This window comes from Megalobrama amblycephala, linkage group LG2 (assembly GCF_018812025.1).
Source record: "Megalobrama amblycephala isolate DHTTF-2021 linkage group LG2, ASM1881202v1, whole genome shotgun sequence".
NCBI lineage: Eukaryota > Metazoa > Chordata > Actinopteri > Cypriniformes > Xenocyprididae > Megalobrama > Megalobrama amblycephala.
In genome coordinates this window covers 8,371,957-8,494,656 of record NC_063045.1, presented here as the reverse complement: position 1 = coordinate 8,494,656, position 122,700 = coordinate 8,371,957, and the positions used below count along the sequence as shown (strand labels likewise).

At 38.9% G+C, this 122,700-nt stretch overlaps 2 protein-coding genes across 4 annotated transcripts; one reads left to right on the top strand and one right to left on the bottom strand.

Annotated features, from left to right (window-relative positions):
* The first annotated feature begins 6,229 nt into the window (after positions 1 to 6,229).
* On the top strand, positions 6,230 to 83,170 carry pspc1 (paraspeckle component 1). The gene is made up of 9 exons (XM_048181453.1): positions 6,230 to 6,295; positions 16,483 to 16,868; positions 16,996 to 17,091; positions 17,233 to 17,429; positions 20,284 to 20,368; positions 34,363 to 34,468; positions 62,319 to 62,376; positions 66,111 to 66,241; positions 82,540 to 83,170. Exons 1-9 carry the CDS (start codon positions 6,230 to 6,232, stop codon positions 82,750 to 82,752), a joined length of 1,338 nt encoding a protein of 445 aa, XP_048037410.1. The 3' UTR covers positions 82,753 to 83,170.
* On the bottom strand, positions 50,893 to 57,791 carry LOC125263447. Of its 3 annotated transcripts, XM_048182432.1 has the most exons (11): positions 57,418 to 57,791; positions 56,533 to 56,620; positions 56,308 to 56,442; positions 56,116 to 56,220; positions 55,849 to 55,999; positions 55,533 to 55,669; positions 55,359 to 55,452; positions 54,935 to 55,264; positions 54,667 to 54,847; positions 54,118 to 54,245; positions 50,893 to 54,026 (listed from the first exon to the last, which is right to left on the bottom strand). In XM_048182432.1, exons 6-11 carry the CDS (start codon positions 55,631 to 55,633, stop codon positions 53,703 to 53,705), a joined length of 1,158 nt encoding a protein of 385 aa, XP_048038389.1. In that variant the 5' UTR covers positions 55,634 to 55,669; positions 55,849 to 55,999; positions 56,116 to 56,220; positions 56,308 to 56,442; positions 56,533 to 56,620; positions 57,418 to 57,791; the 3' UTR covers positions 50,893 to 53,702. The 3 variants fall into 3 exon arrangements, with proteins under 3 accessions (XP_048038389.1, XP_048038388.1, XP_048038390.1); XM_048182431.1 differs by having other exon boundaries at positions 56,533 to 57,791; XM_048182433.1 differs by lacking the exon at positions 56,533 to 56,620.
* Positions 83,171 to 122,700: the final 39,530 nt, after the last annotated feature.

Genomic DNA, 122,700 nt, shown 5'->3' with positions numbered 1-122,700 from the left:
GGCCAACGGGTGGCGGTGAGCCTGGGTGCGAGGGCCCTCTCAACGCTGCTTGCAGCTTTAATTATTATTAGGGCCCGAGCACCGATGGTGTGAGGACCCTATTGGAATTGCTCCGTTTATTATTATTATTATCAGGGCCCGAGCACCGATGGTGTGAGGACCCTATTGGAATTGCTCCGTTTATTATTACTATTAGGGCCCAAGCGAAAATTCGCGCAGGGCCCTCTTGTTCTTCTAAGGATTATTATTATTATTATTTTTTTTTTTTTGTCTTTTTTTTTTCGTCTTCCGGGGCTTTTTGGGGGCCTTAACATGCTCAAAAACTCTTGAAAATTGGCACACACATTGGAATCCGCGGCCATTAGGACGCTGGAGAGGCTGGTACCCGGGCGTGGCAGGGGGGCTCAGTAGCGCCACCTTTTGACAAAAGTGGGGGGGTTAGTTTTTCCTACAGTCACCAAACTCGGTACACATATTGTTCTCATCAAGCCGGACAATTTTCTAATTTACATTCATTAGCTCCGACCAACAGGAAGTCGGCTATTTTGGTTTGAATGTTAATTTTTTGAAAAAACAGGCTATAAATTTTATACTACTACTCCTACAGGGTTTATCCAATTTATACCAAGCTGTTTTTAACTTGTTGCTAACACATTGAAGTTGTTTAATTGCAAACGGATTTTGGATATCTCAAACGGTTTGGCCGTGGCGAGGCAACGAATTTATGGCAAGAAAAGGGAAACAAAGTGTTATAACTTCTGCATACATTAATTGATTTTGATGAAACTTCGGCTTAGTCTTCGTTGTACAAGGCTGATCACATGGATGTGACTATTGTGATTCAAAGTCATAGCGCCACCAACTGGAAGCAGAAAATGTGTCACTTTCAGCATAAATTGAGATCACCCTCTTATTTTTACCTGATTTGCTTCAAAATTCATCAGAATAATGTTAAAACTTGGCACATGTAATCCTTTGAAAATGGGCAGGGAGGAGGGGCTCTATAGCGGCACCTTGTAGTGCAGTAAATGTGGAGTGAATTTGACATAGTACTTTGATGTTTAACCGTTTTAAATGCCTATTGCCCGCTGTGCACAGTTGCCCTGAATGCCCTGAAAGATTACTTTTCACCTAACTCATTTATCACATTGAATTGAATAGGATAATCTTGTACCATATTGATATTAAAATACAAAGAATAAGTAAATATATTCCAATCTTTATTATCAAAAACATGAAGTGCATTAAACATTACGTTATGTCAGGGTTTCCAAAATTGGGTTTCGTGAAGGTGCTGCAGGAGTATTGTGAGTTTGATGAAAATATAAATGCCATTATAAAGCTTTGAAGTATCAGGGTGATCATTAATATAACTCTGATTATATTTGTCTGAAAGAAGAAAGTCATATACACCTAGGATGGCTTGAGGGTGGGTAAATCATGGGGTAATTTTCATTTTAAAGTAAATTAATCTTTTAAATAAAATCCTTTTTTAGTACCCTTTTCGGTAACACTTTATTTTAGGGTCTTTTAACTATTTGCTTATTAGCATGCATATTACTAGAATATTGGCTGTTTATTAGTACTTAGTAAGCACATATTAATGCCTTATTCTGCATGACCTTATTCTACATTCTTAATCCTACCCAATACCTAAACTTAACAACTACCTTACTAACTATTAATAAGCAGTAAACTAGGAGTTTATTGAGGGAAAAGTCAAGATTAATAGTGAATGTGTTCCCTATACTAAAGTGTTAACATAATTTCTTAGTTTCTGCATGTTCATCAGGGGTGTCCAACCCTGCTCCTGGAGAGCTGCCATCCTGCATATTTAAGCTTCAATTTTGAGTGAACTTAAACACCTTTGATTGGCCATTGTATTAACTTGCTAAACATTTAGATCTAATGACTCTGCAGGCCATGGAAGTTAAGTCTTGCTCTGTGTACTGGTGCATTATCATGCTGATAACATGACACACCCTTCAGGGTACAGTGTTTAAACCATTAGGTGCACATGGTCTTCCAGAATGGTTCAGTAGTCCTTGGAAATGATGTGCCCATCAAACACAGTAGGGAATGCCATGATATTGCAGCTTAAACCATCACTGATCCACACCTGTGCTTCACTGTGGGCATGCAACAGTCCAGGTGTTAAGCCTCTTTGGGGCTTCTCCACACTGTAACTCCCATGGATTTGGGAAAGACACTGAAGGTGGACTCATCAGAAAACAATAGGGATGTAACGATATCAAAATCTCACGATACGATAATATCTCGATATAAAATCCATGATACGATATTTATTGCGAAATTAAAATAAATAAATAAATAAATAAATAAAGACATTGTCAGTTTGAAACAGGAACTTCCATTGTTTTCAGTTTTCATAATAAAGAAAAAATATTAAACAACCAATAAAAATAGTAGTAAGGGGAAAAAATGCACAATCTCAACTCCTTTTTGTGTTTATTATACTTGTAAAATGAGTTTATCAGACTGCTAATCTCAACAAATTCACTAACACTTTACAAATAAGGTTCATTAGTTAACATTAACTACATTTACTAATAATGAACTGCATATCTACAGCATTCATTAATATTTAACGTTAATTTCAACATTTACTAATACATCATTAAAATCAAGAGTTGTACTTGTTAACATTATTTAACGCACTGTAAACTAACATGAACAATATGAACAGTGGTATTTTTTATTAACTAACATTAAAGTCTGCGTGAACCGGAAGTTGACTTTTCTCCAGTGCTGTGACGTATTTCTAAGTGAAACGGAATATTGCTTTAGCGCTCCTCCTCTCCATCTCTCGCTCATAGCAGACTAACCATTGGAGGGGAGTGGTTTAAGCGATTTCAACCCATGCCGTCAAACTGATGTCATCAGAGAAGGGGCACCATTGCAGAGGGGAGGAGCATTTTCAGATTTTGATTAAATATTACGAAGCCAAACCATTTTTTTGTGTGGATTGACTTGCACGGATGAATTGTTCACCACAAAACTAGCAATTTGAGCTAACAAAATAAATAAGGTCAATTTTGATTTCATGTGTACTTTAACAAAGATTAACAAATACTGTAACAAATGAATTGCTCATGGTTAGTTCATGTTAGTTTATACATTAACTAAAGTTACCAAATGAACCTTATTGTAAAGTGTTACCACAAATTCAACACACATTGGATTCATAAAGACGTCACTTGTTTCTAAAAGAATGATTCAGTGATACTGTTTTAACAGTAATTTGTTGCCATCTAGTGCCGTAACAATGCAGCGATATATTAGCCAGGAGTTAGGTCAGGAGTCTTAGGTGGCCATGGCAGGTCAGGAGCTCTGGGCGGCCATGACGGGTGTAGCATATGCACATGTATCAGGACAATCAATAAACTTTGGAGTTTTCAGAATGCTTTTAACCTGATGAACTGTGTTCGTTAATCACTAAGTCGGCTCCGACCAGTCTGCAAAGATGAGCCCATTTGACATCTTTGTGGCCTGGGCGAGGTAAGACAGTGGACCCAATTTCCTAGCTTTTGGAACATCAAAGGATCAACCCCCGGTTGTGGGCAAGAAACTCAGCGCCAGAGACTGACCAGACAAATTCCACACACACACCCCACACACACACACAGACACACACACATATACAAACATGCCTAGAGATGGTATGTACAGTTATTCTCAAGATATGACTGTGCCAAAGTGTACCCGCTATATTTTAAGTGCATATATGCTTCCTAGTGTTTAGATTTTAGAGTTTAAATGACTGTAGCCATTCTAGTTTCATTCCTATTAATGTAATTTTGTCTGTAAACCATAACTTCTTCTACATGTTTCGTTTATATGTCAAGTCTAGATTCTTTTGAAAGCTGTTCATCTGATTTATTCCATAATGTATGTCACACTGCTGACAAATGCATTGTACTATTTTTAATAGTACTTCGAAGGAAAATGAACACTAATCCAACCTTGTAAATCATGCAAATGAGTTTGCAAGACAAAAACAAAGGGAAAGCTTTCCCGCCAACTTTGCACCCATGTTATTGGCTACCCCACCTCAAGGAGGTGTGTCGGCTTATCTGTCATAAAAGCAAAGACGCACAATCTCTTGGGGTTCTCTCCCGATTGTCTCACGAGCATCTCGTGCACGTTTTTCCCGGACCTCTCCGGTGACCACGCGCTGCCACCGCGCTCAGCTTCGGGATCGCCATCTTCCAGCGAAACTCACTCTCGTCCTCAGTTCAAACCTTCCCGCTGAACGGAGGAAGCCAACGAACTGCACCAGCGCTAACCTGAAATTCGACACACGCAACCAATGCAAGTATACTGCCGTTTCTCAATCTTAGATGATGAAACTGATTTCCGTGCTGGCTTAGGACTGGTTGTGAGTTTGCTACTTGCCTTCTCTCTTTCCTTCTCTACTTCTATTCTTGTACATAGGTGTGTATTTTCTTGTATATTTAGATGTATAACCTCTGTATTCGTAGTTTGCATATAGTAAAACGTTATTCATGCTCGATTGTTCTGTTTGTTCTTTCAGCTGAAAACCCAAGTCACTTTAACGTTTTTCGATCGTTTTATGCTTTGATGTTATAATAGCAGGTTATTTTCATGGCCAGATAACTTTGTTTATAATATTCTGTGAGGGACTTAGTTTGCTGGACAAACTAACAGTTTCTCTAAATAATTATTAAACCAGAACTAATCATATATGTAATTGATTATAATTCATTGTAATTGATTCACGATATATGTTTAATTCCCCGTTGGGTCGATATATGAATCATAATTTATTCATAACCTTATGAATTATTATATTCATATTTCATCCATAAATTGATTAATAACTGTACGAACCGCTACATTCGTTACACGGGTCAGGAGCTGTAGGCAGCCACGGCAGGTCTGGAGCTGAGGGCGGCCATGGCGGGTCAGGAGCTGTAGGCAGCCATGGCAGGTCTGGAGCTGAGGGCAGCCATGGTGGGTCAGGAGCTGTAGGCGGCCATGGCGGGTCTCGAGTCCCACCCACATGTGTTTCCTCCACATGTTGCTCACCCACGGGTACACTGCCCCACTGGTTCGTGGGCTGGAATGGGTTTGTGGACGGCTGGAGCTGGCCGGTCGGCCGCCGGAGCTGGCCTGTGGACTGCTGGAGCTGACTTGGGAACACTTGGAACAGACTCGTGGGCAGCGGGAGCGGACTCGTTGGCGGCAAGGGCTGGAGCGGGCTCGGCGAGGGCTGGTGCGGGCTCGTTGAAGCATGGAGTGGATTCGTGAAGGCATGGAGCGGGCTCGGCGAAGGCAGGAGTGAGATTGAGATGACTGGGAGCAGGTTCAGTCCAAAAGTCTATAAGCCAGTCCTCCTCATCACTGACTGGTGCCTGGGGCTGCTCGGAAGCAGAAAACTCAGGAGACTGGGGCTGCACGGAGGCAGAAAACTCAGAAGACTGGGGTTGCACGTAGGCAGAAAACTCAGGAGACTGGGGCTGTTTGACTGCCTTCTTCCTCTCTTTCTTTGGCCGTTTGGGCCCAGCGGAGGATTTATCCTTGGCCATATGGGGATTTGGGTCCGACAGGACACCAGGGGAATGCCCACTGGAGGGGTAGGTGGAGGAAAGCGGAGATTGGCGAACTGGCCAGGCCGCCTGTGTTTCTGTGGGGGCTGGACGAGGACTACACGATTGATCAAGAACCTCCTCAATGACAAAATCAGAACAATTTAGAAACAAAATCAGATGAATTGCTTCGACTAGGGAAAAACAACAGGCAGGTTCATCAAAACGAATCGTGTCCTCATCCAACCCCGCCAGAAAACAGGCATTCAACGGGGCATCTGGCCAATTCACCAAATAAGCGATCTCAACAAATTCCTCAACATACCTCTCCAGCAAGCGACCGTCCTGCCGGAGCCCACACAGGCAATCCTCTGCTGGAGTCAACTTGGGAGATACAGGAATCTCTGAAATGAAGAACAAGCCCATCTTCTTTGTAGATTTCCAACAGTTTGGTCTGATCTTCTGTTAAGGGTGCTGCTGTAAAGACGAGGCGAGTACGGAAATCCACAATGTAACAGGCTTTAATGAACAATCCAGGAACATGGAACAGCGTTACACACATTAAACAACAACAAGAACGGACAAGGAGTACAAGGAGTGAGTCCAAACTTAAAGGGAGTGCTGACGAGGACAACAGGTGCTGGGACTCCGGGGAGACTATGTGGAGACTTCTCTGTGGCACTCGTGATGGATTCAGAGAAATGTTCACTTGGAAGAAGAGCAAGGTGAAGGGAGTACTTTGAAAGCCTACACAATCTTTTCCATTTTCTTTAATTTCATGTCAAACTAGTAACAATAAAGCTTGCTTATAGGCTTCTTATACTACTGGCTATAAGGGACAATATATGACATTTTAAATCGTATTAACCCCTTAAACCCCACCCTTCAGTATGATTTTTGTCAAATGTTTAATAGTCGAATCGTTATCATTTAGGAAAAAGATCATGTTGGTCATCATGTTGGTGTAATATCATTGCGCCTGCTGCACCCATGGTACTGCAGCAAAGTTCCTTGATTAATTATGCTGGAATAAGAGTATAGTTCCTAGCCATATTGGCCTAGAAAATTGCAACTTTTCATTTTCCGTTGGTCTTAGTACACAATGTAACTACAGAAGAGTCAAGTTTTAAATATGAAAAATATCGAAACGAAAATAGTTTCACTTAAATGCGTTAGAATGTAAACAGACATGAAGTTTGGTTGCATGAACAACTCTCATGCTCACTCCATCCCTGGATCGCAAACAGACGCACTACGAGTGACACGCAAACAAGTTTCTGTGGAGTTCAGATACGCAATTGCCACGTGAAATCAGAACACACAAACACATGAAAATTAGTGCTGTACCTACCAGTGACAAGGAGATTGTGAATAAAAAAGGGCTTGTCAGTGTGGCCGTTTCATGGTTTCCTTATATCTTACAGTTGATCTACTTCAAAGTTCGTCTTGAGAGAGCAGGTGTCATGTCGGTATAAACAGCTGCACAGTGTTTTCAACCACAAAGTATCTTTATTTCTGTGTTACAAATATTCAAATTATCACAGAAATACTGAGATAAAAGTTTACAGTTTAGAAATAAACACTGTTATCAATCAAAACTGAGCAAATCAGCTTCTGAAAGAAACTTGGTGCTGAAAACGACGCACTTATCGATTACATTGTTTCACCACCAGGTGGTGACAAGTGAGTGTTAAAAAATGTATTTGATATTGAATCTTCATTCATCAGATTCTTTCAAATACACTAATTCATCCAGTAATGAAACAAGCCTATTTATCAGTGAGTCATTGAATCATACATCCAAACAGATTTAAAAAAAAAAATTAACTCAAATAAATTAAAAAATTTAAAATAGACTGCAGCAATTAATATTTTGTCAGAACCTCTAGTAAATTGCATGTTTTTTCCTTTAGTTGTCATTCAGAATTGTGATCTTAGTTTGACAAAACAAAAAAGTTTCTTAATTTATCCAGAATTGTGCAGCTCTAAGTTTCTTTAATGCTTATTTATTTATTCTTCATATAAAATATAAGAAAGATTTACATTGTACTTTTTATTTAAAATTATTTGTTGTTTGCCTTAATATAAAAAAAAAACATTGCACACTCGCTGCGAGATTGGAGGATGTGAGCGATAACACATTCTCATCCAGCAACTCGGCCTTGGCAGCTACTGAAGGATGAGAAATAGCCATACCATTTTCAAATTGCTCTGCAAGCTCCATCTTGGTGCCCCACGATCTCAGTTTTCTCCTTGCCTCAGCTGCAAGCAGGTCCTGCACGGGGCGCAGATGATTGTCCCAATTCCCTTAAAAAACAGGGACAAACGAAAGCGGAGTTTCTTCATAGAGAAACTTGCATTTAGCCCCCTATGACTGACTGAGCATGCTCCTCACCCAAGCGTATCACGTATAGTGTGTATCATCAGGTGTCAAAAAGTGCTGACATGGATGTATGCACTTCCTGAAAGCTTTCACTGCCATAACTGCCTTCGACACATCACAAACAAAAATAGGATGACGTGTACTACAGGCGCCCTTTTATACTCTGGTCACACCAGTAGTGATGTCATAGGCTATTGTTATGTTATTGTTGTGTTTTGACACATGCTTCAGACACCTGACATGCCAGAGGCATTCCCCATTAGCGCCCTAGGACGCAGTGTAAGTTCCCATTCGAAAGGGAACAGTGATCTAATACTAACATACATTTTGATATTTAACTTGGTGAGACAAATTATAAACTAAGTGTTTTAGTAAATCCAAAGAAAAAACAAAATAAAACAATAACTGGATAAAATTCAGTTGTAGTGTAGTCTAGATGTAAAGACTTAAGTTAACACTGTATGCATACATTTTGTCAGGCATATGTAGATGTAGATTTGACTTTGTGTGTGAAGATCAAATCTATGTGGCTAGCATTTAGCTGTGGCTATGTGTAAATGCAATCATGGTCCAAAAAAAGGTGAGGAGGTTTTACAATTGTGAATTTGATCCTGTTTTTGTAACAGGGAGCCAGCTTGAAAAATGTGAGTATGAGGTGTGATCTTGCTCAAAATCCTTCAACACTAATGTTTTTGTTGAGGAGCATGATAAAGTGCAAAGTTCAGAGTTACTAAATCCTGTTGTAAGGAAAGCATTTTCATGGTTAGTGCAGTTGTAAATCACATTGTAGCCACATGGCAATTCTGTGCTCCTGTTCATGGTTTTACTCCAGCTATATGGAAAATAGCAGAGTTTTCCACTTAGGAGGCAAACAAATTCAACATAGTCACACATGCAACTAGAAATTGCAATACAATTCCAGTACTACACTTATTATTCTAATTTATACAAGATACATGGCCTAGAATGCATAGCATCTACAACCTAAGTGTTTCATTCAACACTTACAGTAAAGCAATTGTGTGTTTTAAAGAATAAACTAAGCTAGTCTATGTGTACATATAGTATTACAAACAACTTTAATGTGTGTTGTATGCGCACAATGTGTTTAGCACAATTAAAAATTTGAAAATACAAACAGGATCAATGCTGTTGGAGGCCTTGCATGAACAATGCAGTTAACTCACTAAGTTTTTACCTGCAAATGAGCACTGTTCTTTGCTCTTAGAATGTAAGGTGAAAATAAGGTGGAGGTCTACCCCTACCCAGTGACCAGCCTTTTTCCTCTGTATGGCCTATTTTCTGACAGGAACTGCAAAACCTGCTCTCTTTGCCACTGGTTTGTTTGCTGTGTTCAACTGGAGTTTGAGGATTTTCATGACTCTTTTGTACACCATGCATTCTGGTACATGACTCTGTGTTATTCCAGTGCTGCATCACGTTAAGATCTGAAATAGGTGCAATTTCTTGAGCAGTGGCCTCTGAAGAAAACATTCCAGATTCATCAGTGCAATTCACCTCATCTAAGAAGTGAACATGCTTTTTAGTCTCATCGCTGTTAAGCGTTTTGGTAGACTTTTGAGGATTTAGTTTAGCCTTGAGATCTGCAATGGTCTCTTTGTGTTTTTTACACTTTTCAGTCAGGGCTAACTGGTCAGCTAGTAAATTATCTAGCTGTGTTTGAAGATCCTGAACCTGAATCAAGTTTAAAGCCTCAATTATTTCACCACGTTTTAATTTCTTTTGATGTTTGCCAATTATGTCCCACCATTTGAGCATTTCATCATCTGAACATTTAATCCCAATATATTGTTTCTTGAGTTTGCACAAGGTAGGCTCAACTTTTTTGCTCCATAAAGCAAACAGTACGTCACTCTTTTAAGAAATTTTCTCTTCCATCCCTGAGGAGATCTGAATATCATACCATTAAACAATTAAAATAGACTTACCCATTCCTTGGTGAGAAGGTCAGCTTTCATTCACAAGATAAACTGTGAAAAAATTCAAGATAGCTCATTTTGACGACTGATCAAAGTAAATTTCAGAAAGCTTACTGCAAGGGATCCCGGGTTTCAGCACCTTCTGTAAGGGTGGACTGCCTACAGGGGTTCAGGATGTAGGGTTGCTGAGCGACTAAAGAAACGTTATCAGCAAGACGGTAGAAAACTGTACATTTCTTGTCTTACCACCCACTGCTACTTATACCAACGATGGAAATAAGCGCAGTTACAATAGCAAAATATGTGGGAGAGCGTTGCTATAGGGTGACGATATAATATTGCAATAGGGAGCACATTAATGTTAATACTAAAAATCAAAACTAGTTAGCACATCATTTGTAACTGAAAGGGTTTAATGACAATATCTGATTATGGTTACACTTAAAATAGTTACACAATAAATGTATGAGATGATAAAATCATATACCATTAACCGTACCCAGCATGTATGTAAAAAGTTACCTGAGAGATAGAGAAAGAGTGAAAGAGAAAGAGAGGGCCAGAGAGTTCCCAAGAAAAGCCAAGAATAAAAGAGACAGAGCAACGGTTACAATCTTCTTTTATTCCTTCCTTGACCATGTGACTGAAACCTAAATGTGAGACATTAAAACTGACCAATCAGAAGATTAAAATTTCCCCCACTGTACTAAAGGTGTGACAATTTGTAGGCCCCCGATGTACATGCATTTTGGCCTATAGGGCTTAATCACTATCAACACATTTGTGCCTTCCAAATTAGGGATGTGCAACAGCCACCGAGTACTCGACCGTGACAGCGACGATCGATCATGTAAATGATGATCGAAATGTATTTTTTTCTTTTTTCTCCTGATTGGTTATAGTAGCACTTTAGGCGGCGCCCTGAGCCCCGATTGTTTAGCTTTCCACAGCATGCGTCAAAAGACGTGAGAACAGAGAGAATGGCCTCGAAGTGACGTAGTGATGTCTAGTTTAACTTTGACAAGATCCTTTCCTTTCCTTCCTTTACTATCCTTTCAATTCTATTCATAATTAATTTAGCAATAATCATCAGTGATTTTCATACTGTAAAGTATCATTTTGGTTGATCAGAAAGTGCAAATTGAATCCAAAATATTGCTGAAATATTAGTGACACTTTTTAAAGCACAATCGGAGTTACACTTTCGGTCAAGCTCATGTTTACATTCGCAAACCTTTTGCAGATTAAAGTTGTAATAGCTACAGCTGATTAATTACGATGCGTTGGGTTGGGATATCAACATTTATTAAGATGCTGAATGCGCTGCATATCAGTGTTTAGTTTCATGCTCAAATGCAATGCCCGATATTGACTGAGTTATTTGAGACGGTCATATTGCTTTTAGATGTTTCTTTAAAAAAAAAAAAAAAAAAAAAAAAAAAAAAATATATATATATATATATATATATATATATATATATATATATATAGATGTTATAATAATGCAACAGTGCATTTTTCGTCATATTTGTTCAATGGCATAATTCGCATGGCTTTGAAAACGCGCAAGCGATTTATGGAATCACTTAATAATGTGATTAAAATAAAGCACAGATCTGCCATAAACATGGGATTATAATGAGAACTTTATAGAAATCTACAATAAATTCTTACCCGTTATTCACCGCACTGTCGCTGAGAGAAGCATGCGAGCTGCTTGTCTGTCTCTCTCTCTCTCTCTCTCTCTCTCTCTCTATAGCGCGTAACTTAAAGTTCACTGGCATTTGTATCCTTTTGTGCCGATACAAGTTGTAATGTTACGTCTATATTATGTATCTAAGTTATCTGTTTAATATCAAAGGATATGTCATAGAACGGGCTTCAGTTTATTGGCGTCACTCACCTCAGGTGGCCATTCCTTTTAGATGCTTCCTTATTAAAAACATTGCTGCATCATAATCAATCTAACACTGTTCTAATCACATTTTCATGTTTTCATAGACAGGTTTTCATGTCATATTTTTATTTTTATCATTCATTTTCCTATATTTTCATTATCTCCATGACGGCCATGCCCTGCCCCCCGAGTACTCGATTAACCGTTTTTGAAACCTTTCGATGATTGAAATGAAAAATTGCCAGAAATGCCTATCCCTATTCCAAATGGCCCTTGTAGCAAGAGAGAGGGGGTTGAAACACTAAAGCCAATGTCTTTGTTCATTTGAAAATATCTTTAGATATTTTCAATCTTTGTGCAAATTTGTGCATTAATGGCTATGTTAAGTTAAATAAAGTTTACTAATTACAACAAAGCAGATAAGTATACTTTACCTGTGTACGCCGTTGTCTCATCTCCCCTCAGATGTGCTGACAAGTTTTTTTGGGGGATATTATGTGTGAATATTATTTAGAAACTATTTAGTTGTTTCAGTTTATTTTCCCAATAAATGGCAATATCATTTTTAGACTCTCTTTATTATGACAGGTAGTGTAATAAATTACTGTATGTTTTCATAGCATTCAGTTGGCACATTTGTTTGAAGTACATTGGGCAGGATGTGGAGTAGTGTGTTTTTTTTTTTTGTCAATAAAATAAAAATAAATAAAATAATGATTTTTATCTTATTAATCGATTAAACGAAAAAATAATCGGCCAACTAATCGATTATCAAAATAATCGTTAGTTGCAGCCCTAACCCCTGCCCTGCCCCGCCCCCATGTATAAGAAATCCTGTGCCCACGATTGATATTAAATACAACTCACAGGTGTTTGTTTAAATATTATTTTTCAATCTCATTCTCAATCAGTTTATAATATGTAAACAAAATATCTTATAAGCTATTGATCTGTTATATTCATAATAAATTACATTTTCTGCATTTTAACTTGTAATACTAGGATGTAATACTAGTTATATTGTTTATATTCATTCCCCTTGTAGTTTTGCTATATTACGTTTTAAAGGATTAGTCCACTTTTAAATACACTTTTCCTGATAAATTTACTCACCCCCATGTAGGGCTGGACGATATGGCCAAAATTTATATCACGATATAATTCTTAATTTCGGTCGATACGATATAATTCCGATATCGATATGAACTATATAATAGCCTCGGAAAAACTGCCAAGAACGGCCACAACGGATATCTGTACCTAAAAATGTTTGAAAAATGAATTTGCCAAATCTATGAAATCTCTTCCTATAAACTATATAATTTTTTAGAAATAAAAACAGTACAAATAAATTTATGTTCAGCTTTTATTTGTATTTAGCCTTCATACAAACATAAAAAATAAACATAAGACTCACTCACTTTAGTAATATTAATATCTTTAACATTAAACTATAACGTAGGCTGATTTTATTATCCTTAATATAGATTAAAACAAAAGTGCTTTAGCCAAGGTAAAGATTGTGAACAGTAAAAACAGAAAAAACAGTGAGAAACAACAAAAACACATTGCTGGGGCAGGGAAGTTGTTGAGTGTTGATGACACTAGGGGTGCAATGGTTCAAATTGCTCACGGTTCAGTTCGTATCACGGTTTTAGGGTCACGGTTTCGGTACGTGCTATTTGCACATACCGAACCGTACCGAAACTGTGACCCTAAAAATAGGACTACTGTCAAATAAAAATAAAGAAAATAAGAACAAACAATTAAACTACAAGCAACATCGCAAATAAGTACAATAAAGCAAATATTCAAATAAAATAAACAGTGCTTTTCAGGTTTTTCAGGTATCTTACAGTAGTTTTCAGGTACAGAAAATGGATAAAGTAATAAAATTTTTTTAATTAAAATATAAAATAACACTGCATATTATCTTTACTGTATAAAATAAATAAAAATGAATCATTATTGAAGTTACAAAAACTATTCAGTCAAGAGCAGTGAGTGATTTCTTTGTTATTTGTTGTTTGATTTAACATTAAAAACAGGCAGCAGGAATAGTTTTTTTCCCTTTAAGACATGCACGATCCAGTACATATACTCTTACACATGCGCTGTCTTTCTCGACTAATATACATTCACTTAAGACATAACCGACTATGTTTGCTAGGATACTCGACAAGACGGGCATGTTGACATAATTTTTGTATGAATTTGTCCGCCGAAGCGCGAGACTAGAAAGAACTCAGTATTTGCTCGCTGACTGAAATAAGCGTGTGCGCGCTTCGGATGAACGCACACAAATCTTCTCACAGCGCGTGCGAGTTCTCTTTCGCGTCTTGTTCTTGAAGGTTTAAATCAGCAAGGTTTAAATGAGTAAGTTTAAACACAGATAGCAACGTGTGCTGTTCAGGTCTCACCTGCGCTCGCGCGCTATCAACACCCGGGTGATGACGGCGTAAATGACTGGACATTAGAGCATACAGCACTAGCTGTTAACAGTTTACAAAGAGTGACTGTTTTGTCCACGCTTTTTAAATATAACGTTAGTTGTTGTAACGTTTTGCGCATCCATCGACTGAAACATACATTAACTGAAATCTGTCTGTCTGTTTTCCACGTTGCTATTTTAAACAAACCATATTAACCAATAGATACGCTGAGCACTGGCTGATGGCTGCGTGTCTCTGTGGTGTACGTCATCACGCAAATAGCCAATCGCGTTCTGCTCTTTCTAACCGCTGCGCCTCAAGTCAGTGAGAAATGCTGTAATGTATATATCGAAATACCGGAAATGTGTTTAAAAATCATATCACCGTTATCGAAAAAAATTATATCGCGATATATATTGATATTGAATTATTGTCCAGCCCTACCCCCATGTCATCTAAGATGTTCATGTCTTTCTTTCGACAGTCGAAAACTACTTACGGAACGAACGCGGCGCCAGTTTCGTTTTTTTCCGTAACTTGAATAGGGAAGGCGTAGGACATTCAGCGTAAGGGTTATGAAGAATGCGGAAGCGGAAAGTACGTTCAAGGCGATATTTTGTTTATAAAGCATAAACGGTTGTATTTTTTTCAAAAATGACTGATCGATTCGCTAGATAAGACCCTTATTACTCATCTGGTATCGTTTAAAGCCCTTGAAGCTGCACTGAAACTGTAATTTTGACCTTCAACCTGTTGGTAGCCATTGAAATCCACTGTAAGGAGAATAATCCTGGAATGTTTTCCTCAAAAACCTTCATTTCTTTTCGACTGACGAAAGAAAGACATGAACATCTTGGATGACATGGGGGTGAGTAAATTTATCAGGAAAAGTGTTTTTAAAAGTGGACTAATCCTTTAAGCGACTTGTTTAGGTTTTTTGTGATATCTGGCAACCCTTTACCTGTTGCTTTAATGATAGGTGCTTTCAGGAAGAGTGCAGAAGAACAATAGCTACTGTTAGTGCCAATCAGTCGGGACTTATTTAATGAAGTAATTTAAATTATACACACTTTGTAGGCGTGTTATTTTACTCTAATCCCGACCCGCTGCTGCTCAGCCTTTCAAATTCGCCTCTTCGCATCATTAAAAATGTGATCAGTTTATGTCAGCGTCAAGTTGACAGATATTTTAAAATCAGAGTAAGTAATTATCAGTTGGATCCGATCAGTCGATCGTTTGGGGTTAGATATATATATATATATATATATATATATATATATATATATATATATATATATATATATATATATATATATATATATATATACGCGCTGCTTGATTCTCAATATTTAGTACTTTAGCTTCAGATATGTCAATTCGCTTTTATATAGGCGGGCATTTGAACGCACTTTTTGTGTGTAAAAACTACATGTACATGGCAAGATCGCAAGAAAAGCTTGTAACTAAACATTATTTAAGGCTATTTTTTTATTAAATTACTGATATAGCAACTGTTGTTGTCATGTAGGCTTTATTCATAATGCTCCCTCCGTTGCAAGCCTGTGCGCTCCTCTAATCTGTCCAGCTGCTGAACTGCTCTCCCGGGTGACTTTCCTTTGACCCAGCAACATCATGTCATTAATACATTTTAGAAAAGAAAAGAGTTAGAAAATCGATTTTTAAAATTTAAAAATCAATTTAAATAGGCGGAAGATAGAATCGCGATTCATATGTGAATTGATTTTTTTTTTTCTTTTCTTCCCCCACCACTATAAAATTGCAGACCTTTTTTTCATGCTCAAACAGCAACATTACAAACTAAAGAAAGTTTGAAAAAAGCATAATAGGTCCTCTTTAAACTGAAGTTCTATGTGCATGTGCAGTATATGCAGAGGCAACATGAACAAAAACTTTATAACCCCACTAAGAATGAGGCGATCAAAGGTGATGGTGCTCTTTTTCTTCTTGTTTTCTGCATCTGGCACTTGGTGGCTTAGATCAGTGGATCCCAACCTTTTGACCCACCCAACAAATATTTATTTTCTAAATAATTTATATTGTTTTGAGAATGCTATCTCCCACCCGAACTGGGGTCGCATTTTTATTAGACCAGGTTGCTATTTTATTATATCTAAATAAAAATTAAACAAAGAGAGATTAATCTGTATTTTTGTATTTTTTTTTAAGTTTGTAGATTTTTGGACTAAACTGGATTTTATTTACTGTACACTTGCCATGAAAACCATAAAGAATTTTGCAGACTGTGCTCACCTGTGTTTGTAAACAGATTGCTTGTAGCATTTACACATCCATATTTTTGATTTTCACTATTTTGATTATTCAGGAGACAAGGACACTTGCAGAGATTGCTAAGGCTGAGCTGGACGGCACAATGCTGGGCAACAGGCCCATCCGGATTCGTTTTGCCACACATGGGGCTGCACTCACAGTACGAAACCTCTCACCAGTGGTATCCAACGAGCTGCTGGAACAGGCCTTTTCACAGTTCGGCCCAGTTGAGCGGGCAGTCGTGGTGGTTGATGACCGAGGCCGACCCACAGGCAAGGGCATTGTGGAGTTTGCCAATAAGCCTGCTGCCCGAAAAGCCTTGGACCGCTGTGCAGATGGAGCTCTTTTGCTTACAATGTAATAACTTGTCATTTTCACAGTATGATCTGTATTTATCAAGGATGGACCTGTCTCTAGATATCAAATATGTCAAGTCAAATAAAAGAGTTTTGACATGGATCTTTTTTCTTTTTTTGTCCTTCAGGTCCCCTCGTCCAGTCATTCTTGAGCCAACAGAACAGTTTGATGATGAAGATGGTCTACCAGAAAAGCTGTTGCAAAAATCAGGACAGTATCACAAGTATGTCTTTAGATCATTGAGAATAACTGTATTCCATATGCATATAGTTTATCTAAAGAAGAAGAAGAAGAAAAAAAAAAAGAATTGTCTCAGTGTAGTTTTAAATGAACCAGAAATGAACCACAAGAATCTGCAATACAGGGAACGGGAGCATCAGCCACGCTTTGCACAGCCAGGCACCTTTGAGTTTGAGTACTCATCTCGCTGGAAGGCTCTGGATGAGATGGAGAAGCAGCAGAGGGAGCAAGTGGAACGGAACATACAGGAGGCAAAAGAGAAATTGGAGGCTGAAATGGAGGCTGCCAAACATGAGCATCAACTCATGATGATGAGACAAGGTAGTTTGCAGTTTTAAAACATACTAGTTTTCTGAAAGAGCCACTTATTTTGCCCACCACAATGTTGTGAGAGAAATACTTAAATATTTGGATATAACATTTTTGTGTTTGCAAAGGCAGCTAAATTTATTTCTATTATATTGTTACTGTAATGAAGACAACAGACATGTACACAATGACTGTGATCTCCCACAACCTAGGGCTGGGCGATATGGCCAAAAAAAATCATATCTCGGTATTTTTGGCTAAATGGCCAAATATATCCCGGTATTTTCTAAATTTTTATATTTGTATTTAGAAAAAAAAAAACAATGTTGTCCTACAAACAGTGTTCATATTGAAGGCTATTAAAACAAATATAGTTAATGTAACCATGTAGTCTGGCACACTATATATGTGCAAAAGGAAAATTACATTACATTCTAAAATTGTAGGCTAACATTACAATCTAAAAATAAAAATGCTTTTTAAAGCAGAAGTTAAATTCACCAGACTAAAAACGAAAATAAAAACAAAAGCACAGACTAATTAGCTAGGCTATTTTGATTACTTCAAATAGTAATTTTACAGTTACTGCTGTCATAAAAATATACTTATTTGTAGGTCTAAAATTCTACATATGGCACATTTATTGTTCAACAACAAACATTTTAGCAAAATGTACAGGTACTGGTCATATAATTAGAATATCATCAAAAAGTTGATTCATTTTACTAATTCCATTCAAAAAGTGAAACTTGTATATTATATTCATTCATTACACACAAACTGATATATTTCAAATGTTTATTTCTTTTAATTTTGATGATTATAACTGACAACTAAGGAAAATCCCAAATTCAGTATCTCAGAAAATTAGAATATTGTGAAAGGTTCAATATTGAAGACACCTGGTGCCACACTCTAATCAGCTAATTAACTCAAAACACCTGCAAAGGCTTTTAAATGGTCTCTCAGTCTACTTCTGTAGGCTACACAATCATGGGGAAGACTGCTGAATTGACAGTTGTCCAAAAGACGACCATTGACACCGTGCACAAGGAGGGCAAGACACAAAAGGTCATTGCAAAAGAGGCTGGCTGTTCAAAGAGTTCTGTGTCCAAGCACATTAATAGAGAGGCGAAGGGAAGGAAAAGATGTGGTGTACACTTTTTTTCTAAGCAATAGGGATAACCGCACCCTGGAGAGGATTGTGAAACAAAACCCATTCAAAAATGTGGGGGAGATTCACAAAGAGTGGACTGCAGCTGGAGTCAGTGCTTCAAGAACCACTACGCACAGACGTATGCAAGACATGGGTTTCAGCTGTCGCATTCCTTGTGTCAAGCCACTCTTGAACAACAGACAGCGTCAGAAGCATCTCGCCTGGGCTAAAGACAAAAAGGACTGGACTGCTGCTGAGTGGTCCAAAGTTATGTTCTCTGATGAAAGTAAATTTTGCATTTCCCAGAGCCTGGAGGAAGACAGGAGAGGCACACAATCCACGTTGCTTGAGGTCCAGTGTAAAGTTTTCACAGTCAGTGATGGTTTGGGGTGCCATGTCATCTGCTGGTGTTGGTCCATTGTGTTTTCTGAGGTCCAAGGTCAACACAGACGTATACCAGGAAGTTTTAGAGCACTTCATGCTTCCTGCTGCTGACCAACTTTATAGAGATGCAGATTTCATTTTCCAACAGGACTTGGCACCTGCACACAGTGCCAAAGCTACCAGTACCTGGTTTAAGGACCATGGTATCCCTGTTCTTAATTGGCCAGCAAACTCGCCTGACCTTAACCCCATAGAAAATCTATGGGGTATTGTGAAGAGGAAGATGCGATATGCCAGACCCAACAATGCAGAAGAGCTGAAGGCCACTATCAGAGCAACCTGGGCTCTCATAACACCTGAGCAGTGCCACAGACTGATCAACTCCATGCCACGCCACATTGCTGCAGTAATTGTGTAAAAGTGTACATGCTCATATTTTCCATGTTCATACTTTTCAGTTGGCCAAGATTTCTAAAAATCCTTTCTTTTGTATTGGTCTAAAGTAATATTCTAATTTTCTGAGATACTGAATTTGGGATTTTCCTTAGTTGTCAGTTATAATCATCAAAATGAAAAGAAATAAACATTTGAAATATATCAGTCTGTGTGTAATGAATGAATATAATATACAAGTTTCACTTTTTGAATGGAATTAGTGAAATAAATCAACTTTTTGATGATATTCTAATTATATGACCAGCACCTGTATATTTCATTCAGTCGATCCTCTTCTATTGCGGCAGCACTCGTTCATGGAAGTCTATGACTTTTAGAGGAGATTCACTAGCAGAAGGCTTGTCCACTCCTGATGGCAAAATGGAAATATTTGTAGGGCTTTCTAACATTTACAGATGGAGAATGTACCTGTGAAATATAAGTTATGCGCTGAGGAAAACACCACATCACAAACACATTAAACAGCGCAAGTATCTGTCAGCACATGAATCTATCAGACCCAGACCATCTGACGGGGCAAGCCGCTGTAAACTATATGTTATTACTATCTGTACTTATGTTTTTAAAGCCCTTAATATTAAGTGTGTCTCATGTTTAGGACAAATTGTATTATGCATTTTCTCCGCAGCAGCACTCTGCGACATCCACCGCTATGTTTCAGATGCGCTTATATAAAACTACTGTATATCGATATAAACTGTATTGCCCTATATCGTATACAAAAAATATATCAATATATCATACAAGCTCAACAAACCGCCCAGCCCTACTACAACCAGTGTGTTGTCTCATTTCTGTCCTTCAGGGAACAGTACTTGCTGTATATTCTTAACTTTGCCAATGTAAATATTTGTGGACCTATACCAACAGATCTCATGAGACGTCAGGAGGAACTGCGGCGCTTGGAGGAGCTCAGGAATCAAGAGCTGCAGAAACGCAAGCAGGTTGAGATGAGGTGTGCTTTTGTTTGAGAGGAGACTCAATGCCATTTGCTCTTACAGAAAGGAAGGGACTTCAGATTATTTTGATAGTCGATGAATCAGAAAATTATTATTATTATTTTTTTTTACTGATTAACTCGATACATAGCCCAATTTTCTGCATTTTATTAAAAAATTTTGTTCCTCATTCCCAATGTTTTCTTCCAAACAATTTGCAAATTAAAGACTAAAAAACAGTAAATGTTTTTATGTAGGCTATGATATACAAAAAATGTTTGAAATACATTTAAAAAGGTTTGAAATATAAATTATATATTATGAAACGCAAACCTTTTAAACAATTCACGCGTACAAAGTTTTCTGTGCCCACACCCGAACTACAATGACAAACTTGCTTAAAAGGGCACTTTTACATTTAGCTTTGAAACCAAATCTACCATCGTCGTCTTGTCAGTCATCTGTGCTGTGACTCTCGTTCAGCTCATGTTGAATTGAGCAGACACGTTTAGTTTTTTAATTGTAGTGTCTGTTCTTTAACTGAACTAAATGATTTTTATTACTATAAAAAATCGAAACAATGGTGGGGGGTGGTGCTGCGGTGGGCAAGTATTGATACCGGTGTTGCAGCTGAACACCGGTAAAACAGATTATCGCAGCAAGCCTACCTCAAGCCATAATGATTTTAGGCTGCCTAAACACGATATAACATATTGTGAATAGTCTGAATGACGGCCATTATGTGAACATTAATTTTAACGTTTCTGTTATGTCACGCAAGTCTACAGTGTGTGTGAGAAACAATGTGTTGATAAAATTATTTGATAATGTAACCTTATTGGTATCATGTTATGTCAAAATGATCCTTGTTTAATTCCCTTCATGTTGGTGTATATCACCTCCTCATAACATGCATTGTATGTATTCTTGTTACATAAATCACTGTGGCGGCTCTAGGATTTTTTTCTTGGGGGTGCTAAGGTGGGGGCTTAACAGTTCAAAGGGGGTGCTAAGAAAAATATTATGTACATCAATAACTTAACCTTAGTACCCTGCATTTATTGCATTTTACTTTTTAAATTGTCCATTTTCCCTTAAAGGTGCCCTCAAATGAAAAATTGAATTTATCTTGGCATAGTTAAATAACAAGAGTTCAGTACATGGAAATGACATACAGTGAGTCTCAAACTCCATTGTTTCCTCTTTCTTATATAAATCTCATTTGTTTAAAAGACCACCGGAAAACAGGCGAATCTCAACATAACACCGACTGTTACGTAACAGTCGGGGTGTACGCCCCCAATATTTGCATATGCCAGCCCATGTTCCCAACATTATCATTATGAAAGGCATTAGACAAGGGCAGAACATCTGGATGTGCATAGCTGAATCAACAAACTAGGTAAGCAAGCAAGAACAACAGCGAAAAATGGCAGATGGAGCAATAGTAACTGACATGATCCATGATATCATGATATTTTTAGTGATATTTGTAAATTGTCTTTCTAAATGTTTCGTTAGCATGTTGCTAATTTGTTAAATGTGGTTAAAGTTATCATCGTTTCTTACTGTATTCACGGAGACAAGAGCCGTCGCTATTTTTATTTTTAAACACTTGCAGTCTGTATAATGCATAAACACAACTTCATTCTTTATAAATCTCTCCAACAGTGTGTAATGTTAGCTTTAGCCACGCAGCATAGCCTCAAACCCATTCAGAATCAATGTAAACAATATAACAGTATACAATACTCACATAATCCGACGCATGCATGACGAACACTTTGTAAAGATCCATTTTGAGGGTTATATTAGCTGTGCAAACTTTGTTAAGGCACTGTTTAAGGCAAGCGCAAGCTCTGTGGGTGGAGAGCATGGGACTAAAAGGGGCCACTGCATAAATCGGCGCGTTTATAATGATGCCCCAAAATAGGCAGTTAAAAAAAATTTATAAAAAAAAATATATGGGGTATTTTGAGCTGAAACTTCACAGACACATTCAGGGGACACCTTAGACTTATATTACATCTTTTAAAAACATAATCTAGGGCACCTTTAAACTATAGCTTTACAAGGTCTCATTGAAAAGTGTACACAGTTACTAAGCACAGTAACCTATCAATGTTGCTTAACACCTTTATTATTACCTTATCAGCTCTTTTAACAACAGTTTATTAAAACTTGTTGACTACAGTCTCATAGACATAGGTGTACGTACATCTATGTATCCTGTAGTGAGCTAAATGAAGGAACGTGCTTGTAATTTTAAAACGCAAACAACATGGAAAAGAGCGCAGGGTGTGGGGTGACTTGTTTTCAGAAGTTGAACTTGACACAGCATTTTAAAACGCTGCACGAGAAACTGAAAAAGCAGATGAGATGTGGTCAAAGACACCTGTTTAATGCATTAATCTATGTGTTTAGATGGAAAACAACATTTTCTCTTTATTTTTCATCACAACTAGTCTAGCAAGGGTGAACAAAGCACAAGCATGTATATTAAAATCTATATTATTTGACGTTTATAACATGAGTGAATATTCAAAAGATCAGGGTAGCTACTCACCAACAGCAGATTACAATACAAGAGAAGAGGACAATATCTCTGTTGTTATCTTCTGAAATATTCTGAGATAGTCTGCGGTCTTTTGCTTCATGTTCTATTGCTCTCCAATATGATCGCTGTTGACGAGGTGCTAGGCATGTGACGGTATCAAATTTTCATGTTGCGATTAATTGCTGAAGCTTTTATCACGGTATACAGTATTATCACGATATTGAAATAAGTTGCAAAAAAAAGTGTTGTCATTGTATAACGAGTTTTAGAACTCTTTTTGTAATAACAAAAAGCACTCTGAATGTTTAAATACAATACACAAAATATATAAAGTAAAATTTTCAAACAGATTAAAGTGCAAAAGAATAGGTTGTTTGCACATGACGTCACAGCAGCAGCGCGAATGAGTCTGGAGGGCAGGGAGTGATTTTTCTATATCCACAAGTTTCCTACGCCCCATGAGGCCTTGCGTCAAACGTGGGAGCGTCTTCCGGTTCGAAGTAAACAAGCTGGACTTGACACTCATTCATTCAACATTTGACAGTCATTCAAGATTTAACGATCCAAACTTGCGAACGTTTGTATTTTACTTATAGTTTTAAGATTCCAGCATCAATATTTGAACAATGTTTTACAAGAAAAAAAAGTTAAAGTAATAGTAATTTATTAATTTATGTCGAGGTGCACATCAATCATGCTAAATCTAACTGATATTTATATTGACATAAAAAGAAAACACAGACCTATTCAGTTGCGCCTGTTTCACTGCGCCTGTTTCCATTTATTTACGATCACAAGAACGCAAAAAACAACTCCACTAAGACTTTTAAATCCAAAGGCTTATACATTTAGAAATATATTGATAACATACCCTATGTTTACGTCACTTTTCTGAGCCTTTCTATTGATTTTCTTCTAAATTATGCGATGATTGCAATCCGAGGACGTTTGCGCGATCTCTCCGTCTATCTATCCTGATCCTTTCAGCCAGAGCAACAGAGGGAGCTCATGAGAAGACAACAGGAGTTATGAGTTATACGAGTTAACCGGAGTGCGTGAATCTGTGAAAGATATGCATTTGTCAGGAATCAACAGGCACAGAGAAGAGACAGATAAAACATTAAACCAATTAAATACACAATTATAATCATATAAGAATTGTCTTCGTTCCTCAAGCAGTCTCTGATATTTTCCATTAACGAGTGTATTTATTATCGCAATGGTTAACATAACCATCGCATAGCCTATATGACAGTGGAAACGCGACTGGCTCTGGCACGCACGACACATTAGGAGTCAATAATATAACATCATAAAGCTTTGGTGCTTGCATCAGTGACAGGTGAAGTACAGACAGCAGGTTGTTTCATGTATTGCAGGGTCAGGATGCTCTAGTCATGCAGCAGCACTTTTGTGGAAGGTCAGTAAAGTAAAGGGCAATTAAGGGCACGAAAACTGTTTATTGTATTGTGATATTATTAACTAATAAATGTACTAAACTGAGATGTTGTCCCTGAGCGCTGTAACGACATCTCTCATAAAGATTTGCAACTTTGCAAAGTAAACAATCCAAAAAACACTTAGCCTCTTCGCTAATTAGCACACTAAATACCATTGGTATGCTACTTCCGCCGCCTCACCGGAAGTTGTACCCACGTTCTCTTTTACAGTAGCGGCCCGCGGAAACAGGTGGATAGGAATCCTATCAAAAACTCAAAATTCGTATGTTTTGCGTCGTTTATGGTTGCTCAAATCGATAAAATTGAGAACCCAGAAGGTGTTTATATCGTTTACATAACTTATAACGTTTTTTATAACTTATATCGTTTTTAACTTTAAAAGTTGTCGCCTTTAATTGCGTTTTGCATCTGCTGATACTGAAATGAAGATGGATACCTGCTTACCTTATTTGTTTTTGACTTGGTTAAATATCTACATTCTTCATGGTATCGTTTGCAGGGAAGAAGCTATTTTATCCCACTGAATGATAATTTGGTGTTTTCACTTCAGTTTTGTAGTAACCATGTTGATCTGGTTACCATGAGAACAGTGTCACGCGCTGCTGCTTCAGCCATCATATGGTAGAAAATGTCCAAATAAATGTTTAACAAACTGACAGAAGTCGATTCAACAACAAAGACAACACTTTCAATATGTGATTATTTTATTGAGTGATAGGGAGTGGGTTAAATCAGTGACATTATTAGATTTGATATACAGCGTCTAGTCACCTGCTCAACCAGCTTCCCTTAGTGTGTTTTTACACGTATAAAAGGCAACAGTTGTATTACACCGTACAGTTTTTTTCTTTGAACGATGATGTGAGCTTCTGTTGCAATTCGATTCAGCATAAATGACCTACAATGGCGACATTTTTCACAATCGTGACAGAAAATCAAAAATACTGCTCTTAACTTCACTAGTAGAAAGGCAGCACGATATAAACAAACAGACTAGAACTGAACACAGCGTGACGGCAGCTTCACATTCTCTATATCTACCTCCTCGATGGCAGGAAAGTCTTTCAATTCAGTGGAAAAGTCGCTCATCTTCATAACATAAAGATCACGTCCAACATATGTTGTGATTTTCTGTTTATACCTTTTTAAACAGCACAGTACAGACTTTTCTCCATCTCTTCCATTCTAATTTTCACTGCTTGCTCTCCACCGGTATTTCGCGCGTCACCAGAAACACGTGATTGCAAACAACCTATTTTCACTGCTTGCCCTCCACCGGTATTTCGCGTGTCACCAGAACCACGTGATTGCAAACAACCTATTAGGCTGTAAAGAATAACAGGTAACACTTTACAATAAAGTCTCATTATTTAATGCATTAACTAAGATTGAGCAATAGCTACATTTGTTACAGAAAGTATTATTTTTTGTTAATGTTAGTTAAGAAATAAAACTGATCATTGTTAGTTTTATCTCAGGTCCATTAAATAAATTCTTTTGATTTTAGTAATGTTATGAAACAGTAACTAAGATATTAACATTAACTAATAATAATTAGTGCTTTATAAGTACTTTTCATTGTCAGTTTGGTAATAATTAATTAACATGTTAACTAATGAAGTCGTATGTCTCAAAGTTTTACTGAACAATAACAAATAATCGGAACATTTCTAATCATTAGGGCATGTTGTAGTCCAGATTAAAATATAAAAATGTTTAAGTTTGAAAGTAAATAGCCCATTAAGTCTTTAAGTATTAAGTATTTAGTGCTGTGATGAACAACATTGAGATTACAAAAAAATTAATGGCTGTTTGAAGCATTTTAAAAACTTCACTGGCACAGTTGCTTTGTTTGCGGAGTTTCCGGGGTAACCGCTGCATTCTGCTGTTCCATCAGCGTCCTCTGCTGTCAGAGAGTAAACGTGCACATTCATTCAGCGTGTCTCCTTCACTCGTTCCACCATGTGCTTCTCATGCACGTTGGGCTTGTTTACATCTGAGCGCGTGACCCTTTGATGCAGAATGCAGTGGTGTTGTGCATTTTATACGGTTGATGGGGAAAGTATTTTTAAATGCATTATAAAAACTGTAATAATTGGTAATAAATTTATTAGCATTTTGAAGTGCCCACGATAACAATATCGTGCATATTCATTATCGTGATATATGTGACATTACCGAATATCGGCACGTCACTATTCCTAATGTGCGTGCCGTACCTGAATGTGCAATGACTCCTCCCCCAGTAAAACCTTTGTTTATAGGCACATTTACAACATTTGTTAACCCTCATTTTATTTTTTTTGGTTTTTAATGACTTATTTTAATAAAAGTGACACAGAGTAAAAAACAGGAAAATCATTAGAAAATCCTTGGGGGGGCTGCGCCGGTACTAAGCACATTTCTGGTGGGGCTATATCCCCTGCAAGCCCTGGCCTAGCGCCGCCACTAAAGAGACACAAAACTGCCAGCCCACTCTGATCATGAAAATGAGTCCACCTTGTTTATACTTTCACCTGGCCCCTCATTGCGAGCCTCCACTGACTGTGCACGCACACCTCCCCAAATGGACGAGGCATTTATACTTGACGCCAGGGACAGAGCGAGGGGGTGGTTTCTGGGGCTCAAGCCCCGAATGGTTTTTTAAAAGCCCCTAATGTTTAAGGTTTCTTAACAGTGATGTTAAAATATCATTTTTCGATACATATGTTAATCGGTTCAATATCGCTTTTCCACTGATATAACGGCAGCACTTTGTCTCTCTTCTCTCTGACAGCGAGTTCACACACACAGCAGTTGTACACAGCCATGACTCCTGTCACTCACTCACTCAGCGCAGCAGCAGGCCAGGCACTCAGACTCTCTTTTGGCCCGGTTGATTTTGTTATGATATAATATTACTTAACTTTAGCACATCTGCTAGCTAAAATCGCTTGGGTATAAACACGAAAAACGTCTCAAAATGCTGGTGATAAACGCACGCGATAATCATCCCGGTGTGTACAAGGCATTATAGCCCAACATAAAAGGTCTCTAAAGCCTCGTACACACCGGGACGTGCACTTATCGCCAGTGTTTTTCACATGTTTCGTGTTCATAACCAAGCGATTTTCACTGGCGATGTGCCGAGTGAACGTGCAAATTCACTCCGTGACAGTATATGGCGCTTGTGCTTAGTGCAAGTGAACGGTAGTGCAAATAAACATATTTATGAATTAGACTTTAATAAAATTAAAGAAGATAAAAATACAGATATAAAATTACATATATGGCATATACACAGGCCTGGACTGGTAATCTGGCATACCGGGCAAATGCCCGGTGGGCCGACGCACTTGAGGGCGGGGCCGCTATATGATATGATTTTTTTTAATAAACATAAAAATTGGCCAACGACCGGCCCATAAAGCAGGGACAGCGGCCCATTGGTTCATTTTCCATACTGACACTGGGCTGGCCCAATCACATCTCTTAACAGACTCCAGTCCGTCCCCTCTGTTTCGCCAGAACATCTTTGGATTAGGAGGATGGAGAAACAAAAGCGCAAGTGCAAGGGGGGTGCGGAGAAGTTGCGGGCAAAAAAATAAAAAAATTTAGAGGTTGATGCCTCAACGTGCAAAAATTACTGGCATGTTTAGTGCGGTTACTGTAGCTTCAGTTTCCAAACCTACAGTACCTGACGTGCAAAAACAGGTGAACATAGAAGAACATGGAGGAGACACCTGTAAGGCAGAGGAGCAGCAGGTGTCTGACAGTGAAGCCAATGAGGGACAGAGTAAGCAGGAGAGTATAATAGAAGCGGTAAGCAGGGTAGTTACATGATTAACAGCGAGGGACTCATGATGCGACGACGACGACGATGATGCTTAAATGAATGAATATTATAAGACAACATAATCGTCGTCGTTATTATAAAGTCAGACTGTCACCTACTGCACTGGTCACTCAGTCAGCTAATGTCAAATAGCACAGCAAAAGTTATTTTGCACTGTTTTTTGTAGTTAGCAGTGCCCTTGTAGCTATCAGAGTTCACTTATGCAGTAACGGCCTTTCTCATAGAAAAACCTGAAATGATGCAATTTGATTTTTCAAAAAAAAAAAAAATTCAGGTTATTATTATAATGTAATATTACTGACGATGTGTTTATTTCACAACGAGACTATAGGTGTCTATTTATAGCTGTTAGCCGTGATAATGGTCTACTAGATCTCACTTTTCAGCTATAAAAAGTTATGTTTTGTAGCTCTTGTACCCTATTACTCTGGTATGAACACTTGGTTGTTTATGGCAAGTGAATAACATGAATATCATTTTATTAGGACGTTTTTTGTGAGTAATTTGGTAGTATAGTTTTCTTTTTCATTGTTTTTAATGGGGAGTATCTAAACAATGAGAGGTAAATGTTTGACACTTAAACAGGGGTTTGTGCTCTTTAAAACAAAGTATATTTGTAATTGTAAATTATAGTTTTTCTGCTGTCTGTTTCATTGGAAATTTAAAAAAAAAAAAAATTCTTTATAGAGTTATCAGTATTCTACATCCACGTTCTAAGGGTTAACTAGCTTTTATATCATGGAGCACATTGTCTATCTAGAAATCCTACTCTTACTAAGTGTACTTTTAATAACTCTACCAATTAATTGTAATACTCTGGTGGGTGGTGTCCGACCGATTGTGGTGGGCCGGTCTGAGCAAAAATGCCAGGGCCATTTTTTTGTCCCAGTCCAGCCCTGCATATACATGACATGAGGAGATGGTAGTCAGAAACGTGAACAAAAGCGCCAATCTCATTGGTCGTCCTGTTTTTAACGCGGTGCGTCAAACCAAAAAAATGAACCCGAGAACGCTTTTACGCCTGCCGTTTTGCACATCGGTATGCACGCTCACATTGGCGCCTTTGTTTAGTCACGAGGTGTTAAACGTTGGTGGGGAAAAAAAAGCGTGATAATTGTCCGGGTGTGAACAAGCCTTAACATTGTATTTTGTCAACAAACTAAAATCGAAACCGTGATATGGCTTTGTGCCTTTATAAAACCGCAAAAGACAGTGATTTAATTAAGTATATATGCAGTGTTTTAAAGAGAAGTGAACATTTGATCACATGATCAGCTGGTGATCTGGTAAACGTTTTCTTCAAAATAAAAGCTCAAGGGTTTATCTCTTGCAAGTGAAGTAGGACAAAAGTATTGTAATTTCCCTATACTGTAGTGTAAAGTAAAAGATACTTATGAAATTTTCATTTTCATTTATTTTACAGGAAATTTGTTTTGCATGAATAGTGGATATGAATATTACTGTCATTGGAATAATTATATAAATCATTATTAGGCAAGGCAAGTTTTTATATATCTGTGTTAAACTGTGTCAGAAAAAAATAATCTTAATTATGTCAGATAACACTTAAGCAAAACATGGTCAGGTCAAAGTGTCTGAATAATTTTTGGTTCCAAATTTTTATCAATTTTACTGGTAGTTCACTGTATGAAGAATTTTGGAGTATAATATGTCACAGTTTACTTTATTTTGCTATCCTCACTTACATAAATGAACTATTATCACTATTAACCACTAGTAAAAATATATCAAAAATATAAAAAATTTGGCGATAGGTCTAGGTAAATCTGGGTGTCATCTGCATAGCTGTGATAGGCAATTTGGTTCTTTCTTATTATTTGACTCACTGGCAGCATATACAGAACAAGAGCGGTGCAAGAATTGAGCCATGTGGGACTTGAGCCATGTGAACTAAATCTGCTGTAAAGGACGATCTGTTTAAGCCCACTGAAATGCTTTAATGCACGTACCCCGAGGTACCCCAGTAGCAAGATGATGCGACTTAAGGCCCCCGTATACTTCAAACGAAATCGAAGAACGAACTGATGTGATGTAATTTCGAACAAAATCAGGCCAAAACGAAGTTCGTTTTGTGTTCTTTTTGGAAGTTCGAAACGGCTTGCCAAAGCAAACTTTCAGGAAAAGTTCGCTTCAGCTGCAAAACACCTTCGTATTACCATTGGTCAGTGACGATAACGTAATAGGAGGTGTGCGCTGAGGCTCCGCCTTCATTCGCGTGGACCACGACTTTGACTCATTTCGTGTGTTTGAGCTTGTCGATATAAGAGCTCCGCGGGTGAAAACATGAACACACTGGATAGCCGCTTTATAGTACAAAATGAAGTTGTGCTTCTGATAAAATGAGGCACTAACACTGTTTTTCATGTTTGATACTGTAAAGCTGCTTGATTTTAAGCAATCTATTGAATACAGTGCTATATGAAGACGTGATGTGTCTGGAGTGCTAATTTGCAGAGCTCGTGCTAACATTCCCATGCTGTTATGATCAGATGCTTTTTTATGATTTCTATAAAAAAATAATTGCTGTTTTATAATTTTGGTTGTGTTTATTTTGTTACCGAGAAGAAAGTGCACGGCACATATTTACATATTCATCTAACCGTCGATCTCAGCAGTGTGGGCGGCGTCAGATGTTCGATTACAGTATATCGCTGGTCACGCATTTCGAACTTTGTTTTACTCCTAAACGAAGAACGAAAAAGAACTTTGTTTGAAGTATACCGGGGCCTTTTGACACCTCTGCCCTCCTATATACCCTGAAGGACCTACTTGAGAGGCAAGACTTGAACCATTGGAGTGCGGTTCCAGAGATTCCATTTGTCATGAGGGTTGACAGGAGGATCTGTCAAAAGCATTTCATTCTCGAATCAATAACTCACTGATTCAATGATCCGTTCAGAATGAGTCTCTCGTAGTTAACTGAATTGAAATGAGCCAAACCTAGTGGGAAAAAAAATACTAAAATTTATTTGAAATCCCTTTTTTTTTTTTTTTTTGTGCTAAGTATACTAAAAATATATTTACATATTTATGTGCTTAATAAAAATACCCTGCGGTTGTACTTTTGGTATACCAAACTGGTATACTTAAAGTCTACTAAATTGGAACAACTCATTTTGTACTTAATGCACTTTAATTGCGCAGAAGTAGTTCTGAGGTCCAACTAAAGACATACTTGAAGGGTTAGTTCACCCAAAAATGAAATTTCTGTCATTAATTACTCACCATCATGTCGTTCCACACCTGTAAGACCTTTATTCATCTTCAGAACACAAATTCAGATATTTTTGATGAAATCCGAGAGGTTTCTGATCCCCCATAGAAACTACAGGAAGAAATGTCAGAACACCATCTCAGTATTGGCCCACGTGAACAGCGTCGGCCAATACTGAGCCGACATTCTGACGTAGAAGCGCTGCACTATGTCTACAACGTAAACAGCGAAGGAGAATGACAGGGAAGAGACGAAATTATTGAATAAAGTCCTTATTTTTGTTTTGTTTTTGCGTACAAAAAGTATTCTTGTCACTTCATAACATAAGGTTGAACCACTTTAGTCACATGGACTAATTTTAAAGGTCCACTATTATGCCCATTTTTTAAGATGTAATTTAAGTCTCTGGTGTCCCCAGAATGTGTCTGAAGTTTCAGCTTAAAATACCTCACAGATCATTTATAAATCCATGTTGTAAATACCCATTTCTGACTACAGTCAAGAACAGGCTGTTTTCTTTCATGTGCCTTTAAATGCAAATGAGCTGCTGTGCCCCGCCCTGTATCTACGATCACAGTTCCTGCCTCAATTGGAATCTCTGCCAAATATTACCTAGACATCTGCTTGGTTTTGATTATCATCTATATCGCGAACACTCTCACGGATAGCATAGTTTTTCTTTCATCATTAAAGTTTATTATTCCCACTGAGCGCACCTATCTGAAGTGCACACACATAGACAGCTGTCAGACGTCAAGTCTCATAAGTAACTTCTCTTTCGCATTTTTTTGTTTTGTTTAAACTGTCAAATACACACAAGATTCTGTCAAAAACACACACAGTTCACATAAACACAGTCAGTTATGTCTGTGAATGTAAAGATGTATAAAGTATAAAGTATAAATCCGAAAGTATAAATCAGTCTTTACACTGCATTCACACGGGGCGCCGGCGTTAACGCTTCTCATTTACTTTGAATGGGTGACGTCATGCGTTGCCGAATTTAATTGTGGGTTCCGTCGCGTCACTTCACTCTCGTTGCAAGCGGCAGAAGTTGAAGATTTCTTAACTTTTCAAGAGCCAACGCAGGCGTCATCCAGTCAGATCACCCTATGCAAATACCCTAGAGCAATTGCTAACCAATTGCGCTTGTGCAACACTGGAAAGTAATGTGATTGGCTGTTATCACTATAACGGTCACGTCAACACAAGCTTCAGACACGCCCTCAGTCAAGCGTTGACACTGACGCCCCATGTGAATGCAGCATCAAAGCGGCCGCGCCTCTTCTTAAAGTGGCCGTGATTTGAGGGCCTCTTAAAGAGATAGAAGAATTGACAGATTCATCAATCATCACAACAATTGTTTGTTACAGCCCTAAATACAAGAAAATCCTTCTTTCTTTATTTCTGTGCAGCCGAACAGACGTGTGTTGGCTTTCTATTTCAGTTATTAATTGGTAGGTTAATTAAGGTTACTGGTAATCCATTATATTTGACTAATCAGAAAAAAAAATACATAGAAATACAAGAAATTATTTCTTTCTTTCTTTTCTTTTTTTCTTTCTTTCTTTATTTTCTCAAGACCACCGAACAGACATGTGCGTTGGCTCTTTTGCCTCAGGCTGCGCATCGAGGCTTGTGCCAAGCCAACATTGAAGTTTGATTTCAAACTTTATTTTCTAGTTACACTTGCAATCTTCCCCGCTGCCGTAGCAGTTTCAAATTATGTAAAAGTATGTTTGCATCGCATTCATTTTAAAATGTTATACATTTAGACCTATGTGACATCTGTTTTTATTGTTTGTCAACACACAATTATATATTATGTATCTGCATCCACTTCTTTACTGACTAGTGCTGGCTACTTGACAATTAATAATAATTCATAATAATGATATACCCTCTCCCAGGTATTTTGAGCAGTAGGATTATATAAAATATATAATATAAAATTAATGTAACAGTATATAAGTATATTACAAAACAAACATTCATTGATCAGTACTTTTTACTTCTAAAACTTAATTACATTTAAAAATCAAGTAAAAATCAAGTACTTTTACTCATGTAAAATTGGAAAGGAGTACTAAAAAAATGTTTACTAGAGTAGTATTTTATTAGGCTATCTGTACTTTTACTTAAGTACTTGATTTGTGTACTTCGTCCACCACTGTATTTAGGTATGCATGCAATGCATTATTTAATATATAAAATAAATAAATAAATAAATAAATGAGGCTCAAACATCAGATTTGTAATGAACGTGCGTGTTTATTTTAGCACTTCCGTCAGTTAAACAACACTCTACAGCCTGTAAAACACTGAAATAAATATTAGTAAAAACGGTAATCTAAATAATATAAGCAAGTTAAATATTACATTAAAAAAAATCATTCATTTTATATTTCCCCACAAAGATAAATGCGTTGTCATATATAATGCTCTGCTCTTTGAAAGGAATGTGGGACACGAGCAGGACAGAGACATCAGCAGGACATCTCTTGTGTAATGTCTTCTCCCGATGTTCCAAAGCAACTTCTTGTAGATTTGAAGAGCCAATTTTATCTTCCACTGGTGCAAGACATTTACACATTTTATTTGACATTTTGTTTGATGTTGTGCTGAAAGGGAAAGTGAAACTAAATTACCAGTGTGTGTGAAATGCGCTTTACAAAAAAATTTGATGTGCCTTACCAATTCTAACAAGCACAAAATCTGTAAATATGTGGGCTTGTGTACCTTTCTCATTTGGCACGAATCCAAATGTTTTCATGGTTTTGATGTAACATATCATTGCTAACCTATTATTTCTTTTGTAAACAAAGCTTTGTGCTTCACTTGTGTTGAAATATTCACGTTTTGGTGTACCAGATGGTCGATCTGATCATGTGCAGTTTAACTGAATTTGAGTTATATATGCTTAGGCATGAGGAAGAGAGACGTAGACGTGAGGAAGATATGATGCGTCATAGAGAGCACCTTGACATGAGACGCCAACCAGATGGATTCAAGCCCAGTTTCGTGGAGAATGTGAGTACAGGCAAAATGCACTTTGATTCTGATGTGTTTCTTTTAGCAGGGCTCCAGACTGAGACTGAAATGGTCACAAACAGTGTTCCCTCTAATTTTTTTTTTTCTTGCTTTTCTCTATTTGGCAGACATTTTGGCCACTTGAGCAAAAACGTTCTTTATAACCAGACCTTTTGAAAACAAGCAGTTTTACAGTGCGGTGTTTACTAAACCAGTCTGTACCAAGAAATACTATTAAAAAATCACTCAGTACTCATCAGTGAACAGTTCCTCTGTCAGAACAAGCAATCGTGTCTATGTTTGGAGCGTCTGATGCCCATGTATACATAAACACCACTGATCCTCTCCAAACAATCTTCTCTAAAACACGCTTCTTCAGCGAGCATCCATTACAAAAACATGGATGATTTGTTTGCGCATCAATAATAACGGACTCGCGCACGCCTAATGTATGACTCCTGTATCATCTTGACCTTCATTACAATCATCATCCATCAAAACATTATTAGCGACACTGGTTTTCTTTATCCAACTGAGAGATGTAGTTTGCGTAGCCTATCCTATGTTCATGTTGGGTGTTTTGAGCTGCCATTCAGTTTATATTTCACACAGCCCGATGAGAAACGGCTTGAGCTGCTCCAAAACAATCACAATATGTACAAGAGAGGTGGTGCTTTGTTCATTTTTTTTAATTTAAAGGTGCGGAGGCTGCTTTGATTCCGCTTCAGAGTAACACTGGGTTTGAGTGTCATGAGCTGCTGTGCTGTTGGCTACTAACAATAAACTCGTTTGTATTTACTCTTGTGTACTGTACGTTCATGTTTTGTGCATTCTTGTCGTTTATTCATCATCTGTGCTTTATTTTTCGTGAAGCATTTTGTTGCGCATCACTTGTGATAAACAGATCCACTCTTGCATTGCATGTGTAACAGTGGGCAGATAGTAAGTGTTGTGCAGGTAAACCACTGTGCACAGACAACCGTTAGAGAATGCAGTGTTTAGCATCATTGTTAGTGCACTCGCCTCGCATGCCAGCAGCGATCGGGCTGGGGTTCGAGACCGACTCGGAGCAGGGTGGTTAGGATTGAAGAGTGAGTTTTAGAGGTGGAGCAATGAGGAGAGGGGTGTGTTTGTTTTGGTTTATTTCAGATATCAACAATGTCCAACAGCATTTTTCAAAATCTACTTACTGCTCCTTTAACATATTAATAATAAAATTAATGGATTACATAAATATATTTAAATGAATTTTAAGTCATCTCGTGGCCCCCCTGGAAGATCACCGAGGCCCCCTAGTGGGCCGCGGCCCCCCGGTTGAGAACCACTGAGTTACACTGAGATTGTTTGTGACAACCATGATGTGTTTTTGTATGGTCAGTTATTGGCTAAAGACAAAATTAAACCATCAAAATTAAATGTTTATTTATTGCTAATGAATTTGCAGGATTGTCTATATCATGGGTTTTCAGATTTTTTTTATGGCAAGGAGCCCCTAAACAATCCACTTGTGAGATCAATTCTTTATTAGGTATAATATAATATAATATAATATAATATAATATAATATGATAAAACAAATTGAAGCATTTAAACTGATATCTATTTACTTTTCATTTTCAAGAAATGTGAACATGTGAATTATTTTATAGTAATCTAAACAACCCCGATGTTTATTTCATGTCTTTGCGTTTGCATTGCCTCTTGCATTGAGCTATTTGGTCCACAACCATTGAAGTATTCCTACAGCAACTGATTTGGCACATGTCATTCTCTCTCTATAGCTATGTTTCCATCCAAAGTTGCAAATTTAACCTATGGGCACAGAGCGCGCAGACCAAGGTTTTTATAGTTTTGCATTTTTCATTAGTTTTTATTTTTATTTCGTTTTGACTTTTTGTTTTCAAATTCAGTTTAGTTTTAATTAGTTTTTAAAACCCAAAGTGGGTTTGCTAGTTTAGTTTTTATTTTTTGAAAATGCTTAGTTTTAGTTTAGTTTTTATTAGTTTTAGTGTTAGTTTTAGTCTTTTTTTTGTAATTTGGGTTATTTGTCAGGGGCAAGATTCAAAAAGGTCAGAAAAAATATTGTGTAATAATAACTCAACAAAAACATCATACAATTTTAGAAAATATTCATTCAAAAATAAAACCAGAACATAAAATGTACATATGGGCACAAATATGTAAACAGTCTCAACACTCCACAGTAAGTGCAAAATGTGTAAGTGACGTGTGCCAGTAAAAAACCTAAAGAGCCAACAGACTAAAGAAGACATACATGAACCACATGGATTCAACCCATTTTTGAGCAAGACATTTCTGTCAGATTGTCAGGGAGCTCAATGAGAAAAGAACATGACAAATAACAAATTTAAAAAAAACTTTAAATACAGTTTTTGGTCCCACTTTATATTAAGTGGCCTTAACTACTATGTACTTACATCAAAAAATAAGTACAATGTACTTATTGGGTTCATATTGAATTGCAAAACACTTTTGCTGCTATTGAGGTGGGATACGGGTAAGGTTAGGGAAAGCCTTGGTGGTATGGGTAGGTTTAAGGGTAGGGGTAAGGTGTAAGGGATGGGTCAACAGTGTAATTATAAATGTAATTACAGAAATTAATTACAGATGTAATTACATGCAGGTGTTTTTAAAATATAAGTACAATGTAAAAACATGTATGTACACAATAAGTGCTTTGTATCGAATGATTAATTTAAATGTAAGTACATAGTAGTTAAGGCCACTTAACATAAAGTGGGACCCAGCTTTTCAGTTTTTTTTGTGTGTGTGACACCTTCACAAAATATACACATTTAACACCCTATACAAAATTCACATCCGATTGAAATTCCTTTACCTTTTACAAAATCCACACGCCGTACCAAAAATCTACACATCTTCTATACAGAATTCAGACCCTATACAAATACCACAGCTGTACAATTTTCACACCCTATACTAAATTTACCCTATACAGTAGCCTACTCATCTGGATTGTAGCAGCAAACATTCAGTGTAAAGGCCAATTCACACCGCACCGACAAACGGCAAAAACACGTCTGTTGGAGATTGTTGGATCGGTGTGATAACGTACTCGGTTACTAACGTAACCTCGGTTCCCTGAGATATGGAACGAGTACTGCGTATGGGGAAAAGTCTCCCTTTTTCCCCGTTACTGAAGCCTTTTTCAATAACACAGTGTAACTGCACCGTCATTGGTTCACTCATAGACAAGTTGTTGAATCAATGACGGCGCGGCATAGCTGCGTGGCCTATGCGACAAAACGCGCGAACTTTCCCGCCGAAATGGGCGGGGTTAAGGGCTATATAAGCAGGCGTTTCGCCATAGGATTCAGGCCAATCGACTGAAGCGACGACACTGAAGCCGCAGCCTCGTGGCACGGCAAGTAACGCAGTACTCGTTCCGTATCTCAGGGAACCGAGGTTATGTTAGTAACCGAGTACGTTCCCTTTCGATACTTCACTCGTACTGCGTATGGGGAACGAATTCAACCACGCCGTGCCACGGCAGGGAACGACATAACTTGTTTTGGACACCGAGAGGGGACCAAGAGAACAAGTAAGAAGGCCAAAGCCGCCGTTAACCCTTGTTACACTACAAAAGGAGATGACTCCTGAATTGGCATGAGGCGGGGCTCGAAGAGGCTGCCTGGTCACACCGAGAGGACCCGAGCTTGTAAGGTCGGAACGTCCAGATGATAGAATCTGACAAAAGTGGACGGCGAAGACAAGCCGGCCACCTCACAGATGTCTTTAATGGAAACTCCATTGGACCAGGCCCAGGAGGAAGCCATTCCTCTAGTGGAATGGGCCCTAACTCCTATGGGGCATTCAACGCCCAAGGAGGAGTAACAGAGATTAATAGCGTCAACTATCCAACGCGAGAGACGTTGCTTTGAGACCGAAGACCCTTTGGTGCGGCCACCAAAACAAACAAAGAGCAATGCACTGACAGGGCAGAGTAACTCCAGCTCCTGTTCGTCCGCAGAGGGAGGAAGAGCAGAGAGCGAGATGACCTGAGCTCTAAACGGAGTTGAGAGCACCTTAGGAACGTAGCCATGCTTGGGTTTCAGTACGACCTTAGAGTCATTAGGCCCAAATTCGAGGCACGCAGGGCTCACAGAGAGGGCCTGCAAGTCGCCAACACGCTTGACCGATGCTAGTGCAAGTAGCAGAGCGGTTTTTAGCGTCAGAGGCCTGAGGTCAGCTGAACGCAGCGGCTCAAAGGGGTTTCCTTTAAGAGCCCTGAGGACCAGTGAAAGGTCCCAAGTGGGAACAGTGAGGGGACGAGGTGGATTTAATCGCCTAGAACCCCTTAAGAAACGCACCACAAGGCTGTTTCGACCCACCAACTGGCCAGCGATAGGAGCATGAAACGCCGCGATGGCTGCTACGTATACTTTGAGCGTTGAAGGGGCGCGCCCCAAATCTAAATGCTCTTGGAGGAAAGACAGTATCGGGGATACGTCACACTCCACGGGGTCTATGTTGCGTGTGGAACACCAATCAACAAAGACTGACCATTTCTGGGCGTAGAGGCGTCTCGTGGACGGGGCTCTCGCCTGAGATATGGTATCTAGTACGTCCCTGGGAAGGCCAGCCGGCTCCCATCGAGGGACCAGAGGTGTAGAGCCCAGAGCTCTGGCTGTGGGTGCCAGATTGTTCTGTTGGCCTGAGAGAGGAGATCCCGTCTCAGGGGAATGGGCCACGGGGCTTTCGTGGAAAGCTTGAACAGCTCTGAGGACCAAGTCTGGCTCCTCCAGAGCGGGGCCACTAGAAGGACTCTGTGTCTGTCTTCCCTGACTCGACTGATGACCTGCAGGATCAGCGCGATCGGGGGAAATGCGTAAAGTAGTGTGCTGGGCCAGGTGTGGGCCAGCGCATCGACTTCCTTTGAAAAATATGTTGGACAGTGAGAGTTGTCTTCTGAGGCGAAGAGGTCTACCTCTGCCTTCCCGAAGAACTCCCAAATTTTGAGAACCGTCTGGGGATGGAGCATCCACTCGTCTGAGGGGACGTTGCTCCATGATAGCATATCTGCACCCAGATTGGTCTTGCCAGGTATGTGAGTCGCCCTGAGCGACTGAAGCCTTGGCAGTGCCCACTCCAGAAGACGTTTCGCCAGAGCGCATAAGTGGCTGGACGAAAGACCGCCCTGGTGATTTATGTACGACACCACAGTCATGCTGTCCGATTGGACTAGGACGTGGTGTCCCGTCAAGTGAACCTGAAATGATTGAAGGGCTTTCATCACTGCCAACATTTCGAGGCAGTTGATATGGAGATGGCTCTCTTCGTGGGACCACGAGCCGAAGGCCGGTCTGCCCTCGCACAGAGCCCCCCAACCTGAGTTGGATGCGTCCGTCGAGAGCACCGTCCTTCTTGACACCGCCTGTACCCCACGACTGAACCAAGTAGGGTTCATCCAAGGTTTCAGGGCTAAAAGACAGGCCTGATTGACCTTGAGACACAAGCGGCCATGCCGCCAGGCATGTGGAGGGACCCGGAACTTCAGCCAGTACTGTAGAGGCCGCATCCGAAGAAGGCCGAGCTGCAGAACTGGGGAGGTGGAAGCCATCAGCCCTAACAGCCTCTGGAAAAGCTTTAGAGGAAGATAGGCTTTGTTCTTGATGGAAGCCGCGAGCTGCTGTATTGCCAGAGCACGCTCTGGCGAGACCACTGCCGTCATGCAGACTGAGTCGAAAACTGCCCCCAGAAACGAAATTCGTTGGCTGGGGAGCAGCGAGCTCTTGGCTAGGTTGACCCTGAGACCCAGGCATTGTAGATGGCTGAGGAGCACGGATCTGTGGTGTTCTAGCTCGACTCGTGAATGGGCCAATATGAGCCAATCGTCGAGATAATTCAGAACCTGGATTCCCATCTGTCTGAGAGGGGAAAGCGCCGCGTTCATGCACTTGGTAAAAGTGCGAGGAGCCAGAGACAGCCCGAAGGGCAGGACCATATACTGGTATGCCACCCCCTCGAACGCGAATCTCAAGAATTGTCTGTGATGGGGGGCTATCTGGATGTGAAAATATGCATCTTTCAGATCCAGCGAGCAGAACCAGTCCTCGTGACAAATCTGTGCGAGGATCTGCTTCAGCGTCAGCATTTTGAACTTCCTTCTCATGAGGGAGCGGTTCAAAAGTCTGAGATCTAGGATGGGCCTGAGGCCATCATCCTTCTTGGGGACCAGAAAGTAACGGCTGTAAAAGCCTGACTCGCTCTCTGAAGGGGGAGCTATTTCTATAGCCCCTTTCTTCAGTAAAGTCATGACCTCGGCCCGGAGGACGAGAGCGTCGTCCGAGTTCACTAAGGTCTGAAGTACCCCGCCGAAGCGAGGGGGCCTTCGTGCAAACTGGAGCGAGTAGCCTTGCGTTACGATCCCTAGGATCCAGCTTGACACATCGGGGATGGCCTGCCAGGCCTTGGCCCGAGTGACAAGGAGTTGAATAATGTCGGATGACAGGCCGCCGGGTAGGGGACCGTACACCGAGGGAGGTGGAAGAGGAAATTTGTTCTCTCTTTGAGGAGATAAAATAGTGTTCGCCGTGAAAACGGCGTTTTGTTTGGGCGCAACGTGTGGGCCCAACTGCAACACAGAGCATTTCTCCCACGCCCGGAATTAAACGAGGCAGAGGGGAGACTGCATGAGGGAGCTTTTGGGGTGGTCCGGTCACAACGAGACATTCCCCAACCCTCTTCCTTCCTGCTAGATCAGGACGTCTTCGGAGTCACCCGGTCCAGCACAATCTTGGGCCGGGGTCCCTGGCGTCTCGGGAAGGAGGTTTGGCGCTTTGCAGGGCGAGGGCGCTGGCGATGCTCCTTAGGCGGTGCTGCTTGAGAGGTGGATGGGGCTGGTTTGGTCTGCTGAGCCGGCGCAGTCCTGGGGCGGCTTGAAGCAGAGGCAGAGCTGGAGCGCTTGGGCAGAAAGTGTCTCATGGCCTGAGACGACTTCTGCGCCGCGGTGAAGCGCTCGGTGAAACCATCCACCGCTGGCCCAAAAAGACCGGAAGGGGAAACCGGGGCGTCCAGAAAGGCCGTCTTATCCAGATCCTTTATTTCGTCAACAGCAGTGAGGGCAGAACGGTGTGTCGTGTGGAGGCGGGCGGAGTACGGAGCGCGCCATGACTTCGTAAGCTCCTCGTGCACCTCAGGAAAAAATGGAGTGGATAGCTGCCGAGGGGTCTGGCGGCGGCCTGGCAGGAACCACTCATCCAGGCGGCTACACGATGGCTCCTCCGGCGGGGCCCACTCGAGGTCTAGCTCTTCCACTGCTCTGGATAGGATGCGGAAGAGCTCGGCATCCATACCCTGGCCATGTTCAGTGGGCTCCAGAGGAGGCGGGGGAGCGGGGTCATCCGGCTCGCCAGCCGATCCTTCCGCTTCGGAAGCCGCGAGGGACATGGAGTTGTCCGGCTCCTCGTCAGATCCTCCAAACGAGACGAGGTCGCTCGCATCTGCAGAGGGACGCTGCTTGGGTCGGGAGAACATGACGGGGGAATGTTCTCTTGTGGGAGAAGGTGAGGCACACGGGGGCTGGGCCGGCGTGAGCTCGCACAGCTCCGGGCGCTGAGTCGCTCTACCCCGCTGTCTCTTCCTGGCTGGCTCGCGGGAGGAAGGAGACGGGAGGGCGCGAGCGGCGAGATCGCCTTAAGTGAAGAAGGCGACCCGTGAGCGCAGAGAACCGAGGCTCATGCTCTCGTTCAGTGCAGGCATGAGGCTCCAGCGAGCGCGCCCTCGGCGTGGGACTTGCCCAGGCACGCGACGCACTCGCTGTGTCCGTCGTTGTCGTGCAGAGGGGCTCTGCACGTGCCACAGGAGTGGCGCGCCATTTGAAGCGACGCCGCCGCCGTTATAACGGCGATTGGGGGGCTCTTTTAGAGCGGCGAGGGCCGCGGAAGCTCTTTCAGGGCGGTAAAACCGCTGAGAAAAACGCTCTTTTAGAGCGGCAATAAGCCGCGGGGAAGCTCTCAGAAGGCGCGCCGGATGGCGGCAGGAGACACGCTGAGAAGGCGGCCGGAAGCAGGAGGTGGGCGTCTCGAGGACGGCACTTGGGGCGGCAGTCAGTGAGGGCGCCGGCGCTGTCTCCGACCGGCGAGTTCAGCTGGGTCCGCTGCAGGAGCCTCTTCGGACGGCGGCAAGAACTTCTTCTAGGCGGCGAGCTTCCTCAGGCTTCAGAAGGAGATCAGCGAGGAGATGCGTTGTCGTCGCTGAAGGAAAAAGGACTGAATCCTATGGCGAAACGCCTGCTTATATAGCCCTTAACCCCGCCCATTTCGGTGGGAAAGTTCGCGCGCTTTGTCGCCGTAGGCCGCGCAGCTATGCCGCGCCGTCATTGGTTCAACAACTTCTCTATGAGTGAACTAATGACGGTGCAGTTACACTGTGTTATTGAAAAAGGCTTCAGTAACAGGGAAAAAGGGAGACTTCCCCATACGCAGTACGAGTTAAGTATCGAAAGGGAACCCTGTTGACGTCTGTTGGCGTTGGTCGGAGTCTGAACATGTTTAATCGGCGTTTGTCGGGTCGTGGAATGTCTGCGCAGTATGAACAGTTTTCCAACAAACGGCAACCAACTCTGATGTAATCTGACCTTTCTACGAACCGTTGCCATGACGATGAGGCAAGTACCCTGCAAAGACAGCTGTTTGATCGCGCCCGCGCCTCACGCACACACAGCAAAGCACCGGAAACGTGACATCACAGCTTGTTCGTTATAAAAAATAAAATACAGTTAAAAAAAAATGAAAACATACAAAAGGTACAATAGTCCATAGTGCAATCTGTGCCATTCAGCAAGAGCACATTAAGAGAGGTAACGTTAACCACCATGAGCAACGCAGGTTTACCTTCAGTGACACTAAAACTCTGTAAACTTGGTTTTTTTCTCACAGCAAACATTAAGTGTAAGAGTAAACAAATGACATAACATTATTTAATATTTGAATCACAGCTTATATAGTGTTTTGACATCGACAACCCAAGTGCATTTTACCTCAAACTTGCAACTAGTTAACTGTCTACAGTAGCAATCGCTTCTCGGGTCGACATTAACACACTGACAAAATTATAGTCAGAATAAAAAATATTTTTATACCACTTTTTAATGTGTGATTGTGTAAAGGTGTTCACGAAATACCAACCTTTCGCAAACTTGCTTTTCAACGTCGAACACTTGTTCTCATGAAGAGAATGTTACTTAAATCATATTATAGTTAAGTTTTTAAGGTGACTAGACTAAAAATCGAAATCGTGAATCGGTCAATTGTTCTGAAAAATCGAGATTTTATTTTTTTTGCCATATCACCCAACCCTACTTGAAGGAGATGAGTGGGGATAGGATCAAGCGGACAGGTAGTAGGGTGGTTGGAAAGGATGGGATTGGAGAATTCTGCCTCTGAGAGTGAAGAGAAGTAAGACAGAGTGTGTGTGTTTGCTGTTAAGTTGTGTTTGTCAGATTGTGGTGTAGAGAATTGGCCACTAATGGTTCTTGTTTTATTTTTGATGAATGTGGCAAAGTCGTCAGCTTTTAGAGTTGAGGAAGGATGGGAGGAGGAGGACAAAGAAGACAGGAAAAGTTTTGAAAAGAGTGCGATAGTCCGAAGTATTGTTAAAGTGCCCCAATTATGGATTTTTGAAAATTACCCTTCATGTAGTGTATAACATAGCTCTAAGTGAATGAAAACATCTTGCAATGTTTTAAATCTGAAAGTGCACCGTATATAAAGTTATTGTCTCTCAAAAGTAAGAGTAGACTCTGAGTCAATTAAACAAGTCAATTAAAGTGAATCCCAAGCTGTTTCGTTGTGACATCAAAACGAAACTTTAGCATATTGCCCACCCACTTATTGCACGCACAGACACCAGGGAAAACTTGAAACCCCTCAAACACTGCTAATATGTGAAGAATCACTGGTTAAAGTTCATCTTTACAACAATACCACAGCAGTATAGCCCGAACCTGCTGCTTCTTCAACCTAAATGCTTTCAACAAGGAATTTGCAAGCCCGTTGTTATTGAAGGATGGGTCAGTACCTCAGTACCCAGTTTATTTGGACCAGCTTCTTCCTTCTCCAAATTACAACTTGTAAGTATAATTAATAATTGTTGCTGTTATGTTCTCTGTAGCATGCACAATATGTATTTAGTTGTGTGTGTTGCGCAGCTTGTAGGTCTCCGGCTAACAAGCTACTGTAACAGCAATATGTGTTTGCTCGCAATTGTCTAGAAATGTGTCAAATGCTTTATCAATACATTTCTGCATTGGGCTAATGCATATGCGTTAGCCCAATGCAGAAACATATTGATAAAACACTGCAGTTGTACACCAACATATTGCTCTATTCTCTAGACTGTTTGGGTGTTTAACACCGAGCTGTGGGCTAGGTTTGCTAACATAAACACAAAACAAATTTTTTCCTTTCTTAGTCTTTATTTTTAGAACAGAGCAGAGCACCATCATTATTATAATAAAATGTAAGTGATGCAAGCACTGTATACAACTGACTGGGTCATCTGACCCATCACCGAAGATTCGCATCACGCAAACGAGGGGTTTGGAAAAATGAATCGTTGAGCGAATCGTTTGGGAGTCATTGAGCAAATAAGGTAAATATAAATGCATATTATCAGACAATGAAAGTGTTTTTTGACCTTGCATGCTTGTAAACCTTTTGTTGGGGACTCCCAAAACAAAAATAGGAAACTTTCAAATGCCATAATAGGGGCAATTTAATTTTTTTGTAGTAGAATGATATTTTAGCAGTTTAGAAGGAAGAGAGGAGTGACTGATACAAACTAAGGTCAGTGGGATGTTTCCATTTGCAGCACTTCCTCTCTGCTGTCCTGAGTTTAGAAAGACGCTCGTGGAGAACATCAGACAGCCAGTGGGTGGAATAGGCTGGGGTGGATGAAATTTTTAGCAAGCTGTTAGAGGTGCTTTTAGAGCATTAGTAGTAGCACTGTTAGTATCTAGTGATGAGAACTGATTAGGGGAAGGAAGAAATTAATAGTGCACATATGATAAAGGCACACAAATTATCCAGTGCCATTATCTGGTTGACATTTTAATGTACAGTAGGTGTCAGTATTGCACCTTTGTTATGGGGAACACATATTCACTATTAACTACAACTTTAGCCTCAATAAACTGTTGTTACAGAAGTTATTACTCTTTGCCTCCAGATGGTTCATAATAGAGCTGCAAGGATGTTAACCAGAGCAAAAAAAATTGACCATATCACCCCAATCTTAGCATTGCGCCATTGGCTCCCAGTCCATTTAAGGATCCAGTTTAAAATTCTGTTGTTTGTTTTTAAAGATCTTAATGATAAAGTCCCCTCTCATCATCTTCTTCCACGTTCATCCAGCAGATCCTTAAAGGTTTGTTCACCCAAAAATGAAAATGATGTCATTAATGACTCACCCTCATGTCGTTCCAAACCCGTAAGACCTCCGTTCATCTTCGGACCACAGTTTAAGATATTTTAGATTTAGTCTGAGAGCTTTCTGTCCCTCCACTGAAAATGTATGTACGGTATACTGTCCATCTCCATAAAGGTAAGAAAAACATCATCAAAGTAGTCCATGTGACATCAGTGGGTTAGTTAGAATTTGTTGAAGCATCGAAAATACATTTTGGTCCAAAAATAACAAAAACTATGACTTTATTCAGCATTGTCTTCTCTTCCGGGTCTGTTGTCAATCCGCGTTCATGACTCCGCAGTGATGCTGCTGACGTAAGACGCTGCTGACGTGTTATCTTGTGCGCCCGAGCTTTGTTTACAGTCTGAGGGAGACACGCTGTAAACAAAACAACCTTCGCAAACATGTCTAAGGTTTTCGACAAAGAGGAAGACTTGAATTTTTTACTCGGCCATATTTATTTGAACCCAAATACATGGACGAAGAACTAAGAGTGATGGAAGAAGCTCCTACACATTAGCAACCGCTGTCACAAGCAGCGTCACTGCGGAGTCGTGAACGTGGATTGACAACAGACCCGGAAGAGAAGACAATGCTGAATAAAGTCATAGTTTTCGTTATTTTTGGACCAAAATGTATTTTCGATGCTTCAAAAAATTCTAACTAACCCACTGATGTCACATGGACTACTTTGATGTTTTTATTACCTTTCTGGACATGGACAGTATACCGTACATACATTTTCAATGGAGGGACAGAAAGCTCTCTAACTAAATCTAAAATATCTTAAACTGTGTTCCGAAGATGAACAGAGGTCTTACGGGTTTGGAACGACATGAGAGTGAGTCATTAATGACATAATTTTCATTTTTGGGTGAACTAACCCTTTAAGGTCTTCTGATCGGTATCTCTTGTATGTCCCTCAATCATGTTTAAAAACCAAGGGCGACAGAGCTTTTTTAGTTGCTGTCCCTCGCTAATGGAATAAGTTGCCACTGGATATTTGCCTTGCACCTTCTATTATCATTTTTAAGAAGAGGCTGAAAATGAAATATTTTCTCCCAGACGTTTTAATCTAATTTTACTATGGTTTTATTGTATTATTGTCTTCTATGTTGTTTTATTCTGATTTTTTTCTATACTCTGTTCAGCACTTTGATCAGCTTTGCTGTGTTTAAATGTGCTATATAAATAAAATTTACTTAGAAAACGAAACCTACGCTGCATGCTTCGCTTGTGTGAGATTTTGCTTAATGCTGAACAGTATTATTATTTTATTTTTTTTATTTTTTTTTTACAAATCAATATAATCATGTAATAATAATCATTAATATATCATGAATCAATAATAATTATTAATCAATAATTATTTAATAATTTTGTATTGCAAATTAGGCACACAGATCTTTCACCTACATTTGTAACCCATACGTAATTTGCATTAGAGGGGGTGGGACACCTGTCTTGGCGAGCTACCTCCAAACAGGCCATGGGCTACTGGTAGCTCGCAAGCGACGTGTTGGAGACCCTTGTCTCAAACACTATAGTCAATCCAGAGTAATGCTGGGAACAAGTAGCAGGAATAAACTTCATGGTGAACCTATACACGAATACATCTACCTCCTTGGACCCAAACTCAGGCCAAAGAATCTCAAGGGGCATGAGCTTGAACTTGGTAGCATTTCATAGGGCTTGTTTCAAAAGATTAGGGACATGCTGTACTAAAGGTGCTGCAGAAAAAGCTGGCTCATACTGTCCAAACAATTTGTTGTAACATTCTCGAATAACATTCATGCCCAGAACACTGGAAACCCAAGAGGAAATATCTGGGGGATCTTTACAATAAGCACGCCACGTTTAGGAATCACTTTGGCAAAGACTTCCACATCCAGCTCTAAACAGCCTATATATGGAATACCTATGATATGAGTGAAGTTTTTCTAAACCCTACGGCTCAAAGTTCTGCATGGAAAAAAAAACTCTCAGACACTGTTGAACACCTAACAAACAAGGAACTAGCACCCCAGCAAAATTAACAGTCATGTGGGGGCAGGGAGATAATAAGGGGGCTGTAGCAACTTATAATGTAATAACTGCACATAATGTAATAAGTATTACAATTATTATTGTAATATACTGTTCATAATGTAATAATTTTCTCAAAACGTAATAAAATCTTGAGCTCATAATGTAATCATTTTTACATTGAGAAATGTATTACATTAATTTATTACAACTCACCAAATAATTTATTTCATAATTGTAATAGCTTTTAAAACATAAAAAATAGTATTCCCTTACAGTACATTTTTAAAAATCTAAATCAAGTCTTAAACTACCTGCAAAATAATAATAATAATAATAATTATTATTATTATTATTATTCTCATATTTTTATTAAACATAAAGCATTCGTATTCCTTAACAGTAAATTTTAAAAATCTAAATCCAGTCTTAACCTGTCTAAAAAAATCCACCTGATTACTGATATTAGTACTACTACTACTATTGTTATGTTGGCTTGGGAAAGCCAACATTAATATTAATATTATAAAGCGGCGAGAATATTTTTGGTGCGCCAAAAAAAAAAAAAAAAAAAACTGATTCATTGTGCTCCGATGCTTCATGAAGCAATGTTTTGAAATCGGCCATCACTAAATAAGTCGTTTTTTTTTTTTTTGGCGTACCAAAAATATTCTCATCGCTTTATAATATTAATATTGAACCACTGAACTCACATGAACCGATTTTAAATATGTTTTTAGTACCTTTATGGATCTTGAGAGAGTAAATGTCATTGCTCCCTATGAAGGCCTCTCGGAGCCATCGGATTTGAATTAAAATATCTTAATTTATGTTCCGAAGATTAACGAAGGATTTACGGGTGTGGAATGGCATGAGGGTAAGTAATAAATAACAGAATTTTTATTTTTTGGTGAACTAACCCTTTAATGCTACAAGCCCCAAACTTTCCACAGACCTGGGCCCTAATGTGTAGCAGTGTGCTATATCTTTTTAGACAGGTCAGAGTTACAGTTTTCAAATAATAATTTATCAAAGTTAATTTTTTTCCCCATTGAATTGCATTGATTTCATGAAAATGCGCCTCCAGAGGAGCAGTTCCGTCCACTAGAGGGCGCGCCAACATAAGAAATCATTTGCTCATGCATTCACTTTCGGTTTCGTCAGTTCCTCATTTGTAACTTACGTGTTTTAAAGCTTGCCAGTTTGAACCATTCTAGCGAATGTATTAATATACAATCAATTGAAAACATGAGATACTTTTAGAGCTTAAAAGATGTTTGATGTGATAAATAGAAACGCACTCATAAGTCTCATGTAACCCAAGCAGCGCCTGCGAGGCTGCCGCTCACAGAGCACATGAGACGCTCATGCATTCGAGCAGATGAGAGAGAGATAGAGAGACAGCTGCACGGAGCTATGAAAACATTAATATAGAGTGAAAAGTGATTAAATACGACTGAAAGATCAGATTTCTAAAACGGATGCGACAATGCACTCTTAGAAGAAAAGGTTCTATATAGAACCAAAAAAGGTTCTATCAGGCGCTACATATATGGAACCCCTAAAAGGTTCCATATAGAACCCTTTTTAAGGGTTCAATCAAAAGAACCCTTTAGGGTAACACATCAACATAATATGTAATCATTTAAGACATTTTTATTAGCATTTACAATGACACAAGCAACATAAAACACACTGCAATTCATAGAGCAATAGTTAGAAGAGTTAAAGGTGATAGAGAGGATTTTTTCGTCGACTGAGAATCCAAAGACCATTACTGAGTTTTTGAAATGAGCGCATGCGTAAGAACAGCCCCCCTCCTTCACAGCTTATTTCAAAGGAATGCCTCCCAAAACTCGTGCACGAGTATAGAGGGTATGCACGTGATGTCACCGTCGACCGTTACGACTGCAGTCACGCTCACTGAGTGGCAAAAGACTGAAGGGGCTCGCACACCGGACGCGAAGCTCAGCGCCTCGCCACGTCTTTAAAATTCGAACGCATTGTTTTCTATGAGTGTACGCACACCGGCGGCGACATTCGGCGCCTGTCCGTGGCGCCCAGCTACGAACCCGGAAAAAAATATAAAACAATGCGTTCGAATTTGAAAGACGTGTCATGGCGCTGAGCTTCGCGACCGGTGTGCGAGCCCCTTGAGCGGCAGCATTGGTTTTCAACGTGAATGTCGCGACACACAAAACACATCCAAAATGGGAAAGAGCTTTGTGATTGACTGTACAAATAGCTTTGATACAAAACCTGCGGTATATATTTAAAAACTGCAGAAAGCAACAGGGAAAAAAAGCAAATGGATCACTGCAATTCACAGAAACAGTGGACTCCAGGCAGAGAAACATGGATTTGCAGTCATCATTTTGTGTCAAATTGTTGGATTTTGAGGTAAAATCATACCGTATATATTATATTGTTATATATTATGTTGACAACTCATCAATTAAATATTTCCCATCTTATATTCTGCATAATTGCGTGTTTTTCAACAAACAACACTGCCAAAAACTATACTATAAAAACTATATATGTTTTAGGGCTGGACAATATGACGATATAACTTTGATATAAGTGATTTCGCGGATTTAAACCTACCGATATTGTACACAGCAAATTCTGGTCTTTGGAATAAACTCCCTGGTAGTTAAAATCAACTCAATCTGAGTGTACATGCGTGACCATCAAATAGACTCCAGCACAGTGTTAAAATAACTCTGCTCTTGGAGTTGAATTTTTAACACTTTTTTAGAGTTAAAATTTAACACTTTCTGGAGTAAAAATACTAATCCTACAGTGAGTAACTGTAACTCTGAAATTGAGTTAAATATGAACTCCTTTACCAGTGTTAAAATAAACACTTAAAAACATTAAATTTTACACTTCTTAGAGTTAATATTTAATGTTTTATGTGAAAATGACTACACAGAATGCCATACTCTTTAATAACTGCTTTTATTTAAGCAAATCCATACATTAGCTTTAGAAATTCAATGCATGGACACACTTTGAAATTAACTGCAGTCATAAAATACTGTAAAATCTAACAGCAAAATGTTTACATTTAATAGGCATTTAACAGAGTGCCAAATAAAACTGCTTAGTAAAATTGTATAAAACGTTGTCAACACATCACTGCATTATATAAAATCAAGCCGCCAGGATTATTAAAAAAAAAAAAAAAAAAAAAAAAAAAAAAAGTAGTGCAGGATTGTGTAATCTGAGGTAGACACTTTTACATCAGATGAAGTAACAAGGAACAACTTCACAGTGAACTCATTTAAATAAGAAATCAGATAATACAACTCTCTGATACAACATAAAATTGTGAATCACACCCATATGACATTTGGGCATCAAAAGATTTGAAATGTCTTAATCTTTCTCTTTCTATAACCAGTACCTTCCTTGGTAGGTTTTCACTCACTTGAAAAGCATGGACGTGATCATGGAAAAATGTTTCATGCTCAATCAAAACAAAAAACACTTTACCATTGTGTAAAACGATTGAGGTTATTTTGCTGAAAACTGGCATGTTTTCATCAGTACTCGTGCAAACAAAGAGTCCAACACGATACTCAACACCACAACATCTTACCCACTTTGTGAGATTGACAGTGGCTTGTGAATCAACATGGAGAGATTCAGTTATATTTTCTGAAAATTCAAGTGTCTCAAGTGAACACATTTTGACTGGACCAGACTCAACTGTCTTTAAAGACAAGCATTCCCAATGATATGCTACTGCAAACTGGTGTTTATTTGCAAGCGAAACTGTCAAATTTTTGAAGTTCTTCACAGAATCTTTAAAAAACTTGTGTTTCGCCTCGAATCTCATGGTCCAGATATGAATGAGTGGTCCGATCTTTCTAATGCACCTTGGGTAATGGACCATAAAATGGTGTTTTGGAAGCAAGTTTTTTAATGGGTACAGTTCTTTAAAGAGTTTATGATGTTCAATAATGAGGTGCTTTAAATAGACTGTCATCCCCTCAGTGATTGAGTAAGAGAACACAATATTTATGATGTTCAACAATAAGAGCAACAAGCGCCAGTGCAAATCATCATCTGGTACCAGGTCACCAAATATCAAAGGTATGTTTGTGACTAAACACAGTGTTTGTGATGCATTTAAGCCTATTGCATGTCCTCCGCAGTCAAGATTAATATTTGTGGGCTTGTTTTTAGTTTCCATATAGCCATAATTAAAAGCATACATCCTGTTCAACAAGCTTTCTTTAGAGATGAAATGTTCAATTAGATATTCAAAAAGTAGTTTTATCTCATATTGACCGACCCCTTCCAAAATATCATGCATGATATCGACAGCATAGTTTTCCCCAGTATTGAAATACTGCAAAGTATTGAGCATGCTTTTCCTCTTGATGCCAAAAGAAGAGGTTAATGTTGGATCATCTACCAAACTGGCATAATGCTGATCATTTAGTACTGGTGATCTTAAAGTCAAACTTGGGTCATCCTCTGAGAAAACTGACTGAGCTGAAGATTTATCAATTAAGCAAAATCGACAGAAATAATTTGCACTAAATGATTCCAAGAACCCAAGAATGCTATGCATACCTAAGTTATCACCAGTAATGAGAGCAAGTGTGCCACATACAGGTTGTTCAGCAAATGGAACAGCAATCCCAACAGTTTCTAATATTTTCAAGTCCCTTATTAAAGGTTTCAGTATTTCATCAATCCCATATTTCTTAACATCTTGGGCATGGAACAAAGATACCAAATGGATGTTCATGAGGGCAGAATTCACCTTTGGAGCAAGATTTCTAAGAATGAAGTACAGGCAACCAATTTTATGAATTCCTTTTTTGGAACCAAGAGGATTTGCACATTCAAACTCGTCATAGTATAATTGAATTTGGAGAGCAAACTTATTAGTCGAAAATAAAGGATGATTTTTAAAGTAACTACCATCGCAGAAGTCTTCATAGATGTCAGACTGAGTACATGTTTGCATCATCTCACAAATGTTTTCATTTCTGAAAATGAACTGGAATGTTTTCAAAATTGGAATATATATGAATTTATCATTAACAGGAACTTGTTCATAAGTTCCAGTTTTGTTATTTCTTCTGGTGTCATACCTAACACCAAGGCGCAGTTCAACAGGGTCTACTACTCCCCATTTGTCTCTGAAATACTTTTTCCATTTGGTATCAGAGTTCAATTGGCTGAAAGGGTTGTCCAAACTTTTAAATAACTCTTCTATGGCTGGTCTTGATGGATTGTTACCTGGTAGTAAGTTTAAGACATGGTCCTTAATATTAGACTGCAAATCTTCCACAAATTCCTCCAAATTTTCAATTGTCGAAAGAACTACAGTATTTGGTACACCACTTGCCATAAGTTTTGCTATAATGGACGCACACATATCTTTCTTGTGAGTAGATACTGAAGGGACTGCTTCAAAATTTGGGCACTGGGATGAAGTAGAAGGTATTTCTTCATTTAAGGTATGAGAATTTTGTTCTTCACTTTCATAACTGGAAGGGGTCTCATGAGGGTCACATTTGTCACTAATTGAAGAATGTATCTTAATGAGATGTCTCCTAAATCCAGAATAACTAGAGAACTGCAAGCAACAATCTGCTTGACCACATTTCAGTCTTAGATTTTTCCCAGGATACATTCCATGAATTAGTTTGAGGTGCCTGAACAAAAGCAAAGCTGAACAAAAGGATGAAGTGCAGAGGAAACAACTTAACATTTTGGTTACATAAGACAATTAGTGCTTGTTCAACAGCCTTGCTCTTAGCTCTTTGACTCTTGGAGTTTCCTCAGTTGTACTTATATCGATATTGTACACAGTTGTCTGCAAAAATGTGTACAGACTGGACAGAGCATCATCATACTTCACACTGAAAACAAAATGGGACTTGAACAGCTCGTCAAAGGCACCCAAGGATGTACATGATTGACAAGGCAGAACTTTTCTGTCCAAGACAATGTAAAAGGTGGAAACCTGTGCTTTTGAAGTCCCTGAGGCGAGAAGATATGGCTGAGGGTTTCCTTCAGTTGTCAGGAGATGATCATCAAGGCTTTGGCATGACTGAAACATAACATAAATGTCCCCTTTATAAATAATTTGTTAAAAATTAGGCATCAAGTACAATATTTGGAATAGGATAGTCTTAACAAACCTTATGAAATTTGACCAGATGATCTGTTGCCTCTCCAACACTGATCTTCTTGGGCCGCTTTCTTCCAGCTGGTTGTGGAGTAAGAAGATGAAGCAGGACAAATAGAGAAGCCATGTCACTGTCCCAGTCTGGAGACAGAAAATAACAGTAGTTATTTCAAACCAGTCTGTTTATGGCATCATTAAGTTAACAGTGCGGATTGTGTATCATAATACTGTATTTTACAAGTAAAAACTATTAGTGGGGTGGTTATTAGTTGTGTGATGGAGAGTAAACTAAATTTCTAAATTTCATACTGTACATATCCAAAGCCAAGGTGGACTTTTCCACGTATAACTTTTTTTTTTAATTCAAGTAGTTATGAACACCATTCACAAAGCATGAATTTACTGATGAGCTTTTGTAATAGACTAAATTTTATGAAATAACCGTGTTGTGTTTTTAGCAGACTTTTGGAGATAAATGTTTTTGGGAAATAATCAATAAAAACTTTAACCAGAAGATTAATTGATTCAAGTAAAAACATTACTATTTTAACGATGACTGTACCTGGATCATCAGTAGGATCAGATCCTTCTTTCAGTACAGCTTTCAGATGCTGTTTCAGGAGAGCAGTCTCTTTAAGGTTCCTGGCCTCCTGGATGACTTTTTCTTTGAAACTGGTGTTCCATTTTTCCAGAAACCTTGAAGCAACCTCTGCTCCAAACATTAGTGAGAAGTCTTGCAAAATCTAATTAAAAAACAAAAGCCAACCATTTAAACATATAATGTAACATAATATTTTTAATAAAATTTCATATTCTTATTTAATATTTACCAGTCCTTTGACGTCCAAGAAACGAGGAAACATTTGTAGTACATCAGCTGAGCGCTGTGGGTTGTGAAGAATCTGCTGACGGTATTGGAAAGTTTCTCTCATCTTCTGGAACACTAAGTCACGGTCAGTTGTGTGATTGAGGAGAGACACAGCTTCCAGACATTCATCTCCCATTCGCTGGTCATCTGTTCCAATCGTTCTTGATGATGTGGGACCTCCTTTTAGCTCCACTCTGCTCTGTGATGTAGAGGTGGTTCTGAATTTACGTTGCACGGTCTTTATACGCCACTCAAGAAAGCCTTTGTTGCTCTGAATGTCATAGAAATGTTCCTGGGAGGAAGCAGTATCTTATGTTAGACAAAATAATACAATTACAGTGACTCAAGCGTGTATAAGATGTTTATGGTTCGGCAGGCAAACTTACATATCCTTTTTTAGAGTATGGGTCTTTTAAAGATGGGAACAGGGACACAATCCCAAGGGCATGGAACTCCTTTGTTGCTTTACTAACAGCTCTCCTGCAAAGATTAAACTAATGTCTTAAGATTCTTGTCTAATTTTTTTTTAAAGGATAAAGCCATGTCTTGAAGGTTCTTACCCTTCTTTTTCATGCATGTGAGCTACAATTATGTTCACCATTAACCGCCTTGTGGAATCTTTCAAACTCCCAGTGTCTTCATACTCTTTGATCACAGTCATCCCTGCTGTCTTAGAAGTTAGAATTTGCTTTATATTCTAAAAGAAAATGTTTAAAAATTAATTTAGAAAAATTACAACCACACTTGTAATTTTTTAAACAAAAACATTCATCTTAATCAAATAACCATACCATTGAATACTTTCAAAATGCATTTCTTTTCCAACATTATGTCTACAGCATAAGATCTATTTGTACGGAAGTAAAAAAAAATTACATTTTTTGCACTGAAACTGTCTGTTAAAGCAGGTTGGTTGAAGGTTGAAGCATTTGAGATCCAGAATCACTGCTGCTTGAGATAGACAATGTATCTGTCAGACTTGGGGAGGAGGGTCCTTCAACAACCCCTTGCTGCAGGACAGTCAAATCTGAAGATCACAAAAACACATTAAAAGGCATATACAATTGAAGAACTCTTTTATGTACCATAGTGGATATATCCAGGGTCAGACAAAATAATCACATTATATATATCTCTGCTTACCACAAGTAGTGAGCGTAACATATTCTGTCTGATCTGAAGAGGCACCAAACTCTGTCAGGTCTGAGAAGTCAGCAGAATTCTTGGATGTTTCAGCAAACAGAAGTTCTGAAATGCACACAGTTTGTCTCTGAGTCAAGACACAAACTCAGAAAATATCTATAAAACAAAACAAACATTCTTTTAATGTCCTACCATCATCAGTGTGGATGATAAAACTCATTTCTTTGGTTGTTGCAAGTTCTGGAAATACATCCTCATCCACCTCTATGCCCTGGTCATCTGTGACTTTCAATGTTGTATTCTCTGGTATCATAAACTTCTGTTGGACTAAACCATAATACCAACAGGTTATTTACAAAAGAAATTACAAAACTGGTACTTAGTCTTTATTAACTAAATACTAAATTTATAACTTACCTGCACTAAGAAAATCTGAGAAACAAACTTCTTCCAGTTTTATATATTTCTTCTTCCCTCCAAGTTGCACTTTTATCAACATTGTGACCTGAAATTATAGAGAAAACATGTTATTTAACATGAACATGTTATTTCTCACTCTCTGTGTCTGTGTCTGTGTGTGTGTGTGTGTGTGTGTGTGTGTGTGTGTGTGTGTATGTGTGTGTAAGCTGAAAACCACGCACTCTCAAGGGGCTCGCACACCGGACGCGAAGCTCAGCGCCACGACACGTTTTTAAAATTCGAACACATTATTTTCTATGAGTGTACGCACACCGGCGGCGACATTCGGCGCCTGTCCGCGGCGCCCAGAAAACAATGTTAAGACATGTTGTGGCGCTGAGCTTCGCGTCCGGTGTGCGAGCCCCTTCAGACGTATTTATCATAGCTGTTACAATTCAAAAAATTACAGGCCTAACGTTACACTTTCACGGCTCAAAATTTATTTTATTAGCAGGGTACACTGCAGTTTATTTAAACATTATGCTACAGACATAAGGCTGCTGCTGGATAAAAGATATTAGGCTACCTCGTCGACTAGCTGAACAGAATGAAGTTTTTTTGAGCGGAGTCACCTCTTAAGTTTGACGGCAAAACACACATTTTCAGAAACATGGTGAAAGGAAAGATGGTTAGCTAATGTTAGCTCGTTCACATCAGAAAAAACAAAGAAAAAAAAACCCAGCACAAACCAGCCACATGTTCGAGTTAACTTACGGTCAACAGTTCGCCACGACATTACAATACATAACGTAACAGCTACGACAAAACGTATCTCCGTTAGAAAATATCAAACATTTTAAAATATATATTTTTAATATGTATATAAATACGCTTTTTACATACCTCAAGACGATGTAAAACTCCATCACCTCGTACTGCTGTTCTAGGGTCGTGTCATGGCGCACTTTCTTAACATTTAACTCCAGATGTGGTGTTAAAACACGCTCCTGAACACCAATGAATGAACTCCAAAATAAAACACAGCCAAGGAGTATCCCATAACACAAACTTTAGTCAGAGTTAAAAAATAAACTCCAAAAATCTAACTCTTTCACACTTTTATGCCTAACTCCTAATTTTTCAACTCCAGAAATTTGCTGTGTAGTTATATAAAATATTCACAGGCAGATTTGCTTTATGTGTCTCCTCTCCGTCGAAATCAGGCACATATAAATGTCAGGAAACACGATTCCAGGCTGCATGTCAATATCCAAGGATTAGGTTTATTTGACAAGTTGTAAGGAACACATTCAATTCCAACCTTTAGCGTAATTCGTTTGTTTTACTCGCGTTTTCGCAGTTTCCTCTGTTAAATCCAGTCACGCAGCAGGTTCTTTTGCCACTCAGTCCAGCTGAGGGAGCGCGCTTTCGGCGGGGAAGTGACGTCGATGCATACCCTCTATTGGAACACGAGTGTTTACCACCGGCATTCGCTGTGTCGTGTTTTTTGGATTCATTATGTCGGACTCACCGCAGGTAACTCATAATCTGCAGTTGTTATTCCTGTCTCCTGACAAAACATTGCATGCAGCACCTGTGGAGTATGGAAAGTTACTGGAGAGCGCAGCCGCGCTCGTCTCTCACAAGGAACGTCACGGCAGTGATTGACAAGCCAGAGGGCCAATTCGCGCACGTCTCTCACAAGGAACGTCACGGCAGTGATTGACAAGCCAGAGGGCCAATCGTTTACGCGATGATCGCGTAAACGTTTGGCTGATGTTTTTAAGGCCCTACCTCGTGCACATATGATGTATATTAATATTATTACTTTCAGTGCACCTAATAAATAGTCTTTTATCAGTTAGTAAAGACAGTTTCAAGTAATATTGCAAAAATGTATAAAACAAAACATCCTCTTTAGCACCTTTAATCGCCTTTTTGGTTATTTCATGACTTAATAGACGACAGAACTATGACGTTGCATGCTCGTAGTTTCTTTTGTGCTTTATTTATAGTGAGTAATAGGCCTATACAGCGCGCCGTATTTGCGCGTGATTGAAAAGTGCGCGGTCTTGCAACCCACCAGTTGAGAAACATTTACGTAAGCTAAATATAATGTTCGCCGTTCACTTGTTCTGCCGAAGCTCATTCGGCACCTGTATCATTTCCGCGCGCGTTTGACTTGCGCTGAGGCGAAGTTGGAGTCCGCGTTTGAAAAGTCTCCCGTTTTTTGGTCTTAAAGAGACGGTTCTGTGTTTAAATAAACGCAATTCTTGTCAACAAAAAAGTAGACAGAAACAGCAGCTGTGAGCGGGGTGGCCAAGCTTAGGCCAAGGGTGGCCACGGCCACCCCTGGCCACCCCCTGGCTCCGCCCCTGTGTAGCAGACCCTTACTTTAGTTTTTTTGTCCTCCCTATTTTCGTCATTTACATGGGTTTTTTAACCTTTTTAAATAAAACATTCCAGCGTTTCGACAATATTATATCACAAGAACGTATTAAAGTGTTACATTTAGTAAATTCAAGCTGTTTTGATGACATAAAGAGCCGCGACTGCCCGTCTCTGAACACGTCTGCCCAGAGCAACGTGTCCTCCCGATGTTCGTCATTCACAAGTGTTTCTTAACCTTTTTAAATAAAACATTCCAGCGATTTGACAAGATTCGATCACAAGAACGCATTAAAGATGTACATTTAGATTCTGGATGCATTTTTGAGTGACACAGAGACAGCTCGCGTCTCTAATGAAGCTCGCACTCCGAAGATCGTCAATTCTTGCTTCATCATGTCCAAAATACATGGCGAATCTCATTCAAGCGAGCACAAGAACGCATCAAAGAGCTTCTTTATTTGAATGCTTAAGTGTATAGCTGTGTTACTGTGTTCATGATGTGTAGCATCTGTGAAAGATTTGTGCATTAGAGGCATGTTGTGTCACCGGTGCCACTCCCAGCATGAGCAGATGAGAGAGAGACAGCTGCATGGAGCGATTTCCAAAAACCATCTGTGAGAAAACGTTAATATAGTCTGAAAAGCAATCTACTATATCAGTATTGTTCGGGTAATTGCATGTTTTAAACAGTTTATTGAACAGGTTATTTGATCGCCTGATACGATGTTACCCATTCAGAGCTCGCAAGCCGCGCCTCTTAAAGCGTCCGTGACTCGTAAAGCGCTAGAAGTCCTTTCTTTCTTTAATTATGCATTTGTGGCGGGGCCACTTCCAGAACACAGAGCAGACATGTGCGTTGCCTCTTTTGACTCATGCTGCCCATCAAGGCTTTTCCAAGCCAACATCAAAGTTCTTCTTAGAACTTTATTTTCTAGTTATTATTATTATTATAACTACTGCTACCACTTCTACTACCACTACTACTATTTATACTTTTACTTCTACTTCTTATATACATATGGTATACATACTGTTAAATGACAGTGTTAAATACCATCACTGTGTAAAAATGTTGTAAAACCCCAGTATCAATATTGCAATGAGGAGTGTCTGTGTGTGTGTGTCTGTGTCTGTGTCTGTCTGTGTCTGTCTGTGTGTGTGTGTGTGTGTGTGTGTGTGTGTGCGTTGCATTACGCGGGTAGTTTAAGACTGGATTTACAGGTGCATCTCAATAATTTAAAATGTCGTGGAAAAGTTTTATTACAGTAATTCAACTTAAATTGTAGAACTTGCGTATTAAATAAATTCAATGCACGCAGACTTAAGTACTTTAAGTCTTTGGTTCTTTTAATTGTGATGATTTTGGCTCACATTTAACAAAAAACCCACCAATTCACTATCTCAACAAATTAGAATACTTCATAAGACCAATAAAAAAAAAAAAAAAAAAAAAACATTTTTAGTGAATTGTTAGCCTTCTGGATAGTATGTTCATTTACTGTATATGTACTCAATACTTGGTAGGGGCTCCTTTTACTTTAATTACTGCCTCAATTTGCTCTATTGTATTGATTTGTGCTGTTGCTTGTAGATTGATGATTTGTTCTTATTTTCTTTATTTTTATTTGACAGTAGTCCTTTTTTCCCTGAAACCGTGACCCTAAAACCGTGATGTCTACCGAACCATGAGTAATTTGAACCGTTGCACCCGTAATCTACATAAAGCTTGTCAGCAGAAGGAAGCATGAAGTGCTCTAAAAATTTCCTGGTAGATGACTGCGTTGACTGTGGATTTGATGAAACACTGTGGACCAACTCCAGCAGATGACATGGCAGCCCAAATCACCACTGACTGTGGAAACTTCACACTGGACTTCAAGCAACATGGTTTCTGTGCCTCTCCACTCTTCCCCCAGACTCTGGGACCTTCATTTCCAAATGAAATGCAAAATTTACTTTCATCTGAATAGAGGACTTTAGACCACTGAGCAACAGTCCAGTTCTTTTTCTCCTTAGCCCAGGTAAGACGCTTCTGACGTTGTCTTTGGTTCAGAAGTGGCTTGGTATGTGGAATGTGACAGTTATAGCGCATTCCTGAAGACATCTGTGTGCGGTGGCTCTTGATGCACTGACTCCAGCTTCAGTCCACTCCTTTTGAATCTCTCCTAAATTCTTAAATCGGCTTCGCCTGACAGTCTTCTCAAGCCTGCAGTCATTCCATTCACTTGTACACCTTTTCCTACCACACTTTTTCCTTCCAGTCAACTTTCCATGAATATGCTTTGGCACAGCACTCTGTGAACAGCCAGCTCTTTCATCAATAACCCTCTGTGGCTTACCCTCATTGTAGAGGGTCTTGATGATCGTCTTCTGGACAACTGTCAAGTCAGCAGACTTCCCCATGACTGCTGTTGGGATTACTGACCTAAACCCAGTATTTATACCCTGAGAATGATAATTTAATAGAACTTGAAATTAAATATTCTAATAATTTGAAATACTGATTTTTTTTATTTTGATGAGCAGCAAGCTGTAACCATCAAAATGAAAACAAAAAGGTCTGGAAATATTTTACTATATGTCTAATAAATCTAGAATATATTTAAGTTTTACTTTTTGAATTAAATTACAGGAAAAGAAAAAAAACTTTTTCATGATATTCTAATTTGAGATGCACCTGTAGATTTTTAAAAATGTACTGTAAGGGAATACTAATGTTTTTATGTTTCAAAAGCTGTTACAATTATGAAAATGACAAAAATATGTTATAATGTAATAAATTTCTCATAATGTAAAAATTATTACATTATGAGCTCAAGATTTTATTACGTTTTGAGAAAATTATTACATTATGAACATTTTATTACAAAAATTATGTAATACTTATTACATTATGTGCAGTTTTTACATTATGTACAGTTATTACATTATAGTTGCTAGAGGGGCCATGTTTTCAACACCAGAAAAAGGAACACCCAGGTTCTAATTTTCCTGAAAAACAGAAGGCTGGGACCTTGACACTGCTGGCTGAATGGAATGTGAGGGAGATGGGTTTACCCTAGATGACAAACTTAACTACATTCATGTGCAAAATGGACAGGCTTTTGGCACTTCCTACAAATAACTGGTCCCCTATTTTGTAAAAATCATAACTTGTAAAAATCTATATGGTGATAGCGGCACATGGCAGTCAAGAGTGTAAATGCATTTCCTGTCACAACTGCAACAGTACCAGCAGCAACAAAAAAATGCATTCTGGTTGAGAAATGTATGCTGCTGTCATGCACTAAATACTTAATTCTTTTGTAGCTGAAAGCTTGGTAGGTTGTACTTCACAATTGGGTACATTATTTAAGTTCTTAGATCTGTGTGGACTGAGGCTTATAATAAAAATATGTCTCCTTCACTTTCAGAGAGAACAGGATATGAGAATGAATGAAATGGGTACCCGTGGAGCCATTAATATGGGAGGTATGATCGTAATGAGACTCCACATGCAATTAGAAACAGCTGTGTACATGTACATTTTGTACATTTTAATTAATTTTTGGGGCAGTGCATCACTTGCATGGGCATTTAAATGTTGCAGCATGGCTTTGCCTCTTTTTAGGATAAGTGTCTTGTCTGGTTTGTTAACCTGGAAAATTCTTATTATGTTTTAACAGGAAAAAAAAAGAACTCTACACGGTCTCTAATCTCAGTTTTTCTCAAGGCTTTTTCACACCAAACTTTAATGATTATTGTGAAGATTTTGAATGGTAAAAATGGATTCCTATAGAATGTATCCCCATCAATATTCTTTTTACCTTATTCTGTGCATATTTACGCTATACATGAATCAGTTTGCTCCAACATTTTTTTAAATTTTTTTTTTATACTTTTTATATTAACACACACACATATCAATACAATACAATACAAGACAAGATCTTGACCAAAAAATGATGCACCTCTCGATGGAAATAAATGTTGTGATGTCGCATCAATCTTGTATTGACAATGCAAGAGGTGAGCACTCTGTAAAGTCAACTCCAGCACATCCTGAAGACTTTCAATGATATTAAGGTCTGGACTCAGAGGTGCCAATTCATGTGTGAAAATGATTCTTCATGCTCTCTGAACCATTCTTTCACAATTTTAACCCTGGTGAATCTTTTCATTGTCAGAATAATAATAATCTACATAATAATCACTGTAATAATGATCCATTCATAGATTAAGTATTTGCCTATTAAAATCCAAACAGCATTTTTTTTTTTTTTTTTTGGCCGGGCAGTGTGTGAATATATATATATGTATGTATATATATACATACATATACATATACAGTGGGTACGGAAAGTATTCAGACCCCCTTAAATGTAAAAAATTTAAAATAATTTAAATTCATTTTTTTTCCTCATTAATGTACACACAGCACCCCATATTGACAGAAAAACACAGAATTGTTGACATTTTTGCAGATTTATTAAAAAAGAAAAACTGAAATATCACATGGTCCTAAGTATTCAGACCCTTTGCTCAGTATTTAGTAGAAGCACCCTTTTGATCTAATACAGCCATCTTTTTGAGTGTCTTTTTGGGAAAGATGCAACAAGTTTTTCACACCTGGATTTGGGGATCCTCTGCCATTCCTCCTTGCAGATCCTCTCCAGTTCTGTCAGGTTGGATGGTAAACGTTGGTGGACAGCCATTTTTAGGTCTCTCCAGAGATGCTCAATTGGGTTTAAGTCAGGGCTCTGGCTGGGCCATTCAAGAACAGTCACGGAGTTGTTGTGAAGCCACTCCTTCGTTATTTTAGCTGTGTGCTTAGGGTCATTGTCTTGTTGGAAGGTAAACCTTCGGCCCAGTCTGAGGTCCTGAGCACTCTGGAGAAGGTTTTTGTCCAGGATATCCCTGTATTTGGCCGCATTCATCTTTCCCTCGATTGCAACCAGTTGTCCTGTCCCTGCAGCTGAAAAACACCCCCACAGCATGATGCTGCCACCACCATGCTTCACTGTTGGGACTGTATTGGACAGGTGATGAGCAGTGCCTGGTTTTCTCCACACATACCGCTTAGAATTAAAGGGATAGTTCACCCAAAAATTAAAATTTGATGTTTATCTGCTTACCCCCAGTGCATCCAAGATGTAGGTGACTTTTTTTCTTCAGTCGAGCGCAAATTATGATTTTTAACTGCAACCGCTGCCGTCTGCCACTCAAATAATAGCAGTGGATAGGAACTTCAACTATAACAGTAAATAAAACTTGCTTAGACAAGTCCAAATTAAACCCTGCGGCTCGTGACGGCACATTAATGTCCTAAGACACGAAACGATCGGTTTGTGTGAGAAACCGAACAGTATTTATATAATTTTTTACCTCTAATACACCACTATGTCCAACTTCGTTCAGCTTCCTGTTAGTGAGGTCAAAAAACGCGTTCTAATGACGGAAGTGATGTCTCGCCCATATACTTCAATGAGCGCGAGACATCACTTCCGTTGTCAGAGCGCGATTTGACCTCACTCACCGGAAGCTGAACGGAGTTGGACATAGTGGTGTATTAGAGGTAAAAAATTATATAAATACTGTTCGGTTTCTCGCACAAACCGATCGTTTCGTGTCTTAGGACATCAATGTGCCGTCACGAGCCCCAGGGTTTAATTTGGACTTGTCTAAGCAAGTTTTATTTACTGTTGTAGTTAAAGTTCCTATCCACTGCTATTATTTAAATGTGGCAGACGGCAGCGGTTGCAGTTAAAAATCATAATTGGAACTCGACTGAAGAAAAAAAGTCACCTACATCTTGGATGCCCTGGGGGTAAGCAGATAAACATCAAATTTTCATTTTTGGGTGAACTATCCCTTTAAGGCCAAAAAGTTCTATCTTGGTCTCATCAGACCAGAGAATCTTATTTCTCACCATCTTGGAGTCCTTTAGGTATTTTTTAGCAGACTCCATGTGGGCTTTCATGTGTCTTGCACTGAGGAGAGGCTTCCGTAGGTCAATCTGCCATAAAGCCCCGACTGGTGGAGGGCTGCAGTGATGGTTGACTTTCTACAACTTTCTTCCATCTCCCGACTGCATCTCTGGAACTCAGCCACAGTGATCTTTGGGTTCTTCTTTACCTCTCTCACCAAGGCTCTTCTCCCCTGATAGCTCAGTTTGGCCGGACGGCCAGCTCTAGGAAGGGTTCTGGTCGTCCCAAACGTCTTCCATTTAAGGATTATGGAGGCCACTGTGCTCTTAGGAACCTTAAGTACAGCAGAAATTTTTTTGTAACCTTGGCCAGATTCTGTGCCTTGCCAAAATTCTGTCTCTGAGCTCTTCAGGCAGTTCCTTTGACCTCATGATTCTTATTTGCTCTGACATGCACTGTGAGCTGTAAGATCTTATATAGACAGGTGTGTGGCTTTCCTAATCAAGTCCAATCAGTATAATCAAACACAGCTGGACTCAAATGAAGGTGTAGAACCATCTCAAGGATGATCAGAAGAAATGGACAGCACCTGAGTTAATATGTGTGTGTGTAGCGGTTAACAGATTAAAATAATGGCAGTTAATTCATTTAAAAACATATAATACACATATAATTGTATGGTATACAGTATGTTCTGCTTAAATAGACACCAGACAGATGCAGATTTTTTTTTTTTTTCTCACACAAAAGCAGATTCAACATTCCTTAAAATAAATAAATAACACACAGGTGAATACCAACACAAATTTTTTGCCAACCTCCAATAATTAAATATGTTAATACAAATGTACTTCATGCATTTCGTCTCACTTAAAAAAAAAAAAAAAAAAAAAAAAAAAAGTAGTTTAGTTTAACGCCATGTCTTAGGTTCAGATAGGTTGTGCTTTTTTCTGAATTTGCACAAATTAGTGTTTCCTTCAGCCTGCCGCATATTTTCTTCACTTTTTCGCATTGTGTTTGGTGTGAAAAAGCCTTCAAGATGTTTTTCAGTTTTTTTTTTGTCTTGTCTCGATTGTGTAATACTTTTTAATGTGCAGTTACAAAGAAAAGCACATATCCTGTGTGATTTCCACATTTGCCATGCCAATTTTATAATTTTATTTATCTTTTTTAGTGTGTGAATTGCAGTGAAGTAATATACAGTCCCAAAAAAACTATTTTATTTTAATGTAAGGTGTCACATCATATTGTAATTTTCAGCCCTCTCAGTGAATGTCAACTGTACATTGTCTTACATAGATTCATTTAACCCTGTTGCTGCGGTTAGCAGTAACCAAGGCCCTTCACAAATGATGGGCATAGCAGGCCGAGTTGGAGCCATGGGATCATCAAATATGGGGACACACCTGATTCCAGATAACGGATTGACGGTAATGTACTCATGTTTGTCTATAATTGCTGTCTATAGATGTATATAATTTTACAGTTTGTGTCACAATTTGTGATATTGATTTAAAGCTATTTTTATTTATATGTAGGGTAATTATGGATAAAAAAAAAACTACTAATATATATATATATATATATATATATATATATATATATATATATATATATATATATATATATATGAACAAAATCACACTCGTAGCCGTGCGATATGGCCGTAGGTAATCACAGCATGCTAACCATGGCGACGTAAAAGTGCATTACCAACGCCGACAGATGAAAGGATTCATTGGAATCAATTCAATGGAATCAATTCAATGGAAAGGATTCTGGAAGAGAATACAATGCTGAATAAAGTCGTAGTTTTTGTTATTTTTGGACCAAAATGTATTTTCGATGCTTAAAAGAATTCTAACTAACCCACTGATGTCACATGGACTACTTTGATGATGTTTTTATTACCTTTCTGGACATGGACAGTATCCTGTACATACATTTTCAATGGAGGGACAGAAAGCTCTCGGACTAAATCTAAAATATCTTAAACTGTGTTCCGAAGATGAATGGATGTCTTACGGGTTTGGAATGACATGAGGATGAGACATTAGACATCATTTTCATTTTTTGGTGAACTAACCCTTTAAGCCAAATCTATTAGCTCTGGAACAAATAATATATTAATAAGATGAAAGATTGCCCGTTTGATATACCCAAAACGAATTATCATGTTAAACACTTTCTACACAAGAGCCAGCAAATTCCCAAAGGACTGGCCAAGATGAAGCTGTTCTCTGCGTGTATATGAGCACTGAACTGTGTTCAAATAGGCACTATGTTTACATATAAATCGCATATCTGATATAAAAAGCATACTTTGTACAGGCAAGAACACAACACGCAAGGGTAGGCATTTTTCTCCATTAGAAAACCATTCTAAAAACATTTAACGTGCAAATAGTGTTGCATGTTCAGTAAGGTGTATACTGAGTTTTATTATCACCATCTTACTGCATTAAGCCACGTTAAGTATTATCTTTTATAATAGGCTCTATGGTAGGAAAATTATGTACAGTTTGTTTGTACGTTCATATTCTTGGCTTATTTTTATCTGACTGCACATAGTATGCTATAATAAAAAGGGACATTCATAGTGGAAAGCAACCGCTCCGGGAGCGTTCATTCAAATGAACGATATTTAGCTTATAGTATATGCCTAGTGGGCAGACTAACTTACTGTATATCAGCTTCTGCCAATATCTCGCTTGTACAGTACAAAATTATTTTTTGAAAAGAAATGACTGTAACTTACCATAAAAAAAAACGTTGAATATGAACATAACTGGGAAATTTTGGTAGGAAAATGCCCTTAATGTCTTTATTAGCGTTATTCTATAGGCTTTTGTCTGTACATAGTTTTTCTCCCATAGAGCCTATTAATGCTTAACGTGGCTTAATGCAGTAAGACTGTGATATTAAGGGTGTACTCACACTAGGCATTCTGAACCATGCCCGAGCGCGTTTGACCCCAAAGCCCAGTTCGTTTGACTAGTGTGATCGCTCCGTACCGTGCCGAAGGAGCCAGCGTTTTTATTACCTTTCTGGACATGGACAGTATCCTGTACATACATTTTCAATGGAGGGACAGAAAGCTCTCGGACTAAATCTAAAATATCTTAAACTGTGTTCCGAAGATGAATGGATGTCTTACGGGTTTGGAATGACATGAGGATGAGACATTAGACATCATTTTCATTTTTTGGTGAACTAACCCTTTAAGCCAAATCTATTAGCTCTGGAACAAATAATATATTAATAAGATGAAAGATTGCCCGTTTGATATACCCAAAACGAATTATCATGTTAAACACTTTCTACACAAGAGCCAGCAAATTCCCAAAGGACTGGCCAAGATGAAGCTGTTCTCTGCGTGTATATGAGCACTGAACTGTGTTCAAATAGGCACTATGTTTACATATAAATCGCATATCTGAGGTCTAAACAACTATATTCTTGCCTAAAAAACTCTTAAAACTACATTCCGTGACAAAGTATCTATAAAAAAAATATGGTGGGTTTGCTCGTCTGCCTGTGAGAATGCTGACAGCGGAGTGATTCAAATGGTAAAATGGTTACCGTGCGATACTGGAAGAATATTGCATGGCTGGAAAGACCTCTCAGCCAGTCAGATTCGAGAACCAGAAATAACTGTTGAATAAATCAGGGACATAATTTCCACTGGGGACAGGGGGGACATGTCCCCCCCACTTTTCAAAATCCCATTTGTGCCCCCTACTTTTCAGATTCATTTATGATTTTTAACTGCACACCGTCATTGCCACGGAAGAGCAGGACCCAGCAGGACACAGAGAGCCTACCTGTGTCAATGCATGCGTCCGCGTCCAGGAACGTCACGTGCACATTATAAAAATAGCTCACTGAAATTTCTAATTTGCAGGTATCATGGTTGTGGCACAGTCAGTGATAAAACGCCAGAAATGGCAATGGATGACTTAAAGTGCCCCCATTATGGATTTTTGAAAATTACCTTTCATGTAATGTGTAACATAGCTCTAAGTGAATGAAAACACCCTGCAAAGTTTTAAATCTGAAAGTGCACCATATATAAAGTTATTGTCTCTCAAAGTAAGAGTCAACTCTGAGTCAATTAAACGAGGCATTTGTAAAACGAATCCCAAGCCGTTTCGTTGTGACGTCAAAACAAAACATTAGCACATTGCCCGCCCTCTTATTGCACGCGCAGACACCAGGGAAATTTTTTTTTTTTCAACAATAACACAGCAGTACATTCTTTTGTTGTGTTCCCGTCATTTTACTGACGACTGCTTCTCAAACCTCGGGGAGTTTAACACAGGATTCACAAAACGCTGAATGCCACATCTTAAAATATGGATCAATTCCCAGTTTATTTGGACCATCTTACTCCTCTGAATCTCAACCTGTAAGTATGATTAATAATTGTTGTTTAGCTTATTTATAATAGCTAAGGGGGTTTTAAGCACTCCGCTCCACGTCGTGCCTAACAACACCCCTTAGCAGTTATAAATTCACTGTTAACCACGGCTTCTTGGGGCTTATTGCTTTATTTTACAGCTAAGGGAATTTTCCATTACACACAGCGCTAAAACAACGTCCTTTGTTTGCAAATATCCCTTTCAATTTAAAAGTCTCTTGCCATTGACTCATTGAAAGATTCTCATTCACTCATAAAGTTTTGCCGCCATCTAATGGCGTATTAATGTAACTTTCTCTCAATCTATATTACGCACTAATGGACCCTTTCTCAATACCAAATACAACATATTATTTATATGAAAAATATTAATTGAACCTCAATAGCCATTATAAATGATAATAAGAAATAAACACAATTGTACAATTCAGTCAAACGTATAAAAGCAGGCTTTTTTTTTTTTTTTTTTTTTTACAAAAGCAATGCTCTACAGCAGTTTCCCAACCACTTGTGTCTATGACAGGTTGTCAAGTGTATGGAAAAAAATAAATAAAATAAAATGAATGCTACACAGTTAAGAATACAGTGCTGATTGAAAGTTTGTGAACCCCTTGCAGAATCTGCAAAATGTGAATCATTTTAACAAAATAAGAGAAATAAAAGACATAAAAGAAAACTTTTAACATAATGCATTAAGACAGTAGGCTTACATTAAAAGACCAAACTCAGCAAGACTATAGGCCTACCTTATTAATAAAGCATACTTTGTACAGGCAAGAACACAACACGCAAGGGTAGGCATTTTTCTCCATTAGAAAACCATTCTAAAAACATTTAACGTGCAAATAGTGTTGCATGTTCAGTAAGGTGTATACTGAGTTTTATTATCACCATCTTACTGCATTAAGCCACGTTAAGTATTATCTTTTATAATAGGCTCTATGGTAGGAAAATTATGTACAGTTTGTTTGTACGTTCATATTCTTGGCTTATTTTTATCTGACTGCACATAGTATGCTATAATAAAAAGGGACATTCATAGTGGAAAGCAACCGCTCCGGGAGCGTTCATTCAAATGAACGATATTTAGCTTATAGTATATGCCTAGTGGGCAGACTAACTTACTGTATATCAGCTTCTGCCAATATCTCGCTTGTACAGTACAAAATTATTTTTTGAAAAGAAATGACTGTAACTTACCATAAAAAAAAACGTTGAATATGAACATAACTGGGAAATTTTGGTAGGAAAATGCCCTTAATGTCTTTATTAGCGTTATTCTATAGGCTTTTGTCTGTACATAGTTTTTCTCCCATAGAGCCTATTAATGCTTAACGTGGCTTAATGCAGTAAGACTGTGATATTAAGGGTGTACTCACACTAGGCATTCTGAACCATGCCCGAGCGCGTTTGACCCCAAAGCCCAGTTCGTTTGACTAGTGTGATCGCTCCGTACCGTGCCGAAGGAGCCAGCGAGACAGACTGGGGAGTGCTAGCCAGGCTCTCAGAGGCAGCAGAGTAACCAAGGGAACCACAGACGTACCTGCCGTGGGGCAACGTGGAACACAGGGACCCGGCTTGGGGGACACTCTGTTCGAGGCGGCCCACAGCAGGGTGTCATGATCACTAGGGCTGCACGATTAATCGCATGCTATTCTCACGCGCATTTCGTCAGTAAAGCCGGTTCCCTGATTACCGCTAAATCGCCATCACCTGCTTTCAAATGAAGCGGCATTTAATAGACAGAGCCGTAGGTCACTGAAAAGCCACGCAATATCGCGTTCATATCGCAGATGAATCGCCTGCGATAATGAACGCGATATTGCGTGGCTTGTCCGTGAACTACGGCTCCGTCTATTAAAAGGCGCTCCGTTTAAAAACAGGTGATGGCGATTTAGCGGTAATCAGGGAACCGGCTTTACTGACGAAATGCGCGTGAGAATAGCATGCGATTAATCGTGCAGCCCTAATGATCACCAGATGGAGTGCCCTAGTTAGCCACTAGAGAGCACTCCAACCCGGACTATTGCCTCACTACTTCGGAATTCATTTCCCATAACCCACTTCCCGGACTCATGATCACTTCATTGCACCCAGCTGTCTTGAGTTATGTTATTAGTGTTATTAGTGGAATGACCTGCCACGCTCTATCCGAGCAGCTGAATCTTTAGCCACTTTCAAAAAAATGCTAAAGACGTATCTTTTTCGTCAGCACTTGACCCAGTAATAGTAGCACTTACCTTGATTTCTATTTTCATTCCATCTATTTGTGTATTAATTTAAAAAAAAAAAAAAAAATCCTTGCTACGAGCACATTACTGTCATAACTGTGACTTCACACAGCACTTACATACTGTTGTTCTCATGTTGATTTGATTGATTCTACTGTTCTCATTTGTAAGTCGCTTTGGATAAAAGCGTCTGCTAAATGACTAAAAATGTAAATTAGTGTCTGTCTATTTATACTGAGTTTGTTTGTGCTTTTGTTATCGTTTTCATTTATGGTCACTGGCTTCACTGTTTGTTTTTCTTGTTTTGTGTGGACTGTTTTGTGGATTTTGACGCTTGCCTGAATGGATTCCGTTTTTGGATTGACCTATTAAAGCTGCATTCGGATCTTACCTTCTTGTCTCTGTGCCATCCGTGACACAGGGTCTGAGTGTGCGGTGCAACACCTACCTGGTTCCACGGTTGGGTAGAGGGTGCGTGAGTAGCAGGGCTCTGAACCAGTTCAAGGAATAAAAAAAGAAAACCGGAAACGAATGAAATTTTGACAGGAACATAACCCGAAACGAAGAAATCATATTTAATTGTTCTGAACAGAAACGTTTATTTGAAATGGCCATTAATGTTATTTTATCGTTCTGTTTAAAATTGATTTGGCAGTTAACCAATCACGAATTCAAATAGTACAGCCTATGCAGATGTGATGCTGATGCATCCAACGTGAGTGAAATGCCCATGCTCAGGCTCTAAAGTAAGTGAAATGCCCATGCTGACGCGCTCAGGCTCAGCTGTCGAGTCATCATAGGTTAGGTAAGTCACAATGGCAATTCCCTGGCATTAGTTTTTCCGAGGATATATGTCACCAACCGTCAAGCATTAGGCCTACATTTAAGTGGAACTGAATGGATGAATTATTATGCAGCTTGTTGTGTGTTTTGAAACCAGTGAAAATTGCAGGATAATGTAGGGCTGGACGATTATGGCCTAAAATCAAAACCTTGATTAATTGAACATTTTACCTCGATTACGATAAATGAACCATTTTTTTTTTTTTTTTTTTTGCCCTCATAGTTCACTGACAAGGTTTGTACTGTAAATATGATAAAGGTGGGATTTTTTTTTTCCTATTGAAAGAGTGATCTGACATAACAGCTCACTTTCAGCAGTTATTTTATCAATGGTTTGTAACATTTCTTACAGATTTCTGCTCGTTGTAAATCAGATACAGATAAATTAGCACAGTACCAGTACATAATGAGAGAGACTGCGTGTGTGTATTAGTCATACCGTCTCTCTATGCATTGTGAAGCTGTGGGTTGTAAATGGTTCCCTCAAAAGTAGAAAAATCTATGCTATAATAAGTTTTGAGTTTCTAAGCTATTTTAGTGATAAATCACAGGACAGCGCTGACAACTAGTTTTTGCTTTCCTCTATGTGCGCGATCTTCACGTTTTGCGCAGCTACTGTCTGTATGAGTGTTTCCTGCCACAGAGTGCAGCTGGGTAGTGCGAGCACGGTAGCTCGAAATAATATACATCCAATCGTCTAAAATCGCTTGAATGTCCAAACTGGCAAACCTTAAAACAAATACAACTGACACATTTTAGTGTTTTTCTTTTATGCTGCTGACTGGACGGGGCAGAGTCACATGGCTACACACGCGGTAGTATGTTTTTAAGGGGGAAGTATTAACAGGATTAAAAAAACGAAATAACCGACATGGGAAAATTACGTCGGTTAGAGGTTCTGAATGTCGGTTTCGATTACTTTCCGATTAATCGTCCAGCCCTAGGATAATGTAGAACATGAGTTCACACAACATCACATCACACACACCTGCAGTGCTTCTGTGAATGGAGAAAACAGAATAAAACTATAAATAACATATATAAAATAAAAGGAAATATTTTTCACTTAAATAATAAGGTCAAAACAAAAGAAAACATTATGTTAGTTTTGGTTCATTATGGCGCACTCCAAAGATCTAGGAAAGGAAACTGTGACATTTTGCTTGTTTTCTTTATTTGAGTGTGAATTTATGAATGATGTCTTGCTTTTACCTGCATGACCATAAATTACAGAGTACCGTTTTGAAAAAAAAAATTCCATTGGTCGCGCCAGCGCTTCAGTCACACGCACAAACAAATTCTTGCTTTGCTTACTTGATATCGCAGCCTGACGATAATGCGAGTGAAGTTCAAAGCTTGCATAATAAATAATAGTTCATAATATGTCACAAAAATGGAAACAGGTAGGCTTCAGATTCATTTTAATTTAATTTGTTTTGCATCTTATTTAGCTTGGTTTTATTTCTAATAAATAAACCCGTTTCTCGCCTTGAATATAGCAGTAGAAGCTGGAATGGTGTTAAAAATGGTGTTAAAAATGGTGTTTTGTTTTGTTTTTTTTGTTTTTTTTTTGTTAAATTCATTTCGCTTGATGTTTACCTAGCCTGAATAGACCTACTGTTAACTTTAGAGGTTTTGTTGTGGATTGCACAAGGGGAAGTAAAATAAGGCAGTTTTGTTCATAGTAGCAAACATTATAAACAAATCTATATAGGCTAAGCTATTTATAAACTTTCTAATATATTTAATGGTAATTTACACTATTTCTGAATGTAATAATAAAATACAATGTATACACAACTTATCTTTCCTTTCCTTAGTATTTCTAACCATGCAGCAAACATTTTAAAATATCTTGAAAAAAAAAAAAATCAATTTATAAACCATTGATAGTTTTTCCTTTCGTTTAATAGGCTTACATTTGGATAGAATGTTATGTTGTATGTATATATATATATATATATATATATATATATATATATATATATATATATATATATATATATATTATACAGTACAGTCCAAAAGTTTGGAACCACTAAGATTTTTAATGTTTTTAAAAGAAGTTTCGTCTGCTCACCAAGGCTACATTTATTTAATTAAAAATACAGTAAAAAACAGTAATATTGTGAAATATTATTACAATTTAAAATAACTGTGTACTATTTAAATATATTTGACAAAGTAATTTATTCCTGTGATGCAAAGCTGAATTTTCAGCATCGTTACTCCAGTCTTCAGTGTCACATGATCCTTCAGAAATCATTCTAATATGCTGATTTGCTGCTCAAGAAACATTTATGATTATTTTCAATGTTGAAAACAGTTGTGTACTTTTTTTTTCAGGATTCCTTGATGAATAGAAAGTTCAAAAGAACAGCATTTATCTGAAATACAAAGCTTCTGTAGCATTATACACTACCGTTCAAAAAGTTTGGGGTCAGTAAGAATTTTTATTTTTATTTTTTTGAAAAGAAATTAAAGAAATGAATACTTTTATTCAGCAAGGATGCATTAAATCAATCAAAAGTGGCAGTAAAGACATTTATAATGTTACAAAAGATTAGATTTCAGATAAACACTGTTCTTTTGAACTTTCTATTCATCAAATAATCCTGAAAAAAATATTGTACACAAATATTTTGTACAATTGTACACATTAAATGTTTCTTGAGCAGCAGATCAGCATATTAGAATGATTTCTGAAGGATCATGTGACACTGAAGACTGGAGTAATGATGCTGAAAATTCAGCTTTGCCATCACAGGAATAAATTACTTTGTGAAATATATTCAAATAGAAAACAGTTATTTTAAATTGTAATAATATTTCACAATATTACTGTTTTTACTGTATTTTTAATTAAATAAATGTAGCCTTGGTGAGCAGACGAAACTTCTTTTAAAAACATTAAAAATCTTAGTGGTTCCAAGCTTTTGGACTGTACTGTATATATATATATATATATATATATATATATATATATATATATATATATATATATATATATATATATACATATATGTATATATTTTACATACATATATGTATGTAAAAATGTTGTATGTATTATTATTATTATTATTATAAAGTAGGCTACATGCAAAAAAAAAAGTTATTTTAAATAATGTTATTTTCCGGTATTTTTCTAATCAAGCTGGTTTCGGAACTTTAATAATACAGAATGAACACAAGAACAGAAATGTTAAAATATTGATTCTGCTCGGAGTGAACGGATTAAATTTTATTTTTTTCGTTTTTAAGCCCTGGTGAGTAGACTTGTTCTTGCTCTTGAACCGTCCACTGCTGCCTTCTGGTGACAAAAGAGGAGGATGAGAGTGGTGAGGCTCTTCGCCACCCACTGCTCTCCGTGTCCTCTTTGGACCCAGAGATAGAGGAAGAAGTGGTGCGGTCACCATCTCCTGAAGATCTGTTTCCTCCATTCCGGGGTCACCCATCTCAGGGCCTCTTGCTCTTGCGTTTACTGCCTGGTTTACCGGCCTGCCCACTCCTGGCTCTATGACGCTGCTTGGGTGGAGGCTGCTGCTGCGTGGGAGCGGGGGCAGACGCAGGTGGGCCTCCTCGCCAACGAGCAGGCCGAGGCCGGTTTCTGGCAGTAAAAGGTGCTGTCCACAACCTGGTAAGATCCTTATGCATTTTCGGGAAGAAAGGCAAAACCAATCGTCCAACCGGGAAGGCTCGGGACATAGTGGAGAATTCCACACGAGCCCGACCTTCTTGGCGACCCGGGCAAGAATAGCCATCAACTCAGAGTCTGACTGACTGCGGACTGCAAGAGGCGCGAAGAACCAATGGTTGGTTCCTCACCGTGATCCTCAGGTCATCAATACGACTGCCTGAAATATCCCTAAGAACTAGATTGTGGCAGAGGCACGGGAACCCCACCTCTCTTGAGGTATTGGAGCCATGACCGCAACTCTGAGATGGCCATGTCCCCACAGTGGGAACATTACTTATCCATGAGCGCCATCACAGCATTCTTAATGCCCAGACACGTGAGACAGCGATTGTCCATCCGTCATCGATTGACATTGAGTGGAATGTCATCTTTTTTAAAAATTCAAACTCACACCCGTTTAAGCTCTTTTAGGGAAAAAGCTCCTTTTAAAGTGTGTAAGCACACGGGAACCGGCCAACACAACACTGACAAGGAAAAAGTGCAGCCTATTCAGTGTGCTCACTCACAGCTGAATGATAAGCAGCTCATTGAAGGCGCTCACTCTCTGTAGCTGGGCAAACAGCTGTTTAAGTCTGTTTAAGTAATGTGGCCACTGCTGAGATGCTGTCTCGCCAACACACAGAAGAGCATTCAGAGAACGAACAGCTCGGCTCCAAAGCGAAAAGCTGATGTGCACTTGCACCTGCTGCTCATTACCCGCACAGCGAGGCAGAGCAGCTGAATGCAATAATCGCATGTCACCGCATGTGCATTGGCTCATTTTGTTTACACTCAAAGAAGATTGGTCCCTAGGATTGGTCCTAAGAGAGATCCCAATTAGTCGGTCTGATTCGACAAGACATTGAGAGTGACCGACTGAAAGAGAACAAGTTCTGACAATAACTGTGTAAATGATAATATTTCAAAAATGAATTGGAGTAGAAAATTAACTTTATAATTATTTAGAAGTTCAGGCAAAACCTGCCTTATGTGCAATTTGTTACTTTTTTTTTGAGTGTTGATTATTATATATAAAAATAAATAGCAACTGTATTTAATAATTTGGGCTCTGTTGTTAATTGTAACCTTTTAATATGATAGTAATGCGTAAGTAAAGGTAATGCGTAAGTAAGTAAGCTTACAGCATTAGCTGTGATAGAGTTTTTTTTTTTATCCTTAAGATAATTTTAATTATAATTGAATTTATTTAAACACAGAGGCATATTTGTACACGAGGTACATGTTTTTAGATCATATATATATATATATATATATATATATATATATATATATATAATATACTGTATCTCACAAAATTGAGTACACCCCTCACATTTCAGCAACCATTTTAGTATATCTTCTCAAGGGACAATACTATAGAAATGAAACTTGGATATATTTTAGAGTAGTCAATGTGCTGCTTGTATAGCTTTTACTGTCCTCTGAAAATAACTTAACATACAGCCATTATTGTCAAAATTGCTGGCAACAAAAGTGAGTACACCCTAAGTGATAACAGTTGTATGTTGTTTAACCATGCAAAGCCACATGTCCTATTCATCATGTTCATGTTTTTAATCTGCTTGACAGGACCATACAAATGTGTGGATCTTGTATTAGAGCAGTTAAAATTTGGTGCTTTGAGTACAATTCTCTCATACTGATGTTCAACATGGCACCCCATGGTGAAGAACTCTCTGAGGATTTGAGAATTAGAATTGTTGCTCTCCACAAAGATGGCCTAGGCTATAAGAAGATCAGTAACACCATGAAACTGAGTTACAGCACAGTGGCCAGGGTCATAGAGAGAGGTTTTCCAAGACGGGTTCCACTCGAAACAGGCCAAAGAAGTTGAGACCTTGTGCTGTGCGTCAGGTGCAGAAGCTGGCTTCAAAAAAACAGATGCATGAGTGCTGCCAACATAGCTTTAGTGATTGCAGAAGCGGGAGGTCAGCTTGTCAGTGCTCAGACCATACGCCGCACACTGCAACAAGTTGGTTTGCATGGCTGTCATCCTTCCCAGAAGGAAGCCTCTTCTGAAGCTGGCTCACAAGAAAGCCCGCAAACAGTTTGCTGAAGACAACCTGTCCAAGAGCATAAATTATTGGAACCATGTCCTGTGGTCTGATGAGATTAAGATAAACTTGTTTGGTTCAGATGGTGTCCAGCATGTGTGGCGACGCCCTGGTGAGGAGTACCAAGAAAATTGTGTCTTGCCTACAGTCAAGCATGGTGGTGGTAGCATCATGGTCTGGGGCTGCATGAGTGCTGCTGGTACTGCAGAGCTCTGCTTCATTGAGGGAATCATGGATTCCAACATGTACTGTGACATTCTGAAGCAGAACATGATGCCCTCCCTTCAGAAACTGGGCTGAACGGCATGATAATGACCACAAACACACCACCAAGATGACAACTGCCTTGCTGAGGAAGCTTAAGGTGAAGGTGATGGAGTGGCCAAGTATGTCTCCAGACCTGAACCCTATTGAGCACCTGTGGGGCATCCTCAAGCAGAAGGTGGAGAAGTGCCATGTGTCTAACATCCAGCTGCTCCGTGATGTCATTATGGAGAAGTGGAAGAGGATCCCAGCAACAACCTGTTCAGCTCTGGTGAATTCCATGCCCAGGAGGATTAAGGCAGTGCTAAATAACAGTGGTGCTCACTCAAAATATTGACACTTTGGACAGTTTTGACATGTTCACTTACGGTGTACTCACTTTTGTTGCCAGTTATATAGATAATAATGGCTGTATGTTTTCAGAGTTATTTTCAGAGGACAGTAAATCTGTACTGCTATACAAGCTGCACATTGTCTACTCTAAAGTACAACTAATTTTCATTTCTATAGTATTGTCACTTGAGCATTGTCCCTCAAGGGAGTGAATGGAGGATGAAATGAGAAAAAGTCCATTGATTGATCATAAAATGTACTACATGCGGCTCCGGGGGTTAATAAAGGCCTTCTGAAGTGAATCGATGCATTTGTGTAAGACAAATATCCTTATTTAAAACTTTATAAAGTAAAATAACAAGCTTCCGGCAAGACAGCCATATGCATTGAACTTGCGCCTAAAAAGTGTTAACTTCTGCAACGTAGTACACAATGGCATGACGTACTATGCATTATAACGTAGGACATAGCGTAGTATGTCATGGCATAGCGTAGAACGTCATGGAATTGTGTACTATGTTACGGAAGTTAATGCTTTTTAGACGTAAGTCGAATGTGTATGGCTGTCGCACCGGAAGCTCGTATAGTTACTAAAAATCTCTGGAAAGTTCCAAAAAATAAAGTAATAAAATTTTAAATGTGAAAGTACCAGTGTAGGATGTTTCCAAGATATACCAAAATTAAGGTATCTCTCTCTTTGTGCATATTTTGGTATTCTTCTTGTTCCAGTAGTTACAATACATTATAATACTTAGCTATTTGTTGTTATAACTTTTATAGTGTCCATATTATGGCATTTGAAAGGATCCAATTTTTGTTTTGGGAGTCTCCAACAACAGGTTTACATACATGCAAGGTCAAAAAAACACTTTCATTGTCTTATAATATGCATTTATTTTTACCTTATTTGCTTAACAACTCCTAAACGAGTCGCTCAACGATTCATTTTTCCAAACCCCTCCTTTGCATGACACTAATCTGCTGTGATTAGTCAGATGACTTCTGCTGGTTAACATGGAGTACAGTATACAGTGATTGCATCACTTACATTGTATTATAATAATGATGGTGCTCCGCTCTGTTCTGAAAATAAACACTCAAAGAGGAAATAGGTTTTATGTGTGTTTTAGGCTGTGCGGCGTACACAAAACACACAACTAAATACATATTGTGCATGCTACAGAGAACATAACAGCAACAATTATTAATCATACTTACAGGTTGTAATTCGAGGAGGAAAAAGCTGGTCCGAATAAACTGGGTACTGACCCATCCTTCAGTAACAACCGGCTTGCAAATTCCTCATTGAGTGCATATAGGTTGAAGAAGCAGTCGTCAGTTGAATGAGGGGAACACAGCACAAGGTTCGGGTTATACTGCTGTGGTATCGTTGTAAAGATGAACTTTAACCACAGATTCTTCATGTATTGGCAGTGTTTGAGGGGTTTCAAGGTTTCCCTGGTGTCTGCTTGCGCAGTAACAGGGCGGGCAATAAGCTAATATTTCATCTCTCAACGTCACAACGAAACGGCTTGGGATTCATTTTACAAATGACTCATTTAATTGACTCAGGTTCGACTCTCTCTTTTGAGAGACAATAACTTTATATACATTGCGTTTTCAGATTTAAAACTTTGCAGGATGTTTTCATTCACTTAGAGCTATGTTACACATTTACATGAAAGGTAAATTTCAAAAATCCATAATAGGGGCACTTAAAGAGTATGATTCATTATAACACCAGATGAACCCTGAATTTATAAAACATCATAAGGGTATTTATATTATACATAGGGTATATTACAATGTATTGTATCATCTCAAGAATAATCATAACAGCAGTAATAATACTTACCTATTTGTAGTTAACTATTAAGAATATTATGATTCATAACACAAAATAAACATTATTGTATCTACTTGTTATAATGGATTATATATATATCCCATAGTTTAATATATTAATTATGGGTGGAATTTTACTGCTTATGGTGACAAAAACTAAGTCTTCTTATAAACATCCAAAAAGCTTTATAATGTAGTAATAATATTTATAAGTGGTCTTTGTCTGCTTTAAGTAAAGTAACAAAAGTTAGGTATTCTTATAAACATCCATAAGATATCAATGAATGCTTTGAGCTTTTTTTTTATTGCAATACTTAGAGAATATGTAAAATCAACAAAAAAAAATACTGCACGTAAACTTACTTGCGTTATAACACTTCTAAATATTAATTTTTACATAGTGTTGTTCTACCACACTTACATTTACTTTCACTAATTATTTACATATTGACAGTGATAAAATGTACACTACTTACGAATGAACAAGATGTACAAATGTGTAAACATTTTTATTTACGAATATTAACATCGTGGCCATAATGTTTTGACTCTATTGAAGGCATATAGTTATTTTCAGTCGCATATATTAAATGTAGTTTATTCATTCTACTAATATGAAATAGCATTCACTCTGTTCGTGACTTGTGCTGCACTTGTTTTTAAGGATTACATAATGTTAAACAGGCCTACACTTTAAAACCTTAACATAAATAACATTTCTGTAATCACTTAAACATTGTCATGTAATATTTATTTTGTTTGGACAACCATAAAATACACCAAAACATACAAAACCATCACATCATCATTTGAACTACTTTTGGTATCGCTTTTGACATTTTTGCAATAAATAAATTATCATGATTACAATTGTCTGTCTATTATGCTTTTCTTTATAACTGTATATTTTTAAGAAATGGTTATGGGTATGTTTAGAGGTAGGAGTGGGACTAGCGGCTCAAAATATCTTTTTAATGCTATATTGTTTCTAAAATTGTCATTTTACTACACACTTCTGTCCATTACATTGTATTCTTATATTCTGTATAAAATGGTTTAGGTTTGGGTAGGGTTTGGGGATCTAAAATACAGTATGTTTATAAATGGTAAAAGGGAAAATTATTCAGCTGACTTTGACGTTTTAGGTGTAAAAATGTAATAATTCTATGATCAAATGTTGTCAACACATCCATATTGTATGTTTCAGCATTTACCTAAACGTACAAAAAAGTAGGTTTTGTGTTTTCCACACAACTTTGATTTTACCCTAAGGGAAATGTCTTATAACCCATTCATTATATTTTATGAATGTTTATAAGAATACCAAACTTTTGTTACTTAAAGCAGACAAAGACCATGTATAAATATTATTACCACATTATAAAGCTTTTTAGATGTTTTTTTAGAAGTTTCTTTAAGCAGTAGAAGCCCACTCATAAGATGTAGTATTATACTGTGCAGATCTTACAATGTCAAAATGAGACTTGGGAAAGTAAAATATGAAACTATGGGATATATATTACTCTATAACTTAAGTGGATAAAATTATGTTCATTGTGTGTTATAAATCATCATAATCTTAATAGTTATAACCACAGAGAGGTAAGTATTATTACTGTTATGAATATTCATTAGATGATGCAACACATTATAAGCTCTTTATAAGGCATTATGATGCATTAAGAATACCATTATGATACATTATGAATGCAGGCTTCATCTGGTATTATAATACATCATACTCTTGAAAGATATAATCACAAATAGCTAAGTATTATATTGTATTGTGTCTATTATTCAATCAGATGATACAGCATATTATAAGGTTGTTTATAAGGCATAATGCTTTAAGAATACTCTTATAATGCATTATAAATACAGGCTTTATAGAAAGTGTTACCCTAAAAACATTTATTTTTTGCTCATTTTTGGACTTCTTATTTCTGCAACAACTAAATGTTGTATGGTTAATGTAAAATGGTATTTTTGCATTTAACATTTGCTTGCTACAAACATGCCCTACCTATTTTTAATCCAGCATAATGAGCGGTTTTCTGAAGGAGGAGCTCTTCCGATGGGTTCTCCCGTGGGTGGGCGGACTGGTGTTGACTCCCCTCAGCAGCAGCAGCATTCGCCCATGGTGGTTGGGGCAGGTCCTGTTCCAGGTGTGGTTGGCCAAAGTGGCTTTGGGAGAGGAAGTCCAGTTGGGAGCAACTTTGATGGGCTGAATAACAAGCGACGTAGATACTAATATTTGTTTTCTCTGGAAATTATGCTAACATATGTACAGATTACAGCACATTGACTCATGATTTCTGATAAATGACCAAATGACCATTTATGTCTAATATGGACAGAAATGGCATGGGACAGGCCCTGTGTTAATGTGAAACACTGTCATAAATAATGAAATGCCATTGAATCAGCTTGTACTTGACAAAATATCGTAGATTGCTTACTGCTTACTATTAATGTAGTCATGTATTTCCTGTTTTTTTTTTCCTTTTTTTTTTAAATTAAGCTGTTTTCCTGTCAATACGTGTTTATGTGGAACTTGCACGTGTTTTCGTTTGTTGTGTCTGTGATTCTGTGAATTTTTTTTTTTTTTTAAGAAGATTTAGAATTTTTCTGCTTTCTTGTCAGTACTTTGAATAAATGTTTTAAAATAATTATGTGCATTAGTGGTTAAGTCACAGATTAAAAAATAAAAAATAAAAAAAAATCCTTGTTACTATTAAGTAACATCATTCTAGTTGCAGATTGAGTAAATGGCACATACAGGGTGTTCCAAATGTTTTCTAATTTTAATGAATAATATTTTAATGACTTTATTTATTTATTTTTTATACTGTTTAGGGCCATTCACACTGTGCTTAACCCTGAGTTATTGCCATTCTAAACCCTGTGAAAATGTCAGATGACCACCTTTACCTCAGGGCGCCAGCTAAGGAATTTCACCTTAACAGTAAAAGAACAGTCATAGGTGATTGAATAAATAAGTGTTATGTAAATTGGAGGGAGTACAAAAATAACACAACTACTAAATGAGTGCCATGAATGGATAATGAAAAAAAGTTCATAAGATTGATAAATGCAGGTGATTAAGTTGGATGTTAATATGGCAGAGTTATCTCAAGGAAAGATAAACTAAAACTAATAAGGTGAATCACTTTATTCTGAATTCAACAAATTAACTGAATGATTGTTTATTAACTGACATCAGCTATGCAAAATCACATACTGACAATACACACTAAGTCTCTGGAAAGCGGTTTGGTAAAATGATATTTACATTTTGCTTGGTCAAGTGGTGATCCCAGTGGTGGCCGACAATTTCCGCTGGTGGTGCTGGGCTTCCACTGGTTGTAAACATCCTTGAACACGAAGAGCTGGATGATTCTGAACTTCTGGAGCACTGAGAAGGTACTCGTAGTCTGGAACATGCAGATGAAGGTACCTTGGTAATGGTCCTGACAGTCTGGAACTTGCAGATGGAAAAGCCTTGGAAGAAGGTTTGCTTGTGAAGGCCTATGCTTGTTGTCGTTGTTTGTGTTAATGTTGTAGAACTTCCAAACTTCCCTTCTTTCAGAATTCTTTTTTGTTGGTTTGTTTGTTTCTGTTAGCTTCTGAGCTTCAGTTTTAGTTTTTTTACAGTTTCAAACTGTACAGTTTCAGACTTTAAAGCCTCTTGGTTTTCAAAGAGAAACGTATCCTTTTTAAGCAGGAGGGATTTGAAAATTGGCACTTTCCTATTTCAGTGACATGATTAGCTGTTGGGATCAGTATGGACCACTCTTATTTGCAGCCTAATGTCTAAAAATTCACAGCTTTATAAGTGTCATTTTGTTTTTATCAATGCATTATTCACTTTCCAAACAACTTCAGAATTAGCTTAGTGCTGAACCCCTGAGTCCAAACATGATTCTGAAATGTTGAACTTTCACCCTTGAATTCATATATACCTATGTTTATATGCATTATCATCACAAACAGAATTCAGTGTGCCACAGTACTTTGAATGGATATGGAGAGGGTATGCTCCATATTGTGTCTAAACAGAAGTATGGCCCTGTTTACACCAAGTATTAAGATCTGTTTTGGTTGATTGGATCACAAGTGAAGACGCTAAATAAGGTGTAAAACATTTTAAGCTTATGTCAAAGCGAGCTGGCTTTAGACCCGGCACTTTTCAAACTACTAGGGTGATGCCCCAGCATATGCAATTAAGGGTTGAACTGTGCTTTGCCGCCTAATTCTTTGTTGAATCAGTATGGCTACCATTTCTATATCTTCATTAAAAGTAAGTGAGCTGTGCTTCTGATTGTAATTTTGGCCACCCCTGTAATGGGTTATAGGCTACTATTGACAATACCTGTGCAGCTAGAAAACCACCGCTCATTCAAAGATGTGCATTTATTGCATGGATGGTCTAAACGCAAGTGTCTAAAATGGATGTGCGCAGTTGAATGATAAAGTTTGTCCTCTTTATCTAAATGCTGTTAAACTGAATTGTACAAAGCAAACTGTTAGAATGCAAACTGTTAATTTTTATGAAATCATTAGCATGTCACATAGCATTAGTCGAGTGTTTGACAACTTATTTCTGTGACCTGATGTGGCTTCTTCTCATAGAATGAGGGGAAATATAGTATTCTATCAGGGCTGCAAACTAATCTTTATTTTATTTTTTTTCCCTGCCAACGAATCTTACACACTAGGTTTGCACGACGTCAAAATTACCTTTTTTCAGTCTATATTCGTTCAGATATATCCGTCAGATTTCGCGCTGCAAAACATCCATGACAGCTATTAACCTGTCCATGTTGGCAAATAATCATGGCAATGTGGTAGTAAAGTGTGTGTAGTAAAATGTGCGTAGTAAAGCGATCACCGACAATCAATTTGGGCGGGAATTAATGTAAACACAGATATCGGATTCCATTTGTGTCTAAAGTAAATGTAAACAGGCGGGCAAAAAAAATCGGATATGGTCAAAAGATCGGATCTTTGCATTAAGACTTGCAGTGTAAATGCGAGTACGAGTATGAGCTGAAGAAATTTCTCAGATTTCTCTTGTGCCTCTCCAACATACCTAGGATACTTGTTTTTTTGTGATCGCACACAAAATGTAAAAAATATATCAACATCATATCAATATATCATACTTTTAGAGTTCTTCCTCACAGACACGCACAGCACTTCAGGTGCTCACACCATGCTAGAATTGCCATAACTAGAAGATTTCACTTTGTAAAAAGCATTCATGTCCTCATCCACATCCTTTTTCTAAGCAATTGTTAATTTTAATTTCCAAGTCATGAAATATCTCGAAAATGAAAAAATTTAAAACTTAAAAAAAAAAAAAAAAAAAAAAATAGATGTAACTGTTCTAGTAAAATATAAAATAGTTTTGCTCAGTTATGTTCAGCTCTAAAATATTCTATCAGCATTTTTGATAGATAATATATTTGTTGAAGAGTAGCCTATTATTGAATGTGATTACATGCACCTTTCAGAATCTGCAAAATATCATTTAAAAAATAAATAAATAAGTGAGATCAAAAATAGTTTTTTTATTTAGCACTGCAACAAAAATGTATTATTATGAAAATGTTTACATATAGTCCACACTATATAATATCTGCCTTTACACAAATTAAGCAGTTCAAAAGTTTACATACACTTCATTTATTCTCAGTACTGTGTGTCATTAATTTACGACTGTTTTTTATTATTTTCTTTATGATAAGTCCCATGTTTGGGACTCTTCTCATACCCAACTGTTACAAATGGTGAAAACATTTACTGATACTCCAGAAGGAAACAATGCATTGAAATTCAGGGGGTATAAACATTTACACAGGATGGTTGGAGGGTAAATTGTTTTTATTTTGTCTTCTGGAAAATGTTTTATGAAGCTTTTGTAGGATAGAACTAAAAACAAGTAGATCTTTAAATAAAATCAGAAATGGGAGCGTTTAGCGGAAGTTCTACCCGGAAGACTCTAATGCATGTCATTGCTCATTTTCTAACCAATCATTACACGTCACCTGAGTATGTAAGTTCTGTTCCCACCCACTATCGTGTTCGCAGATACCATCGCCGGCGTTCAGTTCGCAGTTGACATTCCTCACGACGCATGTACAGGCTAGTGATGGGAAACCGAGGCTTTCTGAAGCGTTTGAGACTTTCATCAAATTGTGTCAAAAAAAGGTTCATTACTCCAAGCTTTTAACACAGTACACATTAGTGACATCTGGTGGTCAGACTTGTTTTCTCCACCATATCTAACAAATCAGGGAGCAGATCTACGGTTTGAAAAAGCATGTGACCAGACAAAGCTTCGGAAGTCTGTGACGTACGGAATCACTTTTGTCTTGGATCAATACAGTTCTATCTGATCTAAACTAATCTCATCTAAATTAATTTGTAACAATGAGACCACAACTCCTGTCATGTGTAGCCTATTCAACGGATTCACATATTGATCAATAATATAAAATATACAATGATGTGATCATAGTTGATAATTTTGGATGAGATGTTTAACCTTTATATTCTGTTCGGGTCTCCAAGACCCCAGCAATAAAACATGATTAAATGCATTTTCCTTTTATGTATCAGGTGAAGCGCCAATTTTTTCAAACCAGCTGTCCCGATTTTCCGATACTGCATGACGTTTGAAGCTTCAAACGTCATCAATCACGTGGTATTGTCATTTCGATACAAGCATCGGTACAGTGTGTGATACAATAGTGCTTTGAAAACTGCGTCGGAGCATCGGAGCCCCGGTATCAACCGTCCCATCACTAGTACAGGCCTATAATTGTGATTATCTTAATATTCACACAGACAATGTTAGCGGTAGTCCGATGTACTACAATGTGAAAATTTTTATTTTAGATGGGATATAATCAGGGGCGGAGCCAGGGGGTGGCCAGGGGTGGCCGTGGCCACCCTTGGCCTAAGCTTGGCCACCCCTTTGGCCACCCCGCTCAAAACTGCTGTTTCTGTCTACTTTTTTGTTGACAAGGACTAAACGCAGAACCGTCTCGTTAAGACCATAAAAAACGGGAGACTTTTCAGACGCGCACACTTCGCCTCAGCGCCAGGCGCAAGTCAAACGCGCGCGGAAATGATTCATGTACCGAATAAGCTTCAGAAGAACAACAGTGAACAGCGAACATTATATATAACTTACATAAATGTTTCTCAACTGGTGGGTCGCAAGACCGCGCACTTTTCAATCACGCGCAAATATGGCGCGCTGTATATTACTCACTATAAATAAAGCGCAAAAGAAACTACGAGCATGCAACGTCGTAGTTCTGTTGTCTATTAAGTCATGAAATAACCAAAAAGGCGATTAAAGCTGCGTTAAAACTGTGCATGCATGTATGTAGGCCTATTATATATAAAATGCCAAATGTCTCTGGACTAAAATATTCTGCTATGTGAGATCACAATAGGCACAAGCTGATATGTAATTTTTTTATGCATAAATAAATGTGAGAACTGTGCATTTGTACTAGAAGATGCTAATTTTGTTAATTTATAAAGTACAAACAAAAATGTATCACATTTAAATGCATAGACTAATAATTTTAAATTTTGGCATATGTGCTGTTGATTTCCGCTTCCTCATCAGCAAATGGGAATTCAGAAGAGAACACTTTTTTCTTCTTCTTTGTACTGAGTTTAATTTGGGTATGATAGAACTGTTGCAGTTATTTATTTTGACAATATAGAAAGTTAAACATTTAGTGTTTACTTTTTTGGTTACTTTTTGAAACAGACAAACTGAGAATTGTTTAAGTTCATTGATTATACATAAAATTCAATGAAGGTTGAATAATCTTTGAAGTACAGTATGTAGTTATCTGCATGTCTCATCCATGGAGATACAACAATGGAGAACAAGCTATTGGGAGTTTTGAGTACCAGAACTGACTGAACAAGTTGAGATTTAGCTATAGTGTGAGCCCCTTTATTAATATGGCTGCAAGTGAGGAATGATTAAAAACTAAAAAAAAAAAAAGAAAAAAAATGTCAAATTCACTCAGCATTCCATGATCTAATTCACTATCTAAATTGCAAAGTCAAGTACATTATAGTCAGACTCATTTTTATGTTGAAATAATGAATACTTCTGTGCCACCCCGGACTGGTTGCTGGCCCCTGCCTGGCCACCCCTATGAAAAAATCCTGGCTCCGCCACTGGATATAATGCTGCAGCGTCATTTAAGTTCATGTTAGCCTATCATTTTGAACGTTCATTGAAGCGGTCGCGCTATGAGAGTGATCGTATTCGCCGTCTCTAAATTTAAGAAGTGTGCAGGTCCACCCGCGGATTCTATTTTCGAATATCGTTTCAGCAGTATCATCAAAGGGCCTAGCTATCATCAAAGCAATCTTTAATATTCTCTCGTCATCACTAGAACAGCCACCTCATCTCAGTGATAAGTATTTTCATCGTTTTATGCATTTTGATGTCGTTGGGTGTATAATCATATTCTTTTGCTCTCTACATACATCAGCAGAGCCGTACAGTGCAGTCGCACGCATTTATTTGAGATGGAACGGTGCTCGTTCGCATTGTTACATTCATAGCATGTCGTAATGATCCGCTTGAAAGCGGAGTTGGACTCGTCGTCTAACAGCAGAAAGAACGACACGCTTTGTTGCTTGGGTATGCATGGCGCATAGTGTCGAGTGACTTCCCTTGTAACGTTAGAGGCAGAAACATGATTATTTATGTCCTGCGTGGTAATAAGGCTATGTCGTTTGCATACTGCTTATAAACAGTTATACTGCAGTTAAAGTCTCCGTCTATGTCCTATGTGCTCAGCTTCATGCACGTGCACCAGATTTTCTTTGTGCAAAAAAGGGACAGACGATTTCATTCCATAGATATTGCGTTATCTTTCTGAGACTAACGTCATATATTGTGATATGACAAATTTAACAGATTATTTGAATAACCCTTTTCGGAAAGTACCCTAATTCTAGAACATTTAGGGTGATTTAAATGAAATAAATGGTGTTTTACATATTTCAGGTAAGTATTCAGATCCAGGAAATGATTACCTAATATAAAATGATACTGCATAGTCTATACTGTATTAAATGAATTTAATTTACCTGTGCTAAAGGCACAATCTCTGCGTGGAATTGCGGGCGCGATTGCCAACGAGAGACTGATTTCAGTGCCACACGCGAGTCCCAGCCTGCACTTCCAGGAATAGGAATGAGTCAATTCATTCTACTGAAGTAGTACTTGCAAGTGCGTAAATACTACTCATACAGGTAAGTTTATTTTATGAATTAAACTGAGGTAACGCATCGCTGTTTCACTTGGTCTAACGTTACACTATCATATTAAACTGCATTCGAGTGTTAAAAGTTGTAGACTGCTATCTAGTAGTCTGTTGACCATAAGCAAGATCAACAGCATGATATTGAGCCATCTATGGTGTTGAGCTACATAACATTAATTCGTCTCGTGTACTTTTGCTCACCTGTCCATTAATGTGCTAGAGCGGAGTCAGAGTGTGTTAGTCGCAAAGCTGTTGCATTTCGTAAACGCCATGCTGATGTTGATCCTCGCTCCAATTCTTATTCCAAGTTTGCTTGCCATGTTCCATAGTGTTGGATGAAACCGCGTGCCACTAGACATCACGCAGCTGTCAATGCCTGTTTCCACGGTTACTATCTAACATATGACGTGTCACTCGTTTTTGAATGGGAGAAAGTGTATTGCGCAATATGGCGGAATATGTCCCGCCTTCTAAATAAGAGCCAATCGCTGACTGCTAAAGTCATCACGTCACAGCAGCGGCTCTTAGAAGCACCGGTTTCTATAGAAACGGTCAGACGCGCACCTCAGAAAGGTCTGGGGGCGGTCGACATACGGAAGCTGTAAGCTTTAAAGCCGCGCACACACTTAACGATTGTAAGGCCGATTATGAATGTAAATTGATACTTATGACTGATCGCGCTCAAACGCGTCCAGAATGAGTTTAGATTGCTAGGTTAAATTGATACTTATGACTGATTGCGCTCAAACACGTCCAGAATGAGTTTAGATTGCTAGGTTAGGTTGCTAGGGTGTTATGTGGATGCTAGGGTACTCAGGGTGGTTGCTAAGGTGTTGCTAGAGTATTCGGGGTGGTTGCTAGAGTGTTGCTATGCGGTTGCTAGGGTACTCTGGGTGGTTGCTAAGGTGTTGCTATGTGGTTACTAGGGTACTCTGGGTGGTTGCTATGGTGTTGCTATGCGGTTGCTAGGGTACTCTGGGTGGTTGCTAGGGTGTTGCTATGCGGTTGCTAAGGTACTCTGGGTGGTTGCTAAGGTGTTGCTATGCGGTTGCTAAGGTACTCGGGGTGGTTGCTAGGGTGTTGCTATGTGGTTGCTAGGGACCTCTAGGTGGTTGCTAAGGTGTTGCTATGCGGTTGCTAACATCCTCTTGGTGGTTGCTAAGGTGTTGCTATGCGGTTGCTAGGCTACTCGGGGTGGTTGCTAAGGTGTTGCTATGCGGTTGCTAGCGTACTCAGGGTGGTTGCTAGGATGTTGCCAGGGTGATTTATGTGGTTGCTATGCAGTTGCCATGATGGTTTGGTTGCTGTGTGGTTGCTAAGTTGTTCTGGGTGGTTGCGATAGATAGATAGATAGATAGATAGATAGATAGATGAGTTTACGAGGAAACATAGATAGATAGATAGATAGATAGAGTTTATATAGATATATAGATAGAGTTTATATAGATATATAGATAAGTTTATATAGATAGATAGATGAGTTTATGAGTTTAGATAGATAGATGAGTTTGATAGATAGATAGATAGATAGATGAGTTTACGAGGACAGATAGATAGATAGATAGATAGAGTTTATATAGATATATAGATAAGTTTATATAGATAGATAGATGAGTTTATGAGTTTAGATAGATAGATGAGTTTGATAGATAGATAGATAGATAGATAGATAGATAGATTTAGTTTGATAGATAGATAGATAGATAGATAGATAGATAGATAGATAGATAGATAGATAGATAGATAGATAGATGAGTTTATCAGAATCAGAATCAGAAAGAGCTTTATTGCCAGGTATGTTGTTTACACATACTAGGAATTTGTTTTAGTGACAGAAGCTCCACAAGCTGGTCTGTCCAGATGCTGGAGAACATAATGCAGTCCCATATTGACTGCATCATCCATAGACCTGTTTGCTCGGTAAGCAAACTGCAGGGGGTCCAGTAAGAGTCCAGTGATGTCCTTCAGAAAAGCCAGAACCAGTCTTTCAAATGACTTCATGGCCACAGACATTAGAGCCACAGGTCTGTAGTCATTTAGTCCAGTGATTTTGGGTTTCTTTGGGATGGGGATGATGGTGGAGCGTTTGAAGCATGAGGGGACTTCGCACAGCTCCAGTGATCTGTTGAAGATCTGTGTGAAGATGGGGGCCAGCTGGTCAGCACAGGTTTTCAGACAGGCTGGTGAAACGCTGTCTGGGCCTGGTGCCTTTCTTCTCTTGTTCTTTCTGAAGACCTGGCGCACGTCATCTTCACTGAACTGAATTGCAGGTGTGGGGGAGAGGGGGGTTGATGGAGGTGTGAATGGTGATTTTTCAAACCTGCAATAAAACCCATTCAGATCGTCTGCCAGTTGTTGATTCTCCACAGAGCTGGGGGATGGTGTCTTGTAGTTGGTGATAACTTTCAGACCTTTCCACACTGAAGCTGTGTCATTAGAAGAGAACTGATTCCGAAGTTTATCAGAATAATTCCTCTTTGCCACTCTGATCTCCTTTTCCAGTGTGTATTTGGCCTGTTTGTACAAGACTCTGTCCCCTTTTCTGCGAGCATCTTCTTTGGCCTGACGGAGCTGGCTGAGTTTTGCAGTGAACCAGGGTTTGTTGTTGTTGTAAGATAAATGAGTCTTTGTAGGAATGCACAGATCCTCACAGAAACTGATATATGATATAACAGTCTCTGTGAGCTCGTCCAGATCGGTGGCAGCAGCTTCAAAACCACTCCAATCAGTCCATTCGAAACAGGCTTGTAAAGCCCGCTCTGTTTCGGTGGTCCATCTCTTTACAGTCCTTGCTACAGGTTTAGCTGATTTCAGTTTCTGCCTGTAGGTTGGTATGAGATGAACTAAACAGTGATCAGAGAGCCCCAAAGCTGCCCGTGGGACAGAGTGATATGCATCCTTTATTGCTGTGTAACAATGGTCGAGTATATTACTGTCTCTGGTGGGACAGGTAACATGCTGTCTGTATTTGGGCAGTTCACGTGAGAGAATCGCTTTATTAAAGTCCCCGAGAATGATTAGAACAGAGTCCGGGTGTTGTTGCTCGCTCTCTGTGATCATATCAGCGAGTAACTGTAAAGCCGAGCTCACGTGCGCTTGCGGAGGAATGTAGACGCTCATCAGAATGAACGAGCAAAACTCCCACGGTGAATAGAACGGTTTGCAGTTAATGAAGAGTGTTTCAAGTTCTGGACAGCACATCTTCTTTAACACCGTTACATCTGAACACCACCTTTCGTTGATGTAAAAGCACGTCCCGCCGCTGCGCGATTTCCCCGTTGATTCTGCGTCGCGATCTGATCTAAACAGCAGAAAGCCCGGCAGACTTAACACGCTGTCCGGAATGGGGTCGTTCAGCCAGGTTTCCGTGAAGCACAGAGCAGCCGAGTTCGAGAAATCCTTATTTGTCCGGGAGAGCAGAAGGAGTTCGTCCGTTTTGTTGGGCAGAGAGCGGAGATTCGCCAGATGGATGCTAGGCAGTGGCGTTCTTAATCCGCGCTGTCTGAGCTTCACGAGGGCGCCGACGCGCTTCCCCCGTCTGCGCGTCCTGAAGCGTCTAAACAGCGCTGCCGCTCCGCTGACTACAACATTCAACAAAACGTCTGAATAATCGAAATCCGGTAAAAGATTTTGTGGTGTGTACTGCCGAATGTTCAGCAGTTCATCCCTGGTAAAACTGATGGTGTTTGAAAAACAGAAAACAGGAAAAACTAACAAAAACAGAACAAACACTGAAGAGCTAAGCACTGTGGCTGCCATGCGCGGCGCCATCTTGTAACTTATATAGATAGACTTAGTTTTATAGATAGATAGATAGATAGATAGATAGATGAGTTTATGAGTTTAGATAGATAGATAGATAAGTTTATATAGATAGATAGATAGATTTTGAGTTTGAATGAGTTTCAATGGATTAGAAATAGTACATAGAATGGCACTTGAGTCTAATTGAGTTTTTGAGTCTAATGGGCTTCCGTAGTTTAAATTTGAATGTTGACAGTTGGAGTTTGAATGTCTTGGCTCATTTGAACATTCCGTCAATGAAAGTCAATGGGAATGGGAAAGTTTGTAGAGTTAAAGCTGTAGGAGGAGTTAGAGTTGATAATTTTAGTCTCAGAATAATAATAATACGAAGTTTAAATAGCATTACAGTAAGTTGGCTTTTTCAAGCCAACTTAATAAATGCTGCACCATTAAGAATATATCATCGGTGTCAGGCGGAAACCTTGTATCTCTATATTTCTTCATTTTTGTTTTATTTTATTTTTAAAAAAACAATGATATTGGTCACACTTTAGGCCTGTTTGTGGGGTTTTACAAATATTTAATAAATGAAAAGGATTTTAAACAGCTTGGGACAAAACTTCGTAACTCCATTGGATCCTCAAACTGTCAGTCAATCCTTATAATTCCGCCCCACCTCTATCATGAATGAAGTGTTGCACGCAGTTTGGAGATCTCTACTTCTTTGCAATGTAATTGCAATAATATAATAATAATTTGCAATATATACACACCTATCAGGCATAACATTATGACCACCTTCCTAATAATGTGTTGGTCCCCTTTTAGCTGCCAAAACAGCCCTGACCCATTGATACATGGACTCCACTAGACCCCTGAAGGTGTGCTGTGGTATCTGGCACCAAGATGTTAGCAGCAGATCCTTTAAGTTCTGTAAGTTGCAAGATGGGGCCTCCATGGATCAGACTTGTTTTGTTCAGCACATCCCATAGATGCTCAATTGGATTGAGATCTGGGGAATTTGGAGGCCAAGTCAACACCTCAAACTCATTGTTGTGCTCCTGAACCATTTTTGCTTTGTGGCAGGGAGCATTATCCTGCTGAAAGAGGCCATAGCCACCAGGGAATAACAGGGGTCAGCATGGGCACCCTGACTGGTCTGCGGCTATGCAGCCCTATACGCAACAAACTGTGATGCACTGTGTATTCTGATATCTTTCTATCAGAACCACCATTAACCTTTTGAGCAATTTGAGCTACAGTCGCTCGTCTGTTGGATCGGACCACACGGGCCAACCTTCGCTCCCCACGTTCATCAATGAGCCTTGGCCTCCCATGACCCTGTTGCCGGTTCACCACTGTTCCTTCCTTGGAATACTTTTGATTTCGAACTTAAATTACATCCAGTTTATCAGCAACACAGCGCACGAGTGTGAATCCCGCGATATCCGCCTTTGATCCCATAGGTTCTGATCCACTACGAGAACAGAGAACTGTCTGTCTTGCCTGCACTTTTTTCACTCCTCCCCTCACTGCAGCCGCCTACTCTCTGCTGGGTGCATCTCAAACAAGCCTAATGTTATGCCTGATCGGTGTGTGTGTATATATGTGTGTATATATATATATTTCTTTTTTAATAAATCTGCAAAAATGTTAACAACTCTGTGTTTTTCTGTCAATATGGGGTGCTGTGTGTACATTAATGAGGAAAAAAAATGAACTTAAATGATTTTAGCAAATGGCTGCAATATAACAAAAAGTGAAAAATTTAAGGGGGTCTGAATACTTTCCGTACCCACTGTATATCAGTGCTCAACGTAAATGAGTACACCCTCTTTGAAAAATAACATTAAATAACATCAATATCTCAATTTCCAAAATGTTGACAGTTTTATATAACATCTGTTTAACTTATAACATGAAAGTAAGGTTAATAATATAACCTGGAGAACAAAATTTTCAGTTTTACTCAAATTAGGGTGATGCAAAAATGAGTACATCCCTCTGAAAGTCTCTGGAGCATAGCTAAATTTTAGACTACAAATGTCTAATTTAACAAGAATTCAACTACAGGTGAGTCTAATTATTCATTACACAGGTATCCAGCAGACAGTTGACTATAAAAGGGTGTTAAAACCCCTTCCCATGTCCCTGGAGCATAGGTTTTATCAGCTGCCAATTTTCAATGCACGTTTAAGAGTGCAAGTTGCAACTATTATTAACAATGGAAAGATGAAGCTTATCAATGTGTGACAATATCACCCTGTTTTGTTTTCTGTTTTGCACCATTTCCTGCCAGTCTGTCATCATATTTATGCATTTTGATTCAATATCAGTTATTTTGAATATACTGTATATCAGGTAGGCTAAAGTACATGGCAAATTAATGCTGTAAAATATACATGGGAATTAGTTGGTACTATATTAATATTGAAGGTTAAAATGAACCAATTTGTATATATACAAACTTAAATTGCACTTAAGGATTTATTTATAAAAATAAAGTTATAATAGGCCTTTAAAATTTAAACTTTAAAATTCTTTCTACTCCAATTCATTTTTTGAAATGTAAACATTAAAAATGGTGGCTGTCAACTTGACGGATTTATTGAATCATGCATTATATAGGCTATTAAAGAACATTCAAAATTATAATTAATATGTAATATGGTGCATATATTTAGCTAAATGCTCCTCTTTAGAGTTAATTTTTCTAGCTGACTAATGATCTTATGGTCACTGAATATGGCCGAGAGAGCTCAACGCACTGCAAATGAAGAAAACACATGCAAATAGAAAAAACACCAGCAAATAAAGAAAACATCTTCATCAGTTTCACAACACATGCGCTGCAAAAGTTCACAACACAACCAAATACAAAAATGCACTGCAAAAGTTCACAACACATGCAAATATAAAACGTGCTGCAAAAGTTCACAACACGTAAATACAGAAACGCGCTGCAAAAGTTCACAACACAAGCAAAATGATCTGAAAATAGCGCATACCAGGCCCGGCAATCTCAAGCCCCCCTCTGCAATGATCTGAATGATGATGATGATGATTAGGCTACTTTTAGAATTAAATTAATATTTTAATTTGCCGCAATAAATTATAGCACATCACGCATAACCGACATGCTGTAATAAGATTAGCTAACTATAAATTAAGGTTAAATAGTGTTATCAGAATATGTTGAAGTATAACTCTCGTTGCTGAGTTTTTAGTTTCACTTTCTGCAGTGAATAAATGACTGGGATTTGAAACATAACATCAAGTAAATTATAAAAATATTATTATATTAAATTATATTAAATTATTATATTAAAAATATTACTTATTATTAGTAATTTATTAATATTTTTTTACGCAAAATAATACCCCCCCAAATCGTTTGTCCTGGCGCCAGGACTGGCACAGACTTCATAACTTGTTAAATATGGATATTTTTCTTACACAAATGCATCGTTTCACTTCAGAAGGCCTTATTAACCCCCTGGGGCCATGTGAAGCACATATTCATGATGAATGGATGTGGATGGAAGCCTTTTCTTCAGCTCATACTCATTGAACCCCATCACTGCCATTATAAAGCTCAGATGCGTCAGGATATTTATTTCTGTGATTATGTTAATCAGAAAGAAGAAAGGCATATACACCTAGGATGGCTTGAGGGTGAGTACAGCTTGGGCTAATTTTCATTTCAAAGTGAACTAAGCCTTTAACATACAAAAGGACAGTTGAGTATGTACATTGCATTTGCATCCACATTTTATCCACGTGCAGGGTAAGCAAAATGTTTACCATGAAATTATATAAAAAAAAAAACTTCATAAACCATCCACACTAAAACTATTATATTTGATTGTTTCATATAATTAGTTGTGTTTTTCAGAAGGGAAAAAAAGATACAAAACTGAGATCATGGTGAAAAAAAAAAATCTTGGTGGGGAGGAAAAAAACCCCCGAAAAGTTATCTTGTTATTTCAACATAATAAGTCGTTATAACGACATAATATCTCGTTATTTCAACATAAGTCGCTATAACGACATAATATCTCGTTATTTCAACATAATAAGTCGTTATAACGACATAATATCTTGTTATTTCAACATAAGTCGTTATAACGACATAATATCTCGTTATTTCAAGATATTAAGTCGTTATAACGACATAATATCTCGTTATTTCAACATAAGTCGTTATAACGACATAATATCTCGTTATAACGACATAATATCTCGTTATTTCAACATAATAAGTCGTTATAATGACATAAGTCGTTGCTTCAACATAATAACTCTTCATTATCTATCAAGTATGATAAAGGATGTGCACTTATCAATGTCCCCAGTGGTGCAACGCTAAAGTGTTAGACCGCCAATCTAGCTTTTACTGCGATCGCCGCGGTTTCGAATCCGCCTTTTGCCGAGTTCGTTCTTCTCTAGTTTCACGTCACATATCAAAAAAGGCATTTATTTTCAATAAAAATTAAAACAATGTTATAAAAGTGCAAATAACCTGCCTAACGAGTGTTTAATAACATTAAAAGTATTTATTTGGCAGGGTTAGCAGCATGTTCGATATTACCCACTAGAGGGCAGAATAAGACAGGGAATCAATTAAAGAATGCAATAGATATGTTGAACTACTGTTACAATTTGGTGCTCCAAAATCCCAGAGGTTTATCATGGGAATTTGCGTTCATCCCAGGCTAACCTTTATTGAGGTTAAATTTATTAGACCATAGTAAATAAAACAATTTACAGTGCAAATGTCAGGGGTGTCAAACTTACAGCCCGGTGTCCAATCTGATTTGAACTATAATAAAACATAGAGATGCACTAGTCCAGGGGCCAAAAACGTTTTTAAGCGGGGTTTTTTTTATTATTATTCTGGGCTTGCAAACAAACTGCTTTGTAATATTTTCTAAAGATATAAAAATCAAAATAGGTGCTAATATATTGAAATAATAGGACACGGAGTGTCTATTTACAGTAAGTGCAAATAGCGTCCCTTGTTGACAAACACTCTTTACAGTATAGCTCCAATGTCTGGTTGGGCCACTCAAGTTTAAAAAGGGACAGTTGTAATTTGATGTATTCAGTGGCGTAACAATAGCATGTAGGGTTTCAGATTTTGGCTTTTACAGCGATCGCTGCAGGGTCAAATCAGCATTTTGCAGAGCTCACCCAATAATAGAGCTCACTCCTATTTTCTCATCATATACATTTTCAATAAAATGAAAATAATGTTCAAAAAGTGGAAATAAAATGTGAACAAGTGTTTAATAATATTAAAAGTGTTCATTGAGTAGGGTTGGTGGAAAGTGGATGGGTTTTATTCTCCCAATAATGCAGCATCCATTTAATAATTTTAATAAATATAATCACTCTATATGATATTATTGCATCCTGTACAAAAATACTGAGGTACAAATTGTATCTGCCAATACTAGCCTACAGCATCTAAATATTATTTACACTTCTTGCAAAGAACTGATAGGCTGCTTTTACATGGTGTCAATAGAATATATCGCTATTTTCACCTAGTATAAATAGCCTATCGTGAAAATGCTGCTATTGTCATTTAGTATAAATTGGATGTATCGGTATTTTCACTTAGTGTAAATAGCATCTACAGTAGGGGTGTCAAACTCATTTTAGTTTGAGGGACGGACTGGAAAGAAATGAACCATATGCGGGCCGAATTACCTTCTTCTTATAATAACCTTGGTGCGCTGATAGTTGCATTAATATTAAACATATGAACAACAAATTAATTTGCAAGAAAACTGCATTGTTTTGTTTTTTTACAGTGAAAAGACTATTTGATTTTTAAAATTATTTTTTATTTAATATTTTTTATTAGCATCTATTTTGATTTATCATGGCCAATTTCAATTTTTATAAGAAGCAAAACGTCTGATTCTGATACTGGTTGCAGATTTTTTTTTAAAGCAAATTTATTTGTTGTTTTTTTTTTCACAGGCCAAACTGGCCTTAAACAAATATCTCTTTGATATTAGAGGCAAACACAGGCATTTGGATATTAGAGGCATTTTTATCATAGTCAAAGATGTTATGCACATGAGCATGAGCAGTTTTTTTTAATTTAAATTACTGAATAGATTTCAAGATTAACAGCAAAAACTAGGTCTGGTCTGACTTTAGCTTTGTGAAATTATGCTACATAAAACAAAATCAGCAGACGGACTGAATGAATATTACTACTTTATATGGAGATAAGAGGAAAAGCCATCAAAACTTTTCTTAAAACAGTTGCCTTCGGAGATATATTCATATCAATCCCACTGTAATATTTATATTATTCTCCCTATTTTTCGCGAACAGTGACCTTGTGCATGGTACAGTAGTTCCTCTGCTGGCGGGTTTGTTCTCTTTGTGTCCGTATTCAGCGTGTTAAAGTCCTGCTTACATACTTCGTAAATACACAGATGAAATTTTGGGAAAATATTACAAAGCAGTTTGTTTGCAAGCCCATAATAATAATAAAAAAAACCCCGCTTAAAAACGTTTTTGGCCCCTGGACTAGTGCATCTCTATGTTTTATTATAGTTCAAATCAGATTGGACACCGGGCTGTAAGTTTGACACCCCTGACATTTGCACTGTAAATTGTTTTATTTACTATGGTCTAATAAATTTAACCTCAATAAAGGTTAGCCTGGGATGAACGCAAATTCCCATGATAAACCTCTGGGATTTTGGAGCACCAAATTGTAACAGTAGTTCAACATATCTATTGCATTCTTTAATTGATTCCCTGTCTTATTCTGCCCTCTAGTGGGTAATGCTGCTAACCCTGCCCAATAAATACTTTTAATGTTATTAAACACTCATTAGGCAGGTTATTTGCACTTTTATAACATTGTTTTAATTTTTATTGAAAATAAATGCCTTTTTTGATATGTGATGTGAAACTAGAGAAGAACGAACTCGGCAAAGGCGGATTTGAAACCGCGGCGATCGCAGTAAAAGCTAGACTGGCGGTCCAATACTTTAGCGCTGCGCCACTGGGGACATTGATAAGTGCACGTCCTTTTTCATACTTGATAGATAATGAAGAGTTATTATGTTGAAATAACGAGATAATAAGTCGTTATAACGACATAATATCTTGAAATAACGAGATATTATGTCGTTATAACGACTTATGTCAAAATAACGATATATTATGTCGTTATAACGACTTAATATCTTGAAATAACGAGATATTATGTCGTTATAACGACTTAATATCTTGAAATAATGAGATATTATGTCGTTATAACGACTTATGTCGAAATAACGAGATATTATGTCGTTATAACGACTTAATATCTTGAAATAACGAGATATGTCGTTATAACGACTTAATAATTTGAAATAACGAGATATTATGTCGTTATAACGACTTATTATGTTGAAATAACGAGATATTATGTCGTTATAATGACTTATTATGTTGAAATAACGAGATAAGTTTTCGTTTTTTTTCCCCCTCCCCACCAAGTTTTTATTTATTTTTTTTTATTTTTTTTACCATGCGGTTCAGGGCTTCCGTAGATAATGATGTATTTGTTGTTTCATTAGGACATATAGCAGCAGACATATAGACCAGAGGGATGAAAATTTGTGCTATAACTGAGGATGATGTTTGTCCTAGCACACTGCCTACCTTTATAATCTTTGACCTACAATCTGCTGTTTCTTACCTGTTTGCCCTTATCTTCGCCTTGGATTTTGAATTGTTAACGGCCTCAGACCTAGGGGATATCTACGGTGGCCCAGTAGTGCACAGCACAATGAAATTAAAAAAGCAAACATAAGTTCACAACACAATGGAAACAAGCCACAACACAACAAAAAATCTCAAAAAATTAGCATATCATGAAAATGTTCTCTAAACGAGCTATTAACCTAATCATCTGAATCAACTTATTAACTCTAAACACCTGCAAAAGAAGGAAGGAAAAAGTGTGTCAAAAAACGCTGCACAATGAGAAGAGGTGACCGGACCCTGAGGAAGATTGTGGAGAAGGACCGATTCCAGACCTTGGGGGACCTGCGGAAGAAGTGGACTGAGTCTGGAGTAGAAACATCCAGAGCCACTGTGCACAGGCGTGTGCAGGAAATGGGCTACAGGTGCCGCATTCCCCAGGTCAAGCCACTTTTGAACCAGAAACAGCGGCAGAAGCGCCTGACCTGGGCTACAGAGAAGCAGCACTGGACTGTTGCTCAGTTTTGCATGTCATTCGGAAATCAAGGTGCCAGAGTCAGGAGGAAGACTGGGGAGAAGGAAATGCCAAAATGCCTGAAGTCCAGTGTCAAGTACCCACAGTCAGTGATGGTCTGGTTTGCTCACAGTGCCAAAACCACTGGTAAATGGTTTACTGACCATGGTATTACTGTGCTCAATTGGCCTGCCAACTCTCCTGACCTGAACCCCATAGAGAATCTATGGGATATTGTGAAGAGAAAGTTGAGAGACGCAAGACCCAACACTCTGGATGAGCTTAAGGCCGCTATCGAAGCATCCTGGGCCTCCATAACACCTCAGCAGTGCCACAGGCTGATTGCCTCCATGCCACGCCGCATTGAAGCAGTCATTTCTGCAAAAGGATTCCCGACCAAGTATTGAGTGCATAACTGAACATAATTATTTGAAGGTTGACTTTTTTTGTATTAAAAACACTTTTCTTTTATTGGTCGGATGAAATATGCTAATGTTTTGAGATTTGAATTTGGGGTTTTCATGAGCTGTATGCCAAAATCATCAGTATTAAAACAATAAAAGACCTGAAATATTTCAGTTGGTGTGCAATGAATCTAAAATATATGAAAGTTTAATTTTTATCATTACATTATGGAAAATAATGAACTTTTATCACAATATGCTAATTTTTTTGAGAAGGACCTGTATATGTAAGTAATGTGAGCATAATAGGGCTATGTGTAATAATATTTAAATGAACAAAATATGTTTTATTGAATGTCTGGATATCCTGATTACCTTAATGTATCGATTCATAAAACGAGCAAAAGATAAATTACTTTCGATTTGGACAAATTAGATCTGCTTTTGTTTCATTAATGCCTGATAGTCAGATAAATGTTTAATTTCAACCGTTGTCTTTATAGGCTGGCCTGTTTTGTCCATTTTGTGGAAATGATCTGGGTGATCTGATTATTATAGCCTTTTGTGGCTCGTGTGGTTCTAATGTCCAGTTTTTGGCTGAAGTTCAACATGGTAAGTAGGCCTATGTATGAATTCAGCTTGATCATGTGATCGGATGTAATTTATACACACATTTTGAACACTGGGCTCAAATGCACAAATAATCATTAAAATATTAGAACATTTAGAACCTAAAGTCTAGTGTGTATCTAAAACACAAGTTACTGTTATTGTAGCATACTTATTATTAACTGAATTCTTTGAGGCAGTGGTTCTACCAGTTAAAATTGTAACTCAATAATACCCTTTCTATTATGTATTGAAAGCTTGAGTGTGTCCAATTACATTATGTCCTTTAAAACATATTAATGCTATGTTTTATTCTTTCTTGATAGTTAGAGTCATCAATCCATGTTTCTGAGGATGATCTTCTTTTAAAGTACTTCAGAGATGGACACAGTTACAGTGTCATTGTGGATTTCTTGGAATCGAAGCACAACATTAAAATGAGCTTTCGTACCCTGAAAAAAAAATTGAACAGACTGTCTTTGTACAAACGAAAAAACTACTCGCCTTTGGACAATGTCCGGACAGCTATTATTGCAGAGTTGAATGGTTCTGGACAGCATTATGGTTACCGCACAATGTGCCAGACCCTACGCCAAAAACACAATCTTACGGTGAGAAGGCAAGATGTAATGCTTATGATGGCAGTCCTTGACCCATTAGGTGTTGAACAACGCTCAAGAAGAAGATTTGTGAGAAGGGTTTACCATTCTTTGGGGCCAAATCATGTTTGGCACATTGATGGCTATGACAAATTAAAACCATACGGTTTGGCTATAAGTGGCTGCATTGATGGTTACTCACACAAAGTGATGTAGTTAGTTTGTGGAGCTAGCAATAACAACCCAGATATTATAGCTCATCATTACCTACAGTGTGCTACTGAATTTGGGGTCATACCAAAGCTTCTTCGCACAGACTGTGGAACTGAAAATGGAACTATGGCTGCAATCCACTGTTCTCTGAGATCAATCCACACAGATGACCTTGCAGGAGCTTCAAGACATATGTATGGCTCCTCAACCACAAACCAACGAATTGAAAGCTGGTGGTCATACTTCAGAAAACAAAGGTATAGTCTACAGTCATGATGTTTTGGGGTTATATTTAATATTACTTTTCTTGCTGAATTTTAAAGTTGGAAATGTTCAATTAAAACATGTTCTAATTCCAGATTCAAATTTATGTTTGAGCTGTTTTAATTGAAAGCAACTGGCTCTGAAGTATCTTAAAATATGTCAGTACCATTGTTTTGTCTCTACTTAAATGTCCTAATTAAACTAAGGCCTAATTCTGGCTTAATCTAAACCCTGTCTGTGAAACCAGGCTCAAATGTCTAAAAGGGATGTTAATATTGTTGGATTATTTACACAGGTCTCAATTCTGGATGGATCTTCTAAATGACTTGAAAGAGAAACAACTCTTTAATGGCAGTCATGAGCATATATGCTTGGTGCGTTTTTTGTTTTTAAGTGTGCTGCAGATGGACCTTGATGAATGCAAAGAAATTTGGAACACTCACACCATTAGAGCAGTTAAACAGTCTCGCTGTCCTTCTGGTAAACCAGATGCAATGTATGCTCTTCCACACAGGTTGGTATATGACTATATTAAATGTTAAACTTACTTGTATTTTACAATGGAATTGTTAAAATGATAGTTGACACAAAACCTCAAAATCTGCCATCATGTACTCACCCTAATGTTGTTCAAAAGCCATGAGGCTTGCTTTCTTCCATGTAACACAAAATAGAAATAATATACATATTGTTAGTCTAACTCACTATTTACTTTCATTCAATGCTCTTTCGTAAAGTTAAAGTGAAAAGAGATTGGGGCTAACATTCTGTTCCACAGAAGAAAGTCATTCAACTTTGGATTGACATAAGGTTAAGTACAGTGTTATTTTGAGCCAAAAATAAAATTCAGAATTTAATACAATTTAACCTTTTATTGCTCTCAATACTGTGCCTTGAATTTTCACACCAAACAATATAATGGTAGACAAATTTTCCTCTTTTTCTCAAAGGTTTAATGTGAGAGAATGTGGATTTTGTGTCTCACAGGAAGACTTGGACCACTTTTTCAATGAACCGACTATTAGTACTTGTGGAGATGAACAGCTTCAGGCAAACTTTGAAGAACTACATGCTCAAAGAAATCTGACTGCACCTCACACTTGGGAAACTGGTGTGGAGAACTATATAACTTTAAAGAACATGGCCCGCATTTAAACTCTGGTTAGTTCAGAAACGTTTGTTATTTGGAACAAACTGTTAAAGGGATAGATATCCCTTAACATTTACATTGCTCTGCTCAGTGCAATCCAAAACCAGGTGAGTTTTGGATACCAAAGTCCATTGCATTTTTGAACTCTTCATAGTTTTTGGACATTGGCAGTTTGATTGTGTTGGCACAGGTGCTGGCAATGGGAAATTTAGAAGTCCACTCAAAACTCAGTCGGGGCTGAGGCAGAATTGTTGAAGGAGGCAGTGAATCCAGTCCTGTAGCAAACATCAGGATGTCCTGAAGGAAGACTCCAGTTTCTTGTTCTGAAAAAAAGAAAAGAAAAGAAAAAATGGAATATTATGAAATATGTACACAACAACAATAAAAAGTGATGTTCAATCCTTTACCTCCAGTGTCAAGCAGATAGTCTCTCCAGTATCCTAAAATCCTTGTTTCTTCTTGTCGTCTGGTGCTACCATCTTCACTGAGCTGAGCCTTGAAGACAGCCTCCAATGACTCAGGTTTTAGTTTCTCAACACTGTAGCACATGTAGGGTCTGAATACACTTGGATGTTGTTCCAGGGCATGGATGACATCCAAGGTGGAAAGCCCATCCCTAAATCTGGAAGCCAAACAAGATCATAAAGTAATGACAATTATATGGAACATAATTAAATGCAACTGTGCTGTTCTATGAGAACATTCAATATTTAGTCTAAGTTAAAAGTTATAGTTAGCACCATCTTGTGTTCAAAGTTGGGTACTGCATGTAATGTTGTAGAGTCCTTTTATGATGACATCATAATCACAAGTCAGATCTCCAGCAAGCAGCAGTGAAGACCATGCGGTTATGGCTGTTATCATTCCCTGATTTGAAGTTGGTCAGAAGGCACATTCGGTATGAAAGTATATCTATATTGTGATTCTATGTGCTGTATGTTTAGTTAATTCTTTATATTTTATTTGCTGGATGTTAACCTTATTGTCTTTATTGTGCAAATTGTGCAACCTTTTTTCTGATTGTGCAATATTAGTCATTTTTCTGTATAAAGAGCTTATTTTTCTGATTTTTTTGTATGTTTCAGTTTTACGTTATTCCAAGACCGACAGTAAAGTTGAAGAAAAGATTCCTTGCGTCTGTTGTTATTGGAAGGCGTTATCTGTCTGCCAAATCAAGCAGGGCGTTTGAAAAGAGGGCAGAACAGTAAAACGAATATCTTCAGTGACCAACTTCTAGTTTCTAACTCCACAGCAGGGAGCTAGCCAGCTCATAAGGTGAACTTCCTTCTACAATGTCTAAATCAAGTTCCAAGTCTGGATCACAGAGGCAATGTTCGTCATGGCACTCACGAGGCTCGTCGACTGTAATCACAGCCGCCGCAATGGCTAGAGCAGAGGCTGAAGCGGCTAAAGCGGAAATAGCTTTTGCTAAAAAAGAAAGTGAACTGAAAATACAACAAGCACAGCTTAAGCATCATTAGAGACTTTAAGGCTGGAAAAGAGAGTTGCGGCCATACAAGCGAAGGCAGAGGCCTTGGAAACGGCTGCAGAGCAAGAAAGTAGAGGAAAGTAGAGTTTTCCTGGTGCTCGTGTTCTCGATGTCTCTGCGCAGATTCCCACGATCCTCAACGGTGCTGAGACCATCGGAGCTGTAGTGCTGCACGTGGGGGTGAACGACACCAGGCTGCGGCAGACGGAGGTGCTGAAGCAGGACTTCAGAAGCCTGATCGAGACGGTACGAGCCACATCGCCAGCGACGAAGATCATCGTGTCCGGACCGCTTCCGACGTACCGACGAGGACATGAAAGGTTCAGTAGATTATTTGCTTTAAATGAATGGTTGATGTCTTGGTGTAATGAACAGAAGCTGCTCTTTGTAAATAATTGGAATCTTTTCTGGGAGCGTCCTAGGCTTTTCCGTGCTGATGGCCTGCAACCCAGCAGCATCGGAGCTGATCTTCTGTCAGAGAATATCTCCAAGACGTTTCGCACCATATGACTAGTAAGTCAAACCTCAAATCACAGCCTGTGTTCTGCCCACTTCATTGATAGAAATGTGAGTGTAGTACAGTCTATAGAAACTGTGTCTATTCCCCGAATAGTGAGGTTTAACAATAAAAATAAAGGATCTAGAAAAAACCTAATCGTGATCAAACCAGATTTTTGTAAAATTACTGAACAAAAACAATCTCTAAAACTAGGGCTACTAAACATTAGATCGCTGACACCTAAGGCAGTTATCATAAATGAAATTATCACGGATAATAGTCTTGACGTAATTTGCCTTACTGAAACATGGCTTAAAGCAAATGATTATTTTGGTCTTAATGAGTCTTGTCCACCTGGCTACCGTTATAAAAATAAATGCCGCCTGATTGGCCGTGGCGGTGGTGTAGCAACAATCTATAGAGAGATACTTAATGTTACTCAGAGAACAAACTACAGGTTTAATTCATTTGAAATTCTTATGCTAAATGTTACACTCTCAGATATAAGTAAAAAGTCGCTACTATCTCTTGCTTTGGCTACCATTTATAGACCTCCAGGGCCTTATGCTGATTTCCTAAAAGAGTTTGCAGACTTTCTCTCAGACCTATTGGTCAACGTTGATAAAGCGCTGATTGTTGGAGATTTTAACATTCATGTAGACAATACAAATGATACGTTAGGGGCTGCGTTTACAGATTTACTAAACTCATTTGGGGTCGAACAAAACGTCACTGGACCCACTCACCGTCTTAATCATACTCTAGATTTAATTATATCACATGGAATAAATCCTACTGATATAGAAATTCTACCGCAAAGTGATGACGTCTCTGATCACTACCTTGTAACATGCGTACTGCATACTGATGATATTTGTCAAATTGCGCCACGATATCGACTAGGCAGAACAATTCTCCCGACAACTATAGATAAATTCACAAATAATCTGCCTGATCTGTCTCAGCTGCTCATCGTACCCAAACACGCAAATGATCTTGAGGAAATGACTAGCAGTATGTGCACCATTTTTACTAGTACATTAGATACTGTTGCACCGATGAGATTAAAAAAGGTTAGAGAGAAAAATACTGTTCCATGGTACAACAGTATTACTCGTGCTATGAAAAGAGAAACTCGTAATCTAGAACACAAATGGAGACAAACTTGTTTAGAGGTCTTCAGAATCGCATGGAAAGACAGTTCGTCCCGCTATAGAAAGACTCTAAAAGCAGCCAGGGCTGAGCATCTTCGCAAACTTATAGAGAATAACCAAAACAATCCACGGTTCTTATTTAGTACAGTAGCTAGATTAACAAATAAACAGATATCACCAGAACAAAATGTTTCATTACAGTTTAGTAGTGATGACTTTATGAATTTCTTTAATGAAAAAATCGAAAGTATCAGAAATAAAATTGTAAATGTACAACCTTTGACAGAGTTTTATGATTCAGCCTCAATTATCGCCCCTCAAGAACAGTTGCAGTGCTTTACAACTATAGGACAGGAAGAGCTAAATAAACTTATTACTGCGTCTAAACCAACAACATGTTTATTAGATCCAATACCCACTAAACTACTGAAAGAACTGTTACCTGTAGCAGAAGAACCTCTTCTCAATATTATCAACTCGTCTTTATCTCTAAGTCACGTCCCACGACCGTTCAAGCTAGCAGTTATTAAGCCTCTCATTAAGAAACCACAATTAGATCCAAACGTATTAGCAAATTACAGACCCATTTCAAATCTTCCATTTATGTCTAAAATACTAGAAAAAGTGGTGTCGGTCCAATTGTGCTCCTTCTTGCAAAAAAACTCTATCTATGAAAAATTCCAGTCAGGATTCAGGTCTCATCATAGCACAGAAACTGCGCTCGTTAAAATTACAAACGACTTGCTTCTAGCTTCTGACCAAGGCTGTGTCTCAATACTAGTGTTACTTGATCTCAGTGCTGCGTTTGACACTATAGATCATATAATACTCTTAGATCGACTACAATATTACACTGGTATTCAGGGACAGGCATTACGGTGGTTTAAGTCGTACCTATCAGACCGTCACAATTTTGTTTATATAAACGGGGAAAAATCTAAGATAACGATAGTAAACTATGGAGTGCCGCAAGGATCTGTGTTAGGCCCTCTGCTATTTTCAATTTACATGCTGCCACTCGGCAATATTATAAGAAAACATGGAATTAGTTTCCACTGCTATGCCGATGATACTCAGTTATTTCACGAGTTCACGCTTACAAATAATCAGATAGAAAATAGTATGCGTAGTAGTATGCGTATTTGGCGTGCTGTCCGAGGAGAGGGCTCCGAGCTCGGTATTTTGGCCCGAACCCAGATTACTCCCCCCATTCTGGTTAGTATTCTGGAAAGTAACCAGTGCAGGTGTGAGGAGACGGGGTGGTGGAGGGATGCTGTCAAACTGTCGAGGAATATGGGTGAGTCGACCGTGTCTAATATATATGCTTTCACTCATGCTGATTGGGTAGATATGTTGATTACTGATTGCTGACAGCTGGCCGAGATGACGTGATGATTAGTCAGATTATTTGAACGTTGCTCCTCCCGAATTTTGTTAATAAAACATCATTTCACGAGTTCACACTTACAAATAATCAGATAGAAAATAGTATGCGTAGTAGTATGCGTATTTGGCGTGCTGTCCGAGGAGAGGGCTCCGAGCTTGGTATTTTGGCCCGAACCCAGATTACTCCCCCCAAAAATTGCAAACCAATGCAGGACAGCAGCCGGAACATTACTGATGACCCCCAAAATTGCCTTGCTTAGGCTGAATGTGCTGCTAGGAGGGTTAGTAAAGGACCGGTAGAGTTATCGTCATATGGATGAAGACATTGGACAGCGTTGAGCTCCTGCGGGAGCCGAGGCGACATTACTGCTGCGGCAGTGGAGGAATTAGCCAGAACTGAGCTCCTGCGGGAGCCGAGGCGACATCACTGCTGCGGCAGTGGGGGAAATAGCCAGAAGAACTGAGCTCCTGCGGGAGCCGAGGCGACATCACTGCTGCGGCAGTGGAGGAATTAGCCAGAACTGAGCTCCTGCGGGAGCCGAGGCGACATCACTGCTGCGGCAGTGGAGAAGTTGGCCTGAAGAACTGAGCTCCTGCGGGAGCCGAGGTGACAACACTGCTGCGGCAGTGGAGGAATTAGCCAGAACTGAGCTCCTGCGGGAGCCGAGGCGACATCACTGCTGCGGCAGTGGAGGAAATAGCCAGAAGAACTGAGCTCCTGCGGGAGCCGAGGCGACATCACTGCTGCGGCAGTGGAGAAATAGCCAGAAGAACTGAGCTCCTGCGGGAGCCGAGGCGACATCACTGCTGCGGCAGTGGAGAAATTGGCCTGAAGAACTGAGCTCCTGCGGGAGCCGAGGTGACGACACTGCTGCGGCAGTGGTGGAATTGGCCTGAAGAACTGAGCTCCTGCGGGAGCCGAGGCGACATCACTGCTGCGGCAGTGGAGAAATTGGCCTGAAGAACTGAGCTCCTGCGGGAGCCGAGGTGACGACACTGCTGCGGCAGTGGTGGAATTGGCCTGAAGAACTGAGCTCCTGCGGGAGCCGAGGCGACATCACTGCTGCGGCAGTGGAGAGAACAGCCAGAGGAACTGAGCTCCTGCGGGAGCCGAGGCGACATCACTGCAGCGGCAGTGGAGAGAACAGCCAGAGGCACTGAGCTCCTGCGGGAGCTGAGGCGACATCACTGCTGCTGCGACATCACTGCTGCTGCAGTGGAGAGAAAAGCCAGAATAACTGAGCTCCTGCGAGAGCCAAGGTGACATCACTGCTGTGGCAATGATAGAAAATTTTCGTTATATTGGAATGATGGTATTGGTTGAGTTGGATATGGTGGCTTGCAGGTATGTGTGAGAGAACGAGCTGGAGCTGAAACTAACCGATAGGTGTTCGTTGGGCTTCTTTAATATGGAAGCGATTAGATCGGATGTAGTTCTTAAGCTTCCAATGACCAAATGTTTGAATCTGATGCTGGGAGTGGCCTTTTTGGGTGGCTGTAGTTGCTGCTCCTATGCAGAATGGATTGTAGGGTTCTAAGGGAGGCAGCTTGAAGAATGAAGTTGAGAGAGGTGTCAAGGAGAGTTTTTTGCGGGTGGTTTATGGAAATATCAGCTCAGAATAAGGTACCGGGGTTGAGAATGGGTCCACCTCTGGTGACAACAGCTTGAATTTCTAAGAGGATCTGATGGTTTTGGCAACATGGTTTGGTTCCAGGGCTGTAGCATTTGGTGGGATGGGCATTAGTGTAGTAGACAGGGTGAACTGCGTTTGCTTGTGGGACAGAGCAAGGAGGAAGAAAGGCCGGGACCGAGGCCGTTAGTGGAGGCAGCCTCACGCTCGGTCGGCCCCTGGAGCCAGGGGAGGGATGAGGAGGTTAGAAAAGAGGGAAACTGAGAAAGGGAAATTGCGGCATCTGGGCCTGCACCGTTAGCGGAGGCAGCTTCACGCTCGGGTTTGCCCCTGGAGCCTGGGAAGGAACAGGGTGGTTAGAAAAGGAAGGAAGGGAAAGTAGGACGTCTAGGCCTGTGCCGATAGCGGAGGCAGCCTCACGCTAGGGTCCGTAGTTGAACTGTAGACCAAAGATAAAAGAGGTAGGGTGAAAGATGGCGGGATGAAATGGTTGAAACAGCTGAGCTTGCTTCACTAGTAGAGGCATCCTCATGTTTGGAGTGAAGGCGTTCACCAAGAGGGGCAGGCATCTTTGGATGGAGTGCGGCGCCGGTGAAAGCCGCAATGTGTGGCTAAGCAGAGGGAGGAAAGTAGGGAATCTGGGGCACGGTCCAAGCTTGCTGCTGCTGCGGCCTGACGCTTGTTTCTAGCACATGAATTGAAGATACAAGAGTGAGGAGATGTAACATGAAAGAGTGGCCTTGTGGAATTACTCACATCATGAGGTTTAAGTAGCTGATCGAAGATAGTAATTCCTGTTTAGAACAGTTTGGACTGTTTAGGAAGGTGGAAGCGAACAATATCCTATTGATTCCTTATGCCGTGAGGCCTGGATATTAGCTGTATTCTAGTTAAGGCCCAGAAATTCAATGGACGTGGCTGGACCCATCGTTTTATCTGGGGCGATTGGAAACCTGAGCTCAGCGAAACTGTGCAGGGAAGAGAGAGAAGTTATTAAATTTTGTACATATTCTTATTTTCTCGAAAAAGGCCTGAAATCCTTTAAACCTGCATATTCACCTCTGACACAATGGTTTGATACTGTAAAAGACAGTACTGTTGAACTGTCATTGTTTGATGTTGAAAGATCATCAAACAGCAAAATACAATATGATTTAGATGATCCTTTGTTCTTTAACTGTTGCTGGTCTGTCACAAGCACATTTATTTAGTAAAGATCAAAAGAGAATCATTTGTAAAAGACAGAGCTTTGCATAATAAGAATGTGCACCTTGAATTTATATTAATTGTGTTCAACAATCACTAAAATTTTACCATGAACACACTGCTTGTATAACATTGTTCATTTATATTTATTTATGTTGGTTTCTTTTCTATCCAGACCTGGAAATTACTCAAATTCCATACTTCCAAACTGCAACATAATAGTTTATTCATTGGTTATCTGTCTGGTTTGTTAAGTTACTTACAAATTATGCTCGTTATAAAACAGATACAGATGAAAAGGGAACGGTAAGATTTATTTAAATGCATCAAAATAATGATTTGAAAATAATTTTTCCTACCAGTCTCTGCGTCTCCAATATTGAAGCAGTGGTTATACTTAAACAGAAATACATATTATGACTAAGTTTCTAAGCGATTTTGTTGATAAATCGCTGGACAGCGAGGACAATAAGTTCCGAGTTTCAATGATTCTGTATGCATGTAATATTAACGTCATACGTGCATCAGCTGATTGCGTGTTTAAACCACAATCGTGCCGTAATTTAGAACGGCAAACTTTACAGAAAAGTTTAAAACGTGGATTCCCTCGATCAACATTGATACAGATGGCATAACTGTGGAAATTAATTCAGTGACAGAAAACGAGAAGGATTTTAACGGTGCTTTTGCTGGGTTGAGCCGATGGGGTGGAAAGTGTCAGCTGGCTTGGACTGATATCTGCGCTGCGGCGCGGCTTTGCTGAAAGGCCTGCTGCGGCGGCCTGATGCTGGAGGAAGGCCCGTTTCTTCACAGGAAGAGGCGAAATTGCCCGAGACTCAAGCTTGGTGCTCGACTGCCTTGTTGTCCATTTCTTTATGGCAGGAAAGATAGACTGGGCAGAACTAGGAAAATACACGGAAGGAAATCACGGATGTTTCGACCGCAGTGACGAAAGTCGGCCTCGGCGTCTTGGCATGCGGGGACCGTTTTGTTTGGGCTGAAGTGCCCCCGAGATGAATCGGCGGCGGTGTAATTGCTCCTAGTAAGGCCAGAGGATTGTGGCAGAGATACCTTGTGGACGAAAGATTCTTCATCGGACACACAGAGATTAATTTCGGACACGGTGGGAACTTAGGGCGGGTCAGATGCTGTCAAACTGTCGAGGAATATGGGTGAGCCGACCGTGTCTAATATATATGCTTTCACTCATGTTGATTGGGTAGATATGTTGATTACTGATTGCTGACAGCTGGCCGAGATGACGTGATGATTAGTCCGATTATTTGAACGTTGCTCCTCCCGAATTTTGTTAATAAAACATCATATATTTCATCACGACCAGATGAAATCTCTAAATTATCCAAACTGACAGAGTGTGTTAAAGAAGTAAAACATTGGATGACTAGTAATTTTCTTCTATTAAATTCAGATAAGACTGAAGTATTACTTATTGGACCAAAAACCTGTACACAGAATCTCTCAGACTACAATCTGCATTTAGAAGGATGTACTGTTACTCCATCCTCGACAGTTAAAGACCTAGGTGTTATATTAGACAGCAACTTGTCCTTTGAAAATCATATTTCATATGTTACAAAAACAGCCTTCTTTCACCTCAGAAACATTGCTAAAATACGGAATATGTTATCTATTTCTGATGCAGAAAAGTTAGCTCATGCTTTCATGACATCTCGACTAGATTACTGTAATGCATTATTAGCTGGTTGTCCTGTTTCATCAATAAACAAGCTACAATTAGTACAAAATGCAGCTGCTAGAGTTCTTACCAGGTCAAGAAAATATGATCATATAACACCAATCTTATCATCTCTACACTGGTTACCTATTAAGTTCCATATCGATTATAAAGAATTGCTAATGACCTATAAGGCTCTAAATGGTTTAGCTCCTGTGTACTTAACCGATCTTCTATCGCCCTACAATCCTTCACGCTCTCTAAGGTCACAAAACTCTGGACTTCTGGTTGTACCTAGGATAGCTAAGTCCACTAAAGGAGGGAGAGCGTTTTCACATTTGGCTCCTAAACTCTGGAATAGCCTTCCTGATAATGTTAGGGGCTCAGACTCGCTCACCCAGTTTAAATCTAGATTAAAGACGCATCTCTTTAGCCAAGCATTCACATAATGCATCTCATACCAGATCAACTGCACATGACTATCTTTGCTTAAAGTTATGAACAGCAGCTACGCTAATTATTCTCCTTTTGCTTTTCTGTTTTACCTCGGGACACCCGCCCTGAGGTGACTAGAGAGTACATCAGCTTCAGTTTGGATCCAGCCTCTTAAGAAGACCTCAGATGACCATCACCTGTGAAGAGACGGCGCCAGCTCCTGCGAGGACTTCAGAAGACGCAATCATCTGGATCAACATTCACATTGCACAATCTCTATATCCTAATTTATTGTTAATGTAATTCATTTTCCAGGAGCTCTTTGCTTCTACCTTCAGTTAAACTGCTAACAGTGATTGTAATTAATTACCTAAAGTATATTATTTGCTAACTACATTCTTTAAATTGTAATGTTGACATCCATTTTCTGTAAAGCTGCTTTGAAATGATATGTATCGTGAAAAGCGCTATACAAATAAATTTGAATTTAATTGAATTGAATTGAAATTTGAGTGTAATCGAGTTACCTATAGAGGACATAACAGAACGCACACAGGCTTACTTATCGGAACAGGTGGGTAGTGTCATGGATACACAAATGCCAGTGCTGGATGGGCCATTTTATGATAATGGAGGCATAAACGTTTCGGAATTGCAACAAACACAGACTACTGAATTGCAGCAGGAGAGTCAGCGTAGTTTTTATGCCACACTACCCAAGTCTCACCCTGTTAATGCAGAGAGCGTGCAGTACCCTACCATTTCACAATCCACAGATATACACCTTACACACTTGGCCCAGCATGAGGCAGACTCCAGGTCACCTCAAGATGTGTATCACACACAATCTACAACATTTCAAGGCAGCAAGGAAAGGGGTGGAGACAGGCGAGTGATGTTCGACTATTCTCCAACTCAGACAGCTACACCCTTACAAGCTGGACCGTATCAAGGTAATCTGCATGCAAATAACCAAATGTCTGATGTCATCAAGTTTATTGCAAGACGTGAATTAGTGTCCACCGGCCTTACACAGTTTAATGATCGTCCAGAGACTTTCAGAGCATGGAGGGCATCCTTCATAAATGCTACTAAAGACCTTTACTTCTCACCAAGCGAGGAGATGGACTTGCTAGTAAAATGGCTAGGGTGTGAATCATCTGAGCATGCAAAACGGATCAGAGCTGTGCATATAAACCATCCACTACAGGGGCTCAGTCTGATTTGGGACAGACTTTATGAAACTTATGGCTCACCAGAAATGGTAGAGAGCGCTCTATTCAGGAAACTGGAGAGCTTCCCAAAAATATCCAACAGAGACAATCACAGGTTGCGTAAATTGGGAGATTTGCTCATTGAGATCCAATCAGCTAAGCAGGATGGCGATTTGATGGTTCTTTCCTATCTAGACACACCACAGGGAGTAAATCCAATAATACAAAAATTGCCATTCAGTTTACAAGAAAAATGGCTCACAGTGGGATCTAAGTACAAAGAGGACTAAAGAGCTTCCTTTCCACCCTTCAAGTTCCTAGTAGACTTTGTATGTCAGCAAGCTAAAATGCGAAATGATCCAAGCTTCTTTCTCTCAGCTGTACAGGAAGAATCTCGTAAACCAAACAGACAGTCAAACAAACCTGTTTTCCCCAGAGCCGTCGCTACACACAAGACTCAGGTCTCTTCTGAAAATTCATCAGCTGCCAGCGAACTCAAAAATAAGGTAAACCCAGCAAAACAGTGCTTTCTACACCATAAGCCTCCAAGGTTATAATCGTTAACGAAAACAAACGAAAAAACGAAAACTAGGTGGGAAAAAACATTGTCGTTAACTGAAATAAAATAAAAACGAGGCATTACAAAAAACGATAACTAACTAAAACTGCAATGTGTGTTTGGCAAAACTAACTAAAATAAAATAAAATTATATATTAAATGTCCTTAGTTTTCGTCTTTATCAATGTCTTTCATATAGCAAATAACGTTCAGCTGCATTTCCTTTCCCTGCGTCTCTCACACAGCCCCTCCCCTCCGTGCACACCGCGTCTCCATGAGAACGAGTTGTTCGACTTTGAAAGCAAGTTCGCTAAAGGTTGGTATCTCGTGAACACCTTTACACAAACGCACATTAAAAAGTGGTATAAAAATATTTTTTAATTCTGAATATGACTTTGTCAGCATGTTAATGTCGACGCGAGAAGCGATTGCTACTATAGCAAGTTAACTAGTCGCAAGTTTGAGGTAAAATGCACTTGGGTTGTCGATGTCAAAACACTATATAAGCTGTGATTCAAATATTAAATAATGTCATTTGTTTACTCTTACACTGAATGTATGCTGCTTCAATCCAAATGTGTTTGCATAGTTCACCCAAAATGAAAATTACTGTGATAAAAAAATCAAGTTTACAGAGTTTTAGTGTCACTGAAGGTAAACCTGCGTTGCTCATGGTGGTTAACGTTACCTCTCTTAACGCGCTCTTGCTGAATGGCAAGGATTGCACTATGGACTATTGTACCTTTTGTATGTTTTCATTTTTTTTTTAACTGTATTTTATTTTTTATAACGAACAAGCTGCGATGTCACATTTCCGCTGCTTTGTTGTGTGTGCGTGAGGCGCGGGCGCGATTAAACAGCTGTCTTTGCAGGGGACTTGCCTCATCGTCATGGCAACGGTTCGTAGCCAGGTCAGATTACGTCAGAGTTGGTTGCCGTTTATTGGATGCTCAGACTACCAAACTAACGCCGATTAAACATGTTGAGTCTGGTGAAAACCGGCTCAGACCAACGCCAACAGGGGTATCGCACCGATCCAACAAACTCCAACAGACGAGTTTGTTGGCGTTTGTCGGTGCGGTGTGAATTGGCCTTTACACTGAATGTTTTCTGCTTCAATCCAGACGAGCAGGCTTAGACCTTATTTACCAGAGAAACAAGCGCGCCGCCATCTTTATAAAATTGTCTTTGAACTTCCGTTTTGCGGTAGCTCTGTACATTTCTATCGCATCGCTGTCAAAGAATAATTAGTTGGTTAAGTGGATTTACTTGTTGTAGAGTTAAAGGGATAGTTCACCCAAAAATGAAAATTTGATGTTTATCTGCTTACCCCCAGGGCATCCAAGATGTAGGTGACTTTTTTTCTTCAGTCGAACGCAAATTATGATTTTTAACTGCAACCACTGCCGTCTGTCAGTCAAATAATAGGAGTGATTGGGAACTTGAACAATAAGAGTCGAAAAAACTTCCATAGACAAATCCTAATTGAACCCTGCGGCTCGTGACGACACATTGATGTCCTAAGACACGAAACGATCGGTTTGTGCAAGAAACCGAACAGTATTTATATAATTTTTTACCTCTAATACACCACTATGTCCAACTCCGTTCAGCTTCCGGTTAGTGAGGTCTGATCGCGTTCTGACAACGGAAGTGATGTCTCGCGCTCATTGAAGTATATGGGCGAGACATCACTTCCGTCAGCAGAGCGGGTTTTTTGACCTCACTAACAGGATGCTGAACGAAGTTGGACATAGTGGTGTATTAGAGGTAAAAAATGATATAAATACTGTTCGTTTTCTCACACAAACCGATCGTTTCGTGTCTTAGGACATCAATGTGTCGTCACGAGCCGCAGGGTTTAATTTGGATTTGTCTAAGCAAGTTTTATTTACTGTTACAGTAGAAGTTCCCATCCACTGCTATTATTTGACTGACAGACGGCAGCGGTTGCAGTTAAAAATCATAATTTGCGTTCGACTGAAGAAACAAATTCACCTACATCTTGGATGTACTGGGGGTAAGCAGATAAACATCAAATTTTCATTTTTGGGTGAACTATCCCTTTAATGAAAGTTATCATGAGCATTGTTATGTTTAAAGCAGATATCTTAACAAATGTCAGTAGATCGGGAAGATTTTAAAATGAGCAGTTTATTCATAAATGTAATATCGCTGTGGAAATACAAATCGGAAGTCAAAAGACAACGAGCGCAACGCTGAAAAGGGGCGGGGCTACATAAGGTCTATAGGGTGTGAAAATTGTACAGCTGTGGTATTTGTATAGGGTGTGAATTCTGTATAGAAGATGTGTAGATTTTTGGTAGATTTTTAGGCAATTTTGTGAAGGTGTCACACACACACTAAAAAAATTGAAAAGCTGTATTTAAAGTTTGTTTTTTTTGTTTTTTTTGTTATTTGTCATGTTCTTTTCTCAGATTGAGCTCCCTGACAATCTGACAGAAATGTCTTGTTGTGGCTTAAAAATGGGTTGAATAGGCTACATAGATAGAATAGGCGGTTCATGTATGTCTTCTTTAGTCTGTTGGCTCTTTAGGTTTTTTACTGGCACACGTCACTTACACATTTTGCAGTTACTTCAGAGTGTTGAGACTGTTTACATATTTGTGCCCATATGTACATTTTATGTACTGGTTTTATTTTTTAATGAATATTTTCTAAAATTGTATGATGTTTTTGTTGAGTTATTATTACACAATACTTTTTCTGACCTTTTTGAATCTTGCCCCTGACAAATAACCCAAATTACAAAAAAAGACTAAAACTAACACTAAAACTAATAAAAACTAAACTAAAACTAAGCATTTTCAAAAAAATAAAAACTAAACTAAACTAGCAAACCCACTTTAAAAACTAATTAAAACTAAACTGAATTTGAAAACAAAAAGTCAAAACGAAATAAAAATAAAAACTAATGAAAAATGCAAAACTATAATAACCATGTAAGCCTCACCCTCTGTCCAGATGTAGAGGATTCAGGATGAAACCTATGGAAGAGAGAAAGTCATTGCTCAAACAACAAGGCATATGTTTCAAATGTTGCAGTTCCATAACACACATTGCAAAGAACTGTGATCACATTGTGAAATGTTTAGAATGTGGCAGCGTTACCCACATGGCAGCACTCCATCCAGGTCCAGCACCATGGACCAGAGAACCACAGTCTTCGACATCAGAAGATCACAAAGTGAGTGAGGACGTATCAGTGGAATCTGAGGTTTCCTCCGCTTGTACAGAGGTGTGTGGAGACAGTCAACTTCCACGCTCATGCTCGAAGGTATGTCTTGTGAAGGTATTTCCTAAAAGCCACCCAGAGAAAGCAGTCAAAATGTATGCGATATTAGACGATCAAAGTAACAGATCACCCGCAAGATCAGAATTCTTCGATCTGTTTGGCCTTACAGAGTGTAACATAGCCTATACTCTCAAAACATGCGCAGGTACAGTCGAAACAGAAGGCAGACAAGCACGGGGCTTTCAAGTGGAATCCGTTGATGGAAACTTAGTCTTACCCTTGCCAGTGCTTCTTGAGTGTAACGAAATTCCAGACAATCGCTCTGAAATCCCCACTCCAGAAGTTGTTAGTAACCACAGGCACCTAAAACATCTTGCGAGTTACATTCCAGAGCCGGATCATCACGTTCCCATTCTTCTCCTGCTAGGCAGAGATATGATTAGAGTCCACAAAGCCCATAAGCAAGTGAATGGGCCAACAAATGCTCCCTTTGCGCAAAAGTTGGACTTAGGATGGGTTATCATTGGAGACATGTGCCTCTGGAAAGTTCATAAGCCTACCTTCATCCAAACTTACCACACCAACGTTATGGAGAAAGGTCAGTCTACATACTTTCGCCCGTGTCCTCACGATTACACTGTGAAGGATAGATTCCAAAGCATTTCACTCACCAAGTCCCTTATCAAGGAGGGAAGACTAACAGAATGGGATGTATTTCACAGAATGAAAGACGATGAAAAAACAGCGCTGTCAATCGAGGACAGACACTTTCTGCAGATCATGGACAGAGAAGTCTATAAAGACGAGGAAAATTCATGGGTTGCTCCACTGCCATTCAAGCAGCCAAGGCAGTATCTCCCAAACAATCGGCCACAAGCTCTGGAACGTTTCAACTCACTTCTAAGATCTTTCAGGAGGAAGCCTGAGATGAAAAAAGACTTTGTAGCCTTTATGGAAGGGCTATTCCAAAACGATCATGCAGAAATAGCTCCTTCGGTTGGTCCCAATGAACAGTGTTGGTATTTACCTTCTTTCGGCGTATACCATCCAAAAAAGCCATCCCAGATCAGAGAGGTCTTTGACTCGAGCGCTCAATGCAAAGGTACGTTGCTGAACAAGGTTCTCTTGACTGGTCCTGACCTTAACAACAGTCTCCTCGGAGTCCTCATGCATTTTCGCAAAGAGCCTGTTGCCTTCACGGTAGACATACAACAAATGTTCCACTGCTTTAAAGTTCGACCTGCAGACAGAAACCACCTCAGGTTCCTCTGGATTCAAGGAAATAACCCAGAGAATAAGGTCACGGAATACCGTATGAAGGTACACGTATTTGGGAATAGTCCCTCTCCAGCAGTGGCCATTTACTGCCTTCACCGTGCAGCTCAAGAAGGAGAGGAGGAATTCGGTCAAGACGCCCGACAGTTCGTGGAGCAAGACTTTTATATGGATGACGGATTGAAATCCTTACCCTCTTCAGAGATGGCAATTGACCTTCTAAAAAGGACACAGGTCATGCTGGCTGGATCTAATTTGAAGTTGCATAAATTGGCTTCAAACAGCAAGGAAGTTATGCAAGCTTTCCCATCTGAGGATTACGCCAACTCACTGAAAGAACTGGATTTAGGTGTCAGCTCGCTTCCTATGCAACGAAGTCTCGGCTTGCTTTGGAATCTAGACACAGACTGCTTCAACTTCCATGTCAAAAAGGATAGGAGGCCTTACACTAGGCGTGGACTGCTGTCTGTAATAAACAGTTTGTACGACCCACTAGGATTTGTGGCTCCTATCACAGTTCAAGGCAAAGTACTACTGAGAGAGCTAACTGAGAATGCTGCTGAGTGGGATACGCCCTTACCTGCGAACAAACAAAAGGTGTGGGAGGAATGGAGAGATTCTTTGCAAGAGCTGCAACATGTACAAGTCCCAAGAAGCTATGGGCCCACATCGTTGTCAGGCGCCAAGTTCAAGGAGCTCTGTGTTTTTTCTGACGCTTCCGAGAGAGTAATCGCAGCAGTTGCTTACCTTAAAACAGTCGACTCAGATGGTAACTGTTACACGGGGTTCATCACAGGCAAAGCAAAGCTAACGCCACAACCAGAGCACACTATACCTCGACTGGAACTCTGTGCGGCTGTCTTAGCTGTGAACATGATGGAAACCATCACTGCAGAGATTGCTATCAAATTTGATGAGATTACCTTCTTCACGGATAGTCGAGTGGTCTTTGGTTATATCTATAACGAGAAACGTAGATTTCATATCTACGTAAGCAACCATGTACAGAAAATCCGGAACAGCACAGATCCAGAACAATGGCATTACGTGAGCTCAGAGCATAATCCAGCTGATGTTGCAACACGACCAATAGCTCCAACCAAATTACAGGACACTATCTAGTTCAGCGGACCAGCATTCTTACATCACCCAAAAACAGAGACTTTCACTAAAGAATCATTCGCACTTGTTGATCCTGATCGAGATTCAGAAGTTCGTCCACAAGTTACATTGTTGCACACCGTTGTCTCAAATCGCCTTGAACACTTTTCGGACTGGAGCCGACTAGTCAGAGCTGTTGGAAAGCTGATTCATGTTGCACGCTCTTATAAGCAGAGCCAAAACAACACCCCTCAGGCATGCAAAGGATGGCACTGTTGTAAACTCCCTCTTAGTGTTGACACAATACTCCAAAGCACAGAAGTTATCATACGAGCAGTACAGCAGGAAACTTATGCTGATGAGTTGCAATGCCTCAAACGGAACAAACCACTTCCCAAAACCAGCACACTTCGAAAACTAGATCCCTTCATTGATCCAAAAGGACTGCTGAGGGTCGGAGGTCGTCTGGACAAAGCAGATCTAGGTTCTGAAGAAAAGAGACCACTCATCATACCTGGCAGGAACCATGTAGCATTACTTTTGACACGACACTTTCATGAGCGAATCCATCATCAGGGTCGGCACTTCACAGAGGGAGCGATAAGATCTGCTGGCTATTGGATAATTGGAGGCAAAAGATGTGTGAACGGTCTCATCCATTCCTGTGTTATGTGCCGCAGACTCAGGAGGGCCTGCGAGACTCAAAAGATGGCGGATCTGCCTGCAGACAGGCTCAGTACAGAGCCTCCCTTCACACATGTA

Bases quoted from the DNA above. Each gene is read 5' to 3' on its own strand.
- pspc1 (XM_048181453.1), top strand. From the start codon at position 6,230: ATGTGGAGACTTCTCTGTGGCACTCGTGATGGATTCAGAGAAATGTTC. The intron at 17,430-20,283 runs GTAGTTTGCAGT...CTATACCAACAG, and splicing joins ACTCATGATGATGAGACAAG to ATCTCATGAGACGTCAGGAG. The intron at 20,369-34,362 runs GTGTGCTTTTGT...ATATATGCTTAG, and splicing joins CGCAAGCAGGTTGAGATGAG to GCATGAGGAAGAGAGACGTA.
- LOC125263447 (XM_048182431.1), bottom strand. From the start codon at position 55,633: ATGACTGTGATCAAAGAGTATGAAGACACTGGGAGTTTGAAAGATTCC. The intron at 55,453-55,532 runs GTAAGAACCTTC...TAATCTTTGCAG, and splicing joins CACATGCATGAAAAAGAAGG to GAGAGCTGTTAGTAAAGCAA. The intron at 54,848-54,934 runs GTAAATATTAAA...TTTTTTAATTAG, and splicing joins TCTTGGACGTCAAAGGACTG to ATTTTGCAAGACTTCTCACT.